This window comes from Pan troglodytes, chromosome 7 (assembly GCF_028858775.2).
Source record: "Pan troglodytes isolate AG18354 chromosome 7, NHGRI_mPanTro3-v2.0_pri, whole genome shotgun sequence".
Taxonomy (NCBI): domain Eukaryota; kingdom Metazoa; phylum Chordata; class Mammalia; order Primates; family Hominidae; genus Pan; species Pan troglodytes.
In genome coordinates, this window is record NC_072405.2 from 55,640,589 (window position 1) to 55,784,767 (window position 144,179).

Consider the following 144,179-nt stretch of genomic DNA (forward strand, 5'->3'; position numbering starts at 1 on the left):
CTTACCTATATAAAGATACAGTATTGTGTAATAAAATTTCTTTCAAAACATTTAACACATTTTAGTTTGAAAGCTATTTAGCCTGTATTTTAATATAAAAATCCATAAATGGGCATTTATGTTAGTGATTAAACTCAACTAGTCCTCCATTTCTTTATTCTGAAAACACAGATTGAGATGCCAAGGTTTACAATAAAATAATTGTAACTATAAATGTCATAGCTCATTATAAAAATTAGATAACAGTTTTGGTGTGTTTACACCTAAATAACATACTACATTAAATCAAAGGAATATAAGTAATATTGATGAAATATAAAGTTGGAAATATAAAGTTTTCATCAGAAATTTACCTGATCCAAATTCTTTCTTACTGTCCTCAATTCCATGGCTCGTGTTTTCAGAGTCCGTTTCAGTTGTTGGTTCATTTCAACATCTTTCCCATATTCCTCTTCTTTTCTTTTTAACTCTTCACTACCTTTTTTATACAACATATCAGCATCCTTTCTCTTTTCTTCTTCTTGTTTTAAGGTCAATCTATACAGTTAAATATAGTTACATTAAAATTCATTTTGTTAGAAAATAAAAAAGTTTATTTTGTGATGTGGCTCTTCCTGAATAGGTTTATTATACAAATAAAATTTCTGTGTTCTTGACTATTTTTTCTTTCCAGTTCTCATGCTTTTAATTTCTTCCTTCAATCTTTTCCAAGGGACAAATACTTGAAATGTAGTGAGGAAAGAACAACTTGCTAATTGATGAGTTTCTGTTACTAGTAATTCCAATAAATATTATGAAAAAGGATATTAGAAATTATTCTGTTAACTTACAAGTTGAAAATTATCTCTTTTCACACAGCCATAGGAACTTCTCAATTATGACAGATCATTTCAAATTAACTAATTAAAAAGAACATAGTACTTAACCAAGTTTATAAATTCACTAGAAGAAATTTTATTTTCATGAAATACTGGAGGTATCCCTAAAATGATTTACAGGGCAAGATGGCACCATCAGATGTCATTCACAGAATGTATATCTGCAGATTAATCCAAGACAAGGCAAAGGGGTCTCACATCTGTTAATCCAGCTGTCCCCAACCATGTTGGCACCAGGGACTGGCTCTTTGGAAGATAATTTTTCCTCGGACCTGAGGTGGGGGGATGGTTCCAGGATGATTCAAGCACGTTACATTTATTGTGTACTTTATTTCTATTATTACTGATTGTAATATATAATGAAATAATTATATAACTCACCATAACGTAGAATCAGTGGGAACCTTGAGCTTGTTTTCCTGCAACTACATGGTCCCATCTGGGAGTGACAGGAGACAGTGACAGATCATCAGGCATTAGATTCTCATAAGGAGTGCACAACCTAGATCCCCTGCATGAGTAGCTTACTACAGGGTTCAGGTCACACTTCTTGACAATCTATTGCCACCGCTGATCTGACGGGAGGAAGAGCTCAGGTGGTAATGCAAGTGATGGGGAGTGGCTGTAAACACAGATAAAGCTTCGCTTGCTCACCTGCCCCTAACCTTCTGCTGTGTGGTCCAATTCCTAACAGGACAGGGACTGGTACTGGTCCTTGTCCTGGGGATTGGGAACCCCTGTGTTAACCCATACTTTTTATGTTTACTTTCTGGAAACACTTTCCATTTATATTCTTGATTCCTATATGTTTTATAAACAACTTAGAAATTCCTTTTGGAACAAGGCATGGTCTAGTATTTAAACAATGAAGAATAACATGTGTTTTTAACATAGAACTTTGAATTAATTTTATCTGTGTATGAAAGATGTGAAATAAACTAATCCCTTTCCATTTTACTTTTCATTTCATGAATATTAAGAATAAAACTGGGAAGTCCTAGGCAGAGAAATTGGGCAAGAGAAATAAAGGGCATCCAAATTGGAAAAGAGGAAGTCAAACTATCTCTTCAGCAATGATATGCTCTTATACCTAGAAAACTCTAAAGACTCCTACAAAACACTCCTAGATTTGATAAATGAGTTCAGTAAAGTCTCAGAGGTTACAAAATAAATGAATACCAGTCAGTATCACCACTATACACCAACTACAACAAAGCTGAGATAATATGAAGAACTCAAACCCTTTTACAAAGGCTGCAAAACTGTAAAATACCTAGGAATATACTTAATGAAGGAGGTGAGTGATCTATATAAGGATAAGTGGAAAACATCACTGAAGAAAATAATAGATGACACAAATGAAAATACATCCTATGTTCATGGGTTGAAAGAATTGATATTGTGAAAATGACCATAGTGCCCAAAACAGTCTACAGGTTCGATACAATTCCTATCAAAATACCAATGTCATTCTTCATAGAATTATTTAAAAAAAACTGCTGACATTTATGTAGAACCACAACAGAGCCTGAATAGCAACAGACATATCAAGCAAAGGGAACAAATATGTTGGCATCACATTACCTGACTTCAAATTACACTCTAAGGCTACAGTAACAAAAACAGCATGGTACTGGTATAAAAGTAGATACATAGATCAATGGAACAGAATAGACAAGCCAGAAAAAAAAGCCACTTACAAGCAAATGATCTTTGAGAAAGGATACAAAAACATACACTGGAGAAAGTACACATTATTTAATAAACGGTGCTGGGAGAAAAAGCCACATGTAGAAGAATGAAACTGGATCTCTATCTCTAACCAGACCCAAAAATTAATTCAAGGTGGATTAAAGGCCTAAACCTAAGACCTGAAAACACTGGCTTAGGCAATGAATTTATGATGAAGACCCTAAAAGCAAAGGTAACAAAAATGAAAATAAATAAATAAATATGGCCTAATTAAACTAAAAAGCTTCAGCACAGCAAAAGAAATAGTCCATCAGAGTAAACCAACAACCCATAGAATGGGAAAAATATTTGTAAATTATGAATCTAACAAAGGATGAATATCCATAATCTACAAGAAATTCAAACAAAGCAGCAGGAAAAATACAAATAATTCCATCAAAAAGTGTGCACATGACATGAATAGACATTTGTCAAAAGAAGATGTATGAATAGTGAAAAAGCATATAAAAACATGCTAAACATCACTTATCATCAGGGAAATGTAAAATAAAACAACAATAAGATATCACCTCACTGTAGCCAGAATGGCCATTATTAAAAATCAAAAAACAATAGACAGTGGTGCAGATGTGGCAAAAAAAGAACAGTTACACACTGCTGGTAGGAATGCAAACGAGTACAAAATATATGGAAAACAGTATGGCGATTTCTCAAAGAACTAAAAGTAGATCCTACCATTCTATTCAGCATTCTCATTTCTGGGTATCTAAGGAATCATTAAATCGAAAAGACACCGGCATATGTGTGTTTAGTGCAGCACAATTCAAAATATGCAAAGATATGGAATCAACCAGTGTCCATTAACTGGTGAGTGGAATAAAGAAAATGTGATATATACATATATATATGTGAGTGTGTATATATATGTATATATACATATCCATACCACAGAATACTACTCAGCCATAAAGAAGAATGAAATAATCCTTTTTGCAGCAAACTGGATGGAGCTAGAGGCCCTTATTCTAAGTGAAGTAACTCAGGAATGGAACAATACCACATGTTCTCATTTATAAGTGGGAGCTGTGCTATGGGTATGTAAAGGTAGGCAGAGTGGTATAATGATATTGGAGACTCAGAAGAAGAAAGGGTAGAAGAAAGGTGAGCAATAAAAACTACCTATTGTTGATGGGTACACTACAATCCAGAGTTCACCACTATACAATTCATCCATCTAACCAAATACCGCTTGTACCCCTACAGCTATTGAAATATAAATAAATAAATTTAAACAGGGAGAAAAAAAGAATAAAACTGTATAAAGTTTTAAAGAAGTATTCTGGCTTGAAACAAATGGCCACTTCATGCTCTGTTAGTTGAACTGTGAATTAATATAAATGGTTTTTTTTATTTTAATTTCCAGAGTACATGTGCAGAATGCATAGATTTGTTTCATAGGTAAACATGTGCCATGGTGGTTTGCTGCACCTACCAACCCATCACCTAGGTATTAAGCCCAGCATGCATTAAATACAAATATTCTTGAGGACAATTTAGAAATATTGATCCAAGTCCTTTTTTTTAAAGTTTCTGTATTTTAAACAAAAAATTCTATATTAAAGATTTATTCAAAGTAAATAATTAGAAATGTAGAAAATGATTTATATAAAAGATGTTCTGGGCTGTGTGCGATGGCTCACACCTGTAATCCCAATGCTTTGGGAGGCTCAGGCAGGAGGATTGTTGGAGGTCATTCTGGGCAACATAGTGAGACCTTGTCTCAGCGAAAAATATAAAAAGTTAGCCAGGCATGGGGGTGTGTGCCTTAGTCCTAGCTACTTAGGAAATCGAGGCAAGATGATCTGTTGAGCCCAAAAGTTCAAAGTTGCAATGAGCTATGATTTCACCACTGCACTCTAGCCTGAGTGACAGAGCAAAACCCTGTCTAGTAATAATGTCTAATGATAATAATAGTAACGATAATAATAGTAATAATGAAAGATGTTCCTTGCAGCATTAATTCTAATACAAAAGAATTAAAAACCCCAAATTCAATTTGTTAAATAGATTTCTATATGGCAGACTTCTATATAGTCACTAAAATCATGATTTAAAAGAATATGCAATTATCAGAAGAATCACAGTTAAGAATTTGTTACATTATTTCTAAGATTTTCATACTCCACAAGACCAAGACGTTTTCTCCCGTTCAGCCCGAGAAAGTCAGCAATCACAATAATTCTCACATATATCTTTAGTATAAATAGTTAAAATATTCTTTAAAACTAGAATGTCATACCTCAAAGTGGAGAGGTTTTTTTTGTTTGTTTGTTTCTTTTTTCTGATATTGTCAAGAATAGGAGTTCAGTTTGAATTCCTATTACTGATTCTTTTTTTTTTATTATTATACTTTAAGTTTTAGGGTACATGTGCACATTGTGCAGGTTAGTTACATAAGTATACATGTGCCATGCTGGTGCGCTGCACCCACGAACTCATCATCTAGCATTAGGTATATCTCCCAATGCTATCCCTCCCCCCTCCCCCACCCCACCACAGTCCCCACAGTGTGATATTCCCCTTCCTGTGTCCATGTGATCTCATTGTTCAATTCCCACCTATGAGTGAGAATATGCGGTGTTTGGTTTCTTGTTCTTGCGATAGTTTACTGAGAATGATGATTTCCAGTTTCATCCATGTCCCTACAAAGGACATGAACTCATCATTTTTTATGGCTGCATAGTATTCCATGGTGTATATGTGCCACATTTTCTTAATCCAGTCTATCGTTGTTGGACATTTGCGTTGGTTCCAAGTCTTTGCTATTGTGAATAATGCCGCAATAAACATACATGTGCATGTGTCTTTATAGCAGCATGATTTATAGTCCTTTGGGTATATACCCAGTAATGGGATGGCTGGGTCAAATGGTATTTCTAGTTCTAGATCCCTGAGGAATTGCCACACTGACTTCCACAATGGTTGAACCAGTTTGCAGTCCCACCAACAGTGTAAAAGTGTTCCCATTTCTCCACATCCTCTCCAGCACCTATTGTTTCCTGACTTTTTAATGATTGCTATTCTAACTGGTGTGACATGGTATCTCATTGTGGTTTTGATTTGCATTTCTCTGATGGCCAGTGGTGATGAGCATTTTTTCATGTGTTTTTTGGCTGCATAAATGTCTTCTTTTGAGAAGTGTCTGTTCATGTCCTTTGCCCACTTTTTGATGGGGTTGTTTGTTTTTTTCTTGTAAATTTGTTTGAGTTCATTGTAGATTCTGGATATTAGCCCTTTGTCAGATGAGTAGGTTGAGAAAATTTTCTCCCATTTTGTAGGTTGCCTGTTCACTCTGATGATAGTTTCCTTTGCTGTGCAGAAGCTCTTTAGTTGAATTAGATCCCATTTGTCAATTTTGTCTTTTGTTGCCATTGCTTTTGGTGTTTTAGACATGAAGTCCTTGCCCATGCCTATGTCCTGAATGGTAATGCCTAGGTTTTCTTCTAGGGTTTTTATGGTTTTAGGTCTAATGTTTAAGTCTTTAATCCATCTTGAATTGATTTTTGTATAAGGTATAAGGAAGGGATCCAGTTTCAGCTTTCTACATATGGCTAGCCAGTTTTCCCAACACCATTTATTAAATAGGGAATCCTTTCCCCATTGCTTGTTTTTCTCAGGTTTGTCAAAGATCAGATAGTTGTAGATATGCGGTGTAATTTCTGAGGGCTCTGTTCTGTTCCATTGATCTATATCTCTGTTTTGGTACCAGTACCATGCTGTTTTGGTTACTGTAGCCTTGAAGTATAGTTTGAAGTCAGGTAGTGTAATGCCTCCAGCTTTGTTCTTTTGGCTTAGGATTGCCTTGGCGATGCGGGCTCTTTTTTGCTTCCATATGAACTTTCAAGTAGTTTTTTCCAATTCTGTGAAGAAAGGCATTGGTAGCTTGATGGGGATGGCATTGAATCTGTAAATTACCTTGGGCAGTATGGCCATTTTCACGATATTGATTCTTCCTACCCATGAGCATGGAATGTTCTTCCATTTGTTTGTATCCTCTTTTATTTCATTGAGCAGTGGTTTGTAGTTCTCCTTGAAGAGGTCCTTCACATCCCTTGTAAGTTGGATTCCTAGGTATTTTATTCTCTTTGAAACAATTGTGAATGGGAGTTCACTCATGATTTGGCTCTCTGTTTGTCTGTTGTTGGTGTATAAGAATGCTTGTGATTTTTGTACATTGATTTTGTATCCTGAGACTTTGCTGAAGTTGCTTATCAGCTTAAGGAGATTTTGGGCTGAGACGATGGGGTTTTCTAGATATACAATCATGTCGTCTGCAAACAGGGACAATTTGACTTCCTCTTTTCCTAATTGAATACCTTTTATTTCCTTCTCCTGCCTAATTGCCCTGGCCAGAACTTCCAACACTATGTTGAATAGGAGTGGTGAGAGAGGGCATCCCTGTCTTGTGCCAGTTTTCAAAGGGAATGCTTCCAGTTTTTGCCCATTCAGTATGATATTGGCTGTGGGTTTGTCATAGATAGCTCTTATTATTTTGAGATACGTCCCATCAATACCTAATTTATTGAGAGTTTTTAGCATGAAGGGTTGTTGAATTTTGTCAAAGGCCTTTTCTGCATCTATTGAGATAATCATGTGGTTTTTGTCTTTGGCTCTGTTTACATGCTGAATTACATTTATTGATTTGCGTATATTGAACCAGCCTTGCATCCCAGGGATGAAGCCCACTTGATCATGGTGGATAAGCTTTTTGATGTGCTGCAGGATTCATTTTGCCAGTATTTTATTGAGGATTTTTGCATCAATGTTCATCAAGGATATTGGTCTAAAATTCTCTTTTTTGGTTGTGTCTCTGCCCAGCTTTGGTATCAGAATGATGCTGGCCTCATAAAATGACTTTAGGGAGGATTCCCTCTTTTTCTATTGATTGGAATAGTTTCAGAAGGAATGGTACCAGTTCCTCCTTGTACCTCTGGTAGAATTCGGCTGTGAGTCCATCTGGTCCTGGACTCTTTTTGGTTGGTAAACTATTTATTATTGCCACAATTTCAGCTCCTGTTATTGGTCTATTCAGAGATTCAACTTCTTCCTGGTTTAGTCTTGGGAGAGTGTAGGTGTCGAGGAATTTATCCATTTCTTCTAGATTTTCTAGTTTATTTGCGTAGAGGTGTTTGTAGTATTGTCTCATGGTAGTTTGTATTTCTGTGGGATTGGTGGTGATATCCCCTTTATCATTTTTTATTGTGTCTATTTGATTCTTCTCTCTTTTTTTCTTTATTAGTCTTGCTAGCGGTCTATCAATTTTGTTGATCCTTTCAAAAAACCAGCTCCTGGATTCATTAATTTTTTGAGGGGTTTTTTGTGTCTCTATTTCCTTCAGTTCTTCTCTGATTTTAGTTATTTCTTGCCTTCTGCTAGCTTTTGGATGTGTTTGCTCTTGCTTTTCTAGTTCTTTTAATTGTGATGTTAGGGTGTCAATTTTGGATCTTTCCTGCTTTCTCTTGTGGGCATTTAGTGCTATAAATTTCCCTCTAACACACTGCTTTGAATGTGTCGCAGAGATTCTGGTATGTTGTGTCTTTGTTCTCATTGGTTTCAAAGAACATCTTTATTTCTGCCTTCATTTCGTTATGTATCCAGTAGTCATTCAGGAGCAGGTTGTTCAGTTTCCATGTAGTTGAGCGGTTTTGAGTGAGATTCTTAATTCTGAGTTCTAGTTTGATTGCACTGTGGTCTGAGAGATAGTTTGTTATAATCTCTGTTCTTTTACATTTGCTGAGGAGAGCTTTACTTCCAAGTATGTGGTCAATTTTGGAATAGGTGTGGTGCTGAAAAAAATGTATATTCTGTTGATTTGGGGTGGAGAGTTCTGTAGATGTCTATTAGGTCTGCTTGGTGCAGAGCTAAGTTCAATTCCTGGGTATCCTTGTTGACTTTCTGTCTCGTTGATCTGTCTAATGTTGACAGTGGGGTGTTAAAGTCTCCCATTATTAATGTGTGGGAGTCTAAGTCTCTTTGTAGGTCACTCAGGACCTGCTTTATGAATCTGGGTGCTCCTGTATTGGGTGCATATATATTTAGGATAGTTAGCTCTTCTTGTTGAATTGATCCCTTTACCATTATGTAATGACCTTCTTTGTCTCTTTTGATCTTTGTTGGTTTAAAGTCTGTTTTATCAGAGACTAGGATTGCAACCCCTGCCATTTTTTGTTTTGTTTTCTTGGTAGATCTTCCTCCATCCTTTTATTTTGAGCCTATGTGTGTCTCTGCACGTGAGATGGGTTTCCTGAATACAGCACACTGATGGGTCTTGACTCTTTATCCAATTTGCCAGTCTGTGTCTTTTAATTGGAGCATTTAGTCCATTTACATTTAAAGTTAGTATTGTTATGTGTGAATTTGATCCTGTCATTATGATGTTAGCTGGTGATTTTGCTCGTTAGTTGATGCAGTTTCTTCCTAGTCTCGATGGTCTTTACATTTTGGCATTATTTTGCAGTGGCTTGTACCGGTTGTTCCTTTCCATGTTTAGTGCTTCCTTCAGGAGCTCTTTTAGGGCAGGCCTGGTGGTGACAAAATCTCTCAGCATTTGCTTGTCTGTAAAGTATTTTATTTCTTCTTCACTTATGAAGCTTAGTTTGGCTGGATATGAAATTCTGGGTTGAAAATTCTTTTCTTTAAGAATGTTGAATATTGGCCCCCACTCTCTTCTGGCTTGTAGGGTTTCTGCCGAGAGATCCGCTGTTAGTCTGACGGGCTTCCCTTTGAGTGTAACCCGACCTTTCTCTCTGGCTGCCCTTAACATTTTTTCCTTCATTTCAACTTTGGTGAATCTGACAATTATGTGTCTTGGAGTTGCTCTTCTCGAGGAGTATCTTTGTGGCGTTCTCTGTATTTCCTGAATCTGAATGTTGGCCTGCCTTGCTAGATTGGGGAAGTTCTCCTGGATAATATCCTGCAGAGTGTTTTCCAACTTGGTTCCATTCTCCCCATCACTTTCAGGTACAACAATCAGACGTAGACTTGGTCTTTTCACATAGTACCATATTTCTTGGAGGCTTTGCTCATTTCTTTTTATTCTTTTTTCTCTAAATTTCCCTTCTCACTTCATTTCATTCATTTCATCTTCCATTGCTGATACCCCTTCTTCCAGTTGATCCCATCAGCTCCTGAGGCTTCTGCATTCTTCACGTAGTTCTCGAGCCTTGGTTTTCAGCTCCATCACCTCCTTTAAGCACTTCTCTGTATTGGTTACTCTGGTTATACATTCTTCTAAGTTTTTTTCAAAGTTTTCAACTTCTTTGCCTTTGGTTTGAATGTCCTCCCGTAGCTCAGAGTAATTTGATCATTTGAAGCCTTCTTCTCTCAGCTCGTCAAAGTCATTCTCCATCCAGCTTTGTTCCGTTGCTGGTGAGGAACTGCGTTCCTTTGGAGGAAGAGAGGCGCTCTGCTTTTTAGAGTTTCCCATTTTTCTGTTCTGTTTTTTCCCCATCTTTGTGGTTTTATCTACTTTTGGTCTTTGATGACGGTGATGTACAGATGGGTTTTTGGTGTGGATGTCCTTTCTGTTTGTTAGTTTTCCTTCTAACAGACAGGACCCTCAGCTGCAGGTCTGTTGGAATACCCTGCCGTGTGAGGTGTCAGTGTGCCCCTGCTGGGGGTTGCCTCCCAGTTAGGCTGCTTGGGGGTCAGGGGTCAGGGACCCACTTGAGGAGGCAGTCTGCCGGTTCTCGGATCTGCAGCTGCGTGCTGGGAGAACCACTGCTCTCTTCAAAGCTGTCAGACAGGGACATTTAAGTCTGCAGAGGTTACTGCTGTCTTTTTGTTTGTCTGTGCCCTGCCCCCAGAGGTGGAGCCTACAGAGGCAGGCAGGCCTGCTTGAGCTGTGGTGGGTTCCACCCAGTTCGAGCTTCCCAGCTGCTTTGTTTACCTAATCAAGCCTGGGCAATGGTGGGCGCCCCTCCCCCAGCCTCGCTGCCGCCTTGCAGTTTGATCTCAGACTGCTGTGCTAGCAATCAGCGAGACTCCGTGGGCGTAGGACCCTCTGAGCTATGTGCGGGATATAATCTCGTGGTGCGCCGTTTTTTAAGCCAGTCGGAGAAGTGCAATATTCGGGTGGGAGTGACCCAATTTTCCAGGTGAGTCCGTCACCCCTTTCTTTGACTCGGAAAGGGAACTCCCTGACCCCTTACGCTTCCCAAGTGAGGCAATGCGTCGCCCTGCTTTGGCTTACGCACGTTGCGCGCACCCACTGACCTGTGCCCACTGTCTGGCACTCCCTTGTGAGATGGAAATGCAGAAATCACCCATCTTCTGCGTCACTCACACTGGGAGCTGTAGACCAGAGCTGTTCCTATTCGGCCATCTTGGCTCCTCCCCCCAAAGTGGAGAGTTCTTGCTCCCATTCATCTTTTTCATGTTCTAACTGTAATTGTGTTTCTTTTGTTTCAGACAGCTTCTTTTGTAGTACATGGATCATATTTTCCATTTGTTCAATTTCTACTGTAAGTTGTTCACAGTGATTACTTTTAAGTTCTAGTAAGTGTTCATCTGAAAGAACTGCATCCTGGATTTTTGATAGGCTAGCAGAATCTGCATTGGGGGAAAACAAGGTGGAAATAAAATATATGAGTACTTTTTGGATATAAAGTCCTGTGCATTTTAACATTCACCCATCCATACACCAAACAAATATGCACTGAGTTCCTACCATATGGAAGACATTCTACTGAGCTCTGCAGATAAAACAAACAGTAACTCTGTTCTTGTTTAGCTTTAGGTGTAGTGAAGAACAAATACTAAATTACAAATTCAGATAGATGCTGCAAGAAAACAGTTCTATGATAACACAGCATTTGATCTATACTGGGCTCAGGAAGATTTCCCTGGGGAAGAGATGGCTACACTGAGTAATGAAGGGTGAGAAGGAAGCAGTTAAGTAAAGGGAGTAGAAAAGCATTCTAGCTAGTCTACGGCATGTGCTGAAGCTCTGCTGCAGTCTGCTTCTGGCGGCTACAATGGAGCAGCAGATACTGATTTACCTTCTTGCCTGAAACAAAAACAAGAAAGACAAAATACACAATACAATGATTTTCAAGAACATGGACTGCAGGTAATGAAGACGATGATCCCTGTAAGACAGGAAACAAATGAAGTAAGATTTACAAACACCCCAGCAAACTGACTGGACAAAGTTTCCAGGCCATGACAACAGGAGAAAATAAAATTGAGGTAGAGTCCGCCAGATTCCCTGAGTTGGAACAACGAAGCTGAGAGGCTCAAAAAAACATCAAGGCAGACAGAAATCACAAAACAGAACACTGGAAACGAGAGAACAGTATAGGAGAAGAACAATAAAGACCTGCAAAAATACCCTCTTGGGTATTTATTTAACAGAGTAATGAACAGTATATGTGTGCTAGGAAACTACTTGAGACCAGGGCGAAAAAAATCCTTAAAAAATTAAAAGAAACAGTGCCTGTTGCTCACATAATATACCAGGAAGAGTGTCCATTCCTATGACTGATACTGGAAAAACTTCACAGGGCAAAGAATAGCGTTATTAGAAACACCTTGTCTCGAGTGGAAAGTTAGACCAAATCATAAAGCAAGACCAGAAAGATCAAGTTGTTTATAAGTAAGTCAACTGTGTCCCCAAATAAATCTCAAGTAGAGGCAAAGAAGATATTTCTTGAAAGCAAATTGCCCTAGTAGGAATTAAAATTAAAATGTTAGGACTGGGCCAGGTACAGTGGCTCATACCTGTAATGCCAGCACTTTGGGAGGCCGAGGCGGGCAGATCACTTAAGATCAGGAGTTCGAGACCAGCCTGGCCCACATGGTGAAACCCCATCTCTACTGAAAATACAAAGAATTTAGGTGGCCATCGTAACAGGCACCTATAACCCCAGCTACTCAGGAGGCTGAGGCAGGAGAATGGCTTGAACCCGGGAGGCGAAGGTTGTAGTGAGTGGTGATCAAGCCACTGCACTCCAGCCTGGGTGACAGAGCAAGACTTGGTCTCAAAAAAAAAAAAAAAAGTTAGGACTGAAAACAACACTGGATGGAAGTAAATGCAGACTAGATATCACAAAAAAGAAAATTCATAAATTTGAGACATCAGAGAACTATGAGAAAATTTTAAGCAACAATATATAAGTCCCCAAAGAGGGAGGAAGACAGAAAGACAAAAACATACAGATAGTGGCCAGAAACTTTCTAAACATAATAAAAACTATAATCCTGCAAATCCAGGAAGAATCTGGCTGGGAGAGAGAAAATGAAAGTATACTACTCTAATTTTCTTATGCCATATATGATATTATATAATATTGCCTGAAGGTGAGCTATGATAAGTTAAAATCATACAGTACAAATTGTAATGCAACCACTAACACAGCAAAAAAAGAGTTATAGACAATAAGCCAAAAAAAGATAAAACTAAATCATAAAAATTACATAACTAATTGAAAAGAAAGCAGGAAAAGAAGGGAACAAAGAACAGCTGGAACTAATGAAAATCAAACAGCATGACAGATAAACTTAACTATTAATATATCAATAATCACATTATAAATAAAACTGGCCTAAAAACCTAAAAGACAGATTGTCAAACTGTATAAAAAGCAAGATCCTACTCCATGCTACCTATAAGAAACACACTTTAAATGTAAAGATGCAAATTAAAAGGATGAAAAATATAGACCACACAGTTGACAAAAGAAAGCTAAGCAGGAATGATTATGTTAATACAAAAGTAGATTTCACAGCAAAAAAATATTACTAGCTATAAACGACATCATTTCATGATAAATGTTCAATTAATCAAGAACATATAACCCTAAATGTTTATGTACCTAGTAACATAACAGCTTTGAAATACATGAGGAAAAAACTGATAGAACAAATTGACAAATTCACAGGTATAGTCTGAGATTTCAGTATTGCTTACTCAATATGTGATAGAACAAGGAGGCAGAAAATCAGCAAGATGAGAATAGACTTGAAGAACACAACGCTTCTCAACTACCCTTGGAACACTTAGTAAAACAGACCATATTCTAGGCTATACAATAAATCTTCATAAAAGAATTAAGTCAAAGGATTTAAGTCATAGAAAGTATGATCCCTGACCACAAAGGAATCAAATTAAAATCACTAACAAAATATCTCATCAAAATACTCAAAAATTTAGAAACAAAGTAACACACATCTAAATAACCCTAGGTCAAAGACATAATGCAAAGAGAAATTAGAAACTATTTTGAAGTGAATAAAAATGAAAATAGTACATATCAGAATTTGTGGACTAAAGCTACAACGCACTTAAAAAGTTAGCACTGACTGTCTATACTGGAAGACTCTCAAATCAATGGCCTTGACTTCTATCTTACGAAAGTAAAAAAGAAGAAACTACAAAAAGAAAAAAAAGAGAGAGAGAGAGCAAATTAAACCCAAAAGAAGCAGAGGAAATAATATAATAAATATCTGCTATGATCTGAACATTTGTGTCCTCCCAAAACTCATATGCTGAAACTTAATCACAGAAGTGATGTTATTAGGAACTGCAGCTTTGTGGAGGCAATTGGCTCATGGAATCCAAGCCCTCATGAATGGGATTAGTGCCCTTATCTGAGACACCAGAGAGCTCATTCACCCCTTCTGTCATATGAAGCACACAGGGGAGAAAAGGGAAAGTAGGAACCAGGAATTGATCCCTTACCAGACATTCAATTTTCTGGCACCTTGATCTTGGATTTTGCAGCCTCCAGGAATATAAGAAATCAGTTTCTGTTGTTTATAAGCTACCCAGTCTATGGTATTTTGTGACAGCAGGCCAAACAGATGATGACATCAAAGATAAAACCAATAAAACAGAATACGGAAAATCAATAAAACCAAACACTTCGAGGTCAATGAAAGTGATAAACCTCGATCTAGCCAGGCTGATAATAAAAAAGATAACAAATTACTAATTTCAGAAATAAGTAATGTGACTTTTTTTTTTTTTTTTGGAGATACAATCTCGCTCTGTTGTCTAGGCTGGAGTGCAGTGGCACAATCTCAGCTCACTGCAACGTCCACCTCCTGGGTTCAAGAGATTCTCCTGCCTCAGCCTCCTGTGTAGCTGGGATTACAGGCGCCTGCCACCAAGCCCAGCTAATGTTTGCATTTTTAGTAGACGTGAGGGGTCTCACCATGTTGGCCAGGCTGGTCTCGAACTCCTGACCTCAGGTGATACACCCTTTTTGGCTTCCCAAAGTGCTGGAATTACAGACATGAGCCACGGTGCCCGGCCCAATGTGACATTTTTACACATTCTACAGATATTAAAAGAATGGCAAGATAATAATGTGAGCTCTATGTAACTAACCATGACAACTTAAATTAAATGGACACATTCCTTGAAAAATAAAAATTACCAAAGCTCAATCAAGAAGAAATAGATAACCCAAATCACCTTATATCCACAAAAGAAAATAAAGTTGAGAAAACTCCAAGCTCAGACAGCTGTGCTGGTGAATTCTATCAAACATTTTAGGAAGATGTAATATAATTTTACACAACCTCTCCCCCAAAAAATAAAGTGGGGAAATACAACACAACTCATTCTATAATGCTAGCATTACCCTGAACCAAACAGTGATATTACAAAAAAGAAAACTCCCTCATGAACGTTGACAAAAAATTTAACCAATTTCTGAAGCAACCAAGATATCCTCCAATAGGTGAGTGAACAACCTCTAGCACAGTCATATAATGAACTATTATTCAATGCTAAACAAAAATAAGCTATCATGTCATAAGACATGGTGGAAACATAAATGCATATTACTAAGTGAAGGATGCCAATCTGAAGGATATGCACTGTATGATTTCAACTATATGACATTCTAGAAAAGGCAAAACTATGGATACAGTAAAAAGATCAGTGGTTGCCTGGGGTTGAGGAGGGCAGGAAAGGGCAGACAGGTGAAACACAAAGGAATTTTAGAGCAGTAAAAATAATTTGTACAATACTATAATGATGAATATATGTCCTTTCCAAACCCACATATTGTAGAACGCCAAGAGTGCACACTAATATAATCTATGAACTTCGGATGATTATGACGTGCCATTTTGGTTCATCAATCATATCAACTGTACCACTCTAGTGAGGGATACTGATAATGGGAAAGGCTATGCATGTCTGGGGACAGGAACTACACAGACAATCTCTGTACCTCTCAATGTTGCTGTGAACCTAAAACTACATTAAAATAGTCTTTTAAAATTTCTAAACAAAATTTTGGCAAACTGGATACAAATAAATACAGGGTCTAACTTTGTTGCCCAGGTTGGTCTCGAACTCCAGCTTCAAGCAATCCTCCTGCTCTGACCTCCCAAAGTGCTGAAACTACAGGCATGAGCCACCGTGTCCAGCGCCAATGATATACTATTTTTAAAAAGCCTACATCCTAAGCAAATGGGTTTTATTCTAAAATGCAAGGTTGGTTTAACATTAAAATATTAGTTATTCAACTAATTAAAAAACTAAAACAGAAGAACCTTATGATTATCTCAGTAGATAAAGGCATTTGATAAAATTCAATTTCATTCTTGATTTAAAAAAAAACCCTCTCAGCAATCTAAGAATACAAATGAACTTCATCAGCATGACACAAAGCATCTATGACAAACCTACAGCTAACGTGTATCACAATGACACACTGAATGCTTTCCCCATATCAGGAACAACACAGGAATGTCTGCTTTCAAAACTTTAGTAAGCATTATGCTAAAGATTCTAGCCAGTGGTGTCAGACAAGAAAAAGAAATAAAAGGTATCCAGGTTGGAAAGAAGAAGTAAAACTGTCTTTATTCACAACCGTGATCACATAATAGGGGCAGATAAACTACAACCTGTGGGCCAGCTTCTTGTTTTATTGGAACACAGCTGTGTTCATTAATGTATGTATTCTCCCTGGCTGCTCTCATACTACAATGGCAGAGTTGATTAGCTGCAACAGAGACTGTTCTGCCGCAAGTCTGAAAGATTTCCTATCTTTAGTAAAACAGTAGTTTGAGAATGAAAATATTTGATGATCATTGTTGTATGTATAAAATTTGATCAAATATACCAAAAAAGTTACTAGAACTAATAATAAGTAAGTTTAGCAAGGCTGGAGGATACAAAAATCAACATACAAAAATCAGCTGTATTCCTATATACTAGCAATAAACAATTAACTTGAAATTTAAAAAAATATCATAACTTCATTTAAAAAATGAGATACAGATGAATCAGATAAAATATGGAAACACCAAGGCTGGGTGCAGTGGCTCACACCTATAATCCCAACACTTTGGGAAGCCAAGCCTGGAGGATCACTTGAGGTCAGGAGTTCAAGACCAGTCTGGCCAACATAATAAAACCCCATCTCTACTAAAAATAAAAAAGTTAGCTGGGTACGGTGTCTCATGCCTATAATCCCAGCTACTCAGGAGGCTGAGGCAGGAGAATCATTTGAACCCAGGATGCAGAGGTTGCAGTGAACCAAGACTGCACCACTGCACTCCAGCCTGGGTGACAGAGTGACACTCTGTCTCAAAAAAAAAAAAAGAAACACATATTTAAAAAAACTACAAAATATTACTGAGAAAATTAAATTTGTCCTATATAAATAGGAACAATTTCATAGGAGAGGAACAATTTCATAGGAGTGGAACAATGCATTATCATTAAAATGTCAATCCTCCCCCAATTCATGTATAGATTGAATACAAACTCAGTGTAATTCCCAGAAAGACAGCAGGCTTTTTTTTTTTTTTTGAGATAGAGTTTCACTCTTGTTGCCCAGGCTGAAGTGCAATGGCACAATCTCGGCTTACTGCAACCTCTGCCTCCTCAGTTCAAGTGATTCTCTCCTGCCTCAGCCTCCTGAGTAGCTGGGATTACAGACATGCGCCACCACACCTGGCTAATTTTGTATTTTTAGTAGAGATGGGGTTTCTCCATTTTGGTCAGGCTGGTCTCGAACTCCTGACCTCATGATCTGCCTGCCTCAGCCTCCCAAAGTGCTGGGATTACAGATGTGAGCCACCGCACCCAGCTGACAGCAGGCTTTTAAAAAAAAAATTAATCTGATTCCAAAACTCATGTGGAAATGCAAAAGATCCAGCATAGTCAAAATAACCCTTAAAAAAGAAGAAAACCAAAGGGCTGATGTCAAGATTTAGTATAAATTTACAGTAATGAAAACAGTGTGTTACTATTACAGGTGGAATAGCTCTCAAAGTGTGTGGTACCAAAAGTGTTTTGGGTTTTGGAATATTTGCATATATATAATCAGATATCTCGAGGGTGGAACCCAAGTCTAAACACAAAATACACTTATGTTATATACACCTTATACGTAGAGCTTAAATGTAATTTTATGGAATACTTTTAGTAAATTTAGTTTGTGTACTTGAGGTCTAGTGTGAAATTTTCTACTTGTGGCATCATGTTGGCACTCAAAAAGTTTTGGATTTTGGAGCATTTCTGATTTTGGATTTTGGTATTAGGGATGCTAGACCTACATAAAGAAAGCCAGAAACCAATTTAAGGTGGTTCTACTTAGAATTTTTCAACTGTACGATGGGTTTATTGGGGTATTTTTTTTTTGAGACGGAGTCTCGCTCCGTCACCCAGGCTGGAGTGCAGTAGTGCTATCTTGGCTCACTGCAAGCTCCGCCTCCCAGGTTCACACCATTCTCCTGCCTCAGCCTCCCGAGTAGCTGGGAATATATGCGCCTGCCACCACACCCGGCTAATTTTTTTCTATTTTTACTAGAGATGAGGTTTCACCGTGTTAGCCAGGACAGGATGGTCTCGGTCTCCTGATCTCGTGATCCGCCCATCTCAGCCTCCCAAAGTGCTGGGATTACAGGCGTGAGCCACCACGCCCGCCTACTGGGGTATTAAATGGATTTTCAACTTATGATTGGTTTATCAGTGTAACTCCAGAAGAATATGTAGATCAATGGAACACAACAAACAGTCCAGAAATAGACCCACACACATACAGCCAACTTATTTTTCACAAATGCACGATAGCAATGTAGTGGAGAAAAGAGAAAGCCTTTTCAACATATGTGGCTGGAACAATTAGATATCCACATCCATAAAATGAACTTGCATCCACACCTCACTCCATAAGCAAAAATGTACACAATGTGGATCACAGATGTAAGACCTAAATCTATAAAAATTCTTCAAGAAAGCAGAGGAGAAAATCTTTGGGACCTTGTGCTGGACAAAGACTTTTTTAGATATGACACAAAAAGCAAAATCCATAATTAAATGAACACATATATCAGACTTCATCAAAATGAAAAACTTCTTCTCTTTAAAATATATTAAGAAAACAAAAGGTCAAGCCACAAACTGGGGAAAAAAATCCTTCCAAAAAGCATAATAAAGGAATAATATCCAGAATCTATTAAAAAAAAAAACTCTTAAAACTCAAGAAATAAGAATAAAAACTATCTAATTTTTAATTCTTTATAAGCTCTCCATTTCACTAAAGAAGATATACAGGTGGCAAATAAAGCACTCGGGAACATGTTCAACATTCTTAGTCCTTAGGGTAATGCACATTCACACCATAGTGACACGCACAACATGCACCCATTGGAATGGCTAAAAACTAAAAACTAATAAACAGCAGTACTAAGAGCTCATGACGATATGGAACAAGGAGAATTATCATATACTGCTGATAGGAATGGAAAATAGCACAAATACTTAAACATTTAGTAGTTTCTTAATAAGGGAATACAAAGGGACAGGAAGAGACTTTTATGGATGATGGGTATGTTATCGGTCTTGATTATGGTGATGGTTTTGCATGTGCATACATATGCCAAAACTTATCAAATTTTATGTTTTATATATGTGCTGTCTATCGTATATCAGTTATGCCTCACTAAAGCTGTCAGTTGCAGGAATAAACATCTAAGACAATAGCTAGGACAAAGAGGAAAAAAGTATATTAAATGATGCAGGAGAGAGCTCAAGTATTCAAATCTTAACCTTATAGCAATGGCAAGTGGTAAGCTGAGTTATAAGCAAGAGATAACATCAGATCTGAATTTTTAAAAATTAATAATTATAGTTTCAGAGTAGACCATGGTCTCAGGAAATGGGGTAGCAAGAAAAACAGTTCTAAGGTTATTGCAGTATCCCGAGTGGGAGAGAATGGTAACCTGATCTGCGAATAAGGCATATAAGAGAAGAAGAGTCAACAAAAATGCTGAGACTGCCCTTCATACTGAGAAAGGCACCGTGGAGTTATCATAGCTTTGGTATACAATATACATTATTTCTCAGTCTACTTTAACGTTAAACATATTTCTGAGATAAGCAACACTATAACACGTTAGTGCTCTATGGTGCAACACTAAGCAATGTGTGCAAATATTACTGTAGGATACATAAAAAGTCATTCTACTTATGCAATGGTCCTACCGTTAAAATCCATTTTGATTTGTTCAGTGAGCAACATAAAAGTCTCATAATTAGGGTAAGGCAAATCATAATCCTCTGAGGCTATTTCAGATGGCCACGTTATGTCATCAAGGTCATCCACTGAATGTATTTCACTTTTGACCTGTGAGATAAATAATACTGCTTCAAATGTCCTCAAAATATTTACAGAATATTCTAGATGTACAGAAGTGGTATTTATTCATCTTTTTATATGAGCAAAACCACAGGCACTTCTTAAAACAACAGATTTTTCTTAAAAGGGTACCATTATCAATGGCTAGGCTACTCTTTCTTAAGCCCTTTTTTCTTTTCCTAAGCACTTTTTTTTTTTTTTTTTTTTTTTTACAGAGTCTCACTCTATTACCCAAGCTGGAGTGCAACGGCGCCATCTCGGCTCACTACAACCTCCGCTTCCCAAGTTCAAGCAATTCTTCTGCCTCAGCATGCCGAGTAGCTGGGATTATAGGCATATGCCACCACACCCGGCTAATTTTTGTATTTTTAGTAGAGACGGGGTTTCACCATGTTGTGCAGGCTGGTCTCAAACTCCTGACCTTGTGATCTGCCCGCGTTGGCCTCCCAAAGTGCTGGGATTACAGGCGTGAAACACCATGCCCGACCAAGCCCTTTCTTCCTAACTAAATGTCTTTATAACCAAAGATTCTCACTTAACCTTTTATAATGTGTTTTTTTCTTAACAATAATGTTTTAGATAATTTAATTTTACAATACCTTGTTCTTTTCATTAAATTTCTTTTCAGGCCTGAAAAAAGAAACAATTCCTTTTAGACAAATAGTAAACACATAAAATACAAAGAATGTCCAAAACTATTATTTTATTATATAAAATCTCTGCATTTATAAGTTGTTTCTTCTTTTCATTAAGTGTTCAGGTCATTTTTAACAGGTAATGTAAATATAATTATTTTCCATAAGGGGAATTAAACTATAAACAGAAAGAGTAACATTAAGGGAGACAAAATATGGTAATAATATCATTACAAAGAATTAAATTTAGATCAAGCTTTCTGACAGTCAAGACAAAAGGAAAAACATGTTACTTGTATTATGTGATAGAAATAAATATACCAGCACTTCTCACTGTTGTCCTTTACAATAAAAACAAGCTTCTACTAACACTAAAACCTATTTGGAACATATTACTTATGTTCTTATATGAGGGGAACCCTTTTTAATGATAATATTCACTTTTTCAGGACTTGTTATGCAGGTACTATGCATCATTCTAAGCACTGTGCATTTGTCAAGCTCATTTTAATTATCATAACAATTCTGTGAGGTAGGTAACATATTAGAGATTCTATAAAGGGAGAAACTAGGCACGGAAAGGCCATATAAATTTCCCCAGCCCACAGAGCTGGTCAGTAGTCTACACAGCATTGAAACTCAAGAATTCTGCCTCTAAAACGTGTGTTTTGCAATATCCTGTGAAGGTAATATTTATTTCCAAGTGTTTTTAAGAGATATGATAGCAGATGAATCCATATTATCATTACATTTTTGGCTATAATTATAACTAATAATTTCTGAATCTTGCACTTTTAAAAAAATAAAAAGACTTTATACGGAGGCAAGTTTGGAAACCTACTTTCAAAACACTAAAAATTTATTTTTTAAAAGAAATTAATCAGTGGCATTCATTCATCTCTTCAACTGTTTATTCATGCATTCAACAAATACTCGTTGGGCACACAACACATGCTGATGACACTGTTGTCCGAGGGAAACATGGTTTTGATGCTTTCAAACTTTACAATCCTGAAGTAATAATCTGCAATAGTTTGTCAATAGTTTGCTTTTCTCAAGTTCATGAACAAAATCCTTCCCTACTCCCCAGAATCTAAACAACTGTAAAGTTGATACACCTGATATTTTAGAGTAAGTAACTCAGCAAATCATGGCTACTGTCAAAGGTACTGCAATATGTACAATTATGATGAAATATTTAAGTTCTATTCATCATGGCATAAGTGTGTGGATGTTTATTATAATTATTTTTAAAAATCTGTGTATGATAGCTTAAGATTTAGGTCATCATCTGCATGTTCAGTTACACTAATGTTACACTTCTAAACCAATTCTGAAAAAAACAACTCTAATCATAAAACTATACATGAATAGGCTGGGTGCGGTGGCTCACTCCTGTAATCCTAGCACTTTGGGAGGCCGAGGTGGGCAGGTCACCTGAGGTCAGGAGTTCAAGACCAGCCTGGTCAACGTGGTGAAACCCCGTCTCTACTAAAAATACAAAAATTAGCCAGGCGTGGTGGCACATGCCTGTAATCCCAGCTACTTGGGAGGCAGGAGAATTGCTTGAACCTGGGAGGCAGAGGTTGCAGTGCGCCAAGATCGCGCCACTGCACTCCAGCCTGGGTGACAGTGCAAGACTCTGTCTCAAAAACAAAACAAAACAAAACAAAAACTATACATGAATAGAAGTTCTAAGGACAATTAGTTTGCTAAACACCCATAAAGATAATGAATCAAGCTAATGCTGAGACATGCAACCAAGTAAACAAAATAACATTTCATAAACATGTTCTTCTACTATGGATCACTCCCAAAAGTAAAAAAAAAAAAAATTCTAAAAATTTCTGTTTTGAAATACAAAAAGAGAGAAAACTCCCTCAAATCCTCAAATCCCACATTCTTTTTCAGTTACTGCCCATTTCTCTATTGCCTTTCTCAGTAAAGTTTCTCTCAAGAGTTGTCTACGTTCATCTACTACAGAGTTCCATGGCTACCATTTATTGACACTGCTCCTAGTCAAAGTCACTAATCCTTATTGTAATCAATCTTTCAACAGCATTGATATAGTTGAGTACTCTCCAGCTTTGAGAGACTACATTATTCTATTTCCAAAAATAAAAGTAATCAGTGTTAACATTCCTTCCCGGAGATTTCTTTCTTTTTTTTTTTTTTTTTTTTTTTTTCCAGACGAAGTTCTGTTCTTGTTGCCTAGGCTGGAGTGCAATGGTGTGATCTCGGCTCACCACAACCTCCACCTCCCAGGTTGAAGCAATTCTCCTGCCTCAGCCTCCCGAGTAGCAATGGCGCAATCCCAGCTCGCCACAACCTCTGCCTCCTGGGTTCGAGCAATTCTGCCTCAGCCTCCCGAGTAGCTGGGATTACAGGCATGTGCCACCATGTCCGGCAAATTTTGTATTTTTAGTAGAGACGGGGTTTCACCATATCGATGAGGCTGGTCTCAAACTCCAGACCTCAGGTGATCTGCCTGTCTCGGGCTCCGAAAGTGCTGGGATTACAGGTGTGAGCCACCGCGCCTGGCCTACCTTTTTTTTTTTTTAAGTTCTGGGATACATGTGCAAAACGTGCAGGTTTGTTACATAGGTATACATGTGCCATGGTGATTTGCTGCGCCTATCAACCCATCATCTAGGTTTTAAGTCCCACATACATTAAGTATTTTTCCTGCTATCCCTCACCTTGCCCGACAGACCCCAGTGTGTGAAGTTCCCTCCCTGTGTCCATGTGTTATTGTTCAACTCCCACTAATGAGTGAGAACATGCAGTGTTTGGTTTTCTGTTCCTGTGTTAGTTTGCTGAGAATGATATTTCCAGCTGCCTCCATGTCCCAGCAAAGGACATGAACTCATCCTTTTTTGTGGCTGCATAGTACTCCATGGTGTAAATGTGCCACATTTTCTTTATCCAGTCTATCATTGATGGGCATTTGGGTTGGTTCCAAGTCTCTGCTATTGTAAATAGTGCTGCAATAAACATATGTGTGCATGTGTCTTTACAGCAGAATGATTTATAATCTTTTGGGTATTTACCATGTAATGGGATTGCTGGGTCAAATGTTATTTCTGGTTCTAGATCCCTGAGGAGTTGCCACACTGTCTTCCACAATGGTTGAACTAGTTTACGCTCCCACTAACAGTGTAAAACCATTCCTATTTCTCAACATCCTCTCCAGCATCTGTTGTTTCCTGACTTTTTAATGATCGCCATTCTAACTGGCATGAGATGGTATCTCATTGTGGTTTTGATTTGCATTTCTCTAATGACCAGTGATAATGAACTTTTTTTCATATGTTTGTTGGCTGTGTAAATGTCTTCTTTTGAGAAGTGTCTGTTCATATCCTTTGCCCACTTTTTGATGGGGTATTCCTAGAGATTTCTTATAAAGGACTTGTAAATTTTACCTTCTTTCGTCCTCATCTATTTCACTTAAACTGCTGTCATCATTTATTTGTAGCAGACCATGAGTTAGTAAATTGACCTTCTCAAACATGGGTGTAATCACAGATTATTTTGAGGTCCGTTTTTTATTTTCATGTTTCTTTACTTTCTTCACATGCAAGGCAAACCACTATTTTTAAAAATCTATAAAAAGCCAATGTTTTCCAATAACCCTATTGACAATGAACAAAAAAAAAATTTTGTAAAACTCCAACTCTTTTCCATCTCAATCCACTTATTAATTTAAAAAATGGTTATAAAGTGCAAACAACATAAAAGGAAATGTGCATTCCCTGCTTCAAAAACAAGGTAATATACAATTATGATACAATGTGTTATGTAAAAGTTGATATATAAAAAGTTATATTTTAGCACAGGGAAGGCTTTAGAGAAGAGGTAAAATATAAGAGGAGCCCAATTAGGAAAAATCATTAAGAGAAAACCATTCTAGTTAAAAAACAGAATGTGAGCACAAAGATTAAGCATACGAAATCTAGATGCTTACTAAAAACTTGAAAGGAAAAGTGTAAAATACTTGGAAGCTAAGAATAGATGAATGCTACACGGCATTTGAATGCTACATTAAAAAGCTGGAGTCCACTGAATACAGGCAATGACTGTTAAACATGAAAATCATAATTAGATTTGAGCTATATTTCTGTTTCTATTATTCACTGTAATAATGTTTACCTTTAAATGAAGTTTTGAAAATAGCTGTGGCAAACGTAACATGAAAGATTAAGTCAGGAAAATGTCCTGAGAGAGAGTGTATTAGTCCACTTTCACACTGCTAAAAAGAAATACTGAAGACCGGGTAATTCATAAAGGCTAAGCTGCACCTTGGCCCCTTTTAGCCACAGCTGGACCTGTAGCAGCTGAACACAGGGCACCAAGTCCTGAGGCTGCACACAGTAGCAGGGCCCTGGGTCCAACCCATGAAACCACTTGTTCCTTCTAGGCCTCTGGGTCTATGATGGGGGTGGCTGCCATGAAGATCTCTGACATGCCCTGGAGATACTTTCCCCAGGCCAGCTTGCATTCCTCCCCAGAAAATGGGCTGTTTTTCTTTTCTACCCCATGGTCAGGCTACAAATTTTCCAAATTTATGCCCTGCTTCCTTTTTAAACATAAGTTCCAACTTAAAACCGTCTCTTTGTGAATGCATAAAGCTGAATGCTTTCAGAATCAACCAGGTCACCACTTGGAATGCTTTGCTGCTTAGAAATTTCTTCCACCAGATACCTGAAATCATCTCTCTCAAGTTCAAAGTTTCACAGATTTCTACGGCAGGGGCAAAATGTCGTGAGTCTCTTTACTAAAACATAGCAAGAGTCACCTTTGTTCCAGTTCCCAAAAAGCTCCTTATCTCTATCTAAGACCACCTCAGCCTGGACTTCATTGTCCCTATCACTATCAACATTTTGGTAAAAAAAAAAAAAAAAAAAAAAAAAAAAAAAAAAAAAACCATTCAACAAGTCTGTAGGAAGTTCCAAACTTTCCCACGTCTTCCTGTCTTCTTTTGAGCCCTCCAAACTGTTACAACCTCTTTCTGTTACTCAGTTCCATAGTTGCTTCAACATTTTCAGGTTATCTTTATAGCAGTATCCCACTATCCCTGGTACCAATTCTTTGTATTAGTCTGTTTTCACACTGCTATAAAGAAATACCTGAGACTGGGTAATTCACAAAGGAAAGAGGCTTAATTGATTCACAGTTACACATGGCTGAGGAGGCCTCAGGAAATGTACAATCATGGCTGAAGGGGAAGGGGAAGCAGGCACCTTCTTCACAAGGTAGCAGGAGAGAGATAAGTGAAGGGGAAAGAGCCCCTTATGAAACCATCAGCTCTTGTGAGAACTTCCTACCACGAGAACAGCATGGGGGAAACTGACCCCATGATCCAATCACCTCCCACCAGGTCTTTCTCTCAACACCCGGAAATTACCATTTGACACGAGATTTGGGTGGGGACACAAAGCGAAACTATATTGGGGGGTATCCTTAGAAATATCTAATTTCTAAATTTCACTATTTATATTTCAAAAATAGCAGTTTTTGATTAGTTATGATTTTGTTGGAAAATAAAATGATCTGGTAAATTTTCTTCATTTAGCCTAGTATTTAGTCAAAATATAAAAAGCTGGATTTGCCAGCAGAAAATTGTAATTACTTTTTAATGAGGTAAACATGCATAAGAATATTACTATTATTGTACAGAGAAGAGAGTAAACAAGAAAAGGAATTTAAAAAGAGAGAATATCAGTACCATATACATACATGAACTGACAAAGAGACTAAATTCTCCCACTGGAAATTATTTTAGGACTTGAGTAAAAACTTCTAAAAATACCAAAAACAGAAACAAAACACTTGTTTTTAAGATATAAATTATGCAGAGAACTCTTCTGGTTAAGACAAGATTATATATCAAAAAAAGATCTTCCTGAGAGCTTTCATTAACCAATTCATCTTGACCAAAACTTTAAAATTAAGTCTACAATTCTGGAATATAAAATACTTTCATTTTGAAAACAGTTAATGGAAGGCAACTTTTAAATAGAAAATTTCTGGTTAAAGTTGACTCAAACTCAGGAAAGAACTGACCTGTAGCCATGGTAACAAGAAGCCACTCAAAGGTTCATAATCCCTTGGAAAGAATTTGTAAGTCGATTAAATTTGCCACTCAAAATTTTTTAGATAAAATACCAGTAAAATTTGCAATTCCTCTGACTCATTTTGCCATAATTACAATTATCATGATTACCAGTAAAAGAATAAATAGTGAATAACCACAATATTGGGCTTTTCTCCCTAAATGAAGGAATATTAATATAAAGAATGTAGCTCATTATAAAGAGCCAAAAGAATAAAAAATGCATATAATTACCAGGCAAAATTGTTAGAATGAACCATGTCAAACATTTTTTAAGTGAGGATCAATCAAACAATATACCCAGGATAAACTCCATTCACTCATTTAATAAGTATTTATGGCCGGGCACGGTGGCTCACGCCTGTAATCCCAGCACTTCGGGAGGCAGAGGTGGGTGGATCACAAGGTCAGGAGATCGAGATCATTCTGAGAAACATGGTGAAACCCCATCTCTACTAAAAGTATAAAAAAAATAGCCGGGCGTGGTGGTGGACACCTGTAGTCCCAGCTACTTGGGAGGCTGAGGCAGGAGAATGGCATGAACTTGGGAGGCGGAGCTTGCGGTAAGCCGAGATCATGCCACTGCACTCCAGCCTGGGCAACAGAGTGAGACTCTGTCTCAAAAAAAAAAAAAAGTATTTACTAGGTAGCTACATCCAATATGTTAGGCCTTTTTCTAGGCAGTGAGGATATGGTAGTGAACAATAAAAATCCTATTCATGAGAATGAGATAAACACACAACAATAGATAAGGCAAAATATACAGTATGTTAGAGGAGAAAAACTAAATCAGGAAAATGAAATGTTTATGTGTTTAAACATTTATGTGTTTAAACATAGGAAGAGTGGTGGGAAAGTTGGGATGGCCAGAAAAGTCCCTGCTGAGAAAGGGTATTTTAATTAAAGAACTGAAGGAATGGGAAGAGTAAGCAGGGAGGATATCTGGGGAAAAAGTATCCCAGACAAAAGGAACTGTCAAGTACAGAGGTGTGCCTGGAGTCTTTAAACAATAGGGATAGATAAGGAAAAGCAAGAAGTTCAGTGTGGTTGAAGCAGAGCAAAGGAGATAAGAAATAGAAGTTTAAGTGGGAGGGATAATATGCCAGATGGTGTACTGTCTTTTAGTTATTAGGAGGAAGTTTGACACATACTCAGAGTGAAATGGGAGGCCATCAGAAGGGCTGGGGCAGAGGAATGACACAATTTGATTTATGTTTTAAATACATCCACTGAGTTAAGAATTGATTTAAAGGGATTTTTTTTTAAACCAGAACTATCAATTATCAGTCTATGACACTCATCTAGACTACAGACGATGGTCACTCAGATGTACAATATATGACTGGCTTCTGGATATATTCTTCAAGTATACTTGATAAGATATGCTGATAGATTAGATGTGAGGCATCAGAGAGAGAGAAAGATGAGTCAAGAATGACATGAAGGTTTTTGGCAAAGCAAATGGAAGAGTTGCCATTTACCAAAGTAGGAAAGACTACATGAGGTGTAGATTTCAGGAAGGACATCAGTAGCCCAATTTTGGGCTGACAAGTGTGTGCTACCCAATAGCTAACCAAAGAGAGATGTCAAGTAGGCAGGTTGGTATAGAGATCTGGAATTAAGGAGAGAGAACCGAGCTGGAGACATACATTTGGAAATCACTAGCATATACACAGTAGAAAAAGTCACAAGGGTCCAGGGGCAGTGGCTCACACCTGTAATCTCAGCACTTTGGGAGGCCGCGGTGGGTGGATCACCTGAGATCAGGAGTTTGAGACCAGCCTGGCCAACTTGGGGAAACCCTGTCTCTACTAAAAATACAAAAATTAGCCGGGTATGGTGGCATGCATCTGTAATTCCAGCTACTCAGGAGGCTGAAGCAGGAGAATTGCTTGAACCCAGGAGGTGGAGGTTGCAGTGAGCTGAGATCGTGCCACTGAACTCCAGTCTGGGCAACAGAGTGAGACTCTGTCTCAAACAAACAAACAAAAAAAGGAACGAAAGAAAGAAAGAGCCATGAGAAATAGAATTTGGGACTGAGACCTGGGAAACAACAATGTACAAAAGGTGAAAGCTGAGGAGGAGCAAGTGAAACAGACCATGATGAACAGAGTAGAAAGACAGGATGAAAAGCCTGAGGGAGTGAAGTCCTGAAAGCCAAGCGAAGATGCTGTTAGGGAGAAGATGTCCTCCAATGGGTCAAATATTGCTGACAAATTAAATAAAATGAGGTGTAAGAAAAAATGCCTAGATTTATTACAGAAAAAATTAGTGATAACCTTGAGAAACACAATTTTGGAGGAGTGCTGAAGTTGAAGACTACTGGCATTAGATCAAGAGTGAATGGAAAGAAAATTTGAGTTTGTGAGTGTAGACAGTTCTTTTAAGGACATCACACTTAGGAGTCATGACTGTGAATAATGTAATTTGCTTCCACAGTCATGAATAGCGATAGATAAGAAACAGTAGTTTTCAAACTTTATGTAAATGGTGCAGTTTTCAAATTTTATATAATTACATATTTTAAAGGTTATAAAAATTATACAATATGGTATTTAAAAATGCCAGACCAACATATTACATTCTTAAAATTATAGAACTAAAAGCCCCCTTGAACATTTCTAGATTACATAAGCTCATTATCATTTTGTTCATGCTTATAAATAAAGACTAATACTAAAAGTTTCAAGGGAAGTATTTCTTGCTTCATAAAAACCAGGCAATTCTAGGACAGTTGATACTCATCAAGTATACAAAGTAATTGATCACAGTAAAATACTGAGTTCTATTAACAGAAATAAAACAGGAAAATGCAGAAAATAATCTTATTTTATCAATGAAGTTTTAAAAATTATATGAAGTATAATTATATGAATTATATGAATATAAAAATTATATGAAGTCACCGTTGAAAACTATGGTGCGGTGAATACAGAAATATATTCTGTTTTCAAAGGAAGAATAATGTCATGTGTGCAGGGCACTTTTACAAATAAAAGTCACTGTATTAGCAGCACCTTCCTTTTAGCACAAGAGTCAGCGAATTAGCACTTGTGGGCCAAATCCAGCCCACTGCCTGTTTTTGTAAATAAAGTACGTTGGAACACAGCCATGCTTATTCACTTTCTAGTCCATAGAGTCAATTAGCTAGGTGTGATGTTGCACACCTGTGGTCCTAGCTAGTAGAGAGGCTGAGGTGGGAGGATCACTAGAGCCCAAAAAGTCGAGGGTGCAGTGAGCCATGATCATGCAACTGTACCCCAGCCTGGGCAACAGAGCGAGACCCTGTCTCATAAGAATAAATATATATAGTCCACAAAGCCTAAAATATTTACTAACTGGCTCTTTGCAGAAAAAGCTGGCCAACTCCTGGTTTAGTAGATCAAAGATCCTTTGATGCATTTTAACAAGTTTTACCCAATATACTGAAATGTTTATATGAAATATAGATCCCCATGTGCAATCCCTTGGCAATATTCAGATTGAGGTTTCAATATTTCAGCACTCAGGCACTGACAACTAAAATTAAATAACTAGCAATCTTGTTGCTGACAAGTTACAGGGTCAACATAGCATGTAGCTTCCATTTGCAACATAGCAGATATTACAAGAATTCTAACAAAATTGTCTTAAGATGTGTCATCAAACTAAATGTTTTAAATACATGTTTATTGTGAAATAATCAGTACACTCTGGATCTAACCTCATTTTTTAAAAAATGGTTGCATACTGGATGGGCACGGTGGCTCATGCCTGTAATCCCAGCACTTTAAGAGCCCAAGACGGGCAGATTACCTGAGGTCAGGAGTTCAAGACCAGCCTGGCCAACATGGTGAAACCCCGTCTCTACTAAAAATACAAAAATTAGCCGGGCATGGTGGCACACACCTGTAATCCCAGCTACTCGGGAGGCTGAGGCAGGAGAATTGCCTGAGCCTGGGAGGCGGAGGTTGCAGTGAACTGAGATCATGCCACTGCACTCCAGCCTGGCCGACAGAATGAGACTGTCTCAAAAAAAAAAAAAAAAAAAAAAAAAAAAAGGCTGCATACTACATTATTTTCTGGGTTTGAAAATTCAGTTATTTCCTATTGATAAGGACTTAGAGTAACTCCAGCTTGTTGATATAATAATGCTGTAATAAATGTCCTTATACATAAGTATATATGTAACGAGTATATATGTATATAAATGTATATAATGTATATAAGTGTATATAAATATGTATACACATATATACACAAATATCTTTAACATACATATATTATATATCCTTACTATATGTGTGTGTGTGAATATGCTACTAAATTAACACTCAAAATGTATTTACCAACAGGGTATGAGAATGTCTTTTTCAATGAGACCATTTCCATTACAGTAACACCGATGGAGCTGGTGGCCATTATCCTAAGCAAACTAATGCAGGAACAGAAAATCCGATGCCACATATTCTTACTCATTAGTGGAAACTAAACAATGAGAACACATGAACACAAAAAGGAGAACAAGACACCAGGGCCTACTTGAGGGTGGAGAGCAGCAGGAGGGAGAGCACCAAAAAACTACCTATCTGGTATTTTGCTTATTATCTGGCTGATGAAATAATCTGTAGCCCAAATCTCCATGATACAGTTTACCTATATAACAAACCTGCACATGTACCCTTAAAACTAAAATTAAAGTCCACTCCTTCCTCATGTCGAGGTTAAATGCTAGTGTACACCTGGAAACCTCTGAATCATCTGAGATTTCTCTCTATCCCCCAAATCTTTTTCATTCAGTCATCACTAAATCATATTGACTATACCTCTCTTCTGCCTCTGCTTTATATTCTCACTGCCACTGGGAACATAAACATTTATCAAATGGCTTTTGTTTAAAAAAAAACCCGCCAACTATTAATGTTATTTCTTACATGAAAAAAGAACTTAAGCAAAACAAATGAAAAAGGCATAACACCAAAAAAGGCCAACATTTTAAAATGAATAACTGAGATTCCTAACTTTATTTCACCATAGATGGGTGAAAACCTTAAATACATTGATACTAGTCCAAGGATGTATGACAAGGAAACTATAGCTGACTACTGCAAAAGCTTCCTTTGTCTCCTGGTTTCTTTACATGGTTACCTTCCATCAACCTCCATGAGGGGTCACAAACTATAGGCCACAGGCCAAATCCAGTCTGTCTTATGGTTTTTTAAATAAAATTTTATTGGATCTCAGTCATGCCTATTTGCTTACATATTATCCATAGTTGCTTTCTCACTGTGACAGCAGGGTTAAGTAGATATGACAGAGACCACATAGTCTAAAATATTTCCCACATGGTCCTTTACAGAAAAAGCTTGTCGACCCCTATTTTACACCATAGCCAGAATGCCTTAACACTCCAATTTAATCTCCTGACTCCCCTGCTCAAATTTCTCCAATGAGTCCCTGCATCAGCCATTGCTGGCTCCCTACCAATAGCCATTCCTAATTCTTTCTTGCAGAAGAAACACAAATCTATTGGGATACTTATTATCTCAATATTCTTCCCCAGCTACAGAAAGAGAAACGATTATTCTAAGCTAATCACATAATTACATTTGCTTTCCCAGTGCCCAGTATGGGGATGGGCATGTGGTGTGACCCAGCCAATGAAATGTTACAGGAAGTCCACTGCATGCTTCTAAGTTTTCTCCCTATTTAAAGAAACGCGAAGAAAAGCAGCCCTTGCAACATTGTGTTCTGAGAACAAGATGTTTGGAGCTGTTGCAGATTAGCCAGCCATGAAAGGAGATTTGAAGAAGACACTGCCAACAGCACAGCTGAAAGAGGGACAAGTGGGATTCTAGGATATCACTGAACAATCAAAACAACTCTAGTTCCTACTGTTTTAACCACTCCTCATCTAGTATTTGCAGTCCAAAGCATTCTACCTGGTAAATTTCCCATGGCCCACGGGATAAGAGCTACTCATTTCTATAGTATTAAAAATTCTATCATAAACTTGCCTTAGCTTAGTATTCACCTCATTCCCAACCTCTCATATCTCACACTTTTTGTACTAGCAAAAGTGAACTGCTCGTAAACCCTGCAAAGTTCACTCAAGCATCTTGTCTTTTGCACTTGCTGCTCTTCCTCCCATACAGGCAATCTCATTAGATGTTCCTTCTGCCAAACACACAATCTCCTTACGTGTTCTTTCTGCCAAACATCATTCTTCTGCTACTTTACCTAGAAAAAAATCTACTCACTCTGCATGCTTACCTTAAATCCTACCTACTTTTTTTTTAAAGCCTTCATTCCTAAACACATGTGTCTGGCACATAATCAATATAATATAAAACCATAAATATAAACTTCCAGTGGGCATCTAGCACACAGTAAGCTCTGAATAAAGTAGCAAAATAATAAAAATGACAATGACAACAAGCTCCTGTCTGTATTTTTAACTGTGTTCTGTAGCATTAAAAAAATGCTTAGTATCTAAAAGACATTCGATAGCTATTTGTTAAATACATAGGTGAAAACATAAATAAAAATGTTTCCTTGTAAATTCTATTGAAAAAGTACAGAAATGAAATAGACACAGCTCTATTCTATTATGAGCACCTTAAAGATCAAAACTACATCTATTCCATCTTTGTCTCCTGCAACGTACAAAACCTAACTTACAGAAGCTCTTTGATAAACATATGGCTAGGCCGGGCACGGTGACTCAAGCCTGTAATCCCAGCACTTTGGGAGGCCAAGGCAGGCGGATCACGAGGTCAGGAGATAGAGACCATCCTGGCTAACACGGTGAAACCCCATCTCTACTAAAAAAAATACAAAAAAATTAGCCGGGCGTGGTGGCGGGTGCCTGTAGTCCCAGCTACTCGGGAGGCTGAGGCAGGTGAATGGCGTGAACTCGGGAGGCGGAGCTTGCAGTGAGCCGAGATCGCACCACTGCACTCCAGCCTGGGGGACAGAGCGAGACTCCGTCTCAAAAAAAAAAAAAAAAGATAAACATATGGTTAAATTAAAGGTGTTCTCACACAGTTTGAATTGTACAATATACTAGGTGTCCACATCCAGGTAGCATACTAGCATTTTTGTTATTATGAAACATTTTTGTACTTTTATTATAATCTGCTGAGCCTAGAGTTGGGCAATTTGTATATTTATTATGACAATCTTTTGGCGAATGGTAGCAGAGCATCTTGTTTTAACAAAATTACTGTTATCACGACAATTAGCCAGCAGGTACAAGAATACATCTTGTTCCAACAAAGTAAATATATCTCTTTCAATTTCAAATTAAAAGGAATAAAGTCAGTAACAGTGAGACCTTGCTGGTACAAGCATATGTAACATGACCTGTGCTTTGCTGTTCATGATCAAAACTTCCGTACTTTTACTTTTTATCTATGGTAGGACCACCCAGAGCAGGTATCCACAACTCCCAGGCCACAGACTGGTACCAGTCCATGGCCTTTTTGGAACCACCCCACACAGGAGGAGGTGAGCATCAGGCAAGCCAGAGAAGCTTCATCTGTATTTATAGCCATGCCCCATGGCTCATATTACCACCTAAGCTCCGCCTCCTGTCAGATCAGTGGTAGCATTAGATACTCATGGGAGCGTGAACCCTGTTGTTAACTGCCCATGCGAGGGATCTAGGTTGTGTGCTTCTTATGAGAATCTAATGCCTGATGGTCTGTCACTGTCTCCCTTTGCCCCCAGATGGGACCATTTAGTTGCAGGAAAACAAGCTCAGAGATTCCACTCATTCTACATTATGGTAAGTTGTATAATTATTTCATTATATATTACAATGTAATAATAATATAAAGTAGCACAATAAATGCAATGTGCTTGAATAATTCTGAAACCATCCACACCTTCCCCTAGTCCAAGGAAAAACTGTCTTTCACAAAACCGATCCCTGGTGCCAAAAAAGCAAAAAGGTTGGGGACAATTGACCTAAAGTAATTCACTATAAGAAGTTTTACCTGGATTACTGTTTTCAGAACAGTTTTTTGGCATTTGTTTTTCTTTATAGTCAGAAAATAATTGGCAAATTCTATGTATAAAAATGTAATAAATAAAATTATTTTAATACTGATATAAAAATACTTACCAAATGAAAAATTCTTAGAGTATTTCAAATATCAGAATATCAGAAAACAAGATTATCCCATCCACTTATGTGTACATCCTACAAACTTTTCATTAAGCTTCTAATTAAAAAAGAAAAAAGTAAGGTGAAATACTCATAAATTGAGGGCACCATGACTCAATAAATTAACTTGCATTCGCTTGACATAATAGAAAGTCCCAACTCTGAAGAAGTCCTAGCTCCATAATGAACAGCTATTGTTCTTGGAAAATTTACTTCTCTTAGGCTCAATGTCTTCTTCTACAAAGTGAGGAATTTGCTGCCTTATTTCACTAAGCTATAAAGATTTAACAAGATAAATTTTTAAATGCTCACAGAAATAGTAAAGCAATGGAATAATCTGTTCCTAAACTTTATGACTGAAATTATCTTCGAATCCCAAATAAAACCCAATGTGTAGCTAGGCGCAGTGGCTCACACCTGTAATCCCAGCACTTTGGGAGGCCAAGGCAGGCAGATCACGAGGTCAAGAGATCGGGACCATCGTGGCCAACATGGTGAAACCCTGTCTCTACTAAAAATACAAAAAATTAGGTGGGCATGGTGGCATGCGCCTGTAGTCCCAGCTACTTGGGAGGCTGAGCCAGGAGAATCACCTGAACCTGGGAGGCAGAGGTTGCAGTGTGCCAAGGTCGCGCCACTGCACTCCAGCCTGGCAACAGAGCAAGACTCAGTCTAAAAACCCAAAGAGTATTTTGTTCATAGGTCCTAATATGCAAATGTTGTAGCCTTCAGGAAATGTTATTGTCTTTTGTTTATTAGTTGTCCTACTCTTTATGGCTTATAACTCACAGCATCTCAACTATTTCAGAGTTTATAATTAAATTTATTCATAAATATCTCATTAAAGTAGGTAACATGATTGTCCACTATTATGGAGTTTATCAATCACAACAAGGGCAGAAAACCAATGGATGGATGTCAAAACCTGGCTTGGACCAATGATCCTTCTCTACAGACTCACACTCTGAACCAGCAGATGTTTGTTAGGATAATGCTTCATATCCATGTTCATCTCCAGCTGACATGGGAGACCAAAATCCTATTTTTATTTGTTTTAGTTTCCATGAAGAAGTTGCAAATTCATTCTCTAATTTTTGAGACACATACTAACGATATATTTTGCACACAACACTCTACACATTATTCAACTCCGGGGACATCTCATAGGCCACCTTACATGAATATTTTTGTAGCGAAAATCACAATTTCAATATTTAGATGGCACCCATTTTGCTTTGATTCACACTGTTTCCTTAGAGTTAGTGAGCAAATAGTCAAATGACCTTCCAGTGACTGTGCAAAATATGGAATGCTTCAAAAATTTGTGCAGCCTCCCTATGCAGGGGCCATGCTAATTTTCTCTGTATTGTTCCAATTTTAGGATATGTGCAGCCGAAGCAAGCACAAAGCCCTACTTTTACACATGGACAGTGATGAGTCATGAACAAGATTTGGCTCTCAGTCTAACTAACCTACTTGAGATCTCGAGAATTATCTCCAAAGGTTTCCTGTGAGGTAGAATTAGAAAATATTTTTAAATCTTGAGGAAGAGATGCAAGTAGCTTGGGAGATTTTCATTATCATGGAAAATAGATCACTCAAGGGGCCAACCACAGCTGGGTGCCCACTGCTCTAGGGAAGGTTAACATGGGGCTTTCTACTGCCTAAGGTACTATACAGGATATAAAGGTGCCTCAGTGTATGTATCTGGTAGCAAAGAAGAAGAAACAAACACTGATGTCTTTCTGCCACATTATTTGAACCTCTCTGACAGTTTAGAACAAGCCCAACTAATATCTGCTAGAGAAAAGACCAACACAGGACTCAAAAGATCTCTTGACATGAAGTTCTCAGTTAAGTCTAGGATAAGATGTAGGTTCCACATCAGGTTTTGAATGTAGGGGGAACTGAAAAACTGATGGTAGGAAGGAAAAGGTATTATTCTGTAAGCTGATAGATACTGCCAATAATATTCATTTTAATGTCCCAATCACAGAGATAAAAGTCAAATTAGGCCAGGCGTGGTGTCACACCTGTAATCCTAGCATTTTGAGAGGCTGAGGTGGAATTGCTTGAGTCCAGGAGTTCAAGACCAGCCTGGGAAACATGGCAAAAACCCCATCTCTACTAAAAAAAAAAAAAAAACTTTAAGCCAAAGGAAACTTGGGGTTCAAATGAATAGGTATTGCTCATTTTTTCAATACTTAGATTTATAGAATATATGTAAATCAGATATTTCCAATGATAAATACTAGGATTTGAAAGGCCACACCCACCTGGGGAAATTCCACTCCCACCCGGCGGGGGGAAGCCCACACCCACCCCACGCCCACCCAGGGAAGCCCACGCCCACGCCCACCTGGGGAAAGGCCAAGCCCCTCCACCCACCCGCCGAGGAAACACCCAGCCCAGCCAGGGGAATGCCAAGCCCAGCCAAGAAAAGGTCAAGCCCAGCAAAGGAATGCACGGGGAGGAAATGCCAATCCACGCGAGGACCACGAAGCGAAGCGACCAACGCCAAGCCAAGCATGGAACGCCAACTCAAAAGACCAACACCAAGCCAAGCGACGAACGCCAAGCCAAGCCGTTACATACGCATGCGCAGAACACCAAGCCAAGCTGCTGCGGCGTGCGTGTGCGGCGTACCTCAGATGGCAAGTTACTGCACGTGGCAGTGTCCGACGTGTGCAACCCGCGTGCTTGTAAGTTCTGGTGCCACAAATGTCAGTGACAGCCTTGTGTTCCCGCCAGACCTCGTGGAAACTGGCCAAGCTTCAGGCCATTGATAAGGAGAGGCAGCCCGTGGGAAAAGGCGTCTACAAGCAGGACTGGGGCCAGAGCGCCTGGAACTTGAGGATGCTGACTGTCTCCTCTGAAGAAAGCCCCGAAGACACTCGTGGCGGTGCTGTGCCCAGGTGGCCGCGGCTGCAGGGGAGGGGCAGGCTGGCGGAACTCGCTGCAAATGGCCTCAAAATCGTGGAACATAAGCCGCCCACGGTCCCCAGGCCCTGCTGAGCGGGGGGAGGAGCACGAGCACCTACCACTGACGGTGAGATGCAGAAAGGCATCCCTATGTGCAGATCCTGGGAACAGGATGCTTTAAGCCCCAGGGAGCCGGATCAGGCAACCCTGTCAGCACAGTTGAGCTGGACCCGGGCAGTGGCTCTGTGACCCTCCTGCGGGGACCCTCCTGCTACACAGCTCCACGTGGCCAGGCTCCAGGGTGCTCACCCAAACAGCAAGTGCTTTGGTGTGGGATGAAAAATGGATTCCGAACCTAGGACACAGACCTGCTCTTGCCAACAAAAGTAGAGAGGAAGACAATTAGGAGTGCAAAAAGAATGTATTCTTTTGTAACTCAAGTCTTGCCTGATCTGGAGGGTTAAGCTAAGACTCCTCTTGCTTGATACTAAATGAACTTTTGAATGAAATAGAGAAAAAGAAAGAAGACACACACACTAAATCACCTTGTCCCACTGTGATCCCCTGAGCCAGCAAGCAAGGGGAGGCCTGGCCTCCTGGGCCCTCTCCCCACCTGAGGGCAGAGCAGTTTCCTCCAGGGTTGCAGGGAGCAGCTGGGCTCAGTGGGCTGGGCCACCCTTCCTTCGTTTATGGGCATCCCCACACCTGCACTCCCCCACGCAGAGTTCCATGATCTGGGTTCAAATCCCAGCTCCGACCCTCAGCACCTGTGCCACCTGGCAAATGCCTTACCCCCACGCACTTGCTGTGTCCTTCTCGACAGGAGGGATGGGAGCCGGTGTCCCTGGCATGCAGCGTTGTGACAGTCAAACACAAGCAGGAGCAGGCAGACACGTGGACAGGGGCCTGGCTGCTGGGGGTGCTCACTAGAGGGCATCAACCCATCTGCCCAGGTGGTCTTGCAAGTCTCAGCACTTATTAGGCACCTGACTATGGTAGACAGCTGAACAAAGCCCTGAGCTGCCCTGGGGAATATGACCAGGGTGATGGACCAGGAAGGACAGTTGGGGTGCTTGGCATGAGTAAGGAGGGGCCAGAGAAATGCCAGTCTCTTCCCACCAGCTATGGGTCCTGGATCATCTGTATGGGGCACCCTCAGTGGGCTGAGAACCCAGAGATGCCACAAGGTTTGGCCGCATCCTAGGCTTCCTGAATTCCAGCCCAGCCATGGCCCAGGCTTGGGGGTACTTTGGGCTCTTAGTTGGGATGAGGAGGGGCCAGGTAACACTCCTCATATGTCCCAGGATCTGATCAAGAAAGTGGTGCCCTGTCACTGCCTGGGACCATCTGGTCTCAGTGAAACAATTAGGGCAGGAAGACCCTAGCACCCACCTTCTGGGCCACGAACACCCAGGTCCACAGTGTGGCCACCTGAGTCAGCACCACTTGCCTTGGGAGCCAGAGCATGAAGGCCCAGACAAGACTAGCATGGTGGAGCAGTGGATGCAGGTACGCAGGATGTGCTGTGCGGATCCAAAGGGCCCCTCTCTGGAGACTTGGGCATAACCTCTCTATCTTAAAAAAATCATTGCCTGTAATCCCAGCACTTTGGGAGGCTGAGGTGGGCGGATCATGAGGTCAGGAGATCGAGACTATCCTGGCTAACACGGTGAAACCCCGTCTCGACTGAAAATACAAAAAATTAGCTGGGCATGGTCGTGGGCACCTGTAGTCCCAGCTACTTAGGAGGCTGAGGCAGGAGAATGACGTGAACCCAGCAGGCAGAGCTTGCAGTGAGCTGAGATCGTGCCACTGCACTCCAGCCTGGGCGACAGAGCAAGACTCCATCTCAAAAAAAAAAAAAATCATTGACACCCATAATATTTTACCTATTTACCTATTTTACTCATTTATAGGGTACATACAAGTGTTTGTTACATGCAGTGAATGTGTATTCTGGCTACTTTGAAATATTGTTGCTTAGCTACCCTAGTCTGCTGTCAAACATTACACCTTATTTCTTCTAACTGTATGTTTGCACCCAATAGCCACCCTCTCTTCATTCTCCCTTCCACACACCCGGTCTTCCCGGACGCTAGTATCTGCCATTGTATTCTCTGTGTCCATGAGATCAAGTTTTTTTAGCTCCCACATGTGAGTGAGAACCTGCAGTATCTGTCTTTCTGTGCCTGGCTTATTTCACTTAACATAATGACTTCCAGATCTATCCATGTTTTTGCAAATGATATGATTTCATTATTTTTTATTGCCAAATAGTATTCTATTGTATACATTTTGCACATTTTACTTAGCTATTCATTTGTTGATGGACACTTGGGTTGATTCTGTATCTTTGCTACTGTGAATAGTGCTGTGATAAACATGACAATGCAGGTATCCCTTTGCTACACTAAATTTTTATTTATTTATTTATTTATTTTTTAGAAAGAATCTCACTCTGTCACCCAGTCCGGAGTTCAGTGGCGCAATCTCGCCTCACTGCAAGCTCCACTTCCTGGGTTCAAGTGATTCTCCTGCCTCAGCCTCCCCAGGTAGCTGGGATTACAGGTGTGCACCACAACGCCTGGCTAATTATTTTTTGTATTTTTAGTGGAGATGGGGTTTCTCCATGTTATCCAGGCTGGTCTCAAACTCCTGACCTCAAGTGATATACCTGCCTTAGCCTCCCAAAGTGCTGGGATTACAGGAATGAGCCACCACGCCCGGCCTGAACTCTTTCCTTTGGATAAATACCCAGTAGTGGAAACGTTGGACCATACAGTACTTCTATGTTTAAGTTTTTTAGAATTCTCCATACTGGTTTCCATCGTGGTTATACTGATTTGCATTCCTACTGACAGTATAACAGAGTTTCCATTTCTCTGCATTCTCACCAGCATCTGTTATTTTTTGTCTTTTTAATAATAGCCATTCTGAGGTGAGATGATACCTCATTGTGGTTTTGATTTGCATTTCCCTGATCAATGATGTTGAGAATTTTCTCATATACCTGTTAGCCATTTGTAAGTCTTTTGAGAAATGTCTATTCCTGTCCTTGGCCCATTTTTAATGGGATTGTTTTGTTACTTTTGAGGAATTTGAGTTCCTTGTATACTCTGCATATTAGTCCCCTGTCAGATGAGTAATTTGCAGTTATTTTCTCCCATTCAAGAGGCTGTCTCTTCATGTGTTGTTTCTTTTCCTGTGCAGAAGCTATATCCCAGTCATCTATTTTTGCTTTTGTTGCCTGTGCTTTTGAGATCTCAGCCATAAATTATTTGCTAAACCAATGTCCTGAAGAGTTTTCCCTATGTTTTTTTCTAGCAGTTTCATAGTTCCAGGTCTTACATTTAAGTCTTTAATCTATCTTGAGCTGGCTTGTATCTTCTACCTGAGAAATGGAAGAAGTTCAGAATGATTATGCTGAGATAGTAAGAAGACTGTGCATAGCTAGAAATAATGGTCAGGAGAAAGCCATTGTGTGTTAACAAGGGGGCATTTTTTGTTTGTTTTTGAGATGGAGTCTCACTGTGTCACCAGGCTGGAGTGCAGTGGTGCGATCTTGGCTCACTGCAACCTCTGCCTCCTAGGTTCAAGCAATTCTCCTGCTTCAGCCTCCCGAGTAGCTGGGACTACAGGTGTGCACCACCACACCTAGCTAATTTTTGTATTTTTAGTAGAGACGGGGTTTCACCATGTTGGCCAGGATGGTCTAGATCTCTTGACCTTGTGATCTGCCTGCCTTGGCCTCCCAAAGTGCTGGGATTACAGACATGAGCCACTGCGCCTGGCCAATAAGGGGGTATTTTTGTATATTTCTTTCTCAGAAACAAAGAGGCCAATTCCACATCGAAATTAAATGTATGATTTTCAAAAAGGACGCCTTGAGAATCTAACCAAATCTAACCCTTATTTAAAATTACTTGGTAAACTATGTCACTTTAGGTAGAGGAAGATAAGAATTACAGGAAGTTGAATTCTTGAAAAATCCACAAAAATGTACTGTGCTTGGCGAGAAACTTGTAAAAGTGATTGCCCCTTTACCATGATTTGATATGAAAAATACTGTAATATGCCTGCCTGCCTTCCTTTCTTTTTCTTTCTTTAGTTCTTTCTTTCTTTCTACAGTCTCCCTCTGTTGCCGAGGCTGGACTGTACTGCCGTGATCTCGGCTAGCTGCAACCTCCCTGCCTCCGGCTCCCGTGATTCTCCTGCCTTGGCCTGCTGACTGCCTGGGATTGCAGGCACGTGCCGCCACTCCTGACTGGTTTTTGTATTTTTGGTGGAGAGGGGGTTTCGTCGTGTTGGCGGGGCTGGTCTCCAGCTCCTGACCTCGAGTGATCTGCCTGCCTCAGCCTCCCGAGGTGCTGGGATTGCAGACGGAGTCTCGCTCACTCAATGCTCAATGTTGCCCAGGCTGGAATGCGGTGGTGTGATCTCGCTACAACCTCCACCTCCCAGCTGCCTGCCTTGGCCTCCCAAAGTGCTAAGACTACAGCCTCTGCCCGGCCACCACCCCGTCTAGGAAGTGAGGAGCGTCTCTGCCTGGTCGCCCATCGTCTGGGATGTGAGGAGCCCCTCTGCCTGGCCACCCCGTCTGGGAAGTCAGGAGCGCGTCTGCCCAGCCGCCACCCCGTCTAGGAAGTGAGGAGCATCTCTGCCTGGCCGGCCGCCCATCGTATGGGATGTGAGGAGCGCCTCTGCCTGGCCGCCCCCTCTGGGATGTGAGGAGCACCTCTGCCAGGCCGCCCCGTCTGGGAAGTGTACCCAACAGCTCTGAAGAGACAGCGACCATGGAGAACGGGCCATGATGACAATGGCGGTTTTGTCTAAAAGAAAAAGGGGGAATGTGGGGAAAAGAAAGAGAGATCAGATTGTTACTGTGTCTGTGTAGAAAGAAGTAGACATAGGAGACTCCATTTTGTTCTGTACTAAGAAAAATTCTTCTGCCTTGGGATGCTGTTAATCTATAACCTTACCCCCAACCCCGTGCTCTCTGAAACATGTGCTGTGTCAACTCAGGGTTAAATGGATTAAGGGCGGTGCAAGATGTGCTTTGTTAAACAGATGCTTGAAAGCAGCATGCTCGTTAAGAGTCATCACCACTCCCTAATCTCAAGCACCCAGGGACACAAACACTGCGGAAGGCCGCAGGGACCTCTGCCTAGGAAAACCAGAGACCTTTGTTCACGTGTTTATCTGCTGACCTTCTCTCCACTATTATCCTATGACCCTGCCACATCCCCCTCTCCGAGAAACACCCAAGAATGATCAATAAATACTAAAAAAAAAAAAAGAAAAGAAAAATACTGTAATATATCACTACTTTTATTTGATAAGATTTTAGCTGATTAAAGTTTTGGTCTTAATTGCTATTTTACAAAATAGATGCTCACTCTGAGCATACACTTCTACAACCAGTTTTAGGAACTTAAAATTTTTATATAATTTCATATGTTGTTACAAGAATAGTACCAAGAATGCTCCTTCTTCTCTTAATCGGGACTCACCAATTTCTAACATTTTGTTCCATTTTGTATCATTTGTCTATTTACATACCTTTTTTTTAGTAATTTGAGAGGAAATTATGGACATAATCACCCCTAGGTGTGTATTTCCTAAGAATAAGGGTTTTTTTTTTTTTTTTTTTTTTTTTGAGATGGAGTCTACCTCTGTCGCCCAGGCTGGAGTGCAGTAGTGTGATCTCAACTCACTGCAAGCTCCGCCTCCCAGGTTCCTGCCATTCTCCTGCCTCAGCCTCCAGAGTAGCTGGGACTACAGGTGCCCGCCACTACATCCGGCTAATTTTGTACAGTTTTAGTAGAGACAAGGTTTCACCTGTGTTAGCCAGGATGATCTTGATCTCCTGACCTTGTGATCTGCCCACCTCGGCCTCCCAAAGTGCTAGGATTACAGGCGTGAGCCACCACACCCAGCCAGAATAAGGGTATTCTTTTACCCAACTCCAGAATAATTATTAAAATTGTGATTTTTTGGGGGGAGGGGGGACGAGGTGTTGCGCAGGCTGGAGTGCAGTGGCACGATCTTGACTCACTGCAGCCAGTGAGCTACCTCAGCCTCTGGAGTAGCTGGGACTACACGTTTGTGCCACCATGCCCCGCTAATTTTTGTATTTTTGGTAAAGATGGAAGGGGGGGAATCTCACCATGTTGCCCAGGCTGGTCTCCAACTCCTGGCCTCAAGCAATCCTCCCACCTCACGCACCCAAAATGCTAGGATTACAGGCCTGAGCCACCATACCTGGCCTGATCCCAGTTTTAGAAAAACTCTGTATCTAAGTGTACGGATATGTTGGGTAATCACTATCAAATTTTGGAAACTTTGCTTTTTTATATAATCAGAAGGATTCCATAAATGTACTTTGACTTGAAATAATATTTTCTTGAAGCCAGATATACATAGCTGTGACCTGGACTAGTTCATCTCATCACCTCCCCTCCCCACACCCTGCAGGTCCTGAGGTCAGTGGCCTTCCTGCCTGAGTCTTGGCTGCCTATGCTGCTGGCCATGGGTGAGAGGACAGCCTGCCCAATGAGTGTCAGTGTGCTTGTTGTTTGTGTGCTTCTGTTGCATTTCCTGTATCTCGTTTTTTGCTTTTCCCATCTCTGTTTCTCCCTTTCCTCCCTGAGGCCTGCACTGGCAGTGCACTACCCACCTCTGAGTGGAGGGCAAGCCAGGCCCATGGCCATATGATCCACTCCCTCAGAAACACTCAGTTATACCTATTTGAATTAATGACTAGAAGCCCATGTGTTTAGAAATGTCACTTTCAATAATAGACTCTGCCCTACCACCCTATTGCAGGCATGGCAAATTATTGCAAGGAATGCACATACTACATCCAGTCCTATCAGCAACTGACTAAAGCCTTTCCCATAATAGCATCCTAAACAACCTTTTAATGACATTCTGTCAGCAGATTTTTTCTATTGGAGAAAACACTAGAGAAAAACTGCTTGAGTTTTGGTGGAAGAGACTGTATCTGGAACGGTGAGCAACAAATACAGCATTAAAACCAAGACGTCAATACTTGGGTTCATATTTCACAACTAAAAAAGAAATTCAGAATTCCACACAATTGGAAGACTACTCAAATAGAAAATCTCAAAGTGAGGATTCTCAGAGATCCTCCAGGAGCAACTGATCTGCACAAGCAGACAACTGACCCAACACCTTCAGAATAAGCAATGACAGTGGACGGTGGATAGCTTCTGTCTAACACATTAGACAAAGACTCCTAATTCCTGTTTTGGTTTTTACCTGCTTGCTTATAACCATCCTTCTCATTTTCTACAGACCCCTTTTTGTCATTCATTCAGAATGACTCTTTTGCTCTTTTTTCCATCTTTATTATAAGAGTTAGGTCAGAACATACTCATTCTAATGCCATTCTTAGATAATCCCAAAGAGTAGCCACTGTCCTCAATCCTCCTGACTGCTAGATATGCTGGATAAACTTCTGGCAATTCTGGTGTCATCAGATGGGACCACAGGCATCATAGCGAATGGCATTTTCACTTGCACCTACATTGACAGTTAACCCTAAAAAAGTCAACCTGTGACTTGCTAGAGTCCCTTTCTTCCAGAAAGATGACTAATATCAATGCCAATGATTGGTCATTTTGCCAATAAGAATAATTGGTTATCTTACCATTTGTTACAATCTATTGATCAGACCCTCAGTAACTATAAATTTGAATTCACCAGACTTTGTAGGGCAATAGGCCAAATACCTGCCACACAGAAGAGACTAACAGAGTTCCAACTATATAACCTAGCTGGTGTAAGGCCTTAGTTTTTACACTGTGAACAACTCCTTATCTCCCTGATTTCTGTGTACGCCTGCTAAATACTTCCTTTATGGCCAGAACAGATGGTCCTATTTGCCTCAGACTAACACTTTATCCACTTTGGTAGAAAGAGTACTTCGAGAATTGTCTATATATACACAGACCCTAAATATATAATGGGCAAGACTGGAAATCCAACTCAGATATGAGCTCCAAAATGAGTCCACTCAACTATTCAGAGCTACTACCTGGAGAAATTACTGACTCATTGTTTATGTGAACAATGAGGGCAGTGTTCCCAGTGGTGGGAGTCACACAAATAGTAACGAGAGTAAAAAACCTATTACTAACTGTAGACGTTACTGATGACAGCACCTCTGCCCAAGATGAGGTAGAGCTAGACAATCGCAGTGCTCTGGAGTTCTTGTCGCCTTCATGACAGCGTCTGTGCCATTAACACTTCTTGTGTTTGATCGATGAAAGAGGCAAGGTGGAGTCTGCTTTCAGGGTAGCAAACTCTGAATAAATGGGCTTTCCTTTTCTCATTTGGGTGGTCTTTATTTCCACAAACAGTCCATAAAATGAAAGGTTCTGTACTATTTTAGAAAAATGTCTAGGAGTAACTGTGCTAATCCCCTTCCCACACCCCCAGCTTTCCGGCCATGGACAGGAGCTTTTTCCTCTCTGTAGACTCAGCTTCAAGTCATCATGAAGCCACTGCAATGCCTCCTGCAGTGGAACCTGAGAAAACGAAGCTCTTGGCCTTATTCTGGAGGTGGCACCCAAGTCTCGAGAACAACACGCATGTGTGCCAGGCAGCAAAAGAAAGGGCAAGTTCTCATCCCCTGCAGGCTGCAGGGTGCAGCACAGGATGCTCAGAGCTCACTATTCAGTATATGTCTGCTAACCACTGCCTGCCTCTTGCTATACTGCTGAAATTCTCAATGCCTTGGTCTTTCTGCTTTCTTGGCTGTCACATTGGCACATTCTGTGGTGCTATGAAATGACTCAAAAGGATCTCTCTCAATCATGTCTGAGTAGCAAAACTGACTTCAAGTATCCTGAAAACAGAGGAGGTGAAAATCCAGAAGACAGGGCCACCTATTTCCTCCGTCTGATGATCTAGCCTGTCTTAAACCAGAGGACCACAGTGCATCTTGTGATCTCAGCCTCCTGGATCAGTCATTGTCTAGCTTTGATCATAACCATGAGAAACTGGAGCAGAAGATGAATGTGGAGAATGCTCTGGCTTGTCCTTATCCTGGAAAATTATTGTCCAGCAAATATGTAGCTGTCTAAAGCAGTAGAAGACAGCTGGTGTACCTCGTCATAGGAAGCACTGAAGAGTGCTTTTTCTTTCATCTAGCAAGTCTCAATTCTTGTTTATATTCTAAATCAGAACATAAAATCATGGGCCAGGACTGTATAGAGCAAACATAAATTCTATACACATATACATGGCCAGGACTCACTTAAATGGCTATATATAGGAGCAAAGAGGCTGGGAAGCAACGGCCAACACAGTTAACACACAGCCTACAGGAGGGGAGAAAATGTGCCCAAACTGTGCGTCTCCACCAAGTCCTAGTAGCTAGAATCTACAAGGACCTTACATAAATCAAGAACAAAAAAAGAATCACAGTAAAAAATGGACAAAGGACACGAACACACACCTGTCAGAAGAAGACCTAGTAGAGACCGACAGACACGAAAACATGCTCAAGCTAACTATCATCAGAGAAATCCAACTCACGAGGACAAGGAGGTAACAGCAGCATTTCACGCCAGTCAGAACAGCCACTAGTCCAAAGTCAAAAGAGAACATGCTGGAGAGGTAGCGGAGGAAACGAAACTCTGTTACACTCTTGGTGGGAATGCAAAATTGACCTCATACTGCAGAAAGCAGTTTGAAGACTTCTCAATAATAGAGAAAATATAAATAAATAAATAAATAAATAAATAAATAAATAAATAAATGGATGGAAAGCAACTACCCTCCAACCAAGCAATCCTGGGTATCCTTTGGGTATCTACCCAAAGGAAAATAAATGTTTCTATCAAGAAGGACACACACCCTCGCACGTTCACAGGAGTGCTATTCCCAAGTGGGAAGACGTGGAAATAACCTAGGTGCCCACCAAGAGCAAATAAGATTTGAAAAAATGTGATACCTTTGCTAAAAGGCCAGCAAGGATGATCAAACACAAACAAAATCATGCCCCCGGCAGCAACATGGATGGAATTGGAGGCCACTAGGCTGGGTGAACTAAGGCAAGAACAAAAAACCAAGTAACTCAGGTTCTCACTGACAAGCAGAAGCTAAACACCAAATACGCCCGAACATAAAGATGAAATCAACAGGTGCTGGGGATGACCAGACAGGAAAAGGATGGAAACAGAAAGCCCTGGAGGAAGAACAACCCCACTGGTACTGTCTCCACCGCCCAGGTGACAGGTGCGTTGGGATCCCAAGCTTCAGCATCCTGCTGTATAGCCACGTAGCTGGCCTGCAGGTGTACCCCTTGATCACAATAAAAGTAGCTGTTGTTTTAGAAAATCCAGGTTTGGAACTAAAAATAGGAAAAAGTAAATAAAACAAGAAAACGCACACGAAGCAAAACAAAACAAAGCCTATAGTAACCTAACCCACACATTAGTGGCATAAACTTAGGAAGATAACCGACTGGACAAAACAAGGGGCCATATAATCAACCCAAAATTACAGACAGTGAACACTTTTCCCACCCTCCCCACCTCACCCTGGGAAGCATGCCAAAGGCACAGTGGTTGAAAAAACCAGGTATTCATGTGCAGAGGACTGAAATAAACCCTTCTGTTGCACAAGATCCAAAAAGCAACATAAAGTCCACCAAACATGTAAGTGCAATCCTGAAACCAAAAAACTCCAAGGAAAATGCACAGGGTGAGCATCAATTTTGGGGAAACTTGAATCCCTACACCTAAGCTGCAAACAGGAAAGGAAAACATAGGAGCCAAATACCCACAGACCGTACAATGGCTTCGCCATCTCCCTTCTCAATAGGACACAGAAATCACTGCTAACGAAAGCAAATATAACCACGTGGGGCTAAGGACAACTAACTTCCCAGAGAGAAAACAGCAAACCCAAACTGAAGCCATCCTACAGACTGGGAAAAAATTATGGAAAAATCATGGAAGAGCCTGTTATCTAACATACCTCAGAAACTAATGGTTCTAAGTGGGCAAAACATAAAAACCCATACACAAGCTGAAAATGCCCAGAGGACCTGCGTGGACATTTCTTAAAAGAAGACCTTACATTGACTCTTGGGTAACAGAAAAATTTCTTCATATCAGCAATCATCCCCCAAATGTAAATCCCAACCACCCACACTCACATACTGTCCAACTTCCCTGGAGGATGAGTATGACCAGAAAGAGCAATAAATTTTTCTGAAGGCAAGGGCTAGTGTATGTAGACTTGCAGACACAGGAACTCTTATCTCCTATTGGTGGTAATGTAAACTCCCATAAACACTAGGAGAAACATCTGGAGGTTTCTGAAAGAATCAGCAGTACAACTACCAGTTCTTCATCTAGCCATCCCAACACTGGGTATACCTGTAAAGCAGAAGAAATTCATACCTTAAGGAGATACCTGCCTTCCCATGTTTCATGAGGCACTAGAGACAATAATCAAGGTACGGAGTCAACCTACCTGTCCATCCACAGATGAAGACATGCAGAAACTGAAGGATATATGCACAAGAGAATACTCTTCAGCCATCAAACTTCTGGACATCAGGTCACTTCCAGCAAGGTGAAGAAACCTGGAGGACATTAAGTTAAATGAAATAAGCCAAGCAGAGGAAGGCAAACACAAATTCTGCATGATCTCCCCAACATGGGAATCTGACAAAGTCAATCTTCTCACAGAGGTATCCATGTCAATAGTGGGTACCAGAGGCTGGGGGGAGGACTGGAAACAGCTACAAAGTGACACTTAGATGAGAGGTGGGAATTCTGGTGTTCTACAGCACAGCAGGGTGACTAGGCTTAATAATATCCTAGCATAATATCCCACAGAGTGGGCAGGGAGGATTCGGAATGCTCTCCCCACCAAGAAATCATGTCTGTAGCATGAAACAGAGATGAGCTAGGTCCTGCAGGTTGATCATGACACTAGTGGTACATATGTCAGAAGGTCCCCTGCACCCTTTAAGTACCCACATAGACCATGTGGAAATTCTTGTTTTCACAATAGGATCACAACACCCTACTAAAAATCCTGCGGGATAATGAAACGCCCTGCATCCCCAAAGCAGTTCCTACACATACAAACTTGGTAGAGTGCATCACATGCCTCCATTTTAAATTACTTTGCAAAGCCTTAGCTACCCAAACTATATATGTGATTGGCATTAACAGGGTCACACAGGCCAACGGACACAATGAGGGTGCCAAGGGGCAAACCCAAATTGATGTGGAGTGAGCACATGTTGGAAAAGAATCCCAAAAGTCACCACAGGAAGGGAGAGCCTGTTCATCGCATCATTCTGAAAATGCGAGATCCCTAGTAAAATAACAAAAAGGGGTTCCTACTGTGTGAAATTCACAATAATCCACTCAACATGGACGTAAGACCTACACACAAAACTGGAAGCCATCACTCTCCTAGGAGAAAGCGTCTGGTATGCAGATACCTGGGTCAACCTGGATCTGTGCTTATGCTTTGCAAAAAGGAAAACAAAAAATATAGGGGAAAGAAAAGAATATAAACAATCAAAACTCACTGACAATGGATTGGTATGCTAGTGGATTGCTTTTACTTCACCAGTCACCAAGGGAAAATCAAAACTTTGCACATATGTGAAACCACATCAGATTGTATGGCTTGTGTGCAAGAAAGAATAAAAACAATGAATGAAAAGAAAAACACATCTAAAGGATGATAGGAGAATTCTGAGGAAAAACACAGCTATTGAGGCATTTTTTGGAAAACATATAAGTAACTAACACTACTACAACAATGAATGAAAAGGAAAAACATCTGAAGGATAAGAGAATTTGAAGGGAAAACACAGCTATTGATGCATTTTTTGGAAAACGTGTAAGTAACACTACTAATTAGCAGAAAACAACAGAAAAGAGAAAGTAATTACTGAGCCAAAACTGAGCAAAGAACCTGAATAGCCTTTTCTGCAAAGAACACAAAAAATTGAAAACAAGTTTACCAACACTTAGTTAACATCACTAATCATGGGAAAAAAATGAAAATCAGAACAAGATCAGATACCCTGTCCTTCTCGGTGGAATGAATATTACAAAGGCCTTCATATATTTTAAAACAAGGGAAACCACAAACACTGGTGTGAATCTCCAGAACAGGGAGCTCTCTTATCCATAATTGTTGACAAAGTAAATTAGTATGCAAACTACAGAGACCAGTTGGAGGTTCCACAGAAAACTAAAAATACAACTACCATTTCATTTAGCTTTGCTACTGCTGGGTGTGCAGTGGAAGCACTTGAAACCAGTACATGGAAGTGGTATCTGCCTTCCCATACTGACTGTGGCACCAGTCACAAAAGACAAGATAAGGAATCAACCTACCTGTCCACCCACAGAGAATGAGATCCAGAAACCACAGTACCCATTCACAAATAAATACTCTTCAGCTAGACATGCATACTGAAATCATGTCATTCACAGCAACATAGTGGAACCTGGAGGACATTATCGTAAATGAAACACATTAGGCCAAGAAAGGCAAACCTCACATCATCATCATCTCATTCATGAGGACTATAAGACACTTTATCTCGCATAGACCTAGAAAGCACCATAGTGCTTGCCAGGGTTGGAGTGGAAGGTGGGGCATGGGCAGGGATAGGAAATGGGTACATAGTGACAAGTTCCATAAGAGGAATGAAACCTGCTGTTCTATTCCTCAGCAGGGTGACTAGGGCTAACATTATCAGAGGGTAGTTTCCAAGACAGCCAGAAAGGAGGGTTCTGGCTGTCCTCACCTCAAAGACATGATAACTCTACAAGGCAAAAAGAGATGCTAAATACCCTGATTTCATCACTATGCAATGCATGCATGGACCCAAATGTCCCACTCTAACCTCTATTTGTACACATTTATGTATGGGCCAATTTTGTTTTTTGAAAGCAATGTAAAGAAACAATGATAAAATTCCTGTGGGACCACAAAACTCCCTGAAACTGCAAAGCCAAGCTGGAAGATCCAGACTACGTCAGATGGACCACACTCCCTGATTTCAAATTTCATGACAGAGATATAGACCTGCCTCCACCTGGACAGAATAGAGAACCTGGAAGTAATCCCACACACCTACAACCATCTGACCTTTGAAAAGACTCAAAACTCAGCAATGGAGAAAGGACTCCCTGTGCAATGAATGGTGCTAGGAAAGGCAGCTAGACACATGCAAAAGATTAACACTGGAGCCCTACCTGTCACCATATGCAAAAATTGACTCAAGGTGAGCAAAAGATTTCAGAAGAAGACCTCAAACTATAAAAGTCCTAGAAGAAAACCTAGGAAATACCTTTCTCAACATAGGCTTTGGTAAAGCATTTAGATAACTTAGTCCCTAAAAGCAACAGCAAGAAAAACCAAAATAAAAAGGTTGGGCCTAAGAAACTGAAAGACTGCCAGATAGCAAAAGAAATCACCAGCACAGTAAATGCCTATATAGCCTACAGGATGGGAGAAAATGTTCCCAAACTATGCTTCTGACCAAGGTCTAATAGCCAGACTGTAACATGACCTTAAAAAAATCAAGAGTCAGAAAAACAAATAATCCAATCAAACAATGGGCAAAGGACATGATGTACAAGCAGCCAACAGAAGAAAAAATGCTCAACATCACTAATCGTCAGAGAAATGCAACTCACGCACACACTGAAATACCATCTTACACTAGTCAGAATGGCCATTTGTCCTAAGTCCAAATATTAACATGGTGGCGAGGCAGCAGAGGAAAGCGAACACTGCTACGCTCTTGGTGGGAATAAAAACCAGCTCTCACACTGTGAGAAGTGGTTTGAAGTTTACTCAAAGAACTTAAAACAGAACTACCATCTGAATGGAGCAATCCCACAACTGAGTATCTACACAAAGGGAAATAAAGCCTTCTTTCAAAATGACACATACACTGGTATGTTCTTGGAAGTGCTATTCATAAGAAAAAACAAAACAAAATAAAATCAACCTATGTGCCCATTAACAGTTGATGATTAGGTTTTTACACTTGCAGTACATGGACACCAAAAACTCCTACACAGCTTAAAAAATTTTCGTGTCCTCAACAGCAACAAGGATGGACCTGGAGGCCACTATGCTAAGCAAAGTAATGCAAGAACAGAAAATCAAATACCACATGTTCTCATTTATACACTGAAGCTAAACACCGAACACACCCACAGATACTGGGGACTACCAGACAGAGAATGGAGGGAGACAGTAAATGTTGGTGGAAGAACCATCTGATTGGTACTGTGCTCACTGCCTGGGTGATGGGGTTCCTTCGGAACCCAAGCTTCACTATCCTGCCATATACCCATGTGGCCAACCTGCAAGGTGCAACCTTTAATCAAAATACAAGTAGGTATTATTTTAGAAATCAAGATTAGGAGCTGAAAAAAAAATTATTAAGGAAGAGGAAACCTAGAGTGATACAAACGATCTGCTGCTGGCACACACACAGAAAAACAACTGAATGAACAAAATGAGGAAGCCAAATAAGCAACCCAAAATTATATATAGTTAACATATTTTGCAAAAGCTCACCAAAGGCATAACAGTTGAGAAAACTGGATATTCCTGTGCAAAAGACTGAAACAGTTCTCTTATGCTGCACAATATGCAAAAACATAAAATCAATTGAACACCCAAATCCAATTCTGAAACCAAAAAACTCCAAGGAAAAAACACAGGGCCAGTGTATATTTTGGGGAAACTTGAATCTGTGCACACAGGTTGCAAAGGAGAAATTTTAAAAAACAAAAGGAAAAATTAGGGGGAAAATACCCATAGACAATACAATGATTTGCCATCTTTTTTTCTTGATGGAACACAGAAATCACTGCTGACAAAACCAAATATAAACATGTGAGACAAACACTTTAGAGTTTCTGCATGGGACAGAAAACAATGAACCCAAAGAGACAGCATCCTACCTTGGGAGAAAGACTGACTGGAGGAAAACTGTGGAAAATCATAAATTTGAAAGCGGTTGTTATCCAACATATTCAAACACTAAAGCTACTAAGTGGGGAAAAGATTTAAAAAAATACACAAGCTAAAAATGTGCAAAGGACCAGCACAGCCACTTCTTCAAGGAAGACATGAAACTGATTCACAAGTGAAACAAAAGTTTCTCCACATCACTAATCACTCCAAACATGTATGTCAGAATCACACTCAGATACCATCAAACTTCACCGAGAATGAATATGACCATAAACAGCAATAAAATTTTTGGAAGGCAGCAGTGTAGACTTGAAAAAGGGAAACTCAGCCAGGCGCGATGGCTCACGCCTGTAATCCCAGCACTTTGGGAGGCCGAGACGGGAGGATCACGAGGTCAGGAGATCAAGACCATCCTGGCTAACACGGTGAAACCCCATCTCTACTAAAAATACAAAAAAAGAATTAGCCAGGTGTAGTGGCGGGCACTTGTTGTCCCAGCTACTCGGGAAGCTGAGGCAGGAGAATGGCGTGAACCCGGGAGACAGAGCCTGCAGTGAGCTGAGATCGCACCACTGCACTCCAGCCTGGGCGACTGAGCAAGACTCCATCTCAAAAAAAATAAATAAATAAAAAGAAAAAGGGAAACTCTTACACGCTATTGGTCGCAATGTAAATTAGTGTATATAATACTGTGAAAAAAGCTGGAGTTTCCTCAACAAATTAAAAATACAATTACTAGTTCTTCTAGTCATCCCCACACTGGGTATGCATTTAACGCAAAGGATATCCATTTCTTAAGGAGTTATTTGCCTTCCCATGTTTCATGAAGCACTATTCACAATATCCAAGACATGGAATCAACCTACCTGGCCATCCACAGATGAAGGGATAAAGAAACTGCAGTATATCTGCACAATGCAATGCACTCCTTGAGAAGAAAATGTCATTTTCATTTGGAGCCATACAGATGAACCTGGAAAATATGTTAAATAAAATAATCCAGGCATAGAAAGATAAGCACAGAATCATCTCACTTTTATGAAATTCAAAAAAACTTCACGTTCAATCAGTAGAAGGTACAGTACTAGTCTTCTGAGAAGAGTGGAAGGAGGGGTTGGGAGTGATTGGTTATGGAAACAAAGTTGCAGTTAGTTAAGACAAACACATTCTTGTGTTCTATACCACAGCTGGGTGACTCTGGTTAACAAAAAAAAAAGTTTTTTTCAAAAAAAGCTAGAAGGGAGCAATTTGAATGTTCTCACAACAGAAAAATAATACCTTCATGAAGGAATGGATATGCTAAGTACCGTGATGTGATCATTACTAAAAACATACATGTATCAAAATGTCCCAGAGGAAACAAAAAGTACCAGCATACCCTCTAATTACATACTTCATTATACACAGAAATTTAAGAAATACGAATACACAATGCTAATGTTCATATGGAACCACAAATGGTCCTGAATATCTAAGGAATCCTGAGAAATACAAACCAACTTGGAGGATTCACAATCCCTGATATCAAAATTATATTGCAAAGCTGTAAGTATCCAAAATACCTACTACTGTGACATGAAATGCCACTGTGCTCCAGCCTGGGTGAGAGAATGAGACTCAGTCTCAAAAAATACATACTGTTAGAAAATTTCAGGGAATCATGAGTGATAACTGTGTACATGTACCAAACATGTACACAGAAAAAAAAAATACTAAGTAGCATCAAAATACAGATCCAAACTAATTGGGCAAAGACCCTGAATAGACATGAATAAACATCTCTGCAAAGATGATACAAAACTGACCAACAAGTAAGAGAAAAGGTCAACATCACTACTCATCAGAAAAAAAACGAACTCCAAAACCACATTCAGGTTGGTCACGGTGGTTCATGCCTGTAATCTCAGCACTTTGGGAGGCTGAGGTGGGCGGATCCACTTGAGGTCAGGAGTTCAAGACCAGCCTGGCCGTGGTGAAACCCTGTCTCTACTAAAAATACAAAAAAACTAGCCAGGCATCATGGTGCACGCCTGTAATCCCAGCTACTAAGGAGGCTAAGGCATGATAATTGCTTGAACTCAGGAGGCTGAGGCTGCAGGGAGCCGAGATCTCATCAATGCACTCCAGCCTGCGTGACAGAGCAAGCCTCAGTCTCCAAAAAAAAAAATTAAAAAACCACACACACATTCAGATGCCATTTCACTTACTGGAATGAATGTTACTAAAAATATTTTTAAAAACTTTTTTTGAGACAGGGACTCATTCTGTCACCCAGGCTGGAGTGCAGTGGCATGGATCATGACTCACTGCAGTCTTAACCTCTGGGGCACAAGTGATCCTTCCACCTCAGCCTCCTGAGTACCTGGAACTACAGGCACGCACCCACCACACCTGGCTAATACTTTTTTATTTTTGGTACAGATAAAGTTTTGCCATGTTGCCTAGGCTGGTCTCGAATGCTTGGGCTCAAGTGATCCTACCCACCTCGGCCTCCCAAAGTGCTTGGATTATAGGCATGAGCCACCATTCCTAGCCACACACACAAAAAAAAATCTAAAAAAGAAGAATGCTGGTATGGATTTGAAGAAAAGGGAACTCTTTTTTCCAGTTGGGGGAAAGATGAATTAGTATATACATTACGGTAAAGAGTTGGAGTTCCCTCAAAATTTGAAAGTACAACTACCAGGAGGCCAATGTGGGCGGATTGCTTGAGCTCAAGAGTTCACGACCAGCCCAGGTAACAGGCAAAACTCTCTATCTACAAAAGTTAGGCAGGCATGGTGACACATGCCTGTGGTACCAGGTACACAGAGGCTGAGGTGGGAAAATTTCTTGAGCCTGAGATGTGGAGGCTGCAGTAAGCCAAGACTGTTCCACTGCACCCCAGCATGGACAACAGAGTGAGACCCTGTCTCAAAAAAAAAGAAAGAAAATACAACTACCATATAATCTAGCATTCCCACTACTGGGTATGCCTCCAAAGCAAGTGAAATCAGCATCAGAGATCAGAAAGAGACAATGGGGACAGAGATTTTCTTCATCAAACTCTTTTGGGAAAACCAATATCCATATGCAAAGAATGAAACAGGACCCTTCTGTTACACAATGCACAAAAATCAACTCAAAATGGATTCAAAACCTCAAAACAAGACCTGAAACCATGAAACATCATAAAATTCCTATAAGAAAAGATAGGAAGCTTACTTTCAGGGCAATTTGAAACCATACTCACAGGTTGCAAGGAGTGGGGAAAAAAAAAGAACAGAAACAAAAGAAAAAACGGAATACACAGGGGTACAGTCTCATTGAGAATGGAATCATTTGTGAAATATCTTAATTGGGCACCAAAATTCCAAGCAACAGAAGCAAAAATAGACATGCATAGCTCCATCAAAGTGAGAAGTTTTTGCAAGGCAAAGGAAACAATGAACCCAATGAGAAAGGCTGGGAGAAAATTTCAAGGCATTACATGTCTGCTAATGGGTTGTTATGGAAAATATGCAACACATTAACAATACTAGGTAGTGGTCCAGTTCCAAGATGGCTGAATAGGAACAGCTCCGGTCTGCAGCTCCCAGCGTGCTCAACGCAGAAGATGGGTGATTTCTGCACTTTCAACTGAGGTACCTGGTTCATCTCATTGGGACCGGTTGGGCAGTGGCTGCAGCCCACGGAGGGTTAGCCAAAGCAGGGTGGGGCATCGCCTCACCCAGGAAGCACAAGGGGTCTGGTTATTTCCCTTTCCTAGCCAAGGGAAGCCGTGATAGACTGTACCGGGAAAATCGGGACACTGCCACATAAATACTGCGCTTTTCCAACGGTCTTAGCAAACGGCACACCAGGAGATTATATCCCATGCCTGGCTCAGCGGGTCCCATGCGTGGCTCAATGGGTCCCATGCCTTGCTCACTGCTAGTGCAGCAGTCCAAGATCAAACTGTGAGGTGGTAGCCCGGCTTGGGGAGGGGTGTCCACCATTGCTGAGGCTTGAGTAGGTAAACAAAGCAGCTGGGAAGCTCGAACTGGGTGGAGCCCACCACAGCCCAAGGAGGCCTGCCTGCCTCTGTAAACTCCACCTCTGGGGGCAGGGCATAGCTGAACAAAACGCAGCAGAAACTTCTGTAGACTTAAACGTCCCTGTCTGACAGCTCTGAAGACAGCAGTGGTTCTCCCAGCACGGTGTTTGAGCTCTGAGAACGGACAGACTGCCTCCTCCAGTTGGTCCCTGACCCCCATGTAGCCAAACTGGGAGACACCTCATACAGCCGGGTGCCCTTCTGAGATGAAGCTTCCAGAGGAAGGATCAGGCAACAATACTTACTGTTCTGCAATATTTGCTGTTCTGCAGCCTCTGCTGGTGATACCCAGGCAAACAGGGTCTGGAGTGGACCTCCAGCAAACTCCAACAGACCTGCAGCTGAGGGACCTGACTGTTGGAAGGAAAACTAACAGAAAGGAATAGCATCAACATCAACAAAAAGGACATCCACGCCAAAACCCCATCTGTAGGTCACCATCATCAAAGACCAAAGGTAGATAAAACCACAAAGATGGGGAGAAACCAGAGCAGAAAAGCTGAAAATTCTAAAAACCAGAGCGCCTTTTCTCCTCCAAAGGATCACAGCTCCTCGCCAGCAACGGAACAAAGCTGGACGGAGAATGACTTTGACAAGTTGACAGAAATAGGCTTCAGAAGGTCAGTAATAACAAACTTCTCTGAGCTAAAGGAGGATGTTCGAACCCATCACGAGGAAGTTAAAAACCTTGAAAAAACATTAGATGAGTGGCTAACTAGAATAAACAGTGTAGAGAAGACCTTAAATGACCTGATGGAGCTGAAAACCATGGCACTAGAACTACGTGACACATGTACAAGCTTCAGTAGCCGATTCGATCAAGTGGAAGAAAGGGTATCAGTGATTGAAGATCAAATTAATGAAATTAAACAGAGAAGTTTAGAGAAAAACGAGTAAAAAGAAATGAAAACCTACAAAGAGACTTAGACTCCCACACAATAATAATGTAAGATTTTAACACCCCACTGTCAATATTACACGGATCAACGAGACAGAAGGTTAACAAGGATATCCAGGATTTGAACTCAGCTCTGCACCAAGCAGACCTAATAGACATCTACAGAACTCTCCACCCTAAATCAACAGATTGTACATTCTTCTCAGCACCACATCGCACTTATTCCAAAATTGACCACATAGTTGGAAGTAAAGCACTCCTCAGCAAATGTAAAAGAACAGAAATCAAAACAAACTGTCTCTCAGACCACAGTGCAATCAAATTAGAACTCAGGATTAAGAAACTCACTCAAAAACGCACAACTACATGGAAACTGAACAACCTGCTCCTGAATGACTACTGGGTAAATAACAAAATGAAGGCAGAAAAAGCATGTTCTTTGAAACCAATGAGAACAAAGACAATGTACCAGAATCTCTGGGACACATTTAAAGCAGTGTGTACAGGGAACTTTATAGCACTAAATGCCCACAAGAGAAAGCAGGAGAAATCTAAAATCGACACCCTAACATCACAGTTAAAAGAACTAGACAAGCAAGAGCAAACAAATTCAAAAGCTAGCAGAAGGCAAGAAATAACTAAGATCAGAGCAGAACTGAAGGAGATAGAGACACAAAAAAACCCTTCAAAAAATCAATAAATCCAGGAGCTGCTTTTTTGAAAAGATCAACAAAATTGATAGACTGCTAGCAAGACAAAGAAGAAAAGACAAAGAAGAAAAGAGAGAAGAATCAAATAAACGGAATAAAAAATGATAAAGGGGTTATCACCACCAATCCCACAGAAATACAAACTACCATCAGAGAACACTATAAAAACCACTATGCAAATAAACTGGAAAATCTAGAAGAAATAGATAAATTCCTGCACACATACACCCTCCCAAGACTAAACCAGGAAGAAGTTGAATCCCTGCATAGACCAAAAACAGGCTCTGAAATTGAGGCAATAATTAATAGCCTACCAACCAAAAAACGTCCAGGACCAGACGGATTCACAGCCGAATTCTACCAGAGGTACAAAGAGGAGCTGGTACCATTCCTTCTGAAACTATTCCGATCAATAGAAAAAGAGGGAATCCTCCCTAACTCGTTTTATGAAGCCAGCATCATCCTGATACCAAAGCCTGGCAGAGACACAACAAAAAGAGAATTTTAGACCAATATCCCTGATGAATATTGATGCGAAAATCCTCAATAAAATACTGGCAAACCAAATCCAGCAGCACATCGAAAAGCTTATCCACCATGATCAAGTTGGCTTCATCCCTGGGATGCAAGCCTGGTTCAACATACACAAATCAATAAATGTAATCCATCACATAAACAGAACCAAAGACAAAAACCACGTGATTATCTCAATAGATGCAGAAAAGGCCACTGACAAAATTCAACAGCCGTTCATGCTAAAAACTGTCAATAAACTAGGTATTGATGGAATGTATCTCCAAATAATAATTTATGATAAACCCACAGCCAATATCATACTGAATGTGCAAAAGCTGGAAGCATTCCCTTTGAAAACTGGCACAAGACAGGGATGCCCTCTCTCACCACTCCTATTCAACATAGTGTTGGAAGTTCTAGCCAGGGCAATCAGGCAAGAGAAAGAAATAAAGGGTATTCAATTAGGAAAAGAGGAAGTCAAATTGTGCCTGTTTGCAGATACCATGATTGTATATTTAGAAATCCCCATCGTCTCAGCCTAAAATCTCCTTAAGCTAATAAGCAACTTCAGCAAAGTCTCAGGGTACAAAATAAATGTGCAAAAGTCACAAGCATTCCTATACACCAATAACAGACAAACAGAGAGCCAAATCATGAGTGAACTCCCATTCACAATTGCTACAAAGAGAATAAATTACCTAGGAATCCAACTTACAAGGGACGTAAAGGACCTCTTCAAGGAGAACTACAAACCACTGCTAAACGAAATAAACAAGGACACAAACAAATGGAAGAACATTACATGCTCAAAGATAGGAAGAATCAGTATCATGAAAATGGCCATACTGCCCAAGGTAATTTATAGATTCAATGCCATTCCCATCAAGCTACCAATGACTTTCTTCACAGAATTGGAAAAGACTAAAGTTCCTATGGAACCAAAAAAGAGCCCACATTGCCAAGACAATCCTAAGCAAAAAGAACAAAGCTGGAGGCATCATGCTACCTGACTTCAAACTATACTACAAGGCTACAATAACAAAAACACCATGGTACTGGTACCAAAACAGAGATATAGACCAATGGAACAGAACAGAGGCCTCAGAAATAACATCACACATCTACAACCATCTGATCTTTGACAAACCTGACAAAAACAAGAAAAGGGGAAAGGATTTCCTACTTAATAAATGGTGCTGGGAAAACTGGCTAGCCATATGTACAAAGCTGAAACTGGATCCCTTCCTTACACCTTATACAAAAATTAATTCAAGATGGATCAAAGACTTAAATGTTAGACCTAAAACCATAAAAACCCTAGAAGAAAACCTAGGCAATTCCATTCAGGACACAGGCATGGGCAAAGACTTCATGACTAAAAAACACCAAAAGCAATGGCAACAAAGGCCAAAATAGACAAATGGGATCTAATTAAACCAAAGAGCTTCTGCACAGAAAGAAACTACCATCAAAGTGAACAGGCAAACTACAGAATGGGAGAAAATTTTTGCAATCTACCCATCTGACAAGGGGCTAATATCCAGAATCTACAAAGAACTTACACAAATGTACAAGAAAAAAACAACCCCATCAAAAAGTGGGCAAAGGATATGAACAGACATGTCTCAAAAGAAGACATTTGCTCTTTTCTGGTTAGCATGGCGGGAGAAGCCATGAGCAGCAAAGTCTCTTGCGACACCCTGTACAAGGCGGTGCAGGAAGTCCTGCACGGGAACCAGTGCAAGCGCCACAAGTTCCTGGAGACGATGGAGTTGCACATCAGCTTGAAGAACTATGACCCCCAGAAGGACAAGCGCTTCTCGGGCACCGTCAGGCTTAAGTCCACTCCCCACCCCAAGTTCTCTGTGTGTGTCCTGGGGGACCAGCAGCACTGTGACAAGGCTAAGGCCGTAGATATCCCCCACATGGACCTCAAGACGCTGAAAAACCTCAACAAGAATAAAAAACCGGTCAAGAAGCTGGTCAAGAAGTATGATGCATTTTTGGCCTCAGAGTCTCTGATCAAGCAGATTCCACGAATCCTCGGCCCAGGTCTAAATAAGGCAGGAAAGTTCCCTTCACTGCTCACACACAATGAAAATATGGTGGCCAAAGTGGATGAGGTGAAGTCGACAATCAAGTTCCAAATGAAGAAGGTGTTATGTCTGGCTGTAGCTGTTGGTCACGTGAAGATGACAGACGATGAGCTTGTGTAAAACACTCACCTGGCTGTCAACTTCTTGGTGTCATTGCTCAAGAAAAACTGGCAGAATGTCCGGGCCTTATATATCAAGAGCACCATGGGCAAGCCCCAGCGCCTATATTAAGGCACAATTTGAATAAATTCTATTACCAATTAAAAAAAAAAAAGAAGACAGTTATGCAGCCAACAGACACAGGAAAAAATGCTCATCATCACTGGTCATCAGAGAAATGCAAATCAAAACCACATTGAGATACCATCTCACACCAGTTAGAATGGCAGTTATTAAAAAGTCAGGAAGCAACAGGTGCTGAAGAGGATGTGGAGAAATAGGAACACTTTTACACTGTTGGTGGGAGTGCAAACTAGTTCAGCCATTGTGGAAGACAGTGTGGCAATTCCTCAAGGATCTAGAACTAGAAATACCATTTGACCCAGCAATCCCATTACTGGATATATGTCCAAAGGATTATAAATCTTGCTACTATAAAGACACATGTACAAGTATGTTTATTGTGGCACTATTCACAATAGCAAAGACTTGGAACCAACCCAAATTTCCATCAATGATAGACTAGATTTAGAAAATGTGGCACATATACACCATGGAATACTATGCAGCCATAAAAAAGGATGAGTTCAAGTGTGAGCGACACAGAAGATGGGTGATTTCTGCATTTCCATCTGAGGTACTGGGTTCATCTCACTAGGGAGTGCCAGACAGTGGGCGCAGGTCAGTGGGTGCGCGCACCATGCGCCAGCCGAAGCAGGGCGAGGCATTGCCTCACTCGGGAAGCGCAAGGGGTCAGGGAGCTCCCTTTCCTAGTCAAAGAAAGGGGTGACAGACAGCACCTGAAAATTGGGTCACTCCCACCCGAATACTGTGCTTTTCCGACGGGCTTAAAAGATGGCACACCAGGAGACTATATCCTGCACCTGGCTCAGAGGGTCCTATGCCCACGGAGTCTCACTGATTGCTAGCACAGCAGTCAGATCAAACTGCAAGGTGGCAGCAAGGCTGGGGGAGGGGTGCCCGCCATTCCCCAGGCTTGCTTAGGTAAACAAAGCAGCAGGGAAGCTTGAACTGGGTGGAGCCCACCACAGCTCAAGGAGGCCTGGCTGCCTCTATAGGCTCCACCTCTCGGGGCAGGGCACAGACAAACAAAAAGACAGCAGTAACCTCTGCAGACTTAAATGTCCCTGTCTGACAGCTTTGAAGAGAGAAGTGGTTCTCCCAGCACGCAGCTGCAGATCTGAGAACCGGCAGACTGCCTCCTCAAGTGGGTCCCTGACCCCTGACCCCCGAGCAGCCTAACTGGGAGGCACCCCCCAGCAGGGGCAGACTGACACCTCACACGGCAGGGTATTCCAACAGACCTGCAGCTGAGGGTCCTGTCTGTTAGAAGGAAAACTAACAAACAGAAAGGACATCCACACCAAAAACCCATCTGTACATCACCATCATCAAAGACCAAAAGTAGATAAAACCACAAAGATGGGGAAAAAACAGAGCAAAATAACTGGAAACTCTAAAAAGCAGAGTGCCTCTCCTCCTCCAAAGGAACGCAGTTCCTCACCAGCAACGGAACAAAGCTGGACAGAGAATGACTTTGACGAGCTGAGAGAAGAAGGCCTCAGACGATCAAATTACTCTGAGCTACGGGAGGAAATTCAAACCAAAGGCAAAGAAGTTGAAAACTTTGAAAAAAGTTTAGAAGAATGTATAACTAGAATAACCAATACAGAGAAGCGCTTAAAGGAGCTGATGGAGCTGAAAACCAAGGCTCTAGAACTACGTGAAGAATGCAGAAGCCTCAGGAGCCAATGCGATCAACTGGAAGAAAGGGTATCAGCCATGGAAGATGAAGTGAATGAAATGAAGCGAGAAGGGAAGTTTAGAGAAAAAAGAACAAAAAGAAACGAGCAAAGCCTCCAAGAAATATGGGACTATGTGAAAACACCAAATCTACGTCTCATTGGTGTACCTGAAAGTGACGGGGAGAATGGAACCAAGTTGGAAAACACTCTGCAGGATATTATCCAGGAGAACTTCCCCAATCTAGCAAGGCAGGCCAACATTCAAATTCAGGAAATACAGAGAACGCCACAAAGATACTCCTCAAGAAGAGCAACTCCAAGACACATAATTGTGAGATTCACCAAAGTCGAAATGAAGGAAAAAATGTTAAGGGCAGCCAGAGAGAAAGGTCGGGTTACCCACAAGGGAAGCCCATCAGACTAACAGTGGATCTCTCGGCAGAAACTCTACAAGCCAGAAGAGAGTGGGGGCCAATATTCAACATTCTTAAAGACAAGAATTTTCAACCCAGAATTTCATATCCAGCCAAAATAAGCTTCATAGGTGAAGGAGAAATAAAACACTTTACAGACAAGCAAATGCTGAGAGATTTTGTCACCACCAGGCCTGCCCTACAAGAGCTCCTGAAGGAAGCGCTAAACATGGAAAGGAACAACCAGTACCAGCCACTGCAAAATCATGCCAAAATGTAAAGACCATCGAGACTAGGAAGAAACTGCATCAACTAACGAGCAAAATAACCAGCTAACATCATAATGACAGGATCAAATCCACACCTAACAATATTAACTTTAAATGTAAATAGACTAAATGCTCCAATTAAAAGACACAGACTGGCAAATTGGATAAAGAGTCAAGACCCATCAGTGTGCTGTATTCAGGAAACCCATCTCACGTGCAGAGACACACATAGGCTCAAAATAAAAGGATGGAGGAAGATCTACCAAGCAAATGGAAAACAAAAAAAGGCATGGGTTGCAATCCTAGTCTCTGATAAAACAGACTTTAAACCAACAAAGATCAAAAGAGACAAAGAAGGTCATTACATAATGGTAAAGGGATCAATTCAACAAGAAGAGCTAACTATCCTAAATATATATGCACCCAATACAGGAGCACCCAGATTCATAAAGCAAGTCCTGAGCGACCTACAAAGAGACTTAGACTCCCACACATTAATAATGGGAGACTTTAACACCCCACTGTCAACATTAGACAGATCAACGAGACAGAAAGTCAACAAGGATTCCCAGGAATTGAACTCAGCTCTGCACCAAGTGGAACTAATAGACATCTACAGAACTCTCCACCCAAAATCAACAGAATATACATTTTTTTCAGCACCACACCACACCTGTTCCAAAATTGACCACATAGTTGGAAGTAAAGCTCTCCTCAGCAAATGTAAAAGAACAGAAATTATAACAAACTGTCTCTCAGACCACAGTGCAATCAAACTAGAACTCAGGATTAAGAATCTCACTCAAAACCACTCAACGACATGGAAACTGAACAACCTGCTCCTGAATGACTACTGGGTACATAACGAAATGAAGGCAGAAATAAAGATGTTCTTTGAAACCAACGAGAACATAGACACAACATACCAGAATCTCTGGGATGCATTCAAAGCAGTGTGTAAGAGGGAAATTTATAGCACTAAATGCCCACAAGAGAAAGCAGGAAAGATCCAAAATTGACACCCTAACATCACAATTAAAAGAACTAGAAAAGCAAGAGCAAACACATTCAAAAGCTAGCAGAAGGCAAGAAATAACTAAAATCAGAGCAGAACTGAAGGAAATAGAGACACAAAAAACCCTTCAAAAAATTAATGAATCCAGCAGCTGGTTTTTTGAAAGGATCAACAAAATTGATAGACCACTAGCAAGACTAATAAAGAAAAAAAGAGAGAAGAATCAAATAGACTCAATAAAAAATGATAAAGGGGATATCCCCACCAATCCCACAGAAATACAAACTACCATCAGAGAACACTACAAACACCTCTATGCAAATAAACTAGAAAATCTAGAAGAAATGGATAAATTCCTCGACACATACACTCTCCCAAGACTAAACCAGGAAGAAGTTGAATCTCTGAATAGACCAATAACAGGAGCTGAAATTGTGGCAATAATCAATAGCTTACCAAGCAAAAAGAGTCCAGGACCAGATGGATTCACAGCCAATTTCTACCAGAGGTACAAGAAAGAACTGGTACCATTCCTTCTGAAACTATTCCTATCAATAGAAAAAGAGGGAATCCTCCCTAACTCATTTTATGAGGCCAGCATCATCCTGATACCAAAGCCGGGCAGAGACACAACAAAAAAAGAGAATTTTAGACCAATATCCTTGATGAACATTGATGCAAAAATCCTCAATAAAATACTGGCAAACGGAATCCAGCAGCACATCAAAAAGCTTATCCACCATGATCAAGTGGGCTTCATCCCTGGGATGCAAGGCTGGTTCAATATACACAAATCAATAAATGTAATCCAGCATATAAACAGAACCAAAGACAAAAACCACATGATTATCTCAATAGATGCAGAAAAGGCCTTTGACAAAATTCAACAACGCTTCATGCTAAAAACTCTCAATAAATTAGGTATTGATGGGACGTATCTCAAAATAATAAGAGCTATCTATGACAAACCCACAGCCAATATCATACTGAATGGGCAAAAACTGGAAGCATTCCCTTTGAAAACTGGCACAAGACAGGGATGCCCTCTCTCACCACTCCTATTCAACATAGTGTTGGAAGTTCTGGCCAGGGCAATTAGGCAGGAGAAGGAAATAAAGGGTATTCAATTAGGAAAAGAGGAAGTCAAATTGTCCCTGTTTGCAGATGACATGATTGTATATCTAGAAAATCCCATTGTCTCAGCCCAAAATCTCCTTAAGCTAATAAGCAACTTCAGCAAAGTCTCAGGATACAAAATCAATGTACAAAAATCACAAGCATTCTTATACACCAACAACAGACAAACAGAGAGCCAAATCATGAGTGAACTCCAATTCACAATTGCTTCAAAGAGAATAAAATACCTAGGAATCCAACTTACAAGGGATGTGAAGGACCTCTTCAAGGAGAACTACAAACCACTGCTCAGTGAAATAAAAGAGGATACAAACAAATGGAAGAACATTCCATGCTCATGGGTAGGAAGAATCAATATCATGAAAATGGCCATACTGCCCAAGGTAATTTATAGATTCAATGCCATCCCCAACAAGCTACCAATGACTTTCTGCACAGAATTAGAAAAAGCTACTTTAAAGTTCATATGGAACCAAAAAAGAGCCCGCATCGCCAAGTCAATCCTAAGCCAAAAGAACAAAGCTGGAGGCATTACACAACCTGACTTCAAACTATACTACAAGGCTACAGTAACCAAAACAGCATGGTACTGGTACCAAAACAGAGATATAGATCAATGGAACAGAACAGAGCCCTCAGAAATAACACCACATCTCTACAACTATCTGATCTTTGACAAACCTGAGAAAAACAAGCAATGGGGAAAGGATTCCCTATTTAATAAATGGTGCTGGGAAAACTGGCTAGCCTTATGTAGAAAGCTGAAACTGGATCCCTTCCTTACACCTTATACAAAAATTAATTCAAGATGGATTAAAGACTTAAACGTTAGACCTAAAACCACAAAAACCCTAGAAGAAAACCTAGGCATTACCATTCAGGACATAGGCATGGGCAAGGACTTCATGTCTAAAACACCAATAGCAATGGCAACCAAAGCCAGAATTGACAAATGGGATCTAATTAAACTAAAGAGCTTCTGCACAGCAAAAGAAACTACTACCATCAGAGTGAACAGGCAACCTAAAAAATGGGAGAAAATTTTTGCAACCTACTTATCTGACAAAGGGCTAATATCCAGAATCTACAATGAACTCAAACAAATTTACAAGAAAAAAACAAACAACCCCATCAAAAAGTGGGCAAAGGACATGAACAGACACTTCTCAAAAGAAGACATTTATGCAGCCAAAAAACACATGAAAAAATGCTCACCATCACTGGCCATCAGAGAAATGCAAATCAAAACCATAATGAGATACCATCTCACACCAGTTAGAATGGCAATCATTAAAAAGTCAGGAAACAACAGGTGCTGGAGAGGATGTGGAGAAATAGGAACACTTTTACACTGTTGGTAGGACTGTAAACTAGTTCAACCATTGTGGAAGTCAGTATGGCGATTCCTCAGGGATCTAGAACTAGAAATACCATTTGACCCAGCCATCCCATTACTGGGTATATACCCAAAGGACTATAAATCATGCTGCTATAAAGACACATGCACATGTATGTTTATTGCAGCATTATTCACAATAGCAAAGACTTGGAACCAACCCAAATGTCCAACAATGATAGACTGGATTAAGAAAATGTGGCACATATACACCATGGAATACTATGCAGCCATAAAAAATGATGAGTTCACGTCCTTTGTAGGGACATGGATGAAATTGGAAATCATCATTCTCAGTAAACTATCGCAAGAACAAAAAACCAAACACCGCATATTCTCACTCATAGGTGGGCATTGAACAATGAGAACACATGGACACAGGAAGGGGAACATCACACTCTGGGGACTGTTGTGGGGTGTGGGGAGGGGGGAGGGATAGCATTGGGAGATATACCTAATGCTAGATGACGAGTTAGTGGCTGCAGCGCACCAGCATGACACATGCATACATATGTAACTAACCTGCACATTGTGCACATGTACCCTAAAACTTAAAGTATAATAATAATAAATTTTAAAAAAAAGGATGAGTTCATGTCCTTTGTAGGGACATGGATGAAGCTGGAAACAATCATTCTGAGCAAACTGTCACAAGGACAGATAACCAAACACCACATGTTCTCACTCATAGGTGGGAACTGAACAAAGAGAACGCTTGGACACAGGGCAGGGAACATCACACACCAGGGCCTGTCATGGGGTGGGGGGATGGGGGAGGGATAGCATTAGGAGAAATACCTAATGTAAATGATGATTTAATAGTTGCAGCACACCAACATGGCACATGTATACATATGTAACAAACCTGCAAGTTGTGCACATGTACCCGAGAACTTAAAGCATAATTTTAAAAAAAAGGGAGAAAAAAAAAAAAACAATACTAGGTAGCAACAATAAAATGTATGATCCACCCAAAATTGGGCAGAGACCCTGAATAGATATTTCTCCAAAAAGGGCATTAAACAGCATGGAAGTTCCCTTCCCCTGGTTAGGTGGCTATGGCTGGAGGGACAGAGGGGACACGTGCTGCAGAGGATGGAGAAAAGTGGCCCCTGTGCAGTGGGAATCCAGATTTAAAAAAAAAAAATTCAGGTCATCGACTCGTCGGCACTGTCATGGCGGTGTGCTGAAGAAGACCACTGGCCTTGTGGGATTGGCTGTGTGCAATACTCCACACGAGAGGCTAAGAATATTGTACACAAAGATTCTTGATGTTCTTGAGGAAATCCCTAAAAATGCAGCATATAGAAAGTATACAGAAGAGATTACAAATGAGAAGCTGGCTATGGTTAAAGCGGAACCAGAAGTTAAAAAATTAGAAGACCAACTTCAAGGCAGTCAATTAGAAGAAGTGATTCTTTAGGCTGAACATGAACTAAATCTGGCAAGAAAAATAAGGGAGTGGAAACCATGGGAGTCATCAGTGGAAGAGCCTCCTGCTGATCAGTGGAAATGGCCAATGTAATTATTAAGTGACTTTGGTGTGTTGATGGGAAACTGATGTAATTAAATATTCTGTTATATTAAGAGCATGTTCATATTACTGACATTTTATAATCAAGAAAAGTGATATAGAAAATATGTAGGAGACTGTTAAAATTGGTGATCATGGTAATATGGTCATGTGAATCCATTTTTGATTTATAAAGTGTTCACACAAGTTATTTCAAAGATGATATTTCTATGAACAGAGAGGTCATGGGAAGATTTGAAAATTATTAAAGAAAAATTCTTCAATGCAGAGACCATAATCAAAAAGTAAAGTATCTTTAGTAGTATGGTCAATACATCATTTAATTTTTCAAGTTATCCTGAAGAAGAAGAAAAGGTCCTTAATTATCATAGTCTAAACAAATTTATAGATCACTGTTTAAAGTAAATAATACGAGTGAATATTTTCAAATGTGATAAAATAGCACAAGTGGCTGGTGATAAAATTTGACATTATGGTTAACCTCCTTAGCTGTGATCTTATGTATGTAAAGTAAAATTTAAATATGTAATTATAGGTTGATTACAAATCCATAATGTCATTTTATTTTATTCATTATTTGAATTATACCATTTACTCTGTTTTCTCATAGTCTTAATTTTATTATATTTTGTTGTTACTGTATTATATTTGAAAACCTTCAAATTAGAATACATTGTACAGTTGAAGAAATTCACTTGGTACTTAAAAGAAAGATTTCCCATTGCATAGAGGTTACTGGAGAAACTTTTCCTTTTGTTGCATTTGTGGAAATTAGTTTTCTGGCCCATGGCCTTTAATTTTCTTAATCAACCTAATTACATCAGGATAGAGGTAGAGTTTCTGTAAAAGAAGAGACATTAAGAGTTCCTGAAATTTATATCTGGCATATGGATAGGCTTATATTCAAAATATCTTAGTCATACGACTATAAGTTCAAAGTGGAATCACTAAATAGTTTGCAGTACGTTTCTAATATAAGTGTAGGTGGGTATCAAAACAAGACAAATGCTGTTCAGGGAAAGAAGTTGGCAAGCTTAATGTTAAACAAAAATAAAATTACGTGTGTTTTCGCCTTTAAAAACAAAATTCAGCAGGCCAGGTGCAGTAGTTCACACCTATAATCCCAGCACTTTGGGAAGCCAAGGCGGGAGGACTGCTTTGAGTTCAGGAGTTTGAGACCAGCCTGGGTGCCATGGCAAAACTCCATCTCTACAACAACAACAACAACAAAAATTAGCTGGGCATGGTGGCACAGGCCCAGTCACTCAGGAGGCTGAGGCTGGAGAATCCCTTGATTCCAGGAAGTAGAGGTTGCAGTGAGCTGAGATCCACCACTGCACTCCAGCCTGGCCAACAGAGCCAGACCCTGTCTCAAAAAAAATAAAAATCAGCAAACTCTGGAGGTGGCTGGGATTGTTTTCCTTCCACCTGAGGCTTGGATGCAGCACAATCAAGCAGGGTGTGGCTCCGACACCCATCCTGGGCCAGGCTTCCCCTTCCTCCCACAGACAGAGTTTCCCTCTCTCTCAATCTACATAGGAGTTTCCCTCAGAAAAAGTCCTAAAGCCTAAAATTCTACAGCCTCCTATGCTGCCACCCTCAAAAGCCCTAGGGGAATGAATACTACTGTAAAATACACACTAAAATACTAACAGAAAAAGAGGAAAATGAGTGAGAACCTGATGGGAATAACAGAACATTCCACAAAATGAAAGCTTCTATACTCACAATGAAGAAAAAACAGCTGAGGAGCTGCGCTGAGGCGAAACTGCAAGGAAGCTCCCTCCTCAGCAGTCAGCACAGTGGATAGGAGCTGTCTCTTCCCAAGGGCGCAGTCCCAAGTCATCCCAAAGCTGCCGCAGTGTCCCGTCCAGCAAGTCCTGAGGGACCTGGAGTGCTTCACTTTCTCCTCACTGTGGACGCCACACCTGCCACACGGTGCCTGCAGGTAGAACACCCATGTGCACCATTAAGGGCAGAAAAGGCAGTTTGAACGCCCCTGCTGGTCACAGTGTGCAACGCAGGATGGTTCCACCTCATGGTCATGGCCCCAGTGCTGTGAAATTAGAACTGGTGACATACATCTGGGAAATAACTGTCTTGTAACAAGACTGTTGTCATTTAACTACCAGTTTTGTTATCCTGTAACTTCTTGTGGGATGAAGAAAATTGTGTTCCAAAGAAATGATGTTTGCCATATTATTGGAGATCAGTTGTAAAACAATGTTGGATACTTCCTACGAATTACCAGTGGTTTGCTTTGTGAAGAGGTTTAAATTCCCATCTCTGGTGCATTTTGGAACAAGTGGCTTTGAGGTCAACACCTTGAAAGGTAGCCCTCAAAAGAACAAGAGTCTTCAGTTCCCACACAAAGTAAAAAATGTGAACTTAATTTTAGCATTGTTAATAGGGAACAACTATCCATGAATCCCTGCATCAAAATGCCTATGTTATAACATCCTCTCTTCCTAAGGCACAGGAGCAAGTGGTACATACTTGTCTGGCAACCAGTTTCATTAATGCTGTTGTTGTATCTGTCCAAAGATGAGAAGTAGTTTGTTACCAGTTTCACTACCTTTTGGAGTTTTAGATAACATATATCCACACTGTGATATTTACACTTTTTAATGACCCCCTTTTAAATAAAATTGCCACTTTATGTGAAATCCAGTTCATGCATAATAAAGCTTGCCTGTACATATATGGTGTTGGGCATACACCATACATTTGTACATAATGCCAGCCATGCCTTAATCATGGGATAAGAATGGCCAGACACTTCCCACATTTCTGCGACAGCAAATTGAGCGCTCACACAGGGCTCCTGGCTGGAGAACAGGTGAGACCCAGACCTGCCCATGACTCTCCTCCCTCAGTGGTCCATCATTCAATTATTTAGGCACCTCTGGGGACAGACACCAGGCTCTCTGAGGCTTCAGATGCCCCAGAAAGCCTGCTCTCCTAAAAACAGTGGCCTTGGATGGAGACATTCTTGCTGCATTTCTCCTTAAATATACTCAATGTGTGTGTGTGTGTGTGTGTGTGTGTGGTTGAATCAACACAATTGTCCCACAGAAACTTCTAAGGGCCTGATAAATATGTGCATAGAATTTTGATGGGATAATTTTTTAACTATATAAAAAGATATAAATAATATGTAATTTTTAAAAAATGGTGCGGTGGCTCATACCTGTAATCCCAGCACTTTGGGAGGCCAAAGCAGGTGGATCACCTGAGTCCAGGAATTCAAGACCAGCTTGGGCAACATGGAGGAACTCTGTCTCTACAAAAAAAAAAAAATACAAAAACTAGCTGGCCATAGTAGTGCGCACCTGTAGTCCCAGCTGCTTGGGAGGCTGAGGTGGGAGGATGACCTGAGCCAGGGAGGTCAAGGTTGCAGTCAGCCGAGATTGCACCACTGCACTCCAGCCTAGACAACAGAGACACTGTATCAATAAAAAATAAAGAAATGTCTGACAGATAATCCTTCAGCGTTTTTATCTAGTAGTTATCTCAGCACTCCCAGGACTGCTGTGAGCAATCAATGAAATCTGTCACAGCAGAGACTCTTTGGGGTCTCCCAGCCAAGGCCATGTGGAGCACATAGAGGCAGGATCAGGGAATCTGAGCATCTGCCTAGGGCCTCTCCCTGCTTCCTCACCCTCTGCCATATTCTTCTCCACATCTGACTCTGTGAAGCCACATCATCTGTTTCCTGACTCCTCCATCATCTGCACTAACTGTAATCCTCCTTTTCTACCAGTGACAAACTCCCACTCTGCTGGTGTCTGGGCCATAAATCTCCAAATACAGAATGCCCTCAAGCCACATGTGTTTCCCTGAATTAAAACACAAAGTTTCAGCATAACTGTCATTTATCCCATCATTCTCCAGAGCTCCCCATCTCCCCATCCCCAGGATGCTCCCCAAGTCTCCACAGCCAGCCCTCTTCTCATTCCTCCATGGAGCCCTGGCACAAAATACTGACCCATACTGCCCTTCCCAGGGCTTAGAGGTGCCAAGTTATGAGCCAAGACCGCCAGGTGCAACAGGAAGCTCCACTGGAGATACGCTTCCCACCTCTTTTGTATTATCTACTGCGCAACTCATATTTTATATTTTACTATATTTTATTATTTTATATTTTATCTTTTGAGACAAGGTCTCTGTTGCCCAGCATGGAGCACAGTGGCATGATCACAGCTCACTGCAGCCTCCATCTCTTTGGCTCAAGCAATCCTCCTGCCTCAGCCTCCTGAGTAGCTGGGACTACAGGCATGCACCACCATGCTTGGCTAATTTATTTTATTTTTTGAAAGACGGGAGTCTCACTATGTTGCTCAGGCTGGCCTTGAACTCCTTGGCTCAAGTGATCTTCCCATATTAGTCTCACAAAGTGTTGGGATTAGAGGCATAAGCCGCCGTGCCCAGCCTGTTGAGAGTTTTTATCATGAAGGGGTGTTAAGATTTTATCAAAAGATTTTTCTGCGTCTATTGAGATAATCATATGGTTTTTGCTTTTAATCTGTTTATACAGGGAATCACACTTACCGATTGCAAATGTTGAACCAACATCCCTGGAATAAAGTCTATTTGATCAAGGTGAATTAGTTTTTCGATGTGCTGCTGGATTCAGTTTGCTAGTATTTTGTTGAGGATTTCTTCTTCTATGCTCATTGGGATATTGGCCTGAAATTTTTTTTCTTTGTCATGTCTCTGCCAGATTTTAGTGTTAGGCTGATGCTGGTTTCATAGAATGAATTAAGGAGGAGTCTCTCCTCCTCGACTTTTTAGAGTAGTTTCAGAAAGGCTTTGAATTCAGAATTTGGCTTTGAATCCATCAGGTCCAGGGACTTTTTTCATTGCTAGGTTTTATATTACTGTTTCAATCAGGGTTCAGTATTGGTCTACTCAAGGTTCCAATCTCTTCCTGATTTAATCTTACGAGACTGTATATTTCCAGGAATGTATCCATTTCCTCCAGATTTTCTAATTTGTTTGTATAGAATTGTTCATAGTATTCTGAGGGTCCCTTTCATTTCTGTAAGAACAGTTGTAATGCCATCTTTGTCATTTCCAATTCTACTTATTTGGATCTTTAATCCAGCTAGCAGTGCATCAATATTGTTTATTTTTCTCAGAGAAGCAACTCTTGGTTTCATTAACCTTTTGTATAGATTTTTGCATCTCAATTTCATTAAGTTCTTCTCTGATTTTAGTTATTTATGTGTTTCTTACAAGCTTTGGGGTTGGTTGGTTCTTCGGTTCCCAAGTTCTTTTAGGTGCCAAGTTAATTGTCAATTTGAGATCTTTCTGACTTTTTGATGAAGGCATTTAGAGGTATAAACTTCCTCTTCACACTGCTTTACTTGTGTGAAGAGAAATCCCAGAAATCTCTGGTAAGCTATGTGCCTATTTTAATTAATTTCAAAGTTTTTTTATTTCTGCCTTAATTTCAATGTTCACCCAGGATTTATTCAGGAACAAGTTGTTTAATTTCCATGTATTTGTGTTGTTTTAAGAGATCTTAACTGCTATTGGTTTATATTTTTATTGCACTGTGGTCTCACAGTGTGCTTTGTACAATTTCAGGGTTTTTTTAATTATGTATTGAGACTTGCTTTATGGCTGAGCATATGGTTCATCTTAAAATACGTTCCACATACAGATAAGAAGAATGTGTATTCTGTGGTTGTTGAGTGGAGGATTCTGTAGAAGACTATTAGGTCTAATTGGTCAAGTTTTGAGTTTAAGTCCCACATTTCTTTGTTAATTTTCTGCCTTAATGATCCGACTAACGCTTCCGTGGGGAGGTGAAGTCTCCCACTACTATTGTGTGGTTGTCTATGTCATTTTGTAGGACAAGAAAAACTTGTGCTATGAATTTGGGTGCTTCAGTGTTGGGTGCACATATATTTAGGATAGTTAAGTCTTCTTGTTAGCCTTTATCATTATGTAATACTGCCTTCCTTGTCCTACCTAATTTTATTGGTTTAAAGTCTGTTTTATCTGATATAAGAATTGCAACTCCCGGCCGGGCACGGTGGCTCACACTTGTAATCCCAGCACTTTGGGAGGCCGAGGTGGGTGGATCACTTGAGGTCAGGAGTTCGAAACCAGCCTTGCCAGCATGGCAAAACCCCATCTCTACTAAAAATACAAAAATTAACTGGGCGTGGTGGCACCCACCTATAGTCCCAGCTACTCGAGAGGCTGAGGCAGAAGAATCGCTTGAACCTAGGAGGCAGAGGTTGCAGTGAGCCGAGATCGCACCACTGCACTCCAGCCTGGGTGGCAGAGCAAGACTCTATCTCAAAATAAATAAATGAATAAATAAATAAATAAAGAATTGCAACTTCTAGTCCAGATGCAGTCACTAATGCCTGTAATCCAGGCACTTTGTGAGGCCAAGGCAGGTGGATTGTTTGAACTCAAGAGCTGGAGACCAGCCTGGGCAACATGGCAAAACACCATCTCTACAAAAAATACAAAAATTAGCCAGGCGTGGTGGCAGATACCTATAGTCCCAGCTACTTGGAGGCTGAGGTGGGAGGATCACTTAAGCCTCAGAGGTTGAGGCTGCAGTGAGCCATAATCACAACACTACACTCAAGCCTGGGTAACAGAGACCCTATCTCAAAAAAAGAACAGCGACTCTTACCTGGTTGATATTTCTCCACCCCTTTACTTTGAGCCTGTGGATACTGTTACATGTGAGATTAATCTCTTGATGATGGTTGGGTCTTGTCTTTATATCTAGCTTTATATCTATCTTGCCACTGGATCAAAGATTTAAGTGTAAGACTTTAATAGTTAAGTCTTCTTGTTAGCCTTTATCATTATGTAATAATGCCCTTCCTTGTCCTACCTAATTTTATTGGTTTAAAGTCTGTTTTATCTGATATAAGAATTGCAACTCCCAGCCGGGAAACTCTAGAAGAAAACCTAGGAAATACCATTCAGGACATCAGCCTTGGGAAAGAATTTATGACTAGAGGCCGGGCACGGTGGCTCACACCTGTAATCCTAGCACTTTGGGAGTGCTGAGGTGGGCGGATCACCTGAGGTCAGGAGTTTGAGACCAGCCTGACCAACATGGTGAAACCCTGTCTCTACTAAAAATACAAAAAATTACCCTGGCATGGGAGTGCGCACCTGTAATCCCAGCTTCCTGGGAGGCTGAGGCACGAGAATTGCTTGAACCCAGGAGACAGAAGTTGTAGTGAGCCAAGACTGTACCACTGCGCTCCAGCCTGGTCAATAGAGTGAGACTCTGTCTCAAATTGAAAAAAAAAAAAAAAAAAAAAAAGAATTTATGACTAGGTTCTCAATAGCAGTTGCAACAAAAACAAAAATTGACAAGTGGGACCTAATTAAACTAAAGAACTTCTTCACAACAAAAGTAACTATCAACAGAATAAACAGAAAACCTACAGAATGGAAGAAAATATTCACAAAAGTCTAATATCTAGCATCTATAAGAAACTTAAATCAATATGCAAAATACGAATAATCCCATTAAAAAGTGGGCAAAAGGCTAGGCACAATGGCTCATGCCTGTAATCCCAGGACTTTGGGAGGCCGAGGCAGGCAGATCACCTGAGGTCAGTAGTTCAAGACCAGCCTGGCCAACATGGTGAAACCCTGTCTCTACTAAAAATACAAAAATTAGCTGGGCATGGTGGCAGGTGCCTGTAATCCCAGCTACTCAGGTGGCTGAGGGAGGAGAATCGCTTGAAGCTGGGAGGCAGAGGTTGCAGTAAGCTGAGATCATGCCACTGCATTCCAGCTTGGGCAACAGAGCAAGGCTCTGTCTCAGAAAAAAAAAAAAAGAAGAAGAAGAAAAAAAAAAAGGTGGGCAAAAGATGTAAACAGACACTTCTGAAAAGAAGACATACGAAGCCAACAAACATATCAAAATGTTCAACATTGTAGTTTCCCAGGCAACAAGCGCAGATAGGACCACTGTGGGTGGGGGGGATGAAAACCAGAAAAAACACTGCAGCATTTCCATTAGGCTTAAGAAATGCATTTTAACTGTCAAAATGTCACAGACAATAATATTGAAAGTCACTTCGCTGGAAATGATTCAAAGCAGAATGTCACTTTCATTATGGAAAGCAAGGTGTGAAAAAACAGAAAAATGCATAGAAATAGGTGATCAATATTATTTGATTTTACAAAATTTATCTACATTACTGTGGATTTTTAATATGCCTCCTTACCTTTCTCTGCAAATATGACCATGCATTAATTCAACATAAAAAGGAGAGTCATCCAGGATGATGGGGCAGCATAGAATAGAGTGTATGCCTGAACACCATTTGGAACAATGATAAGCTCTTACCTGCTCAGATCTTCATTCAAATGGTAAACCACACATTCCAAAACTGAGATTCAACCATAACAGGGCCGTTCATATTCATGTGTGGCTCCAGTTTCCTCATTCATAACAACAACAAAAAAAGCTTAGATTCAATCTTAAAAACCTTTCTGACTCTAACAGCTTTTGATTTTTAGAAATAAAGTTTAGAAGGTCCCTTTTGTCTAGAAACACTGCTTATAAAATAAAGACTACATTATAGGACATTTAAAAACTTTTTCTTTATAGGACCTAATTGTTAACAGTCAACCTTTAGAAAATAATACTTGAAATCCCCTACTACACAACTATTAAAGTGTCTAAATTTTGCACCAACTTTTGTAACCCTGATGGCATTTACTTTTTTTTTTTTTTTTTTTTTTGATGGAGTTTCGCTCTGTTGCCCAGGCTGGAGTGCAGCGGCATGATCTCGGCTCACTGCAAGCTCCACCTCCTGGGTTCACGCCATTCTCCTGCCTCAGCCTCCCAAGTAGCTGGGACTACAGGCGCCGGCCACCATGCCTGGCTAATTTTTTGTATTTTTAGTAGAGACGGGGTTTCACCATGTTAGCCAGGATGGTGACGATCTCCTGACCTCACGATCTGCCTGCCTTGGCCTCCCAAAGTGCTGAGCTTACAGATGTGAGCCACCACGCCCGGCTGAATGGCATTTACTCTTATATCCATGTAGAAACATATAATTGGATTAACAGAAATGTGTTGAGTGCCCTTAATCTACATTTTCACACAATATGTCACTATAATATTGTGAAATAGTCTATATCTTCTTCCAAAGAATCTTTTCAGTCAAATGTTTAGTCAATTTAGGAAGTTAGGTTAACTGACTAATTCAGTCAAAACTAGCAATGTAGTAGCTGCAGACAAATACTACTAAAGTGTTTTTTTAATAATTCACCTCTCAATGATTGGTAAATAAGAAAATGAAAAGCAAAATGAGAAGGTGAAAAGCAGTCACATGTTCACCGTTTTCCTTTCTACCTTGAATACCCAACAAATCAAGATTAACATTTATAATAATTAATTCATCTGAGCCAATCATCTGTTATTAAACTTTATCGGATCAATGTTAATGCCTCAGTGAATCAGCTGCATTACTGGCGTGCCCCTGAATATCTAGTTGCACTTGTGTATGTTTCCCTTTTGTATACATACTTACTCTCATATGAAAGCTAGTATAATAAAAACATCCCAGTTATAAGCGACTAAGTCAATAATTCAAAGGCACTGTAAATTCCAAGAAATGGCAGCACATATATGCGTTGACTTATTCCAATGTCTGCAATCAATGCAAAACAATGTGACCTGTCTGTGCTTGACACAAGGGATCTCTAGTCCTGGCTTATATCACTGAATGAGACCAGGTTATTAAATTTTCAGGAATTTTTGAGAGTTAATTGTTAAATAAAGTCATTATTAAAATGCATTATATAAACTTCCAACTAAATTATATTAAAACAATACCTACAACTCCTCATATTCTAATTATTTTACTATATTTTATTATCTATGCTCATGATGCATCTACTGCATCTATATGGCAGAAATATCATATGATGGTATGCTACCATGCATCTCATCCCAACTCATCATTCAGTGACATCAGCTTGGTAGCTTGAATCTGACCATGACAGTCCTATTTACAACACAGAAATGTGCAAATACTACCAGCCATGTTTTTGTGTTTTTCAGAGAGTCAGATGTTACACATTTACCAGCACACCACTGGATCTACAGAACCCAGACAAGTTCCCCACTCTCTTGTAGTCACCAAAAATACAAGATACTATGGGACTAGGTAGTAAGTCTATGGGATCAGAAAAGGCCTACCAGAGAAAATGTTACTTAAGCAGAGTCCTGGGGAATAAGTCAAGGTTAGACAGGTGGGCAATGAGGACACAGAAGAAGTTTTGCTGAGCAAGGGGAAAATAGCTTGCAGGATTGAGACTCATCCAAGAAATTCAAAGAAGCCAAGGGTGCTAGTTATGGGGTAGAAAGAACTCAGGCAAAAAAAAAAAAAAATTATTACTCACGATAGCAAAACACACTTGGCCAGGGCATGGTGGCTCACATCTGTAATCCCAGCACTTTGGGAGGCTGAGGTGGGTGGGTCACTTGAGGTCAGGAGATCGAGAACATCCTGGCTAACATAGTGAAACCCCGTCTCTACTAAATATGCACAAAAAATTAGCCAGGCGTGGTGGCAGGCCCCTGTAGTCCCAGCTACCCAGGAGGCTGAGGCAGGAGAATGGTGTGAACCCAGGAGGCGGAGCTTGCAGTGAGCCGAGATCACGCCACTGCACTCCAGCCTGGGCGACTGAGCAAGACTCCGTCTCAAAAAAAAAAAAAAATTAGCTGGGCACGATGGCATGCGCCTATAACCCTAGCTACTCGGGAGGCTGAGGCAAGAGAATCACTTGAACCTGGGAGGCGGAGGTTGCAGTGAGCAGAGATCGCACCACTGCACTCCAGCCTGGGCAAGAGACTCCATCTCAAAAAAAAAAAAAACACTCAAATTCATAACCATTTAAAAACATTGTGAAGCTACTAAAGGCTTTTAAGCATGGGGGTAGAAGGAAGAGAGGTGAGAATTGTTAAACAATCACACTTGACTGAACTGGAGAACGGACAAAAAGAGTGTCCAAGAAAAGATGCAGAGAAAAGTGACCAGAAGGCAGTCCCAGCGACTCCAAGCTTTCCTAATAACATACCACTAACAGCAAAATCTTTCTTAGCATGCAACCATATTACATTTTTATTTAATGATCATTTAAGTGCTCTGCTCCACTAATAGAAATATTATTATACACATACAAGGAAAAGGAAATTTTTAAATGTGAGATAAAGTATAGATATATGTAAAGTTCTGATCTCTATTTCCACACTTCAGTGGTTCTGCAGCCCACTTCACAGACCACTGACAAAGCCAGCTTTGGGAGATGGAACCTAGGACGTATAGGCAACAGGACTTGGTGAGGGCCACATGGAGCTGGGGCCAGATGCCACTCTCAGGGAAGACCTAGCTCATGCTGAGACACCCACACTAGGAAAAACCTCTTCAAAACTTGGCACCATGGCTGTGACGAAATTTCCCCCAGTTTGCCTATCAAAGACATCACAATAGTTGGGCAAAATTTTCTAGCACTCTATTTCACCAGGGGCAAACAGAAAATGTTAATGTGTGTATGTCAGTGTGTTCATGTGAGTGTGTGTGTGCCTGTGCATGTACATGTGAGTATGTGTGAGAACACAAGTGTGCATGTGAGCATGTACGTGCATACACGTGTGCATTTGTGTATATGTGTGCATGTGAATATATGTGTATCTTGAGTATGTGAGCATGTATCTATGTTTGCACATGAATGTGCATGTGTGTTTGCACTCACCAATCTGGGTGCTGGTTCATGAGTGGGAAGACCCACTGGTGTCACTCAAGGCTTTTGATAACAAAGAACATTTTTTTCTTCCCAGTAAAAATAGAACCCAGCCCTCCAGAGGTTACTCACACCCTCTCAACCTCTCTCCACCCCCTCGTTGTTTCCCCTATCTGATCTGCCCCTCCTTCTCTCTCCTTCAGAATGTTTTCTATGTGCAGTGTTTTCTCACCTTAGATTGCTCTCTCCTTCTTTCAGCCTTCTAATCATCTTGTCCATTCTTTCTGTTTCTCACTCATATTTGTCTCTTGTCATCACTCTCCTCTCCTCTCTCCTCTGTCTCTCTCCCCTTTCCCTCTCTTTTCTTTTCTCCTCTCCTCTCCCCCACCCTCATTCATCCTGTGGAGTCTGAAGCCGTCACACCACAGATTTTCCATGTGAGCAGAAAATGGAGACACACGAACAACACACCTCTTCACAGATTCCATGGATGGGCCACAGAGGTAATGGTAAGCTGCAGAACACCGAGTCCCCTTCTCACCACGCCTCCTCAACTGGGGCTGTGGGGCCTGCACGTGGTTCCTCTGTCCCAGGTGCCTTTCCAGAAAGACACAAGGGGATAAGAGATTTTCTTCATTCATGGTTTTAAGGAAACCGATATCCATATGCAACAGAATGAAATAGGACCCTTCTGTTACACAACAAAAAATCAACTCCAAATGGGCTTAAAACCTCAATACGGCTGGACACGGTGGCTCACACCTATAATCTCAGCACTTTGGGAGGCCGAGGCAGGCAGGTCACGAGGTCAGGAATTCAAGACCAACCTGGCCAATATGGTGAAACCCGGTCTCTACTAAAACTACAAAAATTAGCCGGGTGTGGTGGTGTGCACCTGTAGTCCCAGCGACACCGGAGGCTGAGGCAGCAGAATCACTTGAACCTGGGAGGCAGAAATTGCAGTGAACTGAGATTGTGCCACTGCACTCCAGCCTGGCCAACAGAGCAAGACTCAGTCTCAAAAAAATAAAAACCCTCAACACAAGACCTGAAACCATGAATCATCGTAAAACTGTAAGAAACTACAGGGGGAGCTTACTTCCAGGACAACTTGAATCCAAGCTCACAGGGTGGAAAGGAGAGAGAGAGAGAGAGAGGAGAGAGACAGAGGAGAGGAGAGAGGGGGGGGGGAGGGCAGAGAAGAGAAGAGAAGAGAAAGTAAAACAGGGTAAGATCTCATTTTAAAACTGGGCACCAAAATCACAAGCAACAAAATCAAAAATCGACGTGCAGGGGCTACAGTAAACTGAAAAGCTGCTGCACCGCAAACCCCATGAACTCCCCGCGTCAAGTGGGGGTGACGAGAGGGACAGGAGGGGACACGCGCTGCCGGAGGTGGAGAAAAGTGGCCCTTGTGCCCCAAAGGTGGGAACTCAGATAAAAAAATCAGCAAACCCTGGAGGTGACTAGGATCCTTTTTCTTCCGTCTGAGGCTTGGACCCAGCGCAGCCAAACTCCAACCCTGGCCTGGGCGGCTTCCCCTTCCTCCCAAGGCCGGAGCTTCCCTCTCTCTGTCTACACGGGGGAGTTTCCCTCAGAAAGAGTCTTAACGTCCTGAAGTATCACAGCCTCCTATGCTGCCACCCTCCAAAGCCCTCAGGGAATGAGAACTACTGTAAAATAAATACTAAAATACTACCAGATTAAGATGAAAAGGAGAACCTAACAGGAAGAAACAAAACATTCTAGAAAACGAAAGCTTCTGTACTCACCATGAAGGAAAAAACGCCCAAGAGAAACCCGCAACACGAAGAAGCCACACCGAAGTTCCGTCTTCAGCAGTCAGCTACTGACAGGAGCTCTTTCTTCCCCAGAGCGCAGCCACAAGTCGTCCCGAACCTGCTGCAGTGCCGGAGAGTCCTGAGGGAACTGGAGCGCTACTTCTCCACAGTACAGACGCCACGCTGCACATCACACCACTGACACCATGCACACCACGCACACCACACATACCACGCTGCATCTGCGCAGAGAACGCGCATGCATACCACATGGGGGGCAGAAAAGGCGGTTTGGCGATCCCTGCCGGTCACATTGCGCAGTGCAGGCTGATTCCACCTCAAGGTCTTCATCAGCCCAGGCCATGGCCCCAACCTTTGGTTTTTGACCTTGGAATTACTGCTAACGGGGAGAGGAAGGCTGACAGTGTTTTCCACACAAATTATTTCTCCTGCACGTCCTCATTACAGAAGCAGCTACAATAACGTCCACTGGCACACACAGGCCACTACCCTCTGTGATGGGCCAGTGTTGGGGGCAGTGATCAGGTTTTGGGGATGGGATGTCGAGGCAGCAGAGCGACACTGGGAAGGGTCCATGGATCTCGGCCCAGCTCAGAGGCTGGCGGCGGGAGGCCTGTGGCTGAGCAGCAATGGACCATATGGTTGACTTTGGAAGCCACGGGCACTGTCCTGGCTAAGGGACGTTGAGAATGGGATGCAGGTGGGAAGCAAGGCCTCAACTCCCTCCCTCTCATCTGGATTTAACTGGTCTTTGGCTGGTTCCATTAGGTGCGTGCTTGCAACCAATACCTCCCCGGGGGCCTGCTGAGCTGCAGCCTAGGAGACACTGGGCAGCCGGGAGGCTGCTTGGCAGCAACCCTGGTCTGCAGGGGCTGGGAGACCTTCCCTTGGCTCCTCTCCCCTCCAGCAGGGGGTGGAGAAAAGTGGCCCTTGTGCCCCAAAGGTGGGAACTCAGGTGGGAGAAAGCCAAGCAGTGCTCCCTTGGCTTTCTGGGGGCCCCATGGTACTGGATTCCCACCAACCTTGGGTTTTGGAGATTCCAATCCCCATGTGTTTGGTGGCATTTCCCCTTTTCTCTCTTGTTTTCAAGGCCTTTACCACGAGCGGCCCTTTATCCATGTTGTTCACCAGGCCTGCCCCACCCCAGCTCCCTAGCCAGCACAGGAGCTGCCGGAGACCAAGCCCTGAAACACCCCCATCCCCACCCCCTTGCAGCCTTCTCCACACTGTTCCCACTGGCCTGATGCCTGGGGAGTTCCTCAGTTATGCCTCCCCAAACCCCAGTCTAGTGGGCTGAGGCAATACTTCCTCCTCGAAGTGGCCCAGCTGAGAACGAATGATGCCCTCCAGTGTGCAGTCAGGCTGAAATGGGCTCTTTGCATCCACAGTGGAAACCTAGAGGTAAGTAAGTTCGTGGGGAAGCAGAGTTCTAGGTCTTCTATGCCCTGAAAGGTTTATTTTCAAGATGGCTGAGCAATCCAGCTTTCTACAGAATGAAGGAGCCAGGTATCCAGCATTCGAGACCCATGGAGAATGAGAGGAGGTAAGAGAGGATGATCTTTCAGCTGTGGAATGTTCTTTGGCACAACCTTTATGGGAAGGGATCAGTTCTGGTTCTGCCATAGCCCCAGCTGCCCCTCTCCCCAAGCCCCTGCCAGTGAGGCTGACCCTTTGAGCTTACTTCATAACAGTAATTAACCCTGCCACACTCATGGACTTTGTCGTCTTGGTTCTCCCATCTCCCTTTCTCCTGTGACAGGTCCATTGCTGGCAGTGGACTGGTGAAGTCCTCACTCCAGCCTCCTTTCAGCTCTGCCCCCCACTCCCCAAGGGGAAGGGTCCATTAGAAAGTGGCTCATCCCATGGTACATGGTTTCTTCATAGCCACACTAGGACCCTTAGGTAGAAATTAGCCTTCCCCCTTTATGGATCATTAAAAAATGGTAATAGCACCTGTGGAGAGAATGTCCTCTTCCCTGCTGGCTGCCCCACCCAGACCATGCAGATAGCAACACCCAGGGTGCAGGCTGGGGCAGGGTATAGTGGGATGGGCAGCAGTGGTCCCCTAGGTCTGGAGAAAAGTCTGCAGACTGTGCCTTTGGCAGGATCTTTCTGCAGTTAGCTCTGTCCAGGGAAGAATGAAAGGCATTTCCCAGCCTGTCTCCTGGGCAGGCGCCTCAAATCCAGGGATGAGCTACATTCTGAAGGGGCCAGCCCTCTTTTTGATTTTATTGTGTCCCCAAATCCAGGGCTTTTGGGGGTGACAGGGAATCAGGCTTCCAGTGGGGATATATTGCTTTTTATCTATAGATGGAGAAGATTCCAGAAGAAGAATATTGTCTGACTTCCCTGTTCTCTCTGGGCAATTGGTTCCTTGGTTCTCTCCCCAGCTCCATGTTGTCTCAGTCTCCTGTACCCCAGCACCCCTCCAGGCCTTCCATGTGGGCCCCTAGATCACACTACTCACCTTCACACACCCACAACTGAGTTCATTGACTAGCTTGCTGATACCTCATAATTCTCAGCCAGAGCAAGCCCTCGGATGACCCACCAGGCCTTGCCACTCCAGATGTTACCTTGTGGGCATTCCTGGCACCATTTTCCCTCTGGGTCCTATAAGCTCCCAAATGCAAGAGGTCCTGGAGTACACCTGTGTGCCTGGCAACATCCAGCTCTGTGTTTCTGCTCCATTGAGGTGTCTCATTGCTTCCATTGCCCCTCGTAGGGCACCAAGCCTCTAGCAAAGGGAGGCAGCAACCCCCGGCCTGACCCCTGGATCTGCAGGTTCAGATCTCACCAGGGATAGCCCAGACTTCAACTTGCTTTTTTGAGTATCAGGGCCCCAGTCCCTTAGTGCCCAGGGACTCAGAGTTTGGAGTAATCCTAGCCCTGACAAGAAGTAGGGGTGCTGGTGGGGAGTATCTGTTGGCTGTTCATGAACCTCTGGTTTCCCAGGCCTCTCTCCACTGGACATGGCAGCATCTCTGAATTACAGATTGCAATGTGCTGCCCTGCATGGTTGAACCATTTCTGATGCTTACTAGGCATTCTTTCCCATGTGCCCTGTCTCCTTTTCAATGCCAGTGACTTCCAATGGCCTATGCTTATTCACAGCAATAGTACCTAGGGAGTGCCCACGAAGCCCTTTTGTCCTGGTCCCTTGGTCTGCATGGGTCCCCTGGGGAGGCAGCTGCTGAGTGGGTCGGTTCCTGGGAACCTGCATTTAGGAAGCTCTGGGCTGTGCAGGCATCACCCTGGGATTCAGACAGGTGAGAGGCCCAGCCCTTAGAGGAGCTATATCAGGGAGAGTGCCTTCCACCCTGAAGCCACCCTAGACCTGGAGGAGCTGCAGTCCCCTCCTCTGCTAAAGGGCCTTTGAGGAGAGTGGGGCTGACTCCCAACTGGGCAGCTCTTGAGAAGGACAAACGGCTGGTTTGTGCACCCATTGTCTGCTCTGTGTCTCCGTTGGTCCCTCTGTCTCTTCCTTTTCATATTTCTGCACATAAAATATACTGGTGTTTGTGTTCCACAAGGCAAATGTCCACTCTTTGCCTTGTAGACACTCAGCGGTTCATTTGCTCCTCAGATATTTTTTAACTCAGTGCTGGCTCATTGGCAACATGACCTTAGCCTTGCATCCCTATGATTCGTGCTCCCAGAGCTTCCGGTTGATCCTCTACAACACACATACCGAGCCCCTGCTCCTCTACCCCAACCCTCTCCCATCCTTCAGTGGCTCTCACTGTCCTACAGCAGGGGTGGCAAATCTCTAGTGTCCACCCAGTACACTCTAGTGGAGTGTACTGCTCCACCCCTGCAGTACAGGGGACATTGCTAACTGATCTGTCACTTTTTGCCCTGATGCCACCTCGGAATCTTTTTCTTTTTTTTTGAGATGGAGTCTCACTCTGTCTCCCAGGCTGGAGTGCAGTGGCGCGATCTCAGCTGACTGCAAGCTCCGCCTCTGGGGTTCACGCCAATCTCCTGCCTCAGCTTCCCAAATAGGTGGGACTACAGGCGCCCGCCACCATGCCGAACAAATTTTTTTTTTGTATTTTTAGTAGAGATGGGGTTTCACCGTGTTAGCCAGGATGAGTCTCCATCTCCTGACCTCGTCATCTGCCCACCTCAGCCTCCCAAAGTGCTGGGATTACAGGCATGAGCCACCGTGCCTGGCCCCACCTCGGAATCCTTCTTAACACATGCTCTGAAATTAGCACACTATCAATGAAATGAAGATGACTTACGAAATAAAACCCACAGGTCATCCTCTGTACTGCAAGGTGGAACTCAATCTCTGGAGAGTGGCATTCCAGGCTTTTCATGACCCCTCCAGCCATTTCCCTTCTGCCCTCTCCAGGCTCTCTAGTCCCCATTCCATGCCTTTGCTCCTCCTTTTCCATCTGTCTAGAATGTTCTTCATCCCCTATCTCCTGGCAAACTACTCCTCATGCTTCAAGACCTCTGTGAAGCCTCTTCCCCTCCCCCAGCACTCATGTGCTCTCTCTGACTCTGTCTCTCTCTCTCTCTCTCTCTATATATATATATACACACACACATATACACATACGTACATCCATATACCTACACATGCACCTATTACTGACTATCAAACCCCAGGAAAGCTTACTAGCAAGGTCACTGAGAGTAAGGATGCTGCCTCACTCAGTGACCAGCAGTGACTCAAATGTGCATGTGGAATCACCGTACAAAGAAAATGTAGGTTCTGTGCTTGCAAATGGCCCTGACCTTCATGGCACTACAGGGTGGATGATTAGCTACTCACAACACAGATGCAGAAAAGGGTCCTTCTTTACCTGCCCCAGTATCGAGAAAAAGCAGTATGCATTCATTAACTGCACCTTTCAAAGTACTGTCCCGCCACATAGAGTTTCTGCTCCCTATCTTCCTTCAATAAATTCCCTTTTTTGGTTAACTTGTCTCTTGGCTGAAATCTTTTTCCCAATACAAACAAAGGGCTGAGGATTTCTGCACTTCCTAGTGCCACTAATATAGCCACAGCAACTTTCTGTAAATGGTTTCATGGTATGTTTTTTCCATCCTGTTATTTTTAAGGGTTTTTTTTTCTCTTTTTTTTTTTTTTTTGAGCCGGAGTCTCGCCCTGTTGCCAGGCTGGAGTGCAGTGGCGCAATCTCGGCTCACTGGAACCTCCGCCTCCTGGTTCAAATGATTCTCCTGCCTCAGCCTCCCAAGTAGCTGGGTGTCTGCCACCACGCCCAGTTAATTTTTTGTACTTTTAGTAGAGAAAGAGTTTCACCATGTTGGCCGGGATGATCTCGATCTCTTGGCCTCGTGATCCGCCGCCTCGGCCTCTCAAAGTGCTGGGATTACAGGCATGAGCCAGCGCACCTGGCCTTTTTTTTCCGTTTTAATAAGTACACTTAACATGAGATCTCTTAACGTGAAATCTACCCTCTTAACAAAATTTTAAGTACATTATACAGCATTGTTAACTGTAAGCACAGTGTTGCACAGCACATCTCTAGAACTTACTTATCTTGCATAACTGAAGCTTCATAGCCCTTGAGCAGTGACTCCCCATTTCCTTCTCCCTCTGCCCCTGGCATTCTACTCCACTGCTGTTAGGCTGACTATGATAGAGACCTCACACAAATGGAGCCAGGCATCATTTTTCCTCCTGTGACTGACTTATTTCACTCAGCATAATGTGCTCCAGTGTTATCCATGTTGTAGCGTATGGCAAGATTTAATTCTCTATGAATTTGAATAGTATCCCATTGCATCTATACACCACATTTTCTGTAAACATTCATTGATCAGTGGACCTTACGTTGTCTCCCTGTCTTTGAAACTGTGATTAATACTGCAATGAATAAGAGTGTATCGATATTTCTGCAAGATCCTAACTTCCATTCTTTCGGATGCATACTCAGATGTGTTCTTTGTTTTAAGGGTGTATATTTTTATTTAGTTTGTCAATCCAAGTGAGAGCCTGGCAGGGCTCTATCACTTCAGTCACAAGAAACTGAGACCTGCCCCTCATCTCTGATTTTCATAGGTTTTGTCTCACCTCTCAGCTTCCTGCCTCCTGTGGATCGGGATTCCATATCTGTCATAACAGGGATTAGTGTGGGCTAGAAATCCTCAGTCTCCTGTTTCTTTTCCATCCCTGTGATATTATAAATTATGAATTTGGTCTTTGACCCCATTTCCCATCATACAACTCATAAAACGTTTAGAATTACTGAAGTGATGCCTTTTTGTATGCCACTGAGATATGGCCGGCAGTCCCTAGGTAGCTTCAGGATAGGGGCCAGTCACCAGAAAGACCAAGGCAGGGTTAGAGGATAGTGACTTCCAGCCTTGTCTCCCAACCTCCATGGAGGGAAGAGGGGCTGCAGGTTAATCACCAGTGGTCAGTAGTTTACTCCATCAAGCTTGTGTGATGAGGCCTCCATAAAAACCCAAAGGGGGCTGGATTGGGAGAGCTTCTCGGGGACTGAACACATGAAGGTTACTGGATGGTTGTGCACCTCTTCCCATACCTCACCCTATGTACCTTTTCATCTGTGTCGGTTATATCCTTTATAATAAACCAGTGAATTTAAGTAAGTGTTCTCCTGAGTTCCGCAACGCATTCTAGCAAATTAATTGAAGCCAAGGAGGGGTTGTGGGATCCTCAGTTTATAGGTCTTTGGTCAGAAGCACAGATGAAGCAACCTGGGCTTGTGATTGGCATAAGAAGTGGGGCACAGTCTTCGTGAAAGAGCCCTCAAGCTGTAAGATCAGACCCCATCTTCATGTAGATAGTGTCAGAACTGAGTTGAGTTAGAGGACACCCAGGTGGGGTCCACTACAAAACTGATGGCTTGCTTTGTGGGAGCGAGAAATCCCCACACATTTGGTCACGGAAGCCTTCTGTGCTGATTGTTGTGGTGACAGCAGAGCAAAGGTAGTCTGTGCTCTTTCCACTCAGCCCCGAGGACACTGAATGACACTCATAGCGCTTTCAGCGTCCTAGGGCATGGGCAGGTGTACTTTCACTGTGTAGCCTGTCTTTTTCCTTTGTGGTGTCCCAGTCGTCCATCCTGGGGCACGTTACCGATCCACTTGCAGACAGTCTCAGAACCTGCAGACTTCACAGGCTGCCTTATAGATAAAGAGCACTAATGTGCATGAGTTTCCTCTTTGACTCCACAAACCTCAACACCTTTCCCCTGGGCCACATGCTGACTACTCCCCTAACCCAAAACTTGTCCTGAGACATGGGCACAAACACACATCAAGGTCACATGCCCAGACACATGGGATGACCAGAGTATTTTCCACCTGAGCTTCCTGCCTTTGTGGCAATGACTGGGCTGAGATGATTTATCTTAATAGTTAAGCATAAATATTGGGGGGATAAAAGGTTACCAATTCAGTGAAGGTCTCAGATCGTTGCTCCAGGAAGAAGTGCCTGCGTTTCCCTTATTCTGGCCTTAGTGACAAGAGGAGAGAAGGGATCTAGGGGTCCTAGAGGAGATCAGACAAGAGGCTTGGGCCTCGTTTCCCTGGGGGTAGGGGCCCTGGGCTGCACTGGGCTCTGTCCACCTCCTGAATGGGAATGCTCACCCTCAGCCTCAGACAGGAGGCCAGAGTAGTAAGGGAGGCCACCAGGCCAGACCTGGAACAAGAGCTCCCACAGAGACCCCTGAGCGCTGTGGGAAACAGCAGGCGTCACTGTATGGGGCTTCTCCTAGGAGCTGGGGACCCAGGCCACAGTGTCCACAGGACTCTGCTGCTTGCTCCAGTGCAGAAGGAGATGACCCTCAGTTCTAGAAGATGGGGCTGGCTGAGTGAGTGCAGAGTGCAGGCAGGACCCTAAAAGGGCACCAGGGCCACCTCTGCCAGCACAGAGGCTGACACAGGGAGGGCGCAGCCACCCCTGCATGGTGACAGTGACTGGTGTTTCACATTTACCAATCCCTGCTTCTGGCATCTGAGGGTCCTGTGCTGTCTCCTCTGCTGACACCCACCTGCGCACCATCTCAAGGGAAAACACATACAAACACACAATAATAAAATAATGAAATGGCCCACAGAACCTATCTACTCGTTGTTGAAATTTTTATTACTTTCCTCAGGTTAGAAAATATTTCACCATTTGCTAACCTGCACAATGTGCACATGTACCCTAACACTTAAAGTATAATAAAAAAAAAAAAGAAAAAAAAAAGAAAATATTTCACCATTTGTTCAAATTACCTCCTGTATTATTTGCTGAGTTTTGTGGTTGTTTTCTTTTAGATACATTGGAAGTTTATCATTTTAATGAGAGTAGAATAATAAACAGTCTGAAATTTTAAGGAATTACATAAAAAGCAATATAGCCTTTTCCTCTTTCGCTTGCTGTCTCCCCTTCCCCTCCTTCTTTTTCCAAATGGAGGGAGTTCTTTTTTTCTTCTTCCATCTCATCTACTCAATAACGGAGCCGCTGCAGCCGCTGCACGCTGCACACACACGGCACAGTCCCTGGGTCCGGGAGCCAGAGCAGCGCCACTCGGAGACGGGATGGTTCCGTGGGTTGTGTAGGAGCACAGGAAAGCGGAGGCCGGGCCACACAGCACCGCGAACCCAGCAGCCCAAGCCCAGCGGACCAAGCAGCCACCCCCGGGAGCCGCCACTGCCTGGAGCAGTCACCGGCGGGAGCCTCCATTTCCAGGAGCCGCCACCGCTGGGAGCTGCCACAGCCGGGAGCCGCCACCGCCAGAAGCCTCCATCTCCCGGGAGCCGCCATCGCTGGGAGCCGCCACCTCCAGGAGCCGCCACGGCCACCGGGAGCCGTCACCGCAGGGAACCTCCATCTCATGGAGCCACCACCGCTGGGAGCTGCCACCTCAGGAGCAGCGGCAGCACTGGGACCCGCCGGGCCCCCTCGCACCCAGCGGCTCTGCAGGTGCCCTACACCCGGGAGGGGCCGAGGGAGCCCACGCCGCCGGCGGGACCGCAGGGATTTGCTGGCTCTTTCTGCGCTGAGGGGTCGCGGCGCGGGGCGGAGGTCGGGTGGGGAAAGCTGGAGCCGCAGGGAACGCGCAGGACAGGCTCGCTGGGTGTCGGCTCTAGCCCTCTGTCAGAGACCTTGGGACCCGCGCAATGTGGCAGTGGAAGGCGCAGGGTCTGACCCCGGCCGCGGCCGCCACAGCAGCTGATCTGTCAACCCCGGCCAGAGCCGAGCCGCCTGAGGCCTGCAGTGTTCTCCATCACCACTGTGATGGCATCCGCTTCCGTGACTGTCACTGTGCACCCTCCGCCTGTCCCTGGGCCCACGCAGGACCCCCAAGCGGGGCTCTGCACAGGCCAGGAGGGCTACCCAGGGACTGACCACGGGTTGTTCATGGGTCCTCACCTGCTTTTCCAGGTCCAGGGTGAGAGGACGAATTTGAAGGTAGAAGTCATAGAGTTGCAGGATGTGGAGTGCGAGGAGTGGCCCCGGGGAAGCAGCTCCAACTGAGGGTGATTAAAATCTGAAGCAGGCCGGGCGCAGTGGCTCACATCTGTAATCCCGGCACATTTGGAGGCCGAGGCAGGTGGATCACCTGACGTCAGGAGTTCGAGACCAGCCTGGGCAACATGGTGAAACCCCGTCTCTGCTAAAAATACAAAAAGTTAGCCAGGCATGATGGCGAGCGCCTGTAATCCCAGCTACTCGGGAGGCTGAGGCACGAGAATCGCTCGAACCTGGGAGGGGGAGGTTGCAGTCACCTGAGATTGGACCATTGCACTCCAGCCTGGGCAACAAGAGCGAAACTCCATCTCAGAAAAAAAAAAAAAAAAAAAAAAAAAAATCTAAAGTAAAGAGGTCAAAGATTGGAAACCCCTGCCCCTACATCTTTCAAGAACTGCTTGGCAAGAACTGCTCGTAGTTACGGTAAAGATGCCTTGAGCCAGGATAGCAGTACATTGTTGCTGTAGCTGGTTGTATTATTTTGTTAAACATTTCCATAAAGATTTAAGAGGTGTACACATGTGTAATATAGGAAGGAAGGATGTAAAGTAGTATGATCTGGGGCTTCTCCACTCCTGCCCCAGACTGTGGAGGCTGCAGTGGGGCCTCTCCTTATTTGTGCATTGGTCTCTGTGCCACAACCAAGCTTCACTTCGTCTTAAATGTCAGCATATGTTGCTGCTGCTTAAATATTTTATAATTTCAAAAAATTAGCTGGGCGTGGTGGTGGGCGCCAGTAGTCCCAGCTACTCGGGAGGCTGAGGCAGGAGAATGGCCGTTAACCTGGGAGGTGGAGCTTGCAGTGAGCCGAGATTGTGCCACCGCACTCCAGCCTGGGTGAAAGAGCAAGACTCCGTCTCAAGAAAACTAATAATAATAAAATAAAATAAAATATATTGTATAATTTACTTATATAATTCTATGTGAATGTTGCTTATGTAATAGGATTATTTTGTAAAGCTTTCTGTTTAAATATTTTAAATTTGCATATCACAACCCTGCGGTAGTATGAAATGTTACTGGTTTTTTTTTCTTTTTTCTTTTTTCTTTTTATTTTTTATATTATTATTATACTTTAAGTTCTAGGGTACATGTGCACAACGTGCAGTTTTATTACATAGGTATACATGTGCCATATTGGTTTGCTGCACCCATCAACTCGTCCTTTACATTAGGTATTTCTCCCAATGCTATCCCTCCCCCAGCCCCCCACCCGAAATGTTACTGTTAACTTTCAATCATGTTATGCATCATAACGTTTTTTGTTTAATGAACAGATATGAGCAAAGCACGTTAATCCCGGTATCTTCTCTAGTTGTAGTTGTGTGCGGTTCTCGAGTGGCTGCACATGTGAACACGTGTGATTTCTCAGTGTACTGTACTGTGATTTGTTTTTATTGCTTGTTTTGTTTCCCCTCAGTGTCTGTAACCCTTAGTAGGCTCTGACCTAGTCAGGCTAGAAGAAGCATAAGGATCTTTTATTGCTTTGTGCTGGGTGAGGGCTGGCCCTAAACATCTGCCTAATCCTTTCAACGGGCCCAGGAAAAGCCAGACTGGCATCATGTCCACAGCATCGCTTAATATCGTTGGTTGTCATCCAGACACCTCAACTTGTGGTGCAGAGGAAATAAGTTCCTTCTCACGGATCATCATGATGGATATTGAAACCTCAGGGTGCAGAACTAACACCTGTTCATCATCGTGGATGTTAAAGAATTGGGTAACATGCCAAGCGGTAAGCCTTGGATGGGCCATGAGAGTATCCTCTAAAAAGCACGCAGTATTGTGCCCCTCTCACAACCAACACACACATGACCTGTCCCCTGGCACCCCCAAATTTAAGAGTGGATTGCAAATCTTTTGGAGACCATGGCCCTGCTACATGTAGAAAAACCTGTTCTGCTATTCCTGGGCCCACAATAAACCCAGAAATTATGTTTTGAGTTACTGTGATTTAAACTCCCTCTCTTCTTAAATGGAACAGCTCATTGGGGCTTTCTGGATCTGTTTCCATTTTCTTTAAAAGTAAATTGTGAGCATGCATTGTGGTGATGCAGAGGCAGGCATTCTGTGAGATACAAGCTCCAGAAGGATTCTCCTCAATGTGTCAGTGTTGGGATTCACACTTCCTAAATAAATCATCATTGTCTCCGTCTTCATTAATAGCGCTCTTTCAGTGTGACATGGAAAAGCAGGATGGCATACACCCCACTGAAGGATGTAGGCGGAGGCAGATCTCTCAACCAGGCATATTGCTTCTGTACTGCTCTTCTTTTGCTCTAAGGTATGGGTTCCCTCAACCTCTTAGCTAGAGACCAGCAAATGTCAGGGAAGCACCCGGTGTCTGGCTCCCCTTCCAAATCAACACCAGTGTCTTGTTACAGACAAGAAGTCAGAGGAAAGGGCGGGGTCCCTGCAGGGCAGAAGCCTAAGCTACTATGAGGCACTCACAAGTGGCAGCTCCTGTTACTCCCTCTTAAATTATGTGGGAAATCTTAACGGAAGGGCAATGGGCCCCAGGAATACCTGCAGCATAGTGACCTCAGATCCTGATACTCACCATGAAACTCTAAGATACTGATTGGAAGCGACTTGTGGCTGCTGGCTGTGTGTGTGACTCTGCCGGGGACCCTGGCAGCCCCCCTGTAGCTGTCTTGATGCCTCTCTGTCACCCACATCATCTGCCTACTTAACGCCCAGCTCTGCTCAGAAAACGTTATGTCCTGTGTCGAGGAGAGACGACGCAAAATTCTGAAGTCCATTTCCCTCTGGCTCCTGGCATACCCTCGCTCCTTTTCTGAGCCCAGCTCATGGTGTGCCAGAGCCTGTGTGGTCCCCTGACTTCTGCACAGTGTAGAACTTTCTCCAATAGTCACAATGGCAAAGGGAGAACTGGGGGGCTGGCAGGTAATTAGAATTTCTCTCCCTCTCTCTTTTAATACTTTCATTTTGAATGTCTTATTTGTTCATGTGTATGTTTTAATTTAAAAAATTCTTTCTGATATTTTTAATTTTGTGTCATAAGAATGTTTTCCTCTACAGTATTTGTCATACCAGTTTATAACCACAGAAATGCAGGGATTTTATTTCTATTGGAAACATTACTACAGCTATGTTTTACTTTTGAACAGAATTTTTACTTGTATAGGGTGCTTACTAATGTTAAATAGTTTGGAGTATATAACATTTACATTAAGGACTCATGGTAGGTTAAAACCCTAAAGGGTAAGGGTTTTAAAGGAAATAAATATTCAAACTGGGTCTTATTGCCAATTTTGGTGTAAATGAGTTTGTGTCATTTCAATTACAAAGATAAAAGTATGCCATATAATTTATGTAAAATTTGTTTTTGTGGTGTACATAATAGTTATCAAGTCTGTTGACAGAAGTATATTTTAAAAGAATATACATGTGATGAATCCATAATATCTGACACTTTGCTGAGATATGAGTGGGGCACACTTCATTGTAAATTATAGCAAGAAAAGAAATTAAGGAAAGAAGTTAAGAGAGTGAGAGTGAGTGGATATTCACACAATTGTGAAATGTTTATTAGTTACCTTTTGCGATGTAGTGTGGTTCTCATTTTAAACCTTGGAAGGTGAAAATGTACAAACTATAAATATGAATGTTCAAACACTGACAGAAATTCTAATATGAATTAAAAAATAACGAAAAAACAACAATATATTTTATCTTACTAATTATGAACTTGGTTATTCTATTATTCATTCTAATGAATATTTTAAGTGATGGTTTAATTTTATTCACATATAGTTGCCATTAAAAGGTTAACTCTCTCATAAAAACATTTTTTCTATTTTAACATTCTTTGCCTCTCATTGTTTCCTTTCTTGCATGACAGAGTCTTTACTTTTAAATTATTTTCAGTACACCAAGTAATAACATGAATTCTATCACATAGTAATTTTGATTAAGAGAAACTAACATCAGCCTAAGCAATTACAGCAGTAGTCACTGTTCTAAGCCTTGGAAGGAATGGACTCCTTTAAGGCTGGCTGCTGCTTCACACAGGTTACAAATAACTATTTACCACTTTTTCATTGACCTTCAAGAAAGTATTAGAGGAAAAATACTTAATCCCTTCCTTTCTTCAAAGATTGTTTTGTTGTTGTTGTTGTTTTACTAGATCTAAAAAAGAAAAAGTCAACATTGCTATATGTTACTTGAGCCAAAAGGCATAGGAAAACAGACAGCACATAACCATTAAATTCCTAAGAAACATGAAGTAAAAGGATGACACATTTAGTTCTATGTCTCCACAAGAAACTGGATTTGCTGCTCTCCATAAAGTGAAGGGACCAACTATACAACATACAGAAATAATTAAATGCCTTCTCATTAGAATATAACTAGAGCTTGCTAAAGTTTCTTATTTCATGAGGGCAGCTAAAATGCCAGTCCATGGAACAGGCGCTTCTCCTCCTATCCATTTATGCCGTAGTTTTCATGAATTTCTGACACCCTCTTCCCTGTTCCGCTGAAAGTAGGTCTGGAGGATGGTCATTTTATCCTGGGTCTCCTCCACTTCCGTGCTGCAGCTGCCTTGGGATCCCAGTGCCACAGCTTCCTTGGCCTTGAACTCTTTCTCCCTCTGCAGGTGGCACTATTCAATTTCAGCCTGAACTGCCACTTTGGCCTGCTTCAGCCTCTAGTTCTTTTGGCTGCAGGCCTCTGACACCTTCTCAACGGCCTGCTTCTCAACCTGCAGCAGCTGCTGGATGCCCTGTGACTGACTGGCTACGACAGTGGTGATTCTGAGACCAAGGCAAGTGGCCTAAATCAGTTCAAAGGACCCTGGGGTCAGCTGACCCACCCAACCACAGTCTGCACCTGCGCCCTGCCACCTCTCATTTCTTACAAGTAAGTCACCACCACACAGCAGAAATTTTATAAGTTATAGCACAAAGTGAGCACATTAAGTATTTTTAAAATCTTTAAAATATGTCTTATAAGTAATCTTACACAGTGTGTTACCTATTCATATGTTACATCTTAACAGATGTATTTGGACAATCAGATTTCCTTCACATTAAAGATGGTGTTGATATTTTTCCAAGAAGGTATTTTAAACCTGTTAGGGAAGTTTCTATAGTGTGGAACAATTCTTCTTTATAAAGTGATATTTTATGTATGTTATTAAAATATCAAATCAGAAACTAGATCAAGCTCTGGGAAAACACTTCATTTACTTTTATATTATTTATATCTGATGCCTACTATAAATTATCTGTGCTGTATCTGGGCAGATACTCTTAACTCATAGAAACAGATATTTCTGAATATACATTAAAACAGATTATCTTTGTACGCTAACATTTATTTTAATAAAAGAAATTGGTAAGAACAACATGTTACATGTTGGCAAATCTAAGAGCGCTCAGTTTGACTCTCCATCATAGCACTCAAAGAATTTACTCCTGTGCTCACTAGACACAATTTCTATAAGGAGAAAGTCTGTTTTATTCACCAACATATAGCCAGCATCTGACACAGGAGTACGTGGCACAGAGCAGGTGTTCAGTAAATATTTGTCAATAATTGAACAAACATTTTCTCCAGCAAGTCAAAAAAAAGTGACCTTAAATAAATGGAACGAGAATAGCAACTGTTTTATTATACAACAAAAGGAGCTTTTTGCAAACATTCTAGGATTACTTATCATCAGTAGGTGAAGAGTGCAACAAAAGTAATTTCCTCCAAAAATAAATAGATTCTCATAATGGGAAAAAAAAAGATAAACAGTGACACTTTATTCTACAAGCCTAGTAAGTAATATTTACAATATAAACTAATTTTAAACCACCAGAATGCTAAGTAAGGCAATTCCAAAACTATTGTTTCACAAATTTACTACAGAACGCATTCTCGTTCTGACAACACTCCTAACCTTAGATGAATATACTTTTTAACAACGTTACTGAACTCATAATATAAAATGTCTGATCAATTTATCATTTTTATCCTTGAATCTATGTTAGAGAGTTTTAAAGATAAAAGAAACGTATTAGATTCAAGTCATTTTTAAAAATTGTGTGACTTAAAACAGCTATTACATAATTAATACATTTGGAAGAGCATTGATTGTTTTCGGATATATGTGTTTCACATAGCATTGTTGGAATGGTGGCCACAACCTGCCAGCTCACACGGCTTTATCTGCCCCAGATGCTGATGGCCACCACAGTCACCACTGGGCCATGCAGGGGAAACTCCAGTGCCTGGGTTTCACAGTGCCACTGCCAGACCACCTGCATGTGCGGATGGCTGACAAGGAGAAAGCCTTGGTAAGGTCATCCTTGGCCCAGCCAATGCCACAGGCTCAGGCTCCTGCCTCTGCTCCCCGCTTCTACCCCGAGGAGTGTGGGACATGGATGCTGCCCCAACCTGTAACATCACACCACCCAAGAAGGCAGAGGTTAGGTGCAGGGACATCAGTGGTCCATGCCATGAAGGAAACTTCTAATGAATTTGTAGTAAAATCTCTTATCTTCTAGGTAGAATATGTGACATTTTTAAATTAAACAAATGAATCTTCATTTTGAAATATCGTTATTCTTTTTGTTATTTCTACTATGATTTGACAGTATTCCAGGTTAAATTTGTTCTTAACAGCTCTGTCAGCAGCCGTCATGGGTGGTTCTAGATTAACATAGAAACAGTCCTAGTATCTCACCTTGAGGACTAATGCTTTTCTCTATTCCTTAGTTGTTTTTAATGGCTCATGGTTCTGGATGCCTCCTTCCCCCCATTTGAGCAGCACAGCAGAAAGAAAAAAAAAAAAGGCTGCTGGATACCTCCTTTCCAGTGGCCCACAAGAGTGTAGATGAAAGTATAAGGCAGGGGACAGAGTGCAGGGCCTGGCTGGGTAGGGCTGACCCAGGAGGCTGATCCAGGGGTGGGGCACCCCATCTAGGTTAAAGACTCACTGTCATTAAGACACTAGGGAATTATAATCTATTTCATTAATTTTATATTTATTTTTATGAAGACATTGACTGAAATTAATGGGAAGTTTCTTCAGCATTTATTGAAATGCTTATTTAATATTTTTATATTTGAATATTTTGCAGATGAGGTCAATGCTTCAGTGACCCCATCCCCCTACTGCTCTCCAGCCTGAGCAATGAAGCAAGATCTCAACTCTAAAAAAAAAGGAAAATATTGCAACAGGAAAGGGTTAATAAAAAGGCCTTGAGGTGGCTGGGTGCAGTGGCTCACGTCTGTAATCCCAGCACTTTGGGAGGCTGAAGTGGGCAGACTATCTGAGGTCAGGAGTTCAAGACCAGCCTGGCCAACATGGTGAAACCCCATCTCTACTAAAAATACAAAAATTAGCCAGGTGTGGTCGTGGGCACCTGTAATCCCAGCTACTTGGGAGGCTGAGGCAGGAGAATCACTTGAACCCAGTAGGTGGAGGTTGTGGTGAGCCAAGATCACACCGCTGCACTCCAGCCTGAGCAACAGAGCAAAACTCCATTGCAAAAAAAAAAAAAAAAGGCCTTGAGGTAAATCCACTGTTTCCACCCTTATGACTTACCCTGTCTTTATAATAAAGGTATTATATTATTCTTAACTTATTATAAACATTTAATTTTATTTATTTTGGCTCTGTTAATTTATTTTTATCACTGATCTTCATGTTTGAGTCCCAACACCTGCTAGGCAACATGACATACTCCCCCATTTCCAGCATCTTCCAGGAAACCCACAGAGCCAAGGCTGGTGCCTTCACTGAGTCATGAAGAAATGAGGATGCTTGTCTTATTTTCCCACCTAAAATGTCTTAGATTTATCCCACACCTTGGCAATCTCACATGGTCAGGGGCTCAAGGTCATGAGCAGCACTAATGACTGGGTCCACTGGTGTCTGGCTCCCCTCTCTGCCCTCCAGCCAAGTTTATTCCTGTGACTCTTAGAGCAGCCTCACCCCATGGTTTTCTGTTCCTCCAGGAAGATTATTTTAAAATGAGTGATGGTTCATCACTAGTATAGAGAATAGAGCTCTCTCCTGCATGTGGGTGCTGTATCCAGGGCCCAGACTGACGCCCTCTGAGCAGAAGCATCTCCGTATCACTCCTGGACCCTGAGCTGGGCATGGCCTGAACCAGCCTCTTTGGGCCTCCTCCAAAGTCTCCACTAAGAGATTTTTAGCTTTAAACAAAACATTTCTTCCTGAATAACCATGAACAGAGTGAAAAGAAATGAGAAGTGAACTGATTTAAAAGTTAAACTGAAGAAAATGGTACCACATTGTCAGATCCATTTGGGAAAATCAGTTGCTATTTAAAGATCTGACAACAGAAGTCACCCCCTGAGCTGGACTTGGTCAGAACCACTAGCGGGGTGACTGCACCAGGCAAGGGGAAAAGAGAGTAGGTTAGCGCCTCACTTCCCCATGGGTCTGGGGCACTGTGTAAGCCTGCAAGCTGCTACAACAATAATAGTAAGCCTTGTCCTCAGGCTGCAGCCCAAGGATGTGCAGAATCCCTGCATTGGCTGAGGCATCTTTGGATCCAGAGAAGCAGATGGGACCCCAGAGCCCTGTAGCTTACTAGAGTTTGAGGAGTATCTCAAGAGAAACCTGGGAGGACTCCCTGGCCTCTGCTGGAAGCAGTACATTGCAGTCACCAACACTGAAGCCCCACTGCTCAGGGTGCAGGTGAGTGTGGCTGATGCTCCAGGCAATGCAGTGAGGGAGGGCACTGAGTCAGCACAGGCTGGGAGAAAGAACTGCAGACGCAGACTCACATGGGGGCTGGGGCGGGGCCAGGGTGAAGTCCCTTGGGGGTCTGAGCCAGAGGGGCTGACAAGCTAAGGAGCTCACCCTGGACAACCAAATTCTGTCCTCACCTGTGCAATAATGGTGGAGCATGAAGAAGACAGTTGTCCAGGCCACAGTGGACACAGTACTCTTGCCTGTAATGAAGGCTGCTGGTTCAGGCCTCTTTTTATCTTTGTTGCTCTGAAAGAGGAGGAGATGTTTATGCAAGTGTGTTCTCCTCCTGGTGATCTCTGTTCCACCTGAGAAGACAGCTGCAGTCTGACATTTATTCTTTAGACACAGGAGGCTGGTGGGTGAGATGCAAAGTTTGTCCCATGGGAGGATCAGACAGGAAGCAGATACTAGAACCCTCTACAGACTCTGCTCCTCTCAGGGAGGACACAGTGCTGAGTCGTCATAACAACACAGGCACCAATGCCCAGCCCTTGGGAGTTTGGAGGGTAGCGCAGATGGCATGCAGGACCCTGAAGGGGGCACATGGGGCCCATCACTGCTGGCACAGAGCCTGACACAGGGAGGGTATAGCCGCCCGTGCATGGCGACAAGTGACTGGCATTTTCCATTTACCATAGATCCCTGTTTCTGATATCTAAGGGGGCTGCGCTATCTCCTCTGCTAACACCCTCCGTCCACCTTCTCAGAGGAAAACCTACACAAGCAAACAATGATAAAAATAATAACAGTGCATTTACATCACCAATCTACTTGCTGAATTTTTGTTTTGCTTTGTTTTTTGAGCACCATGTTGCCCATGCTGTGGTGCAGTGGCAGGATCTCAGCTCACAGCAGGAAGTCTCGACCTTCCAGGCTTGAGCAATCCTCCAATCTCAGCCTCCTTAGTAGCTGGGACTACAGGCACAGGCCAGCATGCCTGGCTAATTTTAATTATTTTTAATTAAATAATTTTAGTTACATTTAAATTTAATAATTTTCACTGGAGATTAGATCTCACTATGTTGCCCTGGGTGGTACTGAACTCCTGGGATCAAGAGATCCTACCACCTTGACCTCGTAAAGTAGTTGGGATTACAGGTGTGAGCCACTGCATCTGGCCTGAATTTTTTTTATTTGATGTCCTCAGATAAGAAAATGTTTTACCAATTTTTTTTTTTTTGAGACAGAATCTTGCTGTGTTGCCCAGGCTGGAGTGCAGTGGCATAATCTCGGCTCACTGCAAATTGTGCCTCCCAGGTTCAAGCGATTCTCCTGCCTCAGCCTCCCAAGTAGCTGGGATTACAGGTGCTCACCATCACACCCGGCTAATTTTTGTATTTTTAATAGAAATGGGGTTTCACCAGGTTGGATAGGCTGGTCTCAAACTCCTGACCTCAGGTGATCTGCCCGCCTAGGCCTCCCAAAGTGCTGGGATTCACAGGCCTGAGCCACCGCACCTGGCCTGTTGTACCATTTGTTCAAATTTTCTTTTATATAATTTACTAAATTTACTAGTTATTTTCTAATAGATAAATTCAATGTTTATTTTTGTCTACTGAGACCAAAAAATAAGGATTTTGAACTCTTTGTAATACATTTTATTTCATTAGTTGCAAATTTGGCAATTCTAAAATTCATTCTAATAAATTTTCAGTACAATGTATTTTATTCTTGGTAGATATTCATAGCATTCAAAACTTTTAAAATAAATGAATTCTGTCTTTATAATATTCATATCCATTTTTATTGCCTCTGTTATTGAATTGGCAGAAATTCCAGGTTAAAATCTTGCACAATAGCTGTATCTGTAGCCATCATATAGGATCCCAGATTAAAATGCAAACAATCCTAGTAGTTTTCCTTTAGAAGTAATGATTTCCTCTAGTCTAAAAATACACAATCTGTAAGAAATTACAGAAGTATATTTCATTTCTTACTTTCTATGTTATTTTCATTAAGGCAAGAAAGATAATTAAACTTAATGGGAAGCCTCATAAGCATTTATTAGGAAAATCATGTGTGTATTTCAATTTGAATCTTTTGCAATGAGAAAGAAGCCAACAAAATGACCTTAAGAAATCCCCATCTCCCACCCTCTCAACTGATCCCACCTTTATCTCTCTGGGTCACCATGAGGTGTCTTCTCCACTGATCCTCATGTTTGAGCTCCAACACCTTCTAAGTAACCTTGACCCTCTCCTTCCAGGATTCTTCCAGGGCACTGACAAATCAAAGGCCAGTGTCTTTTTTTTTTTTTTTTTTTTTTTTTTGAGACAGACTTTCACTCTTGTTGCCCAGGCTGGGGTGCAGTGGCACAATCTCGGCTCACTGCAACCTCTGCCTCCCGGGTTCAAGCGATTCTCGTGCCTCAGCCTCCCAAGTAGCTGGGATTACAGGAGCCCGCCACAGTGCCTGACTAATTTTTTGTATTTTTAGTAGAGATGGAGTTTCATCATGTTGGCCAAGCTGGTCTTGAACTCCTGACCTCAGGTGATCCACCCGCCTCGGCCTCCCAAAGTAGGCCAGTGTCTTAATTGTGTGATAAGTACACGGGGTAGTTGTTTTCTTTGTCCTCATAAACTGTCATGGATTTCTCCTGACCTGGATAATAAACCGCACATTTGCAATCTCAACACAGCCATGAGACCAGGGAGTCAGGACTAAAAACTCACTCAGGTGCCAGACACAGGTAGGGCTGGTTGGTTTCTTTTCACAGGGCTTCCTGTGCAGGACAGTCTTGAAATTTGCCCTCAGGTGTGTTAGATCCCCCACAGCACCTCCTTTATCTCACTGAGAGGTTCTCTGAGGTGACCCCAGAACCCAGGTAAGTGGAGGCAGCTCCTGGATCTAGGGTGGCCAGGAGACAGACTCAGGGGAGGGGAGCAGGGAGGGAGCCTGAGGTCGGCTCAGCAAAGCTCAGCCATGCAGTCACAGGTCATCCCCAGGTGGCTCCAAGTCTTTGTCACTGCTCAGTCCTCCTCATCTTGCCAGCGTCATGTTAAGAGACACTGTTCAGGACAAGTATATATAGGTTCTGAGTGGATCTCAGTGGAACTGTGATCCGCTGGGATAATCTGTGATAAGATGTAGAGGATGGGGAAGGCTGATCCCTATGTCTTTCAAAGATCCTAAGAACCAGAGCTGCAGGTAGGTCAGCTCAGTGAGAGGGAGAAGAGATTCTGGAGCCAATCCTACAGGAGATGGTCTCTAATAACAGAAATATTCATATGAGCTACTAAATGTACCCTAAGAAAACTTATGGTCTTGGAAATTCCTAAAGGGGCTTATGTCTTTTTTTTTTTTTTTTTTTTTGTAGTGATGGAATCTCACTATGTGGAAGAGGATGGTCTGAAACTCTTGGCCTCAAGCAATCCTCGTGCCTCAGCCTCCCAAAGTATTAGTTATTATAGGCATGAGTCACCACACCTGGCACCTAAGAACGTATGTTTTTGGAAATTCCTCCCATCTCTGTCTGCAGAAATAAAGTTATAAATTTGTCCATGGCTTGAGATTTTAAGTCTGTTTCTGAGCATTCTGGAGGTTTTGAATGGGAATTTAGGAGAGGGGGGTCATGGAATATTACCTGAGATCATTTTAAACAGAGATTCCCCAGGAATAATTTCATAATAATAAAAGTAGGCTCTTCCCAAATATTAATGCTAACAAAAATCTCATGTACATCTTGTTAAATACAAATTACTAGGCACCAACACAAATTTCTGATTCAGTAGGTCTAGGTTGGAGACCTACTGAACATTTTTAACAAGGCACTTGGCAAGGCCCTTACTTCAGTAATAAATGAAATACTAAATTGGTCTCCATGGACAAATTAATGAATGAGCATATGTCAGTTGATTCTCTTTGAATAAGAAGAGTCTTCCTGGAGCACAGGCGTCTCTGTGACTCACCGTGAGTTTACATATTCACGGAAGCGTCACACTGGGGAGATGGACACACCTTGGGAGAGACTGGATAAGGCACCTGGCAGTGAACCCTTGCACAGGACACTGGGGCAAGGAGATTCCCAGCTCATGGTGTTGACATTCCCACCCTCTCACCTTCTCTCTTGCTTCTAAGGGCTGAATCTTTCTGAGTATGTAAAGAGGTTTTAGTTGCACCTCCTCATGGGTTTAAATCACTGTGGAATTGCCACTACCCATGTACAGCACACAGTAATGATCCGAGTCATCATCTACTGAGTCCCCGTGATGGTGAGGGCAGCTTTGTTCCCAAGGATGGAGCCAGAGAAGCGACCAGGGACCCCAGAAGGGCAGGTGTTTGGGCTGCAGATGAGCATGTGTGGAGCCTGGCCTGGGGTCTGCTGGTACCAGCTGGGGTAGTGACTGGTAGAGACTGAGCCAGAGCTCAGGGCACAGGTGAGTGTGACCGTCCCTCCAGGAGACCCTGAGAGTGATGGCTCCTGGGTCACCACAGACTGAGAATCCACCCCTAAAACCAACAAGAGAGACAGAGTTATGGCCATGGGGATAAGGGTAACCTGGATCCTGCTTTGTGTGGTCCCTCCAGGGATGAAGAGTCCCTTTCCCTGACCTGACCCATAAGCAAGGAGCCCAAGGAGAAGCATCATGCAGGCCATGGTGGGGACAGTCACGTGGGCCAGGCTTCTCCACTGGGGTTTGTTGTCCTCAGGGCCTTTTCACGGCTCTACAGACCCAACAGGGGAAAAAGTTATTTATGCAAATCAGCTTCCCCTCCCTTCCTGCAGCAGTTTTCACCCTGCTGTCCCCTAAGAGAGACCTTGAGAGAGGCAGATGCTGAGACCTCACACAGACCCACGACCACACAGGGCTGAGACACTGAGGAATGAGTGTTGATGCCTCTCCCCAAATCAGCTCTTCCAAGCCCTTGGTGACCTCAATCCAACTTTCCTTCTCTGGAAAGCTCAAGGGCTGAAGGAGGGAGATAGGTGTTTTCTCCTTCCTGCCATATAATCTTGTTTATGGCAAACCTAACCCCATCCTCGGGAGCATTTTCTTCCCTCCCCAGTGAAATGATTGCTGCTTTCTTTGGGAGTGAGTAGCAGGGCCTCCTTCCTCCAGCAGAGGGCACACTGGGAATCCACAGAGCTGTGTCTGGGGTGGGCTCTCTAACCACGTCCCAAAGCAGGGTCTGACTCTGTCCCGGGCGTTGTCTTCAGTAACCTCAGTGTGGGGCCCAGGGCTGAGGGGGACCTAGGCACGGAGCAGCACTGCCAGGCTGGGGGTGGACTCTCTCACGCACTAAGAAGCCATCAATGGTAAGGAGGACCTCCAGCAGAATTGCAGATTTTGAGGAGAAAGATGATAAACTTACCATTATATTATGGGATTTATCCCAACATCAAAAATAGCAAACTAGGAAAACACGCATCACATAACCGGAAATAGAAATGGCACTGTGTGTGAACAAGTTAGTGTAAGCATCACGGAGCAGCTTAAAACACCTGATGCCATGAATCCCTCAGCAGTTCCTCCATCAGCAGAGTCTTCTTTCTTAAAATGAGTGTCGGAGAGAAGGGATAAATTGGTGGCACACAGGATTTTTATGTTAGAACTATTCTGTAGGGCACATAATGGTGGATACGAGACACTATGCCTTTCTCAGAACTCTCAGAGTGCATAACGCAAAGCTGAAGCCTAATGTAGGTTATAGATTTTAGTTAATAACTATTATTATTTGTCAATAATAATCATTATTTCTCAATAATAATTATTATTTGTCAATAATAATTATTATTTCTCAATAATAATTATTTGTCAATAATAATTATTATTTGTCAAAAATAATTATTATTGTCAATTATAATAATTATTATTTGTCAATTATAACAAACATACCACATCAATGCAAGATGTTAACAATAAGAGAAACTGGGTGACCACAGTCTAAGAATGCTTAGAAACTATGTGTGCTCTCTGCTGAATTTCTGTAAGCTTAAAACTTCTCTAAAAATAGTCTATTAATTAAAAAGATTGAGTGTTCACTTTTCCATCAATTATAAAAATTACCATGAAATCAAATGGTCTTTCTTTGACAATATTTGCAGAGTCAAATTCAGTTGAATTTTGCCTTGAAAGAGGGTTTCCTTTTAAAAAAACATATTAAATCCATTAATGTGCACACACACAGACACACACAGTCACACATACACATATACACACACAGAGACGCACATGCACATATACACAGATACGCACACACACACACGCCCAGGCACACAGGCATGTACACACACATATAGACAGATATGCACCATCACACATACACACGTGCACACATGTAGAGTCACACAAGCACACATACACAGATGCACACTCACACACATGTCCTCACATGATTCCAAAACAGAGCAATGTCCTGCATGTGTCCAGTCAGGCTTCCTCCCACAGCACAATAGGGTCAGTGGGGAAGCCCCTTTGCTTCTTCCTCTCAGACCACCAAAGCACTGTTGGGTGCAGGGGCCGTGGCCATGCTTACAAGAACCCCACAGGCCAGCCAGGTGCGGTGGCTCATGCCTGTAATCCCAGCACTTTGGGAGGCTTAGGCAGGCAGATCATCTGAGGTCAGGAGTTCGAAACCAGCCTGGCCAACATGATGAAACCCCGTCTCTAATTTAAAAAAAAAAGTACAAAAATTAGTCAGGCATGGTGGTGGCTGCCTGTAATCCCAGCTACTTGGGAGGCTGAGGCAGGAGAATCGCTTGAACCCAGGAGGCGGAGGTTGCAGTGAGCTGAGATTGCACCACTGCACTCCAGCCTGGGTGGCAGAGCGAGACTCTGTCTCAGAAAAAAAAAAAAAAAGAACCCCACAGGCCAAAGCTGAATGGGCTCAGGAGGTGGTACTATGGAACCATCTGAAAGATACGCTGGGTCAGGAATGTTGAGCTCGCCTCTATTTTCACCACAGAAAACAGGAGTCATGTGTGCACAGCCTCCTAAATGGGCCAATGGTCCTCAGTCTTGCATGTCTCAAGATAATCTGTGGAGCTTCATAAATGTATAGCTCCTTGGGTGACAATTCTGATTCAGGAGGTCAGGTGAGGTATAGATTTCCATAGTACAGAAAATAAAAGTTCCTCAGATGGTTCTGATGTTGAGCCAAGATGTATAAATCACTAAAATAAGCCATTGGAAAACATGATTGATTGTAAGGATATGGGTATGGATAAGGATTTAGGAGATGCCCTGAGGTCCTCTCTCTTCCAGAACCTTATTCTTTTCTTCATAGGCATGTGCCATGCTTGATAATTTCACATTAACTTGTTTTGTGTCTGTCTCCCTCACTAGAATGTCAGCTTCTTAAGGGCAGGCACTGTGGCTGCTGTATTCACACCAGTACTCCTGGTACCAGTATCTGGGAAGGCCTAGTGCTCAATAAATATTCACTGAATGAATGACAAGGAGCTGACTTTATGTACTTTTCATTGTCTTATATTTCAGATAGTGACTATATTTTTTTTTCTGTAAAAAATACAAGCATCCAAGTATGGTGGGAAAATCTACAAACACTATCACACGCACAGAGACAAGAGCACACATACAGCAGTGACTGATGAAAGCTTAGGTGAGCTCTTAGTTCTCAAGGCTGTAGACTGAGGGAAGGGAGAGGAAGCAGGTTGGGGGCGTGTGTGTGCAACCCTTTTCCTCACTGAGTTGCAGGTAAGGGCATTGTGAGGCCAGCACCTCCAGCCTGGAACACTGATCCAGGACCCCCTAGTGTCTGGGGCTTGAGGCCCCACTCTGTCTTCTCAGGACTCTAAGCACATCTATTTCCAGGTATTTTCAGCTGCCACAGCCAGGAGGAACGGAATTGTTCCCCTCCCTTTCTGAGGCTCACTTTTAAAGCACTGGACTTGTGGATTCCAAGGCTCTCCCTGAAACACCAGTTCTGAGTGGATTTAAGAGGGTGGGGAGGGGAAGGGATCCTCCCCAACTAAATTTCACAGCTGCCCTCCTCATGCAATACAGGCCACGGCCTGCAGATGGGCAACAGTGATGGAGAGAAGCAGGGGTAGTACAGAATGAATTTGTGAAGACATGCACACACATGCACACACACACACATTTGCACATGCATGCACATGCACACATACCCCACTGCAAGAGAAAGGAATGTGACCCGTGGGCTGGTCTCTGGGCTAGGAGGCCCTGAGGCTGAGCCTATGGGAATCAGTCAGGAGGTTCTGCTGTTGCTCAGGCTTCTGCCTAGAAGCACCTTCTGCAAGACTGATGCTCCCCAGAGACTGGGGAAGAATCAGTAACTACCTCCTCCCCTGGCTGCCTGAGAACACCCAGGGCTTGTTATAGAATCTAACTGGGGTCCACTCGCCCCGCGCAGTAAAACCAGATATCTAAACTGAGGGTTTTGCAGTGAATAGAAAGGAAGGCATTTATTGCAGGGCACCAAGCAAGGAGAATCTGGCGGGCTCCTGCTTAAAATCTGAACTCCCCGGTGGCTTGCAGATAAGGGTTTTTAAAACTAGTAGTACATTTCAGGAAAGCAGAAGCTACAGGCAAAATCACAAATCAATACACAGAAGTTACATGTTGTTTTTGGCCCCAAAGGGTGGGATATCTTGAAGCAGGGGCTTACAGGTCATAGGTAGATTCAAAGATCTTCTGATTTGCAGTTGACTAAAATAGAGAAGCTTTGTTTAAACATTTGGGGTCAGTAGAAGAATGTTAACTGGTTAGGAGGAATGACTTTCTCTAAACCCCTTGGGAAGAAACTTAGAACCAAAAATCGTTTAAAGTTTAGTCTTCACTTCCCCTTTATCTGGGGGAATATGTCAGTGGATCCTTTCTGTGGGGTCCTCAGTGGGGATCCAAGCCTCTGAAAGACAACTCAGGGACATAAGCTAAGAGATTATCATTGGTTTCTGTAGGGAAAGCTAATATCTCTGGGACTCTAACCTCTTTAGCTATTGTTTTAGCCTACTGTTGTCTTCTTAACAAGTCACTTATTTACTTGTTGGGGATTGCGAAGTGCCTGGAATTGCCCTCAGAGGAACTCAGGATTTTCCTTTATTTCTGTGCTTGGGGTCTGCAGGCCCCTTAAAAAGGGGGTTCTTGCTTTCTCTCACATCCCTTACCCCAAGTTAACATAGTCAAGAATCTGAGAAAAAGGCAATGAAAATAAAACCTCTGTGTGTCTCACTTGGGAAGAATCAACTGTGCAGCTCCAGAAGTCACAGCTGCTCTCGGGTGAGCCTCCTTCCTAAGCTCTCTCCCAGGGCTGCTCCAGGGCAGCTGTCCCCATCCAGAGGACTAGAATCCCACCCCATGAGACACACCAAGCCACTTGCTAATTCCTTGGGAGGTCTTGCATTTCCCCCGCAGGCCTCATCTCTGGAAACTCTCCCCTTATCCCACCCTCTCTCAAAGTGCCCTCTGCCCCAACCACGTGGCCAGTTGCTCTTCCTCTATACTGGATCCACTGAAGTCTCAATGAACTGCTCCTTTGCCCACACACCTCTCACTTCTGCTGTCACACTGAGCCCCCTCTAGGGCCCCCTGTGTGGCTGTGAATATTCCACCAGACTGAGTCTGGTTGAAGTCCACTGTGAGATTCTGCCCCTTCTCCCGGAGCCTGGCTCAGCAATGGCTGCATGGCAGACACCATCTATCCACCCATCAGAAAGGGGTCCTGATCCAGATACCAAGAGAGGGTTCTTGGATCTTGCACAAGAATTCAGGGAGAGTCCACAGAGTAACGTGAAAGCAAGTTTATTAAGAAAGTAAAGGAATGAAAGAGTGGCTACTCCATAGGCAGAGCAGGGCATTTCCAAAAGCAAGAGGAGGAACATGCCCACCTTAGGTACAATGCCTGTTTATGTACAAGAGAGCAAAGCAAAAAAAATCATGGGGGAGATGTGCTCCACTACAAGGGCTCATGACAAAACAGTGTTCATCTTGTGTAACTACTGTCTTCCATAAGAATCTGTATTTTTATCTTTAAAGCAAAATATTCTTAAACTAAGAACTAAGAGGGCTCTTGTTCTTAAGATACTGGGACATCAGGACATTTCCTGAGTCTGTTAAGTCCTGCATCTGTTTAGTAAGTATTATTAATCTGTTCCCTTAACTACAAACATCTTGTGACTAAGAATGCCTAACCCCTTGAGAATGCACCCCAGCAGGTCTCAGCCTCATTTTACCCAGCCCGTATTCAAGATGGAGTCACTCTGGTTCCAACATCTCTGACAAATCAACCCCCAACCCTAAGCTGCTTCCTCCCCAGTTCCCAGAGCTCAAGGAGAAGCATAGGGGATTAATCCCCTCACACCATTGGGTCTTCCCTCCACACAATCTTCCTATAGTCTCAGAACAAGTTAGTTTATTAAAGGACTCAGAGATCCACATCCTAGGTGGTTCCGTTTACAGCCTGATAACTATAAAGTAAAACTTTAAGCCTTCCAATTGACTGATGGACCCTCCTCTTGGCCAAGGGCATTCCAAAGTTAACCAGAAAAATGAGTTCAGGCCATGATGGGAAGCTGGAGTTGAACACGGCTTATTATGCCTTCCTTCCTTTTGGAATTCAGGCACAGCTGACCAGCATGAACACTAACACAGAGACCTTAAGACTGATAGAACAGACTCTTTAAGTCTGATGAGAAACATTTACAATCCATTCTCTCTGAAGTCAGTTATCTGCAGGCTTCATCTGCATAAAACCTTGGTCTCCAAAACTCTTATCTTAACCTAGACATTCCTTTATTTTGATTCCAGGTCTTTAAATAATGACTTAACCAATGGCCAGTCAGAAAATCCTCAAATCCACCTATGACCTGGAAGTCACTCCCCACCTTTCCAGTTGTCCCACCTTTCCAGATAGAACCAATGCACATCTTACATGTACTGATTGATGTCTCAAGTTTCCCTAAAGTGTATAAAACCACACTGCAGGTTGGGCGCAGTGGCTCACACCTGTAATCTCAGCACTTTGGGAGGCCGAGGCAGGTGGATCACCTGAGGTCAGGAGTTCGAGATCAGCCTGGCCAACGTGGTGAAACCCAGTCTCTACTAAAAATACAAAACTTAGCTGGGCATGGTGGGCACCTGTAATCCCAGCTACTCGGGAGGCTGAGGTAGGAGAATCGCATGAATCCAGGAGGCAGAGGTTGCAGTGAGCTGAGATGATGCCATTGTACTCTAGCTTGGGTGACAAGAGTGAAACTCCATCTCAAAAAATAAAATAAAATAAAATAAAATAAAATAAAATAAAATAAAATAAAATAAAATACCACACTGCATCCCAACTACCTTGGGCGCTTTTTCTCAGGATCTCCTGGGGCTGTGTCACAGGCCATTGGTCACTCATATTTGGCTCAGAATAAACTCTTTAAATACTTTACAGAGCTTGACTCTTTTCATGGACAGGACTAAACTCTTTTTTTTCTTGCCCAAATTCCTATCTAAGGGACCTACAAACCATAACATCTAGTTAGGCAGATTTGTATTAATCTGGTACAATGTGACTTACTTTCCAACCTGACTCTGGTATAGCATCACATGACAGATAGCAGACCCTGAAGGAAATAAAAATATATAACCCCAAAATATATTTTTCCTGTATTTTGAAATGGCCCTGCAAACTGTTTTTGTGGGAAATTTGCATCTTTTAAGAATCTCCATTCATGCAGCCAGGCCTTCCCTTTCTAGGCCTTTCATGGATCTAGGAGAGAGCCCAACATATTTTAAGGTCTGAAAAGAGACATTCACCATTTATCCTCTCTGAGGGATGCCACCTATAAGGCTTCATCTACATAACAAGAACCTTGGCTCCATAACCCACTAATCTTAACTCAGGTGTTCCTTTCTAGTAACTTCAAGTCTTTAGATAATAGCTTAACTCTCTCAATGAACTGTCCACTAAAGAATCCTCAAAACCCACCTATGACTCGAAAGCACTGCCCCTGTCCCCCAGTAGGAGATATTCTGCCTTTTTTAAATGAACCTATGCATAACTTCCATGTATTTATTTATGACTTTACATGCAATTCCTGTCTCCCTGAAATGTATAAAGCAAACTGTAATCTCACCACCTTAGGCATGCTTTCTCAGGACCTCGTGAGATTGTGTAAACCCAGGCTGCAGTCACTCATATTGGCTCAGAATAAACCTCTTTAAATGTATTTTGACATAAATTACTTTTTTCCTTGAGCTCAGCTACATAGAGGCATAGATATCTCTTGCTACCTGATCTAGTGATTTTGGCAAGTTTTCCTCTTTGTAGCTCCTCTGTGACAGCAGGAAGGCTTGTCCTGAAGAAGCCTCAGATTTATCTGTGCTTGCAAGTATCTCCATGAGTTGGGTGAATTCCTCTCCTCTTGAGGTCCCAAGATAACTGGAGGCTCCTGGGCCTGTCAGAAAGTGACATTATTTATTTACCACAGGTCAGGAACACTGTACAGGTACTGCATAGATAAGGTATGTGGCCAGTTTTTCTAAAGGGCTTTCATTGGCCTTATATGTCAACCTTGATTCCATAAAGCAGTCTGTTTATACTCAAAAGCATGCCATTCCAGTCAAAGCCTTGGTAAAATAACTACTGTCCTATTACAAAAGAAAACAGATTTCTATTGCACTTATGCAAATAACTATATTGCTATAAGTTAAGAGTACTCATAAATGGTTTTCAAATTCTAGATAAATTAGGTAGACAGAAAGAAATATGCTCCAAATTTTGCTCACAGGACTGTAATTTATTCAATTGCTAAAAGCTGTAAATAGCTCAAAAGAAAAAGAAGTTTTCTTGACTCTAAAAAACAACAGAAGGGATCAGAAACATTCAAAGCACAAAACATCACAAAAGATTACATGTTTTTATTAGTTTAGTCTATGCTATTAACTCTTTGTGGCATGGATATTGAGCCAGCAGTCCTTATGAATATATTAGCTTTCTACAATAGTCCTATAAGTTTTTTCTTCTGTTTCAATGGCACCATTTTTAAATTTTATTTTATTTTTTATTTTTCTTTTTTGTTGGAGACAGGGTCCCACTCATGTTGCCCAGGCTCAAGTGCAGTGGCGTGATCTCAGCTCACTGCAACTTCTGCATTCCAGGCTCAAACGATCCTCCCACCTCAGCCTCATGAGTAGCTGGGACTACAGGCATGTGCCACCATACCTGGCTAATTTTTGTATTTTTTGTAGAGACAGGGTTTCGCCATGTTGCCAAGGCTGATCTGGAATTCCTAAGCTCAAGCTATCTGCCTGCCTTGGCCTCTCAAAGTGCTGAGAATACAGGCATGAGCCACCACACCTGGCTCAATGGCATAATTTTTAAAGCTATCAGAGATCTGCATTTAACAGTACCCATCAGGGTCCTATAGCTGATTCTAAACCACCTTTTGAAAAGGATTACAACAAGACAACAACTTCCTGTGGATAACAAAAGTCTTAGGACAGCCACAATTAAAGACTCAATTGATAAGGAAATTTGGTGATTTTTGTGTTACACAACAATTTAACTTAACAATTATAATTATTTCTGCTAATATATACTGAGACATATCAGAATTATAGAAATTTTATGTAATTTTGTAACATACTAAAACACATTTATATGAACATAACTCAAAGAAAGTTAAATACCATTTTATATTTGACAATGCTTCATGCATAATTTTAATATATCAAATAAGCTGAATATGTCTTTTTTGGAAATTGGAAAATCTAATATCAAACGGGATTAATCAGGTCAAAAAAACATAATTTAGAATTTGATTTTGAAAAGTTTGGCAAATATCAATTGTTTAAAACATTTGATATTATAAAATAAAATCCCAGGTCACTATAATTTGTTTATTTAGCCAAAATGATCATGCAGATTTCAAAAAGATAAAAACCTTTACTTACTGATAGAGGGGAGACTCAGCTTTCCAAGCAACAAGATACAATAAAGATAGCACAAGCCTATCTGAATCTGTCCTGTTTCACTCCATTTTTGTTTTAGTTCATTTAAAAGGCAAAATAACTTTTATTGTCTCTCAATATTTTTTTTTTTTTGAGATGGAGTCTCACTCTGTTGCCCAGGCTGGAGTACGGTGGCACGATCTTGGCTTACTGCAACTTCCACCACCCAGGTTCAAGCGATTCTCCTGCCTCAGCCTCCTGAGTAGCTGAGATTACAGGTGCCCACCACCATGCCCAGCTAATTCTTTTGTATTTTTAGTAGAGACGGGGTCTCACCATGTTGGCCAGGCTGGTCTTGACCTCCTGACCTCAGGTGATCCCCCTGCCTCGGCCTCCCAAAGTGCTGGGATTACAGGCATGAGCCACCACACCCGGCTGTCTCTCAATATTATACAGTAATCTTGTTCAAAAGAAAAAACAAATTATACATTTGCGTTAGTGCCTCATTAATGCTAAAACTAATTTTAAATAAAATCTTATAAACAAACCTATTTGATTTTAATTGGTTTGATGATATGCTAAGATTTCCATAAATCTTTTATAACCCTTTATAATTTTATGTTAAAAAGCAGATTAATGTGCAAAAAAAAAAAAACACTGTTATTCTGACATATGGGATCAGATTCTGGCCCCGAATCAGTGTGCTTTTATTTTAATATCCAATTTATGAAAAAACTATATAATACCCTTTTATTTTTAGTCAACTTGCTGACACACAGAATTCTTTACAAGGTTAATTTTTCACAAACCTTCTACAACTTGCTTAAACCTTCAGTTTTTCCTATTTGTTTAACTTAAAACAATTATTAAACCATCTAAATTAAACAAAATTACTTTATTTTATTTTATTTTTTTGAGACAGAGTATCGCTCTGTTACCAGGCTGGAATGCAGTGGCCAATCTTGGATCACTGCAATCTCCACCTCCTAGGTTCAAGTGATTCTCCTGCCTCAGCCTCCCAAGTAGCTGGGATTATAGGCTCGCGCCACCACGCCCAGCTAATTTTTGTATTTTTAATAGAGATGGGGTTTCACCATGTTGGCCAGGATGGTCTCAATCTCCTGACCTCATGATCCACCTGCCTTGGCCTCCCAAAGTGCTGCGATTACAGGCGTAAGCCACCATGTCAGGCCTACTTTATTTTTAAAACCACATTCTCGTGCCTTTTTTCCCAAGAACATATAATTTTTATTTTTTTAGTGTGAGCAATTGTAATTATGTACCAAGTGAAAAGCCTAGGATACAGCACAGAACCGCAGATAGCCTGATGCTTTCCAGTATAGCCATGGGGCATGGCTAATTCCACACATCCTTACGCCTTGTCTAGAATCTAATGGCTCTAAAGCAGGCCAGTGGAACAATTATCAAAAGTCACAGAAGGCTGGGTGTGGTAGCTCATGCCTGTAATCTCAGCACTTTGGGAGGCCGAAGCAGGTGGATAACCTGAGGTCAGGAGTTCAAGAGCAGCCTGGCCAACATGATGAAACCCTGCCTCTACCAACAATACAAAAATTAGCCGGGCGTGGTGGCGGGTGCCTGTAATCCCAGCTACTTGGGAGGCTGACGCAGAAGAATCGCTTGAACCCAGCAGGCAGAGGTTGCAGTGAGCAGAGATCATTCCATTGCACTCCAGCCTGGGTGACATGAGCAAAATTTCATCTCAAAAAAAAAAGTCATAAAAGCAGTTTCTGATCTTAAAGCATTTAGCAAACCTAATATGTGATCTGCCTAATTTTGACCAAATATCTAAATTTTGAAGAATGTTTTACCAGCAATTTTAAAATGTCTTTTCTTAAAAAAAAAAAAAAAAAAGCTTATGAGTCATGTGAACTAAAAGGCATTTTTAAATTTTTTCTGGCAAAATATTTAAGTGCTTTTTAAAAGCCAATTAATTATAGCTCTTTTATATATTTTGGTAGTGAAACATTACACACACAACACATATAGACAGACAGATGTAGATCTGGTAGGGTGATAAGGCTTTCTATTTGCCCGTTTTTAAGTTTTCCTTTTTAATTTTAAACCAACAGTCTCTTGATTATCTCTTCCCTTGCCCTAAACAACTGTCAGTCAGGCAGTTCCAAATATACATTTTTAAAGGAATAATTTTTGGTGAAAAAATGGTGTCAGTGAAAGTTTAGTCAAGATGGGCAAGAAAAGCAGACATACTGACACATGGAGATTTTCTTAAAGATGTAAATTTCTTAATTACTGGCTTTAGGGTGAAGCGTTTTCAGGAACAAAGCCAAGAAAACCTGTAGTTTTTAGGGCCTAATAGGTGGGCACAGCTGGAAGTCAAAACAGATCTCCACAGGTAAAAAAATCCCATTTTTATACCTTATCCTGGGTCATCCCAAAAAAGGAAACACCATGGATGAGACAGTGCAATGCTTTTACTGTGCATTTTTTTGCAAGGGCATTTCCCCAAGGCTGGTGGGCAACTCAAAACCAATTAGTCCAGTCAATAATTAGCCCACCTCCCAAGGGAGTCTCACCTCTCAGTGGGATTGGGATGCTTCCATATCTTCCAAGTGGCCAAAAGCATGCTTTTCTTATACAAATATGCAAAGAGCAGAGTATTTCACCCTTGTAACTGCTACTAGCCATCCCCAAAGGTATATTTTCTAGCTTTCAATTATATGCTAAGGCTAAAAGTTTTTTCATAAGGCAATTTGTGATGCCCCCAAAAGTCAAAAGGTCATGTAACACAATGCAAAATAGATCAAAGACTTAGATTTTGAGAAGGATCTACCTGCTTACAATTTCTGGGCTTCCATGAGGAAAACAGAGGTTTTTCTCCAAATAGGGTCTGTGGTGCCTCCTCTGTTTTTCTGAGAGTCCCAGACTCTCAGAAATTTTTTTTTTTTTTTTTTGAGACGGAGTCTTGCTCTGTCACCCAGGCTGAAGTGCAGTGGCACCATCTCCATTCACTACAAGCTCCGCCTCCCAGGTTCATGCCATTCTCCCGCCTCAGCCTCCCGAGTAGCTGGGACTACAGGCACCCGCCACCACGCCCAGATAATTTTTTGTGTTTTCAGTAGAGACAGGGTTTCACCGTGTTAGCCAGGATGGTCTCGATCTCCTAACCTCGTGATCCGCCTGCCTTGGCCTCCCAAAGTGCTAGGATTACAGGTGTGAGCCACCGTGCCTGGCCCAACTCTCAGAAATTACATAAGGTCCTTTCATACAGACATTAGGGTGGCAAGAAGACAGACTGGAGAAATAATATAGACAACTTAGAAGAAAAACCAAAAGAAACCCACATTTTCTCCAAAAAACCCAAAATCCAAAAATAGAAAAACCTTTTAAATAAAAAGCCTTTTAAATATATATAGCTTGGATCTTCATTTTTAATTAAGCTGACTTTTAACCATAGAGCTCTTTTTTAAAAACATTATTTTAAATCTCTTCATACCAGACTCTATCCAGGACAAAGAGCTGAAATCTCTGGCTTTTAAACAGTTTTCTTCCCACACAGGTATTTCCCCAGGTGAAACCAATAAGCCTTAACTAAGGTTACAACTTAATCATGGACACATGAGTTGCCTCCAAAGAGCTGGTGAGTGATTTTTACTGTATCTAGAATCACCCCTAAGGTAGCTTGAAGAAAACTGAAGTCAGGAAATCAGACTTGGTTAATTAGGCTAATTGGCTTTGTGTTGCCCACCATCCTTGGGGGAATGCCCTTGCAATAAGTTGGCCATGGGAGGAAAAAGAATAAATAAATGGCAAAAGTCCCACAAGTATCAAACCAGAAATAACTCATTCCCTAAGCCAGGAATTGAACCCCAGCCACCACCATGGAAGACCAAAGCCTTAGCTACTCAGTTACAGCATGAGGTGAGTGCCATATTTGTTTTCCCAGGAGGAATCTAGAGTAGTCATTTTTGAGCTTGCAAAAGATGTAACCTTTCAAGGGAAAAGGAACATATATAAATATGAGAAGCCTTAAAAGGAAACAGATTTTATAATTGTCAATATTTCTTGCAATTTTACTGAAAGCAAACCAATACTTACAAGAAACAACTCTTTAAATATAGGGAACCAAAATTTAGATAGACTATTATAAATAAATTTTCTTTCAGTTATGGCTAATTTAATTATAAAATTGTTAATAAATTCCCTTTTATGAACCTTATCATAACTTACACAGACCATCTATGACAGGTTTGGACTTTCTGATTTGTCCTGTATTTCCCTCTTTCCTAAATAATCAATCATTCTACTTTGGGACAAGAACATGCTATGTAAGATTCTTTCTCATATAAAATTTCTTTTCTTTATTACCTTCCTCACCAAAAATACATCTTCATATTCATAACTCTCTTCACATCTCTCTCCCCTACTTACTGTTTTTTTTCTTTTTTTCTACTTTCTTTCTATCACCTTCCTAAATCCACATTTAAAACCCCCACTTTAAATAACGTTTGAATTGGTCTAATTTTTTTTCAATAAGAGGATATCTTCTTTGGCACATTTTATATACAGAATTACATATGAATTTTCAGTAACCCTAAATTTTAGTGAACTTAAGTCACATTAACTTGAAAAATACTTATTTATTGAACTTATGAGTGCTCTTTTATTTATAAGCCAATTTGGTACTCCATACACACAATACATAACATAATAAATGTACATATACATAAACACATCTAGGCATGTATACACACACACATAAACAAAGATGTGCCATTGTCTAACAAGGATCTCTACTAAACACAAAAGTTTTTCTCAGTGTAGCAAGAGCCCAGTTATTTTCCCCTGCAAATTCTCATCTCCTGTACCAAAGTGTTAACGTGACATTAAGCAAAGAAAACACTTTAGAGAAAATGATAACTTTAGGGTAGAATACAAAATGCAAGACCAAGATTCCCCTAGGAAAGGACTCTAATCCACAATCCTAGAAGGAATGCCAATGCCTAACATCCCAGAGCATCCAGGGGTTGGCCAACAGTTCCAAATGCTGAAAAAAACTGAGTACCCAGGTATCAGCCAATAAGAGTCCCCATCTAAAATGTTGACAAACCCCAGAGCATCCGGAGGGTGGTTATCAGTGAACCTCAGCACCTTTGCCTTCTCCCTTTCAGAACCTGAGATGGCCTATATGACCAGCAGCAAGGCAGTTTAATGATATTTAAGTCCATTTCCAGACAGGCTGCAAAACTTCACACATCTCTAAAAAACAAAGTGGGAAAATAATTGTTTTTATAGTCTCATTAGTTTTCCTCTATCATAAAAAAACTCACTTCACACAGAAGGATTTTTCTTGAATGATGAATAGTTCAAATACGTCCCTCTATGGAGAAAACAACTTTAATGGTTACAGTCTATCAAGATCATTAATAATCAGTATTGTTGATTAATGAACTGAGGGTACAGAGGAAAGACAAATGGAATGAGATGTGGTTAGGTTAAGCAGTCAAACTACACAAATGTTTAGGGCCAGAGTTTAAAAAAAAAAAAAAAAAGCAGAGGGGTGCAGAAAGGCCGGGATGTGGGGAGCACAGGAGACCAAACACATTTGGGACCACAGAATAAAGTGACCCTGGCATCCCAGGGTCAGCACAATGGGGGATCTATCAAAATAACAAAAGAAAAAAATTCAAACAATCAAGGAAAGTGCCCTGCCTCACATAGAGTAGAGACAACTGCCCAAACCAGAGACTACAGATGTAACAATGGAATAAACGTGCACATGCATTTCAGCACTAAAAGCAGAAAAGTAAAACAGCCGATCTTTACAAACTACAGAGGGAGGGTACAAGAGAAGGGGCAACCAGGTGGGTTACAAAAGACGTGGCCAGCCAGGCGGGCTCCTGTCCAGGGCACCAGACAATGGGAGACTGCAGTCAGGCTGCCACAGCAGAGGTCTCATGGTTACTTCTCGAACTTTAAATAAACAGCGTATGAAAGAACAGAGCAGCCAAAATTGAAGGGGAAAGAAAGGTAGGGAGTTGAATCTGGACAGAGGAGACCGACCCACCTGTCAGGTCCAAATGGTACTGATCGGTCTTAATTTGTGGTCCAGAGAGAGGTCTCCATCATCCCTTAATGATCACCAGAAAAGATATCACAGGGTGAATCCCAAATTTGAAGTGCAGCCTTGGAGGTCACATGGGTTCTTGGCTTCACACAGGAAGGAATTCAAAAGTGAGCTGACAGAGTAAAACGAAAGCAGGTTTATTAAGAAAGTAAAGGAATAACAGGGTGGCTACTCCATAGGCAGAGTAGCCTCAAGGGCTGATAGTTGGCTATTTTTATGGTTATTTCTTGATCATATGGTAAATACGGGGTGGATTATTCATGAATTGTCCTGGAATTCCCAGGAAATTCCAAGGCTGGGGAATTTCCAGAACTGAGGGTTCCTCCCACTTCCAGACCATATGGGGTAGCTTCTGGGCATTGCCACGGCATTTGTAAACTGTCATGGTGCTACTGGGAGTGTCTCTTAGCATGCTAATGTACTGTAATTAGTATATAATGAGCAGTGAGGACAGCCAGAGGTCACTTCCATTGCCATCTTGGTTTTGGCAGATTTTGGCCAGCTTCTTTACCTGTTTTATCAGCGAGGTCTTTGTGACCTGTATCTGGTGAAACCAGTCTTGCTGAACTCCTGTTTTACTGTGAGTTCTAAGATGTCAGGGTGTCAGCTCAAAGCCCCAGGCCAGGGTTTTCATGAGGCTAGGGGTGGATGACCCTAAGTAGGTCTGAGCTGAGATCTGCTCCACCTCCTACTTTTCCAAAATTTGCAAGCCATGCAATAATGCCTAGTATCCTGGTCTGTTTGGAAAATAAATAAATAAATAGAAGTAAAAACAAAAAGCAAAAGCTGCAAATGAAAGTCAGAACCCCAAGCTGAGCCATTTCCTGATTCTCCCAATAAAGGGGCTCTCATTCTGTCTCTCCCTGCTTTGATTGTTCAAACCGACATATTGACGCCCGCTTAAGAAGATTAAAAGAGGACAGAATGTGGGAGTCCCTGGGGGAGGTATCCAGGCACCTACTTCTTCTGCAGGGGCCTCTGTGGACTCTTTGCACTAGGATGCCTGGAGCTGCGGGGCTTTCTGTCTCCAGGACCTGGACGCAGCAAGAACTGCCAACACCTTCCAGCTGCCTCAGGACTGGGGCTGACTTTTCTTGCCATGCAACTTTCTGAAGCCCTTTTCTCACCTGTCAGAAGGGACACAGCATCCTCCTTGGCATTGCCTTTGTGCCACTCAACCTGTCCAAGACTGTGTGGCCTGGAAAGCCTGGCCCCAGCAGCCTGAGCAGAGGGGTGCTCAGGGTGGGTCAGCAGGTGGTGGCCCTGGGTGTTGGTGATTATAATGATGCTGGGATGGTGATGATGGTGCTGGTGATGGTGCTGCACAGAAACCACTCTCTTGGTTTGCTGGGGACAGGGCAAGTCGGGGAGGAAGATATAGAACAGAGGTCAAGGTCCTTCCTCACTCTCTAGGCCTTCCCGCACCCCCATATCTTTCATATTTTGCTCTTAGACTTGGAACTCAGCCAACAGATAGACACAGAAGAATGAGGCTTTCATGCCACTCTCATGAGGATCATTAGTCTGTGGGGGCCCTGAAAGCTTTCATGTGTTTATTTACTTTGCATTGGATTTTCCCCCCAAGCATTTCATTTTGTGGTTACTATAAGAAATATACATCTTCATTTTTTGTTTGTTTGTTTGTTTTGTTTTTTTGAGATGGAGTCTCGCTCTGTCGCCAGGCTGGAGTGCAGTGGTGCAATCTCTGTTCACTGGAACCTCCACCTCCTGGGTTCAAGTGATTCTCCTACCTCAGCCTCCCGAGTAGCTGGGACTACAGGCACACGCCACCATGCCCAGCTAATTTTTGTATTTTTAGTAGAGACGGGGTTTCACCATGTTGGCCAGGATGGTCTTGATCTCTTGACCTCGTGATCCACCCGCCTCAGCCTCCCAAAGTGCTGGTTCATTTTTAAAATATAAGAAAATTTAGATAATCAAATGAAATAACATTTTTCCAATAAGCCCACTTCTCTCACCACTTTTATCATGTTGATATGTAGCTTTACAGAACATTTATTTCATATAAATTACCACCTTTTAAAGTATACACTAAATTACAGATACCGTGATGTAGGATTTTTTTCTTTGCTTTTTAGTGGATAGGGATAAAGAAATGAAAGCTTGAAATGATCAGATGGAGATGGGATCTTCACCCCTGTTAATGGAAAAAACAAACTCTGTAACATACTTTAACAGGGTTTATCTTGAGCCAATGTGAGTGACCATGGCCCAGGGTATAGTCTCAACAGATCCTGAGAAAATGTGCCCAAGGCGGTTGGGTTATAGTTTGGGTTTATACATTTTAGAGTGACATGAATTGTAGGTAACATCATAAATTGAAATATGGAAAGTGACCATTGGTTCCATCTGAAAAGGTGAGATATCTTGAAGTGGGTGGCTTACAGGGTATAGGTGGATTTAAAGATTTTTCTAATTGGCAGTTGGTTGAGAGGCTTAAGCTTTGTCTAAGGACTTGATGTCAGTAGGAAGGAATGCTTGAGTTAAAGTGAGGGGGTTGTGGGGCCAAGGTTCTTGTTACATAGATGAAGTCTCATAGGTAGCAGCCACCAGAGAGGATAGATGGTGAGTCTCTTCTCAGATCTTAGAGGTGTCAGGGTCTCAGTTAATCTCTCCTAGATTTGGGAAAGGCCTAGAGAGGGAGGCCTGGCTGCATGAATGGAGATTCTCTACAGATGCAAATTTCTCCCACAAAAGACAGCTTTGCTGGGCCATTTCAAAATATACTGAAGTATATTTTAGGGTAAAATATTTTTATTTCCTTCAGGGTCTGCCATCTGCCATGTGATGCTGCTATACAAGAACCAGGTTGGAGTTTGGTATCTCATTGCCAAAAAACCTCTGTTCTGTCAGTCTCATGATCTCTATTTTAATGTTAATGCTGGCCAGTTGTGCCTAAACTCCAAAAGAGAGGGGGTGTAATGAGGTGTGTCCAACCTCTCTTCCCATAATGGCCAGGAATTCAGTTTTTCAAGTTCTCCTTGGCCCAGAGGGAGTAAGTTCAGTCAACTGGGGGGCTTAGGATTTTATTTTTGGTTGACACTCGATATAAGGGACTCCCCCAGTTTGCACAATGAGACCAAGGTGGGTTATACCTTGATGGGGAGGTGTGGTGGGCTTGGGTTACAGGGTGACCACTGACCTCAGCCACTGTCCATGCAACCTCAGTGCTGCAGGGAGAAGGTCCTTCAGTGAACAAGGTTGGAAAACATTTCATCTGAAATAGTGAGACATTAATACCTGCTTCTTAGTACTGCTGTGAGGAAGAAATGAGACAATGCCTGCAGAGAGCTCACTGCAGGCCCTATCACAGCGTATCCACTCCATAAATAGTGTTTTCACTATTGCACTGTTGCTGTGAGTATTATTCTCACCAACATCTTCACTATCAGCAACACCATCACCATCAGCAACACCATCACTATCAACAACATCATAACGATCACCAGCATTATCACCATCACCAACACCATCATCATCACCATCCCCAGTATCAGCACCATCACCATCCCCAGCATCCTCACCAACCCCAGCATCATCATAATCACCAACACCATCACCATCACCAACATTATCACAACCCCAGCATCATCACCATCCACAGCATCATCACCATCACCAGCGTCATCACCATCCTCACCATCCTCAGCATCATCACCATCCCCAGCATCATCACCATCACCAGCATCATCACCATCCCCGGCATCATCACCACCCCTAGCATCATCACCATCTTCAGCATCATCACCATCACCAACATCATCACCATCATGAGCATCATCACCATCACCAGCATCATCACCATCACCAGTGTCATCACCATCATCAGCATCATCACCATCACCAACACCATCACACCATCACCAATATCATCACCATTCCCAGCGTCATCACCATTACCAACATCGTCACCATCACTAACACCATCACCATCCCCAAGGTCATCATCACCAACATCATCACCATCACCATCCCCAGCATCATCACCATGCCCAGCATCATCACCATCCCTGGCATCATCACAATCCCTGCCATCATCACCATCACTGGCATCATCACCATCCCTGGCATTATCACCATCACCGGCATCATCACCATCACCGGCATCATCACTATCACTGGCGTCATCACCATTATCATCCGCAGCATCATCACCATCCCCAGCAACATCACCATTACCAGCATCCTCACCATCCCCAGCATCATCACCGTCACCAGCATTATCACCATCCCCAGTATCATCACCATCTTCAGCCTCATCGCCATCTCCATCATCATCACCATCACCAGTATCATCACCATCACCATCCCCAGCATCATCACCATCCTCAGCATCATCACCATCCTCAGCCTCATCACCATCACCAGCATCATCACCATAACCAGCATCATCACCATCACCAACACCATCGCCATCCCCAGCATCATCACCATCCTCAGCATCATCACCATCTTCAGCCTCATCGCCATCTCCATCATCATCACCATCACCAGTATCATCACCATCACCATCCCCAGCATCATCACCATCCTCAGCATCATCACCATCCTCAGCCTCATCACCATCACCAGCATCATCACCATAACCAGCATCATCACCATCACCAACACCATCGCCATCCCCAGCATCATCACCATCCTCAGCATCATCACCATCTTCAGCCTCATCGCCATCTCCATCATCATCACCATCACCAGTATCATCACCATCACCATCCCCAGCATCATCACCATCCTCAGCATCATCACCATCCTCAGCCTCATCACCATCACCAGCATCATCACCATCACCATCCCCAGCATCATCACCATCCTCAGCATCATCACCATCCTCAGCCTCATCACCACCACCAGCATCATCACCATCACCAACATCATCATCATCACTAGCATCATCATTATTATTATCATAATAATATTACTGAGTCTAACAAATGTCCTATAAGGCAGAGAAGGCATTATCATCCCCATTTTTAAGGTAAAAATTGAACCTCATCAAGTCTATTAGGAAATACTTGATTATTCCAATGTAACTTATTATGCAGAGTTGCCTTTTCTGACAAATGAAAGCTGCTTCCATAAGCAGAATTGTTAACAGAAGGGTTTTCAGCAGGCAAACAATCCCAGCTTGGAACCTGCCTATGGCTCTTATTTCTCAGCATAACATACCATTAGGGACAGACTCAGGAAAAATGCCCAAGAAGTCCAAATCCTGTGTCCTGTGTCCATCAGGCCAGACTGTATAATCCTGAGCATTCAGCCAGCATTATTTACATTCTATAATCATTTAGATCTACTCTCCTATTGGATCCTCAACATCTCTGTTCAGGACAGCCACCTAGTGTGCAGAGCCCTGTCAGTATAAACAATTTCATTAAATGACACATTGCACAATTTTTGCACTCATGTGATTTAGAGGGAATAATCAAGAAGAATTTAGAATAAGGCAGAGAAAAGATACTTGCATATTTGCTTAATGTCTTATGCATATGAAGATTCTAGTAGAGCATGGCACAATCTCTTCCTTTCAGTTATCTTCTTTCTTGTCAGATGCGCCATTCCTGGATAATTTCATATCTCCCAGTGGCAGAAAAGGCAGCAACACAGTTTTTACTCACAGTGCCATGGCTCTTCAGAACCTATTTGCATGGAAATGACACCAGTCACCTTGCCTCTGCAGTCTCCTAATGCAATTTATCTGATGCTGGGTCTGTCTCACTCATGATGCTGTGTCACCTGCCATGCTGCCGTGAACACTGGATGCCAGTGACTCTCCCAAAAGTTACTGTTGTGCTTCATTCACAGTGACCATAGATTCAACTGTATCCAGAGTGTGCAGAATGTGAACAATAATTTAATTTCTGCCCCATTAACTTACTCTCAGAATTTTACAACACACGTGGAGAACAACACATTTTTCTCTTGACTTCCTCGGGTCATAACCACGGTGCTGCTAGACGTGATCTCTTCCAATGTTGGTTTTGCTCCTGCCTGCCACTCAGTACCAGCAGGGAGAAGAGGCAGGGGCTTGTGGAGGAGTGAGAGCTGTGGACCCACTCACACATGGGATGCCTGTTTCTGGCCCAGGCAGGGTTTGGGAGCAACCTGGGAGAGAGTAAGTTTACCATAGCAATGAGAAACAAGGGAGAATGTTGATCAGAAGATCGGAAGGACCAATAAGTATTATGTGACCACAACCTGCAAAGTCCTCTGAGGGGGTAGCCTAGAGGACGGCCTGGCATTTGAGTTGGGGTCTCTGTGTAGAGGTTGATGTCCCTGGATACTAGAGGCAGAGGCTACATAGGGTAAAGAATGCCTGCCACTGGCCCTGCTACCCTCACAGCTATAGTCCAGAGGTGGTACTGTAGTCAGAATATGGACAGGCCAGAGCACACTCATGTGCCCCCACTTGGCTCAAGCCCAAGTACTAGAGGTGGGGCCTCCACAGCTGGAGCCCTGAACTAACTCATCCTGTGCCCAATGTGAGAGTCACCCAAAATTAGCATGTTACCATTCTAGTAGCCCAGTCTTGTGTGATTCTTTGAGACAAATTCTAATCCACCCAATGAGAGAAATCTACCTCCTGGATCTGGGGACCTGGGATGACCCCACTGAACAAGTCCTAGAGCTGCTCCTTGAGGCATCTGATCAACCCCATGTGTGGGCTACAGGGTCGGAGCATGCCCTGACATGGGGGAAGTGGGTTCTGGTATGAGTTCAGGGCATCCTGTTCAGATGGCACTGTCAGCCCTGGCTGGGCCTAACTACAGGAAGAAGATTTAGAAAATTTTGCTTAAGGCAGTTCCAGGCCAGGACCCCTGAGGCATGGAGTTCTGGGCCAGGACCCCACTTGCTTAGGTCTAAGGAGGTGCCCTCCCTGTGAAGCTATCAGGGCAGACCTGATTCTGTTTGACAAATGAGAACCGGAGGTGCAGAAGGGTTATGAGCCCTGCCCAAGTCGCCCAGCAGACCCACTCCATTATAGAGCTGAGACTGGAGCCTGGGTCTTCAGCCTCCTGCTCAGTGTCTCTCTCTGCTGTGCTGAAGCTCTGAGCCACTGCCCTTTAACATGCATGGACTCCTGCCCAGTTTCACTGTGTAGTAGTGGGTGTGTGTGCAGGTGGGAGTGATTTCTTTCCAGAAGTAGCTTGCTATAGTAAATAGACCAGGGCTGATAATCAAAGAAGTGGGTTCTAACCTTATCCCTGATATTCATGTTCACAGCTTTTGAATATCTACCTTGAGTCAGGTGCTATGTTTATATGCTTCCTATTGATTCTTCACAGCAGCACAATGAATTAGATACTATTATGACTGCCTTACAGGTGAGGAAAGTTAGCTTCAGAGAGAAGGGATTTGTTCAAAGTCATAGACTGGCAAGTGGTGGAGTCAGGAAAAGTCACTCTGTCTCATGGGCCTCTGCAGCCTCACCTGAGTGGTGAGTGGGGGCCTTGGGTGCCCACTTGGGTACCCAAGGATGCAACATCCTGTATTTCTGGATGCACAGCAGAGTGGGGCACTGTGCAGGAGGCTGAAGACCGCGGCTGCAGTCTCAACTCCTGTTCTGCCTTTCATTCCCTGGAGGAAGTAATAGAAGTGACCATAAAGTCTGGCAAATGTCGGCTGGACGCAGTGGCTCACGCCTGTAATCCCAGCACTTTGGGAGGTCGAGATGGGTGGATCACGAGGTCAGGAGATCCAGACCATCCTGGCTAACACGGTGAAACCCCATCTCTACTAAAAATACAAAAAAATTAGCTGGGCGTAGTGGCAGGTGCCTGTAGTCCCAGCTACTCGGGAGGCTGAGGCAGGAGAATGGTGTGAACCTGGGAGGCGGAGCTTGCAGTGAGCCGAGATCGCGCCACTGCACTCCAGCCTGGGTGACTACTGAGCGAGACTCCGTCTCAAAAAGAAGGCTGGCAAATGTCTGCTTCAGGTACAGGTACACCAGTGGGGAAAGCAGCAGTGAAGTCTGGGCTGTGGGGGAAATGAGTGATGTCTGGACTTGGGCATGGCTTGTTACATCCTCTGAACTTGTTTCACCCTATGAAATGCAGAAACCAAATAATGATGTTGCAATTCTTGTTACCCCAACTTTCACTCTCTGAAGCCAAAGCCAAATTGATCCAAATAGTGAGGGATACATCTATAAAAGTGTTTGGAGACTCAAAAAGTACTAAATACTATTATTTAAGCAATCAGTCAAAATATATTTACTGAGCTTCTACTGTTTGCCAAATGCTGCACTAGGAGCTGGGGATGCAACTGCTTTGAACAACATTTCTCTCTCTCTCTCTCTCTCTCTCTCCCCCTCTCCCTATCTGTCTCTTGCTCTCACTCTACAGACCTTATATAAGTGGAATCATACAGTCTTTTTGTATCTTTCTTATTTCACTTAGCATAATGTCCTTAAAATTCATCCATGTAATAGCATATGTCCGAATTCTTTTCCTTTTTAAGGCTGAATAATATTCCTTTGTATGTATATACAACATTTTGATTATCCACTCATCTGTTGATGGACACTTGAGTGGCTTCTATCTTTTGGCTATTGGGAGTAACACTACAATGAACATGGGTGTATTAATATCTCTTCAAGATTCTACTTTTTGGCTGGGCATGGTGGCTCATGCCTGTAATCTCAGCACTTTGGGAGGCTGAGGTGGGAGGATCACTTGAGGTCAAGAGTTTGAGACCAGCCTGGCCAACATGGTGAAACCCCATCTCTACTAAAAATACAAAAAGATATTAGCTGGGTGTGGTGGCACATGTCTGTAGTCACAGCTACTTGAGAGGCTGAGGCAGGAGAATTGCTTGAACCCAGGAGGCTGAGATTGCACCACTGCACTCTACCCTGGGTGATAGAGTAAGACTGTTTGAAAAAAAAAAAGAAAAAGATTCTACTTTGAATTCCTTTGGATATATATTCCTTTGGATATATACCCAGAAGTAGAATTTTTGGCTTATGGCAATTCTATGTTTAATTTTTTGAGGAATGGTCATACTGTTTTTCACAGTGGCTATACCATTTTACATTCTCATTAAGTGTATAAGGGTTTCAAAATCTTCTTATCCTCACCAACACTTATTTTCTGGGGTTGTTATTTTTTTTCCACAGTAGCCCACGGGTGTCCAATATTTTGGCTTCCCTGGGCCACATTGGAAGGATTGTCTTGGGCCACACATAAAATAAACTAACACTAACAATAGCTGATGAGCTTTTAAAAATCACAGGAAAAAAACTCATAATTTTTAAAGAAAGTTTATGGGCCAGGCGTGGTGGCTCACGCCTGTAATCCCAGCACTTTTGGAGGCCGACGTGGGCGGATCACGAGGTCAGGAGATCGAGACCATGGTGAAACCCTGTCTCTACTAAAAATACAAAAAATTAGCTGGGCACGGTGGCGGGCGCCTGTAGTCCCAGCTACTCGGGAGGCTGAGGCAGGAGAATGGCGTGAACCCAGAAGGCGGAGCTTGCAGTGAGCTTAGATCGCGCCACTGCACTCCAGCCTGGGCAACAGAGCGAGACTCCATCTCAAAAAAAAAAAAAAAAAAAAAAAGTTTATGGATTTGTGTTGAGCCGCATTCAAAGCCGTCCTGGGTTGCATGTGGCCTGTGGACCACGGGTTGGAGAAGCACTTTGGGAAGTTGGGGCAAGAGGATTGTTTGAGCCCAGGAGTTTAAGAACAGCCTGGGCAACATAGGGACCCTCCCCTTCATCTCTACAAAACAATTTTAAAATTAGCTGGGTGTGGTGGCTCATGGCTGTAGTCCCAGCTACCTGGGAGGCTGAGGCAAAAGGATTGCTTGAGTTCAGGTGGTTAAGGCTGCAGTGAGCCATGTTCTTGCCACTGTACTCCAGCCTGTGTGACAGAGTGAAATCCTGTCTCAAAAAACAAAAACAAACAAACAAACAAAAACCACAAGAGCTATAGGACAATTGCAAAAGGTGTGACTACATGTAATAAAAATATCAGAAGGAGAAGAGAAAAAGGAACAAAAGAAACATTTGAAGCAATAATGACTGAGAACTTCCCTCAAATTAATCTCAGACAATAAATCAAAGATCCAAGAAGTTCAAACTGGATAAATGGCCAAAAAACCCTACACCTAGGCATATCATTTTCAAACTACAGAAAATCCAAATAAAGTCCTGAAAGAAGCCAGAGGGAAAAAGCATCTTACCAAAGCAAGGGCAAAGATAAGAATTACATCTAACCAACTTCTCAGAAACCATGCAAGCAAGAAGAAAGTAGAGTGAAGTATTTTAAATACTGAGAGGAAAAAAAACCCACACCTAGAATTCTATACTCCATAATAGTATCCTTTGAAAGTGAAGAAGAAATGCTTTCTCAAAATCGAGGAAATTTATTGCCAGTAGATCTGCCTTGTAGGAAATGTTAAAAGAAATTCTTCAGAAAAAAGGAAAATGATATAGGTCAGAATTTTAGACTACAAAAAGAAGGGAGGAGCATCAGAGAAGAAATAAGTGATGGAAAAATAAAAACTTTTTTTTTTTTGAGACAGAGTCTCACACTGTCGACAGGCTGGAGTACAGTGGCGTGATCTCAGCTCACTGCAACCTCCGCCTCCTGGGTTCAAGTGATTCTCCTGCCTCAGCCTCCTGAGTAGCTGGGACTACAGGCACGTGCCACTATGCCTAGCTAATTTTGTATTTTTAGTAGAGACGAGGTTTCACTATGAGGCCAGGATGGTCTGGATCTCCTGACCTCATGATCTGCCCGCCTCGGCCTCCCAAAGTGCTGGGATTACAGGCGTGAGCCACCGCTCCCGGCACTATTTTTCTTATTCTTAATTGATACAGTTTGTTAAAAGTAATAAAAGCAATAATGCTATTCAATTACTTATGCTTATGAATATATACTATATATGTTTATATATAAGTGATATGAATGACAGTAATGATATAAGGATTGGGAGGGAGAAATTAGGATTATTTTGTTATTGGAAGGTACATAAACTACCTGTGAAGTAGTATAGTGTTATTTGAAAGTGAGATTTGATTAGTTGTAAATGTATATTGCAAACTCTAGGGCAACCTGTGAAAAAAGAAGTATAAATGAATATGCTAAGAAAAGGAAAAAAAGAATCATAAACAATGCTCAATTAAAACCAAAGAAGGCAGAAAAAGAGTAGAAGACAAAAATAAGAACAAAGACAACAAATATAAAAATAGTAATAAATATGGTAGATACTACTAGTGTAACTATATCAATAATCATGTTGAATGTCAGTGGTCTTAAATGCACCAATCAAAAGATTGTCAGAGTGATTTTAAAAACCTGCTTTAAATGTAAAGACACACATAGATTAAAAGTAAATGGATATCGGCCGGGCGCGGTGGCTCACGCCTGTAATCCCAGCACTTTGGGAGGCCGAGGCGGGTGGATCACAACGTCAGGAGATCGAGACCATCCTGGCTAACATGGTGAAACCCCGTCTCTACTAAAAATACAAAAAAATTAGCCGGTTGTGGGGGGAGGCGCCTGCAGTCCCAGCTACTCAGGAGGCTGAGGCAGGAGAATGGCGTGAATACACGAGGTGGAGCGTGCAGTGAGCTGACATTGCGCCACTGCACTCCAGCCTGGGAGACAGAGCGAGACTTCGCCTAAAAAAAAAAAAAAGTAAATGGCTATCATGCTAACACCAATCAAATGAAAGCAAGAGTAGCTATACTAATTGCAGGCAGAATAGACTTCAGAGCTAGAAGAGCTATCAAGGATAAAGAGGGGTATTACATCCAGCACTTTGGGAGGCTGAGGCGGGCGGATCACCTGAGGTCAGGAGGGCAAGACCAGCCTGGCCAACACGGTGAAACCCCATCTCTACTAAAAATACAAAAATTAGCCAGGAATGATGGTGGGCACCTGTAATCCTAGCTACTCAGGAGGCTGAGACAGGAGAATCACTTGAACCTGGGAGGCAGAGGTTGCAGTGCACCGAGATCGTGCCACTGCACTCCAGTCTGGGCAACAAAGAGTGAAACTCCGTCTCAAAAAAAAAAAAAAAAAAAAGAGGGGTATTACATAATGATGAATAGATCAGTTCTCCAAAATGACATAACACTTCTTAAAATGTATGTACCTGACAACGAAGTGTGGAAATACGTAAAGCAAAAACTGATAGAACTGCAAGGAGAAATAGATGAATCCACTGCTATAGATTGATATTTCAACTTCATAGTTTGATATTTCAACTTCAACACCTGTCTATCAGAAATGGAAAGATATAGCAGGCAGTTAGGGCATAGGTGAAAATTAGTAAGGACATAGGCGAACTCAATTCAGTGTTATCAACCAACTGGATATAACTGACATCTATAGACTACTTCATCCAAGCTCAGAAGAATGCACTTTCTTCTCAAGCTCATATGGGACATTTGCCAAGATAGCTCACATTCTGGGCCATAAAACATACCTTAACACATTTAAAAGAATAGAAATCATACAACATCTGCTCTCAGACCACAATGAAATTAAACTAAAAATCGATAATAGAAAGATAGATGGAAAATCTCAATTTTTTTTTTTTTTGAGATGGAGTCTCACTGTGTTGCCCAGGCTGAAGTGCAGCAGTGTGATCTTGGCTCACTGAAAACTCTGCCTCCTGGATTCAAGCAATTCTCCTACCTCAGCCTCCTGAGTAGCTGGGACTACAGGCACGTGCCACCATGTCCAGCTAATTTTTGTATTTTTAGTAGAGATGGGTTTCACCATGTTGGCCAGGCTGGTCTCAAACTCCTGGCCTCAAGTGATCTGCCCGCATCAGCCTTCCAAAGTGCTGGGATTACAGGCATGAGCCACCGTGCCCAGAGGAAAATCTCAAAATATTTGAAGATTACACAAGACAGTTCTAAATAACACAAAGAAGAAAAGAAGAAAGATTTCAAAGAATAAATGTCAGGAGAAATTAGAAAATATTTTGAACTAGATGCAGTGGCTCATATCTGTAATCCCAGCACTTTGGGAGGCTAAGGCAGGCAGATCGTTTGAGGTCAGGAGCTTGAGACCAGCCTGGACAACATGGTGAAACACCGTCTCTACTAAAAATACAAAAATTATCCAGGAGTGGTGGTGCACACCTGTAATCCCAGCTACTTGGGAGGCTGAGGCAGGATAATCGCTTGAACCCAGGAGATGGAGGCTGCAGTGAGCCAATATTGCACCACTGCATTCCAGCCTGAGTGACACAGCGAGGCTCCATCTCAAAAAAAAAAAAAAAAAAAAGAAAGAAAGAAAAAGAAAAAGGAAATGTGGTGAACTGGGTGAAAACAAAACACAACTTAACAAAATTGGTGAGATGCAGTGAAAGCTGACCTAGAGGAAAATTTATAGCATTAAATGCATAGATCAGAAAAGAAGAAAGATCTGATATTAACAATATAAGCTTCCACCTTAAAAAACTGGGAAAAGAAAATCAAATTAAATCCAAATTTAGAAGAAGAAAATAGGCCAGGCATAGTGGCTCATGCCCATAATCCCAGCACTTTGGCAGGCCAAGGCAGGTGGATCGCCTGAGGTCAGGAGTTTGAAACCAGCCTGGCCAAGATGGCAAAACCCCATCTCTACTAAAAATACAAAAATTAGCCAAGGCATGGTGTCACATGCCTGTAATCCTAGCTACTCAGGAGGCTGAGGCAGGAGAATCGCTTGAACCTCAGAGGCAGAGGTTGCAGTGAGCCAAGATCGCACCATTGCACTCCAGCCTGGGCAACAGAGCGAGAATCCGTCACAAAAAAAGGAAGAAGAAGGAGAAGGAGAAGAAGAAAATAATTATTATTAGTATTCATGAGACAAGATCTCTCTGTTGCCCAAGCTGGTCTCAAACTCCTGGAATCAAGGCATCCTCTCACCTTGGCCTCCCAAAGGGCTGGAATTACAGGCATGACTCACTACACCTAAGAATTATAGGAATTACAGGCATGACCCACTACACCTAAGAAAAAATATTATATATTAATAATAAAAATATTATTAAGTAAAGGTCTTATTAAGCAGAAATCAATGAAATTGAAAACAGAAAATAGAGAAAATCAACAAAACTAAAAGCTGGTTCTTTGAAAAAAAGATCAATACATTGATAAGCCTCTAGTCAGGCTAACTAAGAAAAAAGAGAAGACACTAATTATTAATAACAGAAATGAAACACAGGGCCGGGCACAGTGACTCATGGCTGCAATCCCAGCACTTTGGGAGGCTGAGGCAGGCTGATCACCTGAGGTCAGGAGTTCGAGACCAGCCTGGCCAACATGGCAAATCTCCATCTCTAGTAAAAATACAAAAATGAGCCAGGCGTGGTCGTGTGTGCCTGTAATCCCAGCTACTGGAGAGGCTGAGACACAAGAATCGCTTGAACCTGGGAAGCAGAGGTTGCAGTGAGCCGAGATCACGCCACTGCACCCCAGTTTGGGTGGCAGAGCAAGACTCAAAAAAAAAAAAAAAGAAAGAAAGAAAGAGAGAAAGGAAGGAAGGAAGAAAGGAAGGGAAGAGGACACTACATAAATCCGACAGACATCAAAAGGATAATAGGCCAGGCGCAGTGGCTCATGCCTGTAATCCCAGCACTTTGGGAGGCCGAGGTGGGCAGATCACGAGGTCAGGAGTGCAAGACCAGCCTGACCAATATGGTGAAACCCTGTCTCTACTGAAAATACAAAAATTAGCCGGGCGTGGTGACACACACCTGTAATCCCAGCTACTTGGGAGGCTGAGGCAGGAGAATTGCTTGAACCCAGGAGGCGGAGGTTGCAGTGAGTTAAGATTGCATCACTGTACTCCAGCCTGAGTAACAGAGCAAGACTCTGTCTCAAAAAAAAAAAAAAAGGATAATAAAGGAATACTACCAATATCTCTATGCCCACTAATTTGATAACCTAGTGAAAATGGACCAATTCCTTGAAAGACACAATATGCCACAAGTCACCCAAGAAGAAATACACAATTTGAATAGGGCTATATCTATTAAGAAAATCAGATCAATATTTAAACTTTCCAACACAGAAAGAACCAATCCCAGATGTGTTCACAGATGATATCTATCAAACATTTAAAGAAGAAATTATAAAAATTCTCTACAACCTCTTTCAGAAGGTAGAAGTAGAGGGAATATTTCCTAACTCATTCTATGAGGCTGATATTATCTTAATGCCAAGATAAGAAAAGGACCTTACAAGGAAAAAGAACTAAAGACTAATATCTCTCATGAACATTGATATAAAACCTCAACAAAACTTAGCAAATCAAATCCAACTGTGTAGAAAAAGAATTATATACCACAACCAAGTGGGATTTATCCCAGGTTTGCAAGGCTGGCTCAACATTTGAAAATCAGTTAACATAACCCATCACATCAACAAATTAAAGAAGAAAAATAATATCATATCAGTAGATGCAGAAATAGCATCTGACAAAATTCAGCACTCGCTCGTGATCAAAACTCCCAGTAAACTAGGAATGGGGAGGAACTTCCTCAACCTGATAAAGAATAACAACCAAAAAAAATCCCTACAGCTAACATTATACTTAACGATGAGAAAGCAGAAACATTCCCACTAAGATCAGGAACATGGCAAGGATGTCCCCTCTCACCATTCCTTTTCAACCACATACTGGCAGTCCTAGGTAATGCAATAAGATAAGAAAAGGAAATAAAAGGTACACTGATTAGGAAGAAAAAAATAAAACTGTCTTTGTTCACAGATAACATGGTCCTCTAGGTAGAACATCCAAAAAGTGACAAAAACACTCCTGGAATAATAAGCACTTATAACATGGTTGCAGGATACAAGGTTAATATACAAAATTCAATTACTTTCATGTATGCCATCGATGAACAAGTCGAATTTGAAATTAAAAACACAATACTGGCCAGGCATGGTGGTTCACACCTGCAATCTCAGCACTTTGGGAAGCTGAGGTGGGGGAATCGCTTGAACCCAGTAGTTCAAGACCAGTCGGAGCAACATGGCAAAACCTCATCTCTTCAAAAACATACAAAAATTAGATAGATCTGGTGGCATGCACTTGCAGTCCCAGCTACTTGAAGGCTGAGGTAAGAGGATCACTTGAGCCTGGGAGGGTGAGGCTGCAGAGCCATGATTGCATCACTTAGATTCAATAAAATCCCAATGAAAATCTTAATAAGTTACTCTGTCAATATTGACAAACTGATTCTATAGTTTATACTGAGAGTCAAAAGACCCAGAATAGCCAATATAATTCTGATGAGAAAAATGTTGGGGAACTGACATTACCAGACTCTGAGTCTTACTATAATCCTTCAATAATCAAGACAGTGTGGTAGTGGCAAAACAATAAACAAATAGATTAATGGAACAGAAAGCAAGCTCAGAAATAGATCCACCTATATATAGTCAACTGATCTTTCACAAAGAAGCAAAGGCAATACAATGTAGCAAAGTTGGTCTTTTTGACAAATGGTGCTGAGACAACTGGACATCCACCTGCAAAAGAAAAATGAATGTAGACACAGACCTTATTCATTTTATAAGAATTAACTCAAAATGGATGACGGACCTAAATCTAAAACTCAGAACTATAAGACTCCTAGAATATAACATAGGGGAAAACTTAGATGACTTTGGGTTTGGTGATGACCTTTTAGACAGAACACTAAAGCCATGATCCATAAAAGAAAAATTGATAACTGGGTCATATTGAAATTAGAAACATCTGCTTCGTGAAATACACTATCAAGAGAATTAAAAAGCCACAGACTGCAGCCAAAAAAACACATGAAAAAATGCCCATCATTACTGGCCATCAGAGAAATGCAAATCAAAACCACAATGAGATACCATCTCACACCAGTTAGAATGGCAATCATTAAAAAGTCAGGAAACAACAGGTGCTGGAGAGGATGTGGAGAAATAGGAACACTTTTACACTGTTGGTGGGACTGTAAACTAGTTCAACCATTGTGGAAGTCAGTGTGGCGATTCCTCAGGGATCTAGAGCTAGAAATACCATTTGACCCAGCCATCCCATTACTGGGTATATACCCAAAGGACAATAAATCATGCTGCTATAAAGACACATGCACACGTATGTTTATTGTGGCATTATTCACAATAGCAAAGACTTGGAACCAACCCAAATGTCCAACAATGATAGACTGGATTAAGAAAATGTGGCACATATACACCATGGAATACTATGCAGCCATAAAAAATGATGAGTTCATGTCCTTTGTAGGGACATGGATGAAATTGGAAATCATCATTCTCAGTAAACTATCACAAGAACAAAAAACCAAACACCGCATATTCTCACTCATAGGTGGGAACTGAACAATGAGATCATATGGACACAGGAAGGGGAATATCACACTCTGGGGACTGTTGTGGGGTGGGGGGAGGGGGGAGGGATAGCATCGGGAGATATACCTAATGCTAGATGATGAGTTCGTGGGTGCAGCGCACCAGCATGGCACATGTATACATATGTAACTAACCTGCACAATGTGCACATGTACCCTAAAACTTAAAGTATAATAATAAAAAACTATGAAAGAAAAAAAAAAGCCACAGACTGGCAGAAAATATTTGCAGAAGACTTATCTGTTAAAGAACTGTTATTGAAAATATACAAAGAAGTCTCACAATTCAACAATAGGAAAATTAGCCCATTTAAAATTAGTCAGAAAACCTTAACAGACACCTCGTCAAAGAAGATATACAAATGGCAGACAGGTATACGAAAGATGCTCCACATCATATGTCATCAAGAAAATGCAAATTTAAACAAAAATAAGGTATCAGTACATGTGAATTAGAATGACCCAGATCAGAACACTGACAGCACCAAATGCTGGTGAGGATGTGGAGCAACAGGAACTCTCATTCATTGCTGGTGGGGATGCAAAATGTTGCAGCCACTTTGGAAGATAGTTTGGTAGTTTCTTACAAAATTAAATATACTTGTACCATGTGATCCAGCAACTGTGCTCTTTGGCATTTACCCAGAAGAACTGAAAACTTATGTTCACACAAAACTTGCATACATATGTTTATAGCAGCTTTTGCCAAAACCTGAAAGCAACCAACATGTCCTTCAGTAGGAGAATGGATAAATAAACTGTGGTTAATCCAGACAATGGAGTATTTTAAGCCCTGAAATGAAGTGGGTATCAAGTCATGAAAAAACATGGAGGAAAAAAATGCATATTACAAAGTGAAAGAATGCAATCTGAAAAGGTCTGTATACTGTCTGAATCCAACTATATGAAATTCTGGAAAAGGCAAAACCAAAGAAACAGTAAAAAGATCAGTGGTTGCCAGTGGTTAAGGAAGAGGGAGGGATGAGTAGGTACAGCACAGAGGATCTGGGGGCACTGAAACTACTCCATGATGCTATAATGGTGGGTAAATGTCATTATACATTTGTTAAAAGCAATAGAATACATAACACTAAGAGTGAACCCTAATGTAAACCATGGACTCTGGGTGATAAGAGTACGTTAATATAGGTGCATCAATTGTAACAATCAAAGGTGTTATTCTGGTGGGGATGTTGATAATGGGGAGGCTATGCATGTATGGGCAGAAGGTACATGGGAAATCTCTGTACCTTCACTCAGCTTTGCTGTGAACCTAAAACTGTTCTAAAAACTGAGGTCTATTAGAAAAGAAAAGAAGCAGAAACGAAATCACTAAACAAAGTAATACATGTACTACACACTGTTAATAGTGTTGACTTGGTAATGCATACACATAGCTGTGTTTTAAAATATTTTCCCAGTCAAAATAGTAAAAGCACATAAACTCACGGAGTGAGCATACAAACACTGCTAAGCATACTTTTTTTTTTTTTTTTGAGATGGAGTCTTGCTCTGTTGCCAAGGCTGGAGTGCAGTGGCGTGATCTCGGCTCACTGCAACCTCCGCCTCGCAGGTTCAAGCAATTCTCCTGTCTCCACCTCCCAAGTAGCTGGAATTACAGGCATACACCACCATGCCTGGCTAATTTTTGTATTTTTAGTAGAGATGGGGTTTCCTGATGTTGGTCAGGCTGGTCTCAAACTCCTGACCTCAGGTGATCCGCCCGCCTCAGCCTCCCAAAGTGCTAGGATTACAGGCATGAGCCACTGCACCCGGCCCACATTTTTTATCCCATAAGCACACACACACACACACACACACACACACACACACACACCTCCCGAGCTTAGCAGTGGCTCGTATATATCACTAAACACAGAGGTTCAGTATATATCACTAAAGTGTGAAGGATGTGCATCCATATGGTTAACATACTCTTTCACAAATATTATTTTCTGTATCACATGAACCACCTGTATTAAACAAGTTCCAACGTATATTATTAAACCAAGCAGAACATGCACCCCACATGTTAAACCCAATGTCCCACACATATATCACAATGTTGGTTACACACAATAAACTCATTAACACACATACAGAACTCTGTTAAACACAGTTTCAACGTACGTCACTAAACCACATGTATACGCATAACACACTTCTACACACATTTCACACATATCACTCTACTCAATTAAACAGGCACTTAGCTAAGATAAATACAGTTTTTCAGCATAAATCTCTAAGTAAAGTAGTATATGCACTCCACACTGCTAAACACAGTGTTTCCTGTGTATATTCCAATCCTCAAGATGGTATGCACCTAGTCCTGTAAGCACAGTGTTCTAACATTTCCCAAAACAAAGCAGTACCTGCACCACACACATCTCTCTAACAGAGCCAAAGACAAAAACCACATGATTATCTCAATAGATGCAGAAAAAGCCTTTGACAAAATTCAACAACCCTTCATGCTAAAAACTCTCAATAAATTAGGTATTGATGGGACGTATTTCAAAATAATAAGAGCTATCTATGACAAACCCACAGCCAGTATCATACTGAATGGGCAAAAACTGGAAGCATTCCCTTTGAAAACTGGCACAAGACAGGGATGCCCTCTCTCACCGCTCCTATTCAACATAATGTTGGAAGTTCTGGCCAGGGCAATCAGGCAGGAGAAGGAAATAAAGGGTATTCAATTAGGAAAAGAGGAAGTCAAATTGTCCCTGTTTGCAGACGACATGATTGTATATCTAGAAAACCCCATCGTCTCAGCCCAAAATCTCCTTAAGCTGATAAGCAACTTCAGCAAAGTCTCAGGATACAAAATCAATGTACAAAAATCACAAGCATTCCTATACACCAACAACAGACAAACAGAGAGCCAAATCATGAGTGAACTCCCATTCACAATTGCTTCAAAGAGAATAAAATACCTAGGAATCCAACTTACAAGGGATGTGAAGGACTTCTTCAAGGAGAACTACAAACCACTGCTCAATGAAATAAAAGAGGATACAAACAAATGGAAGAACATTCCATGCTCATGGGTAGGAAGAATCAATATCGTGAAAATGGCCATACTGCCCAAGGTAATTTACAGATTCAATGCCATCCCCATCAAGCTACCAATGACTTTCTTCACAGAATTGGAAAAAACGACTTTAAAGTTCATATGGAACCAAAAAAGAGCCCGCATCGCCAAGTCAATCCTAAGCCAAAAGAACAAAGCTGGAGGCATCACACTACCTGACTTCAAACTATACTACAAGGCTACAGTAACCAAAACAGCATGGTACTGGTACCAAAACAGAGATATAGATCAATGGAACAGAACAGAGCCCTCAGAAATAACGCCACTTACCTACAACTATCTGATCTTTGACAAACCTGAGAAAAACAAGCAATGGGGAAAGGATTCCCTATTTAATAAATGGTGCTGAGAAAACTGGCTAGCCATATGTAGAAAGCTGAAACTGGATCCCTTCCTTACACCTTATACAAAAATCAATTCAAGATGGATTAAAGATTTAAACGTTAGACCTAAAACCATAAAAACCCTAGAAGAAAACCTAGGCATTACCATTCAGGACATAGGCGTGGGCAAGGACTTCATGTCCAAAACACCAAAAGCAATGGCAACAAAAGCCAAAATTGACAAATGGGATCTCATTAAACTAAAGAGCTTCTGCACAGCAAAAGAAACTACCATCAGAGTGAACAGGCAACCTACAACATGGGAGAAAATTTTCGCAACCTACTCATCTGACAAAGGGCTAATATGCAGAATCTACAATGAACTCAAACAAATGTACAAGAAAAAAACAAACAACCCCATCAAAAAGTGGGCGAAGGACATGAACAGACACTTCTCAAAAGAAGACATTTATGCAGCCAAAAAACACATGAAAAAATGCTCATCATCACTGGCCATCAGAGAAATGCAAATCAAAACCACTATGAGATATCATCTCACACCAGTTAGAATGGCAATCATTAAAAAGTCAGGAAACAACAGGTGCTGGAGAGGATGTGGAGAAATAGGAACACTTTTACACTGTTGGTGGGACTGTAAACTAGTTCAACCATTGTGGAAGTCAGTGTGGCGATTCCTCAGGGATCTAGAGCTAGAAATACCATTTGACCCAGCCATCCCATTACTGGGTATATACCCAAAGGACTATAACTCATGCTGCTATAAAGACACATGCACACGTATGTTTATTGCAGCATTATTCACAATAGCAAAGACTTGGAACCAACCCAAATGTCCAACAATGATAGACTGGATTAAGAAAATGTGGCACATATACACCATGGAATACTATGCAGCCATAAAAAATGATGAGTTCATGTCCTTTGTAGGGACATGGATGAAACTGGAAACCATCATTCTCAGTAAACTATCGCAAGAACAAAAAACCAAACACCACATATTCTCACTCATAGGTGGGAATTGAACAATGAGATCACATGGACACAGGAAGGGGAATATCACACTCTGGGGACTGTTGTGGGGTGGGGGGAGGGGGGAGGGATAGCATTGGGAGATATACCTAATGCTAGATGACGAGTTAGTGAGTGCAGTGCACCAGCATGGCACATGTATACATATGTAACTAACCTGCACAATGTGCACATGTACCCTAAAACTTAAAGTATAATAAAAAAAAAAAACTGCACATTTGGTAGGTGCTACTAACTTATCCCATATTTCATATATCCCTTATATCACTATATGCAGGCAACACATGCACCTCTCCTAAATGCAGTTTCAAAATGTCACTAAACAAAATAGTGCACACACCTCACACTGCTAGCACAATGTTTCACATATATATCACTACATACAGGAACACACAACACTATCTTTGTGGGGTTTTTGTTTGTTTGTTTTTTGTTGTTTTTTTGTTTTGGTTTTGGTTTTGGTTTTTTTTTTTTTTTTTTTTTGAGACGGAGTCTCACTCTGTTGCCAGGCTGGAGTGCAGTGGTGTGATCTCAGCTTCCTGCAA

At 41.9% G+C, this 144,179-nt stretch overlaps 2 protein-coding genes, 1 non-coding gene and 1 pseudogene across 6 annotated transcripts; 2 read left to right on the forward strand and 2 right to left on the reverse strand.

The window, feature by feature from the left end:
- Positions 1 to 485: 485 nt before the first annotated feature.
- LOC134810858 (POTE ankyrin domain family member A) lies at positions 486 to 83,833 on the reverse strand. 4 transcript variants are annotated; one of them, XM_063817059.1, is made up of 8 exons: positions 83,579 to 83,833; positions 73,243 to 73,335; positions 71,781 to 71,994; positions 54,935 to 55,041; positions 49,566 to 49,677; positions 20,836 to 20,866; positions 20,083 to 20,224; positions 8,811 to 11,180 (listed from the first exon to the last, which is right to left on the reverse strand). In XM_063817059.1, the coding sequence occupies exons 5-8, from the start codon at positions 49,571 to 49,573 to the stop codon at positions 10,942 to 10,944; spliced, it is 420 nt and encodes a 139-aa protein (XP_063673129.1). In that variant the 5' UTR covers positions 49,574 to 49,677; positions 54,935 to 55,041; positions 71,781 to 71,994; positions 73,243 to 73,335; positions 83,579 to 83,833; the 3' UTR covers positions 8,811 to 10,941. The 4 variants fall into 4 exon arrangements, 2 of the variants coding, with proteins under 2 accessions (XP_063673129.1, XP_063673130.1); XM_063817060.1 differs by lacking the exons at positions 73,243 to 73,335; positions 83,579 to 83,833 and adding an exon at positions 51,461 to 51,573; XR_010159510.1 differs by lacking the exons at positions 49,566 to 49,677; positions 54,935 to 55,041; positions 71,781 to 71,994; positions 73,243 to 73,335; positions 83,579 to 83,833 and adding exons at positions 486 to 537; positions 35,091 to 37,694 and having other exon boundaries at positions 10,845 to 11,180.
- Positions 36,431 to 36,537, reverse strand: LOC112204227 (U6 spliceosomal RNA). Its single transcript, XR_002937806.1, has one exon. It is a non-coding gene; the product is annotated as a U6 spliceosomal RNA (small nuclear RNA).
- On the forward strand, positions 61,934 to 62,637 carry LOC464158 (large ribosomal subunit protein uL1-like). Its single transcript, XM_016960188.4, has one exon. The coding sequence runs from the start codon at positions 61,941 to 61,943 to the stop codon at positions 62,481 to 62,483; it is 543 nt and encodes a 180-aa protein (XP_016815677.2). The 5' UTR covers positions 61,934 to 61,940; the 3' UTR covers positions 62,484 to 62,637.
- Positions 69,546 to 70,105, forward strand: LOC739967 (NADH dehydrogenase [ubiquinone] 1 alpha subcomplex subunit 5-like; annotated as a pseudogene).
- Positions 83,834 to 144,179: the final 60,346 nt, after the last annotated feature.

Bases quoted from the DNA above. Each gene is read 5' to 3' on its own strand.
- LOC134810858 (XM_063817059.1), bottom strand. The intron at 20,225-20,835 runs GTATTGTAAAAT...TTTATCTCACAG, and splicing joins AATTTAATGAAAAGAACAAG to GTCAAAAGTGAAATACATTC. The intron at 11,181-20,082 runs GTAGGACCATTG...CCCCCAATGCAG, and splicing joins AATCAAAATGGATTTTAACG to ATTCTGCTAGCCTATCAAAA.
- LOC464158 (XM_016960188.4), top strand. From the start codon at position 61,941: ATGAGCAGCAAAGTCTCTTGCGACACCCTGTACAAGGCGGTGCAGGAA.